The sequence below is a fragment of the Chionomys nivalis genome, chromosome 8 (genome assembly GCF_950005125.1).
Source record: "Chionomys nivalis chromosome 8, mChiNiv1.1, whole genome shotgun sequence".
Taxonomy (NCBI): domain Eukaryota; kingdom Metazoa; phylum Chordata; class Mammalia; order Rodentia; family Cricetidae; genus Chionomys; species Chionomys nivalis.
In genome coordinates this window covers 87346949-87491127 of record NC_080093.1, presented here as the reverse complement: position 1 = coordinate 87491127, position 144179 = coordinate 87346949, and the positions used below count along the sequence as shown (strand labels likewise).

General features: G+C 45.2%; 3 protein-coding genes across 8 annotated transcripts in view; 1 reads left to right on the top strand and 2 right to left on the bottom strand.

The window, feature by feature from the left end:
- Positions 1–19001, bottom strand: part of Scube2 (signal peptide, CUB domain and EGF like domain containing 2) — a 73051-nt gene extending 54050 nt beyond the window's left edge. For 2 of the 3 annotated variants that reach the window (XM_057779075.1, XM_057779076.1), the window contains exons 1-4: positions 18804–19001; positions 17518–17640; positions 10830–10955; positions 4251–4385 (exon numbers count right to left, since the gene is read on the bottom strand). In XM_057779075.1, the coding sequence (XP_057635058.1) occupies positions 4251–4385; positions 10830–10955; positions 17518–17640; positions 18804–18930 (511 nt within the window). In that variant the 5' untranslated portion in view covers positions 18931–19001. The remainder of the gene's footprint in view (positions 1–4250; positions 4386–10829; positions 10956–17517; positions 17641–18803) is intronic. The other variant, XM_057779077.1, reaches the window with a different exon arrangement.
- LOC130880156 (malignant T-cell-amplified sequence 1) lies at positions 9478–10248 on the top strand. Its single transcript, XM_057779078.1, has one exon. It carries the CDS (start codon positions 9589–9591, stop codon positions 10132–10134), a length of 546 nt encoding a protein of 181 aa, XP_057635061.1. The 5' UTR covers positions 9478–9588; the 3' UTR covers positions 10135–10248.
- A 32127-nt stretch (positions 19002–51128) lies between the features above and the next one.
- Positions 51129–127599, bottom strand: Dennd5a (DENN domain containing 5A). Of its 4 annotated transcripts, none has more exons than XM_057778017.1 (23): positions 127233–127599; positions 95010–95081; positions 94203–94312; positions 92995–93640; positions 87776–87963; positions 82790–83107; positions 81130–81345; positions 80552–80786; positions 78964–79114; positions 78294–78387; positions 73089–73220; positions 68603–68755; positions 66234–66318; positions 63502–63586; positions 62974–63102; positions 58558–58679; positions 57351–57496; positions 56666–56784; positions 56146–56327; positions 55555–55637; positions 54815–54938; positions 54112–54246; positions 51129–52140 (listed from the first exon to the last, which is right to left on the bottom strand). In XM_057778017.1, the coding sequence occupies exons 1-23, from the start codon at positions 127336–127338 to the stop codon at positions 52061–52063; spliced, it is 3711 nt and encodes a 1236-aa protein (XP_057634000.1). In that variant the 5' UTR covers positions 127339–127599; the 3' UTR covers positions 51129–52060. The 4 variants fall into 4 exon arrangements, with proteins under 4 accessions (XP_057634000.1, XP_057633997.1, XP_057633998.1 ...); XM_057778014.1 differs by having other exon boundaries at positions 54078–54246; positions 127233–127598; XM_057778015.1 differs by lacking the exon at positions 127233–127599 and adding an exon at positions 121873–121894 and having other exon boundaries at positions 54078–54246.
- Positions 127600–144179: the final 16580 nt, after the last annotated feature.

The following is a 144179-nucleotide window of genomic DNA, read 5'->3' as shown; positions in this document are numbered from 1 at the left end:
ACATGAAAGATTTCTTTTGTCACCTAAGAGATACAATGCCTCAAATTTTCCTAAAGAAGAGGAGCTGAGGCTAGAGAGACGACTCCAAACGCTGAGACCCTTTAACAGTTCCTCACGTTGTGGTGACCCCCAACTATAAAATTATTTTCATTGCTACTTCATAACTGTAATTTTACTATTGCTAAGAATCATAATGAAAATATTTTCAGAGACAGATGTTTGCCGAGGGGGTCGCGGATCACTGCTCGGAATGATGGTACAACGGCAGCAGAAGCGTCTGCGAGGGTTGATCGACAGCCTGTCTCATGAGGAGACCAGTTCATGGAGACGTGCTGCCTAGGTCCCAGACCCAAGCATAAGCCTATACTGTCCTCCCAGTCGGGACTGCATCAGTAAGAATGCGTGCACATGTTGTTTCTTGGCATTTGTGTAATACAACTCTGAAACAGCCCTGGAAGAGGGAGGGGCTTGGTTCTCAATGGTTAGAAAGCCCACAAGACTTTCTAACTAGAAGTAGGACTGTCTTAAACTTGAGTTCTGGAAGGTCTTCTTCGGCTTCACTAGGACTGAACACTATTTTGTATTCTACCCCTAAAACCACAGACTCTAATAAAGTGAGTGTCCTCTCTGCCTGCATGTCTCGGGGACAGTTACTTCCAATGACATTTCTGTCTCAAAAGACAAGGCCGCAGTGAAGGCATCCTCTACTCTCTTGGGTCTGCCCAAAGACCACCTTGTTTCCATTTGACAGCTCTGAGCTGTATGTCCCACACACAGTCCGCTTCACGCTGCTAGGATTCAAAGGCCGCTGCCAAGGGCTGCTGTCAAGTAGCAGAGAAAGAGGTTTGCACTCAGTTTCTGCATCGGTCTCTCCTCTGCTCTGGCTGGCCCTTTATGAAGATGTCATTCACGCCCCAGTAGCAAAACGGCACAGGAGGTGAGAGCTGCCCACGGAGGGAGTGTCCTTCCCTCCCCCAAAAGACCCAGCAAGCCTTGTATTTGTCTTTGGGTCAGTGGAGCCTTTGAAGTAACTGAGGCAGGGGGATACTTGCAGGTAATTGCTAACAGTGCTCGAAATCCAGGGGTAGGAGCCCACAGAAAGTCCGTCCCCAGACAACTTCCCTTCACCTTCTAGATCTCTCACTCGGTTTATGTGCCTAAAGCATTTGCAGAGTGGCCTTTGCTGTCCCAGAGTTCATTTATACAAGAAATATTTCATACGAAAGACAAGAAGTCAACACAAAGAGACTGCCCCTGGTGTCCCCTCATAGCAAATTGGACCTGAAGTCACCAGGAGGTGATGAGGATTGAGACAGCTCTAAAAGTGCAGGTGGCTTTTCAAGAGGTGACCCCCCCAAAGCCCTTCCCAGCACCCCAACTCAAAATATGGCCACGGCTAGAAGAGGTAGATGGATCTGGTTCAAACCAGGAAGGCCAGCCAGGGCCCTAACTCCCCGAGGACCTGGTCTGGTAGTCATGTCTAAAGCTAAGGATTTACCAAAGGGAAGATGCTCAGAAATGGTGGAGATTCCCCCAAACCTTTGCTCCCTGGCCAGGCTTCCTCTGTAGGATATTTCTGGAAACTTAAAACAGAATAAGGAGCCAATCTGGTCTGCAGAGTAAGCTCCAGGACAGCCAGGACTATACAGAGAAACCATGTCTTCAAAAGCCAAATAATAATGATTACTATTATTATAAAAATAAGACTATTCCTTGAGAATGTGACAGAAAATACATAAAGTGAGAACTATGCACTGCTGAACGCAGTCTTCCCCGTGGCCCCGATGTCTCCCAGCAGCTCGGCCAGGGCATCAGTCCACTGTCCAAATACCCTCAGAGCAGCCAAGACAAAGGAGAAATGCTCATTTTGAGAGCCTGAGCACCCCTGAATAGGAACAAAGGCGGGCTGAGGGCGATTCTTCTCCCCAGCCTACCCTCCATTACATGGGTGAAAACACACATTCTCTTGATCACAGCTCTGGGCTTTCTAAAGATTTGTAACAAAAATTCTGTAGCTTGAGTTTCCATCAAAATCAGCTAGCAGTTCCCCTTATTGAAAAATACTTAGTAAATAATTATTTAAAAAAAAAAAGCAGTAGCAATAGAAAATACTAGCCTGTGACATTAACTCCCTTTTACCCACTTTCCATTGTGGATTTTAAGGTCTATTTGAACACAGTCTCCAGAAGGATACTGTACACATGAAGGAGGGGGTCCTAAGGAACGATTGTTTAGAAGTCGTATTGTTGAAAGAATGAAATCCTAGGGCGAAAGGGGGTCCCCACTGCACACTGCTGTAACCTGCTGGCTTGCACTGGCAGGAATCTGCTCAGCAGTCAGGTTAAAACACAACAGACAATCAGAGCACTTCCAGACCACAAAGGCAATTCTCGGATTTGGGTTTCAGTTCCAGACATCTATGCTCATGTTAAGTACTCATCAGGGGATCCAAGAATGTCTGAACTGTGGAAGAGCTAGAATTCTAATACAGCTCGCAGAAAGAACCACACTAGTGTTTACCTCTGCTCTGAGAAGCCTGGAGCTCAAATCAGTCTAGGGGCTTGTAGGAGGAGAGGAGACTGTGCCAGGGGTCTGGAACATAATGTAAGTAGGAGACCGGAAGCCCTGCAAGCTGCTGTGGGTGGGTAGAGTCTATCCTGGGGGTGCTGAGGCAATGGCTTTACCAGCAGGTCACTGCCTCTCTCCTCAGCCACCAGAAGAGAAAGTCAGAGCAAAGGAGAGGCGCTCTGAGATTGTCATTCTCTGCCTGCCTCCTTAAATAATTCCCATCTCCAGTTCTGACTTCCTGTGAAACTTCATTCAATGCCACCAGGATCCAGAGACCCCAGCAGGAAGAAAGAAGCCATCACTACCCTTCAAGAGCCACAGCTGACGTGAGGAGAAATCAGAACCAGTGTGTCTGACTCCCCCGCCTACGTGAGCACTGAGACTGGGTGACAAGGCTGTCAAACCCCCTGCACCACCCAGGCTTCTCTGACAAGCGCTCTAGTCAAGCGCAACCCAAGGCACACTCTGGGAAAATGGGGCAAAATCATCTCCATGAGGAAACCTTGAAAAGTACACTAAAGCCATGATAAACAGTAAGTTTCTAAGTTTGTAATTAAAGAATGGAAGAACTTTTAAAGAGACTTCACTCTTAAGATGTGGGAATCCATAAACATCATAGGCTAAAATGAATTGTCTAATATTTGAGCTCCCAAATCTAAAAACAAGCAGATGTAATATCATAGAAATACAACCACTAATACCATAGAAATACAACCACTAAGAAGTGCCTGTGTGACTTAAGAAGAAGCAGAGAATTAAACAGATGACATTCAGTTAAAAATAACTGATTAGAAGCCAGGCGGTGATGGCGCATGCCTTTAATCCCAGCATTTGGAATATAGAAACAAGCAGATCTCTGTGAGTTCAAGGCTAGCCTGGTCTACAGAGTGAGTTCCAGGACAGACTCCAAAGCTACAGAGGAACCCTGTCTCAAAAAACTCAAAAAGGAGAAGGAGGAGGAGGAGGAGGAGGAGGAGGAGGAGGAGGAGGAGGAGAAAGGAAGAAAGAACTGACTGATTAGTTACTTGCTCTTGCCTCTCCCTCTCAAGACTCCGTCAAAGTCGTGGGAATTTAAAAATAATAATAATAAAAGACATAAACTCAAAGCAAAGAGTATGACAGGGAGACCATCAGAGAACAGTAATGGTTGATTGGGTGAGGAGAAAGGAAACACAGAGAACCTCTAGTCCAGAGAGGGGAATCTCACCCCACACACACACACACAAACACAGAGCCCTAGAAGCATAGAAGGCAAGAAATACAAAACTCAGAGCAGGGCCTGCTGTGGCTTGAGGCTGCAAGAGGCTAGACCCAGGAGGAAGGTCCAGCTCCCACTCCCCCCCCCCACTCCCAGCGCAGACCAAGGTGCAGGCTTCCAACGTCCTTTTGAAAAACTTGGCAAATAATAAACCTAATTTCTCCAGAGCCATGTTCTTTCTAGTGTCTGAAAAGTACTCTATTTCGAGATTAGGATCAGAGGGTGTGAAAGTTTGCAAGGACCTGAGATCCCACAGACTGTCACGTTGCTAGGTGATGAAGATGAAGGTAACAGAGCTACTAGCACATCCTGGACTTGTCTCCAACCTCCAAAACTAGCACTCTACTTCCCTGATGAAGTCATTGTGTATGGGGCGGGGGGCCTCTGATAACTCTGCCTCCCACCCTCAGCCAGGCCCAGGTACCTTCTGAGCGGTGAATGCAAGTGTGCTGATTGTCACTCAGAAAGAAACCTTCTTGGCAGCGACACTCATAGCTCCCCATGACGTTGAGGCAGGTGTGTTGGCAGCCACCATTGTTCTCCATGCACTCGTCCACATCTGGAAGGAAAGAGGGGTCAAGAGTCAAAGCCCCACCCAGCTAGGGTGCTCAGGGATTCCTGCTAAGGGACGCCCTCCTGAGCCAAAGGAGCTGGTGGTTGGCTCGTCCAGCACCCATGGGTCTGGGGCTGAGCTAGACAAGCCCCTGGGACAACACAAAATAATCGGTTCCTAAAAGCCACGGAACACCTTCACTTTCTAAAGCACAGGGCCAGATGGGCAAGATAAGGCTTAGCTTCCTGGGAATGCCTTCAGGACAGAAAAAATGCTGTACAATGGGTCCTAAGATAAGAGGAAGGGTGGGACAGGAGGAAGAAGGGAGGGGGCAAGTGATTGTGTGCTATCAACAAGGCCTTTGTGGGGAAAGCCGACAAGGGCTGGGCCCTTAGGAGTCCTTCAGCTACAAACCTGGAGAAGAGAGATTCCAGGATGGAGGGCCAGAGCCCGCCCCTTGCTTGGAGGCTGGGAAGCTTTGAGCTTTGAGTGTATTGGATAGCAGTGAGTCATGCCATTTGGCTGGAGCCTGGGAGACGTGGAGGGAAGTCACAGGAGGTACATTCAGGAAGATAGATTAAGGTCACACAGCCAAGCCCCCTCTCTGGGAAATCTAAGGCAGCAGTAAAGATAGGGGGAAACAATGCTGTGGGAAGAAATGGAACAGAGCAGCTGCCCTTGGGGCAAGCCTGAGAGGCCTGCGGAGAAAACTGCTGGGTTGACAAGATGCCCCAGGGATACTGTCACTTTTTTCAGTGCTCCTTGGAGGACAGGAAGGAGGCTTTCTAGAAAGACTAACACCAGTCTTAGAAACAGAACCAGAGACGGTTGTTCCCTTCCCCCAAGGCAGAGAGCGGTCACCTAACGTGCTGAAGTATGAGGGCCCAGCAGACATGAGGGAGCAGATGGATAGTATGGGCAGACAACACTGTGGAGTGGTGTGAACACTGTGGGATGGTGTGAACACTGTGGGGCTGTGTGAGTATTGTGGGGCGGTGTGAGCACTGTGGGGTTGGAAGAACACTGTGGGGTGATGTAAACACAGTGGGGGTGATGTGAACACTGGGTGGCATGAACACTGTGGGGTAGTGTGAGCACTGTGGGGTGGGGTGAGCACTGTGGGGTGGGGTGAGCACTGTGGGGTGGGGTGAGCACTGTGGGGTGGGGTGAGCACTGTGGGGTGGTGTGAACACTGTGAAGTGGTGTGAGCACTGTGGGGTGGAGTGAACACTATGAAGTGGGGTGAGCACTGTGGGGTGGTGTGAACACTGTGGGGTGGTGTGAGCACTGTGTGGCAGTATGAACACTGTGGGTGGTGTGAACACTATGGGGTGGTATGAACACCATGGGGTGGTGTGAGCACAGCTTTGAACATCATTCACTTGCGGATGATGAGAGGGCCAAAGCCAGAACTGTGGAAAAGCAGAATGGCACAAGCCAGGTAGAGAATTCTAGACAGTGCCAGGGGCAGGGAAGATTCAGCAGAGGAGTGAGCAGGAGTCCCCAGAACCCGGGAAGACACTGGCAGAAAGGAAGTACCGTTCCCTTCCTTTCACTGTGGCCTAAGACCCTGCCCCAGCTACGCTGAGTCTTCTCGCTACTCTTTGTGGGTCCCCGCTAAGTGTGCACGCCTGGCAGATACACACAGGTTTTTGTTATATAATACAATATAAAATCGTATTACTTAGTAGAGCACTGGACAGGTTAGTGTTCATAACATCAGTGCATGAGCAACAAACAACACAGAGCAGATGACCAGAGTCAAGAAAGAAACTTTCAGAACCTCAGATAGCACAAAGGCTCAAGGAAAAAGCTGATTAAAAAAACAAAACAAAACAAAACAAACAAACAACCACTGCTCCAGCTTAATAGTCCTGTGCCTGTCATCGAATCCTGGGTGTATCTGTAGTCAGAAAACTCACATTTAAATGCCTGTTATCTGATTTCAAGCTTCGGGTCTTACAGGCACGGGTCCTCCTACACTGGCGCAATGTTCTCCTAAACTGATGGGACTGTAGCCATCCCCTGAAGCCTAACAAACTTGCCCCGTCTATGCCAAAGGAAGCCCATGCTGGGACACCTGGCTAGGCATTCTGCAGCGAGGGCTTGGTGAGCAGGAGAGATCCATCTCCCTGGCATGCCTGAGGGCAAGCTCTCCTGGGTCACAAGGGCCCCATTCCCTGTGCCACTTACTAAGTCTCCTCTCCAAACAATCGGCAATGTGTTATTACGTTGGTGACACACTGAGATGGAATGAATACAGTGTGTGCCCACATGACAAGCATGGGTCAGCAGCTAGTGGGTGTCATCAGACTCCACTTTGTGGCAGTCCCCAGAAGCCAGGCAGTGGTGCTCTCAGAACTGAGGTCAGGTGGGCAGGCTGCAGGGAAGAGTCGTGTATGTCCCATGTATTTGCTTCCCAGACTACAGCACTGAGGGCCTTGGAGCTGAGAGGTGTCTGTACTCTGCATGCTACCGGGTATATTTGTAGCTAATGTGTTTAGGGGGCTGGCCACAGGGAAGAAATGACCCCAGAAAACACAGGAACCTGCCACTCCAGAGGAATCTGGGCTTTGAGTTCTTTATTGCCACAAGAATTTTGTCACAAAATGTACAGGCCCAAAGAAGTCCCTCTGTGTGTTCCTCCTACTCTTCCAAATGGACAGCTTTCCCTCATGTCTTTCTTCCTCCTCCTCCCTCTCTTCTTGCTTCTCCTCTTCTTCTTTAAGACTGGGTCTCATGTAGTCCAGGCTGGTCTCAAATTTGCTATGTAGCTAAGGATAACCTTGAACTCCTGATCCTCCTACCTCTACCTCCAGAATACTGAAATTACACATGTTCCCCATATCTGTTTTATGGGGTGCTGGAAATTGAGCCCAGGTATTTGTGCAGGCTAATATAATTTTCTACCAATGGGCTGGAGAGATGGCTCAGAGGTTAAGAGCACTGGCTGCTCTTCTATGTGGGTTCAATTCCAGCACCCACATGGCAGCTCACAACTGTCTATAACTCCAATTCTGACATCCTCACATAGACATGCATGCAGACAAAACACCAATGCACATAAAATTTTAGAAATTAAAAAAATATATTCTCCCAACTGAGCTATACTCCCAGACCTCTACTACCTTCCCTTAGGATTCTTTAGCCCTTACATACAAGCTCAGTGGACACCTAGGGTCTCCACAGAATTCATTTCCCTTGTGGGTGACAAGGACATTCAGCTGAGCCATCTGTTATTGCCTAAGGCAAGACTCCAAGCCTGGAAATCTGTTCAGAAAGCCCCACTCGCCCTTGGTTGGCATTGTTAGACCTTGGATTGTCTAGCCTGTTGCTCTTGGGGAGCTCACTCCCCACAGAGATGGCCAGGTCAGCCATCAGATATCAACCCTCAAAATGACACTTTTAGCAAATCACAGGGAAATCTTCCTCCGAAGACAGAAAACAAACCAACAATAACAACAAAACCCTAGTGTGTATGTTGTCCCACAAACTGAAGCCTTGTCTGAATTTTCATCTCATTGTGGTTTATTTCTGCTCACAGGGTTCTTTCTCAATGTATTCTTTTGAGGAGCTGCCTGCTTAGAAGTTTTTACTCCCCTAGCCACCCATGATGTCTGACTGACAGCTGCAGGCTTGGAAGCCCACAGGCCTGTGCACTCAAACCTGGCCTCTCTCATGGGCACAGACAAGAAAGGTTCATGCCAGGTAATACTGAAATGTCATATCAAGGCTGAATCCCAAATGGAACGTTCTTCTCCTCTGCCGCACTCCAGAGTCCAACCTTTCAAACACAAGTTCAGCCTGGACTTGGAGAGAGAGGAAGGGGTGTTCACGTGGGTGTCTGCACGTGTGTACGTGTGTGAGGTCAGAGCTCACAGTCAAGTGCCTTCCTCAGGTGCTCTCCAACTTATATTTTTGAGTCAAGGTCCCTCCCTGGACACGGAGCTCACTAACTGGGCTAGGTCATCTGGTCAGTGAACTCCAGGGATCTGACTGCCTCTGTCTCCCCAATACTGGGACTGCAAGTGCGTACTGCCATGCCCAACTTTTACATGGGTGCTGGGGATCTGAACTCAGGTCCTCAAACTCGCGCTGCAGGCACTTTACCACATGTGCCACCTCTCTGGCACTTCGAGGGCTCTTCAGGCCGATCACGTGACCATTCCTACCACACCATAAAGGAAGATCTGTCTATCTGTCTCCCAGATACAGAGCCTGGCTCAAGTTGCCCCTTAGTTGGCCAGTAGGTCAGCCCCAGAAAGGGTCATCAGCATACCGCCCTCCTGCAGGGCTGATAGAGTGAGCCAAGCAAAGCCGACCGCCTGGGGTGCTGGTCCTCCCACTCAATGCAACCTCAGCACCATCCTCCAGGACTTGTAGGTTCTGACCTAGAGCTTTCATCAGGAACCTGTGGAGACACTCTGCAGTCTTCCCTTCAAGGGGACATGCCAGGGAGTGTTTCTGCGCTGTGGAAATCCTGGAGGATGCTCACAGAAAGCTTTCGTCTTTCATTAAATATATATATATATGAATCTTCCTGACTGTGACCCAAAATATATCTGAGGCAAGAATAAAGACATAATACTTAAAGGATAGTTGGATTCTTTCAACAGAACACCTAAGATATAAATGGCAGTAAGTCAATGTCAGAAAAATTAATAAAGCCGGGCAGTGGTAGTGCATGCATGTCTTTAATCCCAGCACTTGAGGCAGAGGCAGGCGGACCTCTGTGAGTTTGAGACCAGCCTGGTCTACAAGAGCTAGTTCCAGGACAGGCTCCAAAACCACAGAGAAAGCCTGTCTCGAAAAACCAAAAAAAAAAAAAAACAAAACAAAAAAAAAAAAACCTGTCTCAAAAGACCAAAAGAAGTTGAACATCCAAACTGTCTAGGCTCCCACAAAGCCAGAGGATGGAGGGGGGAGGACCTTGGACTTTCCACAGGGCAGGGAACCCTGACTGCTCCTGGGACTGGAGAGGGAGGAGAAGAGGAGTGGGGAGAGGGGGAGAGGGGCGGGAGGAGGGGGAGGGAAATGGGAGGCAGAGAGGAGGCGGAAAATTTTTTTTTCAAAAAAAAAAAAAAAAAAAAAGGGATAACGACAGCAGCTCCTACTGTCAGTGCCGGCCTTCCTCGTGCCGGACCCTTCCTAATTCAATTTCCTTCCCATTCCGGGCCCTTCCCTATCGTCGCCCCCTTCACCTTGGATCATGTTCAAGAAATTTGATGAAAAAGAAAATGTGTCCAACTGCATCCAGTTGAAAACCTCAGTTATTAAGGGTATTAAAAATCAATTGATAGAGCAATTTCCAGGTATTGAACCATGGCTTAATCAAATCATGCCTAAGAAAGATCCTGTGAAAATTGTCCGATGCCATGAACACATAGAAATCCTTACAGTAAATGGAGAATTACTGTTTTTTAGACAAAGAGAAGGGCCTTTTTATCCAACCCTAAGATTACTTCATAAATATCCTTTTATCTTGCCACATCAGCAGGTCGATAAAGGAGCCATCAAATTTGTCCTCAGTGGAGCAAATATCATGTGTCCTGGCTTAACTTCTCCTGGAGCTAAGCTTTACCCTGCTGCCGTAGATACTATTGTTGCAATCATGGCAGAAGGAAAGCAACATGCTTTGTGTGTTGGTGTCATGAAGATGTCTGCAGAAGATATTGAGAAAGTCAACAAAGGAATTGGCATTGAAAATATCCATTATTTAAATGATGGGCTGTGGCATATGAAGACATATAAATGAGCCTCAAAAGGAATGTGCTTGGGCTAAACATGGCTATTATGCTGTATCTGTGTTTGTGTCTGTGTGTAGCAGCATGAAGACAATGCCTCTATGGTTATGCTGAATAAATTCTGTGGATGCTAAAAAAAAAAAAAAAAAAAAAAAGACCAAAAGAAAAAAGACAGAAAGAAAAAAAGGAAGGAAGGAAGGAAGGAAGGAAGGAAGAAAGAAAGAAAGAAAGAAAGAAAGAAAGAAAGAAAGAAAGAAAGAAAGAAAGGAAGAAAATTCAATAAACAGTAATGTCAATGGCCACCCATCCCTTGGACTAAAGCAATTTGCAATTTACCTACCCAGTTTTCTGTCACATAGACTAATGTCTAAGGGGCCAAACCCCACATTTCCCTGATCTTTTGATCTCTTTTTGTCTTTTTTTTATATGTAACCAGGGTCTCATGTAGCCCAGACTGGCCTCAAGTTTGTTACGTAGCTAAGGATGATCTTGAATTACTGATCATCCCGCCTCTATCTCCTAAGTGCTGAGATCACAGACATACACCACCATGCCTGCTTTTGCAGCACTGGAGATGGAAGGCCGGGCTTTGTGCATGCTGGGCAAGTACCCTGATGACGGAAGTGTACCAGGTAAGTTTTCAAAAAGAACGAGGATGCTAGAGGGTAGGGAGAGGAGAACGGCCACGGTCAAATGTTTTTCTTACCGAGACAGTTATGACCATCATGAGCCAACCTGAAGCCATCGAAACAGGTGCAGCGATAGTTGCCTGGAATGTTTAAGCAGTCATGGACACAGCCTCCATTTAGCTCACTGTCACATTCATCCACATCTGGAAAGTAAAAGAGAGGCGATCCAAGTAGTTACTGCTTCTCTAGGAGATGTATTATGTATTTACCTGGTAGCCAGCCACCCCACTTCTTAGAATCCACTCAAACAGAAAAATAAACAAGCGCTACTCATTCATTGTTGTATTATTTCAAATTACAAAATACTAGAAACAACCTAAAAGTTCATATTTAGGACAGCAATTTAATGGCTGGGGTGTGTGCTGACTGCCTTGTGTTGACACACAAGCTAGAGTTATCTAGAAGGAGGGAATCTTAATTGAGAAAAATGCCTCTATAAGATGCTGCAAGGCATTTTCTTAATTAGTTATTGACGGGTGAGGGCCCAGCCTATTGTGGGAAGTGCCAGTCCTGGGCAGTTGGTCCTGGGTTCTATACGAAAGCATGTTGGGCAAGCCATGAAGAGCAAGCCATAAGCAGCACCCCTCCATGGCCTTGGTATCCACTCCAGACTCCAGGTTCCTGCCCTGTTTGAATTCCTGTCCTGACTTCCTTCAGTGATGGACTGTGATATGGAAGTGTAAGCCAAATAAGCCCTTTCCTCCCCAAATAGCTTTGGTCATGATGTCCATCACAGCAACAGAAACCCTAAGTCATGGTACATTCACTCGATGTAGCTGTAGAGAGAATGAAGATGATCGCTATGAAATGATTTGAAATAATTAAGAGAATATACTGTTAAATGAAAAAATCAAAATGCAAGAGTGCCTAGAATATGTTAAATTCAACACATCAAAAAACACACATGCATACAGAATTTCAACATGCATAAAGTTTATGTAGGAATAAAGAGTCTCAGAAGAGCTAACACCATTCAGAAACATCCAGAGGAACTTACTATAAAGCTGTCCTTAGAACAGCAGCCTGAGGATAAGGAGATCACAGAATAGAACTAAGATTGCAAAAATGAGACCAGAGACCCACGGGCAGACATGGAGAAAATTTCAGACCTAAGAACACTCAGCCTCTAAGCAGGACATCTCCATCAAATCCCTCCCCTCAGGGGTTGGGGAACCCTGCAGCAGAGGAGGCAGAAAGAGATAGAGGGGACAGAGCCAGAGGGGATAGAAGACATCAAGCAGACAAGGCCCTCTAAATCAACAGGACCAACACATATATGATCTAACAGAGACTTAGGCAGGTCTGCACCACATGGGGTCCTGGCGCTAAAAGGCCATCCCTAATTTCCCATCCTTAATCCTGAATAATCTCCAATTGATAACCACTTGCAAATGAAATTTTTAGTTTGCTCAACTCCTCTTAAGGGTAGACTGAACGCCTAGCAGTAGATGTCAACAGGAAAGGAACTCGATGGCACCTTTGGGTTTCCTTGTCTCATATTCCACCCCCTTCCTCTCTCTCTCCCCTCTCACCCTAAAGGTCCTTTGAGTATATACTATAGCTTCCAGTTTTGCATTTTTATGGGATTCCTGAGTGTGTAAATGAGTGTATCTTTGCATCTGTATCTGTTTCTTGTGCCTTCTCCTGGGCTCTTTTCCTTCTGATTGTTCTGTCCTATCCCAATGCGTTCATTTTCATTTTATTTTACTATTACCCTTTAAGAAGCCTATTTGTTTTCTAATGAGAGATAGAAAGGGAGTGAATTCAGATGGGAGGAGAGGTGGGAAGGAACTGGGAGGAGCAGAGCGAGGGGAAACTGTAATCAGGATATATTATGTGAGAAAAAATCCATTTTTAATAAAAGAGAGAGAAAAAGAGAGGTCGCAAGCTTGAAGCCGGTACAGGCTGTATGATGAGTTTGGGGACAGCCTGGATCACATAGCAAGACTCTGTCTCAATAACAAAGCCCATGGCAGATCTGTATCACAGACTACTTATTCTCTGATTTTTAAAAAGAAATTAAATATGGATACAGACTACAGCAAGAACTGCTTCAAAAGCAGCACCAAGAGCACTAATCCAAACACAAGGAGCTCATCTATATGAGGCATCCAGGAAAGGAGCTAGAAATAGGTTGCTGGTTAGTGGCTGCTGAGACCAGGAAGGTATCAGAAGTAGATCACTGGTTAGCTGTTGCTGGGGGAGGGCTGGGAATGAAGTGTGCACAGTAAATCTTACTGAGAGAGTACAATGTTTGAAAACTCTGGATGTGTGGCTATACAACTCAGACAATTTATTACAAACCTTTGATTTGTATATAAAAAATCGGTGAAATTTATGGTATATACGTGGTGCATCTGAAAAGCTGTTAATAAAAAGAAAATAGACATCTGGACAGCAGTGGTGCACACCCTTAATTCTAGCTCTTGGGAAGCAGAGGCAGAAGGATCTCTGTGAGTTCGAGGCTAGCCTGGTCTACAGAGCAAGTTCCAGGACAGTCAAGGCTACACAGAAAATCCATCTCAAAAAAAAAGAAAAAAGGAAGGAAGGAAGGAAGGAAGGAAGGAAGGAAGGAAGGAAGGAAGGAAGGAAGGAAGGAAGGAGAGAAAGGAAGAAGGCATCTATTTGTTTATTCGTACAAAAGACAAAGGAAGAATAAACAGGATACCACAGATAAGAGGGAAAGGGGTAGAAAGAGGAATCATGGGGCAGGGTGAGGGGAACAAGAAGACACAGCACCTGTTTGAGGACTAATCTGGCACAACCTTGACGCTTAGAGATGCAATGACATTCCATTTATGTTCATAATACAAACAAGTAACCAGGAGGTGTAGGGGTCAGGTGGGCCATAATGGATAAGTGAGACACACAAAAAAACAAACTAAATATATTATGAATTAAAACACAAGGAAGACTCATCAGTAAAGTACTAACCCCTCTCCCCCATTCTCCATCCACGCCCTCCCCAGGCCTAGGCTGAGCAAGGTGTCTCTCCATAGAGAATGGGCTCCACAAAGTCAGTTCATGCCTGAGAGTTAGATCCTGATCCCACTGCCAGTGGCCCCCTCTACTGCCCAAGCCACACCATGGCCACCTGCAGGGAAGGGCTGGCTTCTCACTGTGAGAAGAAAAAGCTGCTAGTGAAGACTGAAGTGACAACAGAATTCAAAATGTCAGTGCTACCCATAGTTTTTAATATATATGCATAAGAACAAAAACAAAGAATAAATAAGTAGGGCGAGGTGATACACACTCAGGAGGCAGACAAGTGGATCTCTGTAAGTTTGAGGCCAGCCTGGTCTACACAGCAAGTTCCAGGACAGCTGGGACTATATACTAGAAAGACCCTGTCTCAGAAAAACAAACAACAGCAAAAACAAATAAACACATACATGCCTGGACATGCTAACTGTGTGCACAGAGGACCTCGGAACAATGGCAGCCCTGGGTTCTGTATACTCTGATCCTTTTCCACCAAAGGGACCAGAGCTCACTGTGGGAAGGGGCTGGTTCCAGGGCAAGCAGAAAACAAAGAAATGTGGAGGAGCTTACAAAAACTATTAGAAAATTCTCAAAAAAAAAAAAAACAAAAAAAACAGGATGTGAAAAATGACATAGGCAACAGCAAGAAGGAGCTTCCAACAGCTGGAGCTGGAACAATCCGAAAATAAATAATGTTATAAAACCAATGAAGAAATGGATGGGCGAGCAAGGGGCAGATCTTCCTTAAAGAACCCAGTTTAGAAATGCATAAGGGGGCTTAGTGAGAAGTCTCAAGGAGGTGCACACCAGTGATACCTGCTACAGACGGGATCCACAGTCAGAGGCTAAGGTCAGTGAACAAAGACTTGAGGGACAAGAAGGATCCTGGCTCCCCCAAATATGCGTCCACTATAAATGGGGGGGGGGATAGTAACTTTGCAGTCAGTAGACACCATTTTTTTTGTTTTGTTTTTGTTTGTCAAGACAGTGTTTCTCTGTGTAGACCTGGCTGTCCTGAAACTCATTCTGTAGACAAGGTTGGCCTTGAACTCATGAGAGCCACTCACTTTTGCCTTTTGAGGGCTGCAATTAAAGGCATGCACCACATGCCCAGCTTACCAGACACCATCTTAAACCAGGTGATGATTAGCATTATCCGAATGGCACATAGTGACATCATATATCGCTGCTGTGGTTTCCTGGAAAGGTCACTGTGACAGCCCTCCTGCAATGCTACCAAGTCATATCACGAGAAGACATGATACATTCTCTTCTGACTGGTTTTAAATTCAGTGTATAGCCAAGGCTGAACTGAAAATCATGGCAATCCTCCTGTCTCAGCCACCATGCCTAGCTCTATCAATTCTTTGCCTCTTCATACAAGGCAAATGAACAAAACAGTGTTCATCAAAAGGAGAGGCAGCTCAGCAGTTAGAAGCACTTGCAGCTCTTGCAAAGGACCCTGGTTCAGTTTTCAGCACCCACATCAGGCAGCTCCAAGGGATCAGACACTCCTTGTAAGCCTCCATGGGCACATGCATATGTGTAGCATACATACATATCAAATAAACCTTTTTAAATTATTGATGTCATGGCTGGAGATGCTGGCCTAGCATGAATGAGACTCTGATTTCAACCTTCAATATTACATAAGCCAGGGGTGGTATCCCAGTCCTTGGGAGATGGAGGCAGGATGATTGGGAATTTGAGGGCATCATCTCCTCAGCTACACAGAAAGTTTGAGGCCAGACTGAGCTACATAAGACCCTATCTCTAAAAAAGTTTCTATGTGAGACAAAGAGAGAGTGAGAGCTGGGGAAACACAAGAGGAACAGATGCTGACTCTGTGGGTTGGGACGTGGAACTGGATTCTGAAGCAGTAACAGAGCATCAGGGAGAATCTGATGACATCTGAATGATGTTTACAGTTTGGTTTTTAAATGACATCGTGCCATTGCTAGTTTCCTGGTTTGGGTGACTGTGCTGTGCTTTTGTAAGCCGACAGCATTGGGGTAAGATGGGCGAAAAATACCTATGAGCTTTGCATGGTTTTATGACCTTTCTGGTCTAAAAGTATTTCTAAATGAAAAGTCTCTTAAAAGAAAAAAAAACACAAGTTTTAGAAAAGTAAAAGAAAAACAGTCTAATCTCCAAGAACACCTGCCCTCACATGCACAAACCTACATACAGACACAAGCAAACACATAATTAAAAATATAAATAAATAGGGGGCTGGAGAGATGGCTCTCCCAGAGGTCCTGGGTTCAGTTCCAGCACCCACATGGTGACTTAGGCCTGTCTAAAACTGTAATCCTATAGGATCCAATATCCTCTTCTGGTATGCAGATATACGTGTAGAGAAAACACACAATACATAAAATAAGTAAATCTTATATAAATAAATAGAAAATACAGCTAGGTGTGATGGTACACACCTATAATCTCAGCACTTAGAAGGCAGAAGCAAGAGGATTAGTCTTAGTTGTATGTCCGAAGCCATGCTACGCTACATGAGACCATGTCTCAAAAAAACCAAAAAAAAATCAAAATCCAAACAAGAGCAGCAAACTCCAGAAATGACTGTATACCACACACACCAGTTACATTCTGGATGTTATATACTATCCCAACACCAAGAACTGGACTTCTCAGACAGGGTCATTTGAAACATCAAGACATGAATACTAATTCATCAAATGTCAGCCAAACAGACATGCATTAAGCTGTCTTTTCTCCTGCCTCAAGAAGTTAATGCGGTCTTCCAAGGGCTTAGACAGGACTTTCTCACTCACTATGTAGATTTTGTTCCTGCGGGGCATTCAGATCATCTCCCACCAGGAGTTAAGCCCAAATTGTAAAGATTTTAAACCTCTCAGTGAAAGAGGCCTCCAGTACTCTCATCAAGGTTGGGTCCAGAGGCAGGAGAAGCTTCAGAGCTGAGCCCAAACACCTCTCATCAGTTTAGTGGGGATGTCTTATCCAACCAGAGAGGCAGCTGCAAACTGGGACAGAAAGGAGACGAGGGTGTGACTTTTGCCCGCAGGCTGATCATGTGTTTATGTGCCCCAGTCCTCAGTGTTTCCATCCATAAAAGGAGCAATGGAGATGACCCAGAGTTCCCTGAAGAGCCCCGCCATGGCTGGCGCTTGGCTCCCTCTTGGGAGAGCAGTTTCCATTCAGTATGATCTGTGGTTCAGACACTGAACTAATCCCAGTGGGCAGAGTCCAGACTTCAAGGCCTCGGGTCTAGAGCACCAAAGAGCTAAATTCTCCTTCTGCACATATTTTTCCCGAGTGAATCTGTCACTCAAATAAGGCAGCACCTGGGTATAATTCTAAAGTATAGTAGGTCCCAATCAATCAGCCCAAAACCACAGACAGGATGGATCCTCCAAAGACAGCAGAAGGCAGGACTCCAATCCTTGGTCTCCAGGGAAGCGGGATCCTCGCAGTTCTGAGAGTCTGGCTCTCCCAGCGAGTAGAACCAAAAGATAGCAAAGCATCGCATATCCTTTTCCAGAAGCTACACCAAAGAACATTTTGGAGCCAGATAAAACTGTAATCAACTCTGGGGAGGAACTGATGCCCCAACCCTTTAAGGATCTGAAAATCGTTTCCAAGAGCAGGTGGCAGTCATTTGGTCATTTAACCAACGTGAGTTACGAGAACTAAGGAGGGGCAGCCTCTCTGCCGCCCACTTATCCAGGGCCCCAAGACACTTACCATCACACTGCCTGCCCTCCCCTTTGTAGCCAGGCTTGCAAGAGCACTTGTAGGACGTGGGTGTGTTCTGACACAGCGCATCAACATGGCAGTCATCTAGCCGTTGAGCGCACTCGTCCACATCTGCAAAGGAACACAGCAAACACCTGGTATGGTTTCCAAGCTGGGAGCGATCTGGCTCTAGTGTCACCTCCCATCAGCCCGCCCACTCTACTCCTCCAAAGTCCATACTGCCAGGGCACCCCAGGATAAACCACACCAAGTCCAGGCCCCTTTCCAAATGTCCTGTTCTGAGAGGAATCATCCAAGCATCCCTTACAGGCCTCCGAGATTCACTTCAGATCTGCCTCCTCTTGGAAGGAAGCCCTGATCCCCTAAAGTCGGGTAGACGTCCGCACCACGTGCTCCCATATAGTTAACGCATCCTAGCAGAGAGTATACAGAGTTGTCACTGTCCGCTCTCACCTGGCTCTCCACAGTGCCCTTACAACGGAGCCAGGTCCTCGATGCCAAGCCAGCACCGCGCATGCGCCTGGCACATGAGTATATCGTAGACTGCCTGCTAGAGCAGAGGAGCAAAGAGCAGGGCTGGCCAGAAAGTTCCAGAAGACTGCCAAGACAGCTGTCCCTCAGCCTTCTCCGAGTTTGGGATGTAGGTGGGGGTAAAAGTTGGCCCGGTCTCTGAGCAAACAGTATCTCTCAGGCTGTGCAATGTAGGAATGATGTTCCAGAGATCCAACCCCAACCCTGCCGGTCCTCTCAACCCACCGAAGTCAAAACATTTCCGGGGTCGACACCGCTCCGGGATATGAAGATAAAAACGAAAGTTTTGAAAGTACTTAAGTCCCATTAGAGCAGACTATCCAACTAGTTTGGAGCGTGGCTGCTCCAAACCTGGAGGCTTAGGACAGTCCCGGTCTTGGGACAGTAGCTATTCAGTGCTCACAGAACTCTCTGCAGCTCATTCTGGAGTTGGCAGAACTTAACAGCCCCAAAGGAGAAAAATGAGCCGACCTCAGTTTCCCTTATTCACACAAGGGGGAACTGGATGCCAGACTCCAGTCCCCGCTACTGCACTCCGCCCCTGACAATCTGGCAAGCAAGCACTCTCAGGAAACCCTGGAAACGACAGGTACAAGAGCAGAAGTCAACAGCCCAGATCAGGAGCCTCCTTGACGGTGAGGACGACGGCGGGTGAGGGCTCCCGGGAGCGGGGGACCACGCAAGGGGACCCGGAGAACCCTGCCCTACGACCTGCCAGGTGCGCCCCACGCCTGCTCACTCACCCTCCAGCGGCCGGTCGGCGCGGCCCCGGACGGCGGCGACCAGCAGCGGCGGCGGCGGCAGCAACAGCAGCAGCAGCAGCAGCAGCACTCGGGCCGCCCCAGGCCGACCGCGGCCCGCGACCCCCATGGCAGCCGCAGCGCGCGGAGCGGCTGCCGAGGCGCGGGGAGGCGTGTGCGGGCTCCCGGCCTCCGCGCCCACCGACACCCCCTGGCCCTGCCCGCCCCCGAGCCCCGGCCTCAGTTTCACACGGTCCTCGGTGCCGCCCCGCCCGCCTGGCCCCTCCCCGGCCCGGGGCGGAGGGGGCGCGGCCGCTGTGGCCCGAGCTGCTGTCAGACAGCAGCGCCCCGAGCTCCCTGAGCCTCGGTTCCTCTCTGGGGAGCGCCCTCCAACTTGACCGGGTCCTTCCAGCCTGAAATAGTCACAGGACGTCCAGAAAGTGTCCCCGCTGAGTCCCAACACAACAGGACAATGGACCCCAGGCGCAGCACCCCTCCAACAACATCTTCTTGGGGTTCCACAAACCCTGTCGGGAGAATTCAGGACAAGGCTATCTTAGTGGGGCAGTGAGTCCAGCTGTTTTGCCCAGTCCAACACACTCCGCTGCGCCTGGCTATAGCCAAGGCTCTCTGATACCCCAGCTGATGGCACCGTGAGAACCCAGTCTGTCTGTATGTATGTCTGTCTTGTCTTCTCTCTTTCTCTGTCTCTCTCTGTCTCTCTCTCTCTCTGAGTCTCTGTCTCTCTGTCTCTGTCTGTCTGTCTGTCTGTCTGTCTCTCTCTCTCTCTCTCTCTGAATGTTCTTCTCTGAATGTTAAGTGTATCTCAACAGCAAGGAGGTGAAAGAAAAAAGGGTACAGGGATCAAGGGTGGGCCACCACAGGCAGTAAGTAGAACACCCAACTTTGTCCAGGGCACAGGTGGCATCTATGACCACAGGAACCTTAAAACATCAGATTTGGGGAGCTGCAGACAGAAGCAATGCCTACCTACCACCTGTTCCTCCCAGCCAGGCCTTCCCATCTTTTTCCAGTCAGCAACATTCCAGGAACAAATACTTAATGAACCCCTAGATCAATGGTTCTCAACCGTCCCCTTGGGATTCAAATGACCCTTTCACAAGGATCGCCTAAAAACACCAGAAAATGCAGTTATTTACATTACGATTCATAACAGTAGCAAAATTACAGTTATGAAATAGTAACGAAAATAATTTTGTGGTTGGGGTCACCGCAACATAAGGAGCTGTATAAGGGGCTGCAGCATTAGGAAAGTTGAGAACCACTGCCCTAGATGAAACAGATGGCCGTATGCAGAGATGTGTTCTTCTCTGGGTTTCTCTGAATGGTACTTACTTCATTTTCTCCTGTGGATATTTGCATACATCTTCCTGTGTATGTGGACATATGTCTAAGTATACTTACTGCACATGTATGTGTGTATATTTACACACACTAATTCCTTGGTAGAAAAAGAAACCTCATCAGAAGCCCCCACCTAGCTCAACACAGGAGCACACAGGTCTTCTGGGGCTCTGGCCATCACCTACAGCCCCCCTCCCCCCTTAGCTCTAGGACTGCTTCCCTGCCCTGGTGTCAGCTCAGGGCCCAGGCTCAGCCTATCTCTTTGGGCGGGATTTTACATATTCTCCTGCTGCTGGATGGAGACGCTGAGAAAAGAATTGTGTTTTCCCTTTAACCTTTCCTCTCCAGTTCAGGCTGTCAGGTTCCATCCCTTCCTCTGTCTCTGGCTCCTCCCTCCCATTCCTTTTGTATTTGGTGCTGAGAGAGACACTGACTAGCCCTAGTTTGAAGGGTGGTGTTTTGTTTTGTTTTGTTTTAACACATTTGTAAATCTTCACTTAGTGAAACTTTCCCTTCAGCCTTTGTCTCCGTGTCTTTAATGGTAGCCATAAATTACTGCCTTCTTTTCTCCGGATGCCTCAGGCTTCATTGCTTTTGAAACGATCAAAGTTATTTCTTCTGAAAATCCCACTCAGAACTTCCCATTGTGCGGTGCAGCTCTCTGCAGCTCCGGTCAAAGCACACCAACACACAAGGCTACCCATTAAACTCAGAGGAACCTCTCCAGTCTCTGTGCTGCCGTTTGCGTCCTGTTCAGTTACTCCATGTTTGTGTGTCAACGGGAATGCAAATTCATAATGATCAGGTCTCCCTTGAGCTTTTTGCCTCAGTGTCCTTTGTGCTTGCTTGTTTGTTTGTTTGTTGTTTGTTATGGTTCCTGGAAAAGCACACTACTGGCTCAGATGTCAAAAATTCTTCTGGATCTGGTTCTGTTTGCTCTGGCTTCCACACAAACCTGTTTTTAGTTGGTCAGCTCCCAGATTCCTGGGCAACCTTTCTGCACTTGAGATTAAAGTCAATATGATTTATGACTGTGGATTTCCATAGTGTGGGGTTGGAGGGAGGACGGGACGTTTAAATGTAACCTTGGTCGCTGTCTCCAGTGACCTGATTGGTCCTGCACAGGCTACTTTCTGCCACCTGTTGTTTAGCTGAGGTCCCCACAGGCGGTCACTGCGTCTGAATTGAGACTTTCCCTGGTCACCTCCCCTCCTGAAGCTACAGGCCATGAATCAGACCTGAAGGGACAGGTGGCCCAGCCAGTGTGTAGGATTCTGGCCTTTCTGGAGAGAGATCAGCGTCCTACAGCTAGGTCAAATGTGGCGTCACGGGCAGCTTCAGCACCCATTTCTTCCCGTTACAGAGAGCTTCTGAGGGGATGATGCCAGGGTTTTCACAACCCAGACTCCTGTCTCCCTCTCACCTAGCTGAGAAATCCTCTCTAGTGTCTTCTTGGAATGCTCTTCCTACATCCTCTCTCTGGAACGTTCACTCATTCCCTCAATTCCATAACATAAATCTCCAGATTGAAGTATCCCTTAGCTGCTGGCCAAAATGGCGTCCTATCCCCGCCTCAGCTGCCTGTGATTCCCTCTGACTCAAAATCTTCGAAAGAGCTCATTGCTTTCTCAGTAGGTATTTCATCTCTTTGGAACTATCTGTCCACTCATTGATCAAGCTGTTTTATTTCTTGTTTCACTTTTTTTTAGTTCTTTGGCCATTTTAGAGGTTGAGCTTCTAATGTAGAGCTAAGCAAAGATTCTTCCCGTTCTATAAGCTGCGTCCTCACTCGGTTACCTGTTTTCTTTGCTTTTACGCTCAGGAGTCCCATGTGCTGTGTGTTAATAATGTGACACTTCTCATCCTTGGTTTCTAAGTGTGTAGATTTAGCTTCGCAGGGCTGTGGTAGCTGTAGACACCACCAGCTCTAAGCTTGGCCCCAGAGTTTACTTTGTTCTGTAATGAGTTATTAGCAACATCTAGTGCAGACATCGAGGGAAGGCTCCGTGCTGCCCCATCCAGGTTCCCTTTCTTCTGCAGCACTGCTGCTGTTTCCACAGCCTCTGGGTCAGACAGCGTGGGCCCCACAGTTCTGTGCATTCATCCCAAGGCATATGCAGTACCAGGCAAATGGCAGAGTCCACAAGTGACGATCTCGTCCGGGTGTCTCAGACATCCATACCTGCACACTCATATTCCACCAGACTTCACTTACAAAGCAGAAATCTGGCCAAGTGTTGTGGTATCCTCCTATAATCCCAGTACTCAGGGAGATGAGGCGACAGGATTGTGGTTTTGCAGCCAGCCTGGGTTTCATAATGATACCCTATCTAAAACAAAACAAAACCCTCAGTTGTTGAAGATGAAATTATTAGTGATTCTAAGATGGCCAGAACAAGGCGTAACACCAAACGTGGGGCCTTTCTGCCTGACTCCCCAGGATGGACTCTTAGACCAGCCCACATGAGTGCACACTCAGGTTCTATACTCTGACTTTAACACGTATATAGACACACACAGAGATACATGTATATGTGTGTATATAATATATTATATAATTATAAATATTAATCATAGGCTTTCATGAGACAACACAAAAAGAAAAGGCCAAGATTTCTAAATAGCAAAAGAGCGACATGCACAAAACGGGTCTCGGGAGAGAAGGGCTAACGGCCTGCCTGCATGGAAGAAGCAGACAGGCTCCAAGAGTTCCTGCACCCACTGAAAAAGCAGCCACCTGGAGCTGCAGCGGAGAAGCTAACGAACCTTTATACAGCACATCAGAGCAGGGGAGACACCTTCAAATTCTTCCTTTTTATACCAAAACTCAATGGTACTATGCACAAAAAAGTAAGCCATATCAATGGCACTGATGACCATTAATTAAAAATCCTTAATAAAAATTCACAACCAGGGGCAAGAGAGATTGTTCAGTGGTTAAGAGCACTTCCTGTTCTTGAAGAAGATTCAGTTACAAATACACACATTAGGTAGCTCACAACCGTCTGTGACTCCAGTTCCAGAGAATCTGGCCGCCTTCTTCTGGCTTCCTCTGGCACCTGCAAGCATACATACATATGCTCAGACACACATACACACACACACATGTGCACACACACACACAGGCATACACACAAAATAAAAATAATAAATCTTTTTTTTTAAAGCAACCATCCAGTCATAGTGGCACTTGCCTTTAATCCCAGGCAAGCAAGTCTCTGTGGGTTGAAGGCCAACCTGGTCTACACAGAAAGTTCTAGGCTAGACCCTGTAAAAAAGTAAGACCCTACAGGAAAAAAAAAAGCACCCAGAATTCAGCACCAAATCAGGTATATTGCTACACTCCTGTAATCACAGCCCTGGGGAAGAAGAGGTGGGAGGATCAGGAGAAGGACATCTCTGACTCTCTGGTCACTTAGTGAGCTTGAGACCAGGCTAGACTGCCTCAAAAACCAGAGGAAATCCAGCATCATGCTAAGTGGCATATTTCAGGGTACAAGGATGATTCAATATTATGAAATGTGCCTAGGTAAATAATCATGACACATAGAAAGGTTTCGGTGGGAACACTACAGAATCCTCTCCATAGATTAAAAAAAAAAAGAATAAAAGAATCAGAAATAATATTCAGTACCTGGAAATAAGCCAAACAGATAATATTCAAGGTCTGTGTGAAGAAACTTTCTAAACCATAACCCCAATAGAACATGTTCTTAGACACAAATGCTCGGTATCACAAAGACGACGGTCCTCCATAACTTACCATTTGTTGTTAGTTCACCCCAGAGATGGAGCCAGGGCTGTGTGTACGGGTCGGCCCTCAGTCCTAGGTAGCGGTCTCCTTTAACTTGGTACGTTACGCCGGCAAACCGTCATGTGCTGTCTCACTAAGCCAGCTCTGGAAGTGATGTTGTCCTCCCCCAGTTCAGACACACGTTTGTCTCAAAGTGTCCCCTAGGGTCCCTCATCCCAAGAGTAGAATCACTGTGCCCTTGGGAACAGCTAGAAGGTGAACCGTCTTCAACAGAGGTTACCATGGTTTATCCCACCATCTAAAGGCTCCTGCTATTGGGAAGCTCAGCTGAAAGCTCAGTCAGGAATGCCAGCTGACTGCCTCAACTTCCCCAAATGGCAAGTCGAGCACCCAATTTGCTGTATGTCTTGAGCATTCGATTTGATGATATCCTTGCTTTCCAACTGATTTTTGCTGAATGTTTTGATTTCCCAATTTGATGATATCTATCTATCTATCTATCTATCTATGCTTTGCTAATTTATTCTTTTACTTTAGCTTGCTGTATGCTTAATAAATTCACTCACTCAAAGATACCTATGACTATCCTAGGTCATTCTCTGGACTACATATAACAAAACATAAGTGATACAACACCCATAAAGCAGAGCATTATGGCCTAATGAGAAGGCTTAACTGCTGAGAGCACCTGCAACCAGGTCTGGTGCCCTGAGCTCCACCCCGAGATGCACAGCACAATGGAAAGAGAGGACCAGCTCCCACAGGTTGCTCTCTGACCTCCACATGTGCACCGTGGCATGCACACTGCAGCACATGTGCCCTCCCGATCAATAATTAAATATGAGAAACATGAAAAGCATAGAGCATTAGACAGCTGTGCAAACAGAAAGAGAAACTTTCTGCGCTCCAACATGGAGAGCTCTCGTGTCCACAAACGGAAAAAGATACAGGACGTTATGTGCGTTGTGTTACCTTTTGCACACAGAAGGAGGTGGGAGAAAAGCCCGTGTTTGTACTTGCTTGCCCATATCTGCGTGAAGACTCAAGGAAGACCGGGGAGATGTAAAGAAGACAATTAGCAGAGATGCAGGGGGCGGGGCTGGGGAAATGACCGGCCAGGATAGAAGGAACTGGGTGATTATCTTTCTACACTTCTCAGTGGTTGACTATATTAGCATAAAAGCAGAAGGAAATTTAACCAACGCAGCCCCCACAAGGCCACTATCTGTGAGGGTGCAGGACTTCATGGCAATGCAGCAGTTTTGGGGTCACCCATCTTTTTGTAAGCAATCTCTTATCCATGTTCCTGAAGTAACCCCGGTAAACTCATTGGTTCACACAAAGGTAAAATAGGAGGAGGAGGAGGAGGAGGAGGAGGAGGAGGAGGAGGAGGAGGAGGAGGAGGAGGAGGAGGAGGAGGGGCAGGGAGGCCAGACCTGGTGGTGTTTTTCAGTCCATAAGCCCCGAAGCAACTTGGGGTGGAGTGGGGCCCTGCTCCCAGCCCAAGAGTCACCGTGCTTTTCCCAGCAGACTTTTCCTTTTAGAAAGTATTTATTTTGGGTGAGGGTTGGTGCCAGCATATGGTGGTCAGAGGGCTACTCACAGGAGTCCACTCTCCTTCCAACATGTAAGTCCTGGGAACTGAACTCAGGTCAGCCGTCCTAGTGACAGCCATCTTACCAAATCAGCCATAATTCACTTACAGCCATAGAGTCCCATACTGACTTTCTCCTGTAGTCTTAGGATTATTGACGAAGCCGTGGTGAATTATCCTCCTGGACCAATTAAGGCTGAATGGAAAATATTGCCTGCAGCTTGTGGGAAAATATTAAGCATCAAAACTCTCTCTCTCTTTCTCCTGGTCAGTGTGATTTTTATGAGATAAAAATCATCACATAAGATTACTGGTAACAGAAATGGTGCAATCTTTTTTTAATTACCTCCCGGAGCCAATTAATAAGATAACAAGGAAAGGCATGAGCCGCCGTTCCTCGCAATTATCCATCAGTCTGTGTTGCAATTTCTTTGCGGGTCGCTGGCAGTGCCTTTCATTTATTAATAGGTGAATGCAAAGCCAGTTTGTCAATTGTTTATCTCAGTGTTCAAGGAAAAAGAAAATAGAGTTCACAGTCTTCTTTCAGAAACTGAGTGTGTGACGGAGCAGCGGGGTCTTCACAATTACATACAGGTAATGTATTATTTAGAAAAGTTGTTCCTGTATCTGGGGATGTGGCTCAGTTGTTAGGGTACTTGTCCAGCAGGCAAGAAGCTCTGGATTGCATCCCCAGGGTTGCACACCCCAAGTGTGGTCAAGCTTGCCTGTAATCCCACCACTCGGTAGGCAGAGGCAGGGAGTTCAAGGTCATCCTCAACACCGGTCAGTTTGAAACTGTTAAAGACAAGGTGGGGATGGGGTGGGGTTTTGCAGGGGTTGGAGGAATGGCTAGAGGATTAATTAAAAATGATTAGTGTTCTTTGCAGACCAGAGTTTGGTTCCCAGCACACATGTTAGATGGCTCACAATCACCTTTAACTCTAGCTCCAGGTGATCAGTCTCTTCTGGTGCACACACACACACACACACACACACACATAATTTAAAATAAACCCTTTTTAAGTTGCCAAAAGACTTCTAGAGAGCCCTTATAATGCAGATTACACAGGATTCAGAGACTTCCAGAAACCCCCTCACACTCTAGACTCTGCTAGACCCACCAGGACTAAGGAAGGCTGCTTCCTGAGGGAGACAGACGCAGCAGCACATCTGATTGGAAGCTTGAGACACACCTGGCACTAAGAGAAGGGCCGGGAACAGGAGCCTGGAAAGCCCTCCAGCCCTCTACTTAGACCTGACTGGAAAACCAGGAGCAGAAAACGGTCAGCCTGGGGGGACGTCGGACGGACATGAGTTGTCTCGAGCTAGTTCTGGCAGGAAGTAGAGCCGGAGATGCTCCCATGTGCTGAAGAGCTTGCAAAGTTGCTACCAGACTCTTAGCAAGGAACGAACAAGGCTCTGCAAGGATCCTGGGACAGCGACCCCAGGGCACAGACTTCACTCTTCCCTCTGATGGCAAAGCTGACCTCCCACCTCCCCCACGCACTCAGCTTCCAGCGTTCCAGACACCTCTGATGTACCAGCTCCTGGACCATGGCACCCCAATCCGTCTGGGGAGGGGGCTGCAGTTCTCCAATTGTGATCATGGAGGAGGCTCCTTTGGTACCTGGGTGGGAGGCCTTAGACATGAGCCCTCCTCCACCAGCAGCTCCTCACTCACAGCTTCCTCACCATCCCAGGAGATCCCAGCCTCCACAGTGGTGGTCAGTCTCTAGTGACGACCCGGATCCTCAAGAAAAGAGCCGAAACTGCTTTCTTCCCCCTAAAGACCCGCAGCCCAGTGCAGTTTTTCTTTTTTTTTTTCTTATTGAACTTTGATCATACGTTTATTTGACTCACTATAGACAGTACAGTTTTGTGGCTCCCGTTTCCACTTCATGTGAGAGTAAAATTAAAAATGAGAAGGGAAAAAGAAATGTTGCTTCTCTTCCATTTTGCAGTCTTGACAGCAAAGACAGGTTATCAGCACTTCCCTAATGAATACACATTGCCATAGAGGACGGTTTTTAAATGCAAATGAGTTTAGGCTAAGGATGCAGACAGACCTGGACGTTAACTCTAATCCTGTGTTCATTATCTGGGACATCTTGGGTAGGTTGCTTTAACCTCTCTGTGACTCAGTTTCTCCAGCTGTAGTCCTTGTTTGCAGTGAGTCCTTGTTTGCAGTGAGCTGAGGCTGAGGCTGAGGTGGACGCGGGCTTTGGCACTGAGAAGGCTACAGTCAAAGGAATTTCCACCTCTGTGGAGCCAGGACCTGCAGAAGCCAGCCCAGCCTGTACCACCGCCGTCCTCCATCACACCGTGCCAGAGAACAGACACTTGCCCTGACCTGTTGGGAAGAAATGATTATTAATCTCCCTATGGTACGGTGTAATTAGGAAACGTAGGGCCTGGGGAGCTAGCCAGCTCTGACCAGATCCCAGAAGGCATCTGCCCATGCGGTCTCTCGGCACAGGAAACCAAAAGGCTCTCAATGTTTAAAGCGGACAGGCGTGGTAGAGAGAACTGAATGCTGACGGGCAGAGCTGAAGGATGCAGCTGTAGGCAGGACCTCCTGGACAAGTTCCTAAAGATACTGACTTGAACCCCGCCGTGGAAGCCACCACTGCATCAGCAGCCGGTGGGCAGACTTCAAGGACTCAGCAGGAGCCACGCGGACTAACACTAAGCTTGACCTCGCCAGCCCTGTAACCTCAGTCATGTTAGGCCAGGCGTGGTGGTGCATGCCCTTCAATCCAAGCAGGGAGGGAGAAGCAGGAAGATCTCTAAGTCAGAGGCTAGCCTGGTCTATTCAAAAAGTTCCATGCCAGACAGGGCTACATAGACCCTTTCTTAAAATGAAATAAAAGTTGTGTGTGGGGGGGACGAACCTCTGAAGACCTAAGCCTTGTCCCAGCAACTGCTTCGCTACCGCCTCACAGTGGCTCATCAACATCCCCGCTAGGGAACAAACAAAACAGCTGGAAAGCAGCACACGCGGCCGTACCCTTCACAATGCACATAAGTGACGTACATTTCACAGTAGTGATGAAGTCACACCCAGAAACCGAGGTGCAAGGGAGCCTGGAAATGCTGAGGTTTTGCCTCTCAAGCTCTGCAGTGCAGAAAGAGATCCCTGTTCTTGAAGTCCAGGCTGAGTAGCAAGCTCTCATGGAAGCTTCGGACAATCCTGACCGATAGCTATTTGCGCTGGAAAGGCTCCAACCCCAGTGGAAACCCTCAGCCAGCTGTGCTCTGTGGAGAGGTAGTGTCTGGTTGCTTTGCAGGCACACACCACCCCTTCTCTCTTCCTGACAACACACAGGTTTCCATTTACCCTTGTCTTTCTCGCAGTCAATTCTCTGGCAATGCTCTGGCTTTGGAAAACCATTCCAAGCATGGTCACTGGACAAACCAACGTGTTCTGTCTTCCCAGCCACAGAAGTGGCCCAAGAACAGACATGATAACAAGATCAGAAGACTCACAATGAGCCCCGAGAATCTTGCTGGTCCTGCTGATGTTAAGCCCTCTCGCTCCTGCTGTGAAATCCCTGATTTCATCTTGCTATCATGAGTGAAGCTAACCTGAGGACAAAGTCTGCGGTGAGGACAGCTCCAGGATCTCAGAGAATAGAGCCAGCCCACATCGGACCATACCCAGACTCCTGCACAGCACTGAAAATACAATAGAAACCCACACATGGACAGCCGGGCCTAGGAGCTCAGGCCTGTGATGGAAGTGCTCAAAAGGCTGGGTGGGGCTGGATGATTTCTGTGAGTTCGACGCCAGCCTGGGTTAGAGAGTGAGGCTGTATTAGTCATTTCTGCTGCTGTGATAAACCCCACCATCAAGGCCACTTACGGAAGAGAGTTTATATGGGCTTACAGATCCAGAGGGATGAGTCCGTCATGGCAGGGAAGTGTGACGGTGAGGGAAGCCATGAAAGCCAAGATAGAAGCTGACCGTTCACATCCTCAACCACAAGCAGGAAGCAGAGACAGCAAACAGGAAGCACAAAACCACTCCCAGTGATGTGCTTCCCCCAGGAAGGCTAGACCTCCTAGTCAGTGCCAGCCGCTGGGGACCCTATGGAGAACAGGTCATTCCAACACCATAGAAGACTCTCAAAACAAAACAACAACAAGCTGGGAGTGGTGGTGCACACCTCAGCATTTGGGAGGCAGAGACAGGTCGATCTCTGTGAATTTGAGACCAGCCTGTACATAGAAAATTTCAGGCCAGCTAGAGCTACACAGTGAGACCTTATCTCAAAACACAAACCAAAGCAAACACAACAAAAGACATCCCAGACCAGGAGATAGTTCAGCAGGTAAACACACTTGCTGTGCAAACCTGATGACCTAAGCTCCATCTGACTCCCATAAATTATCCCCTGACAGCCAAGGGTACACACATACACACACACACTACAGACACACACACACACAAGCTAACAGAATTAGGAAGTAGGATAATTGGAAGATTCAAAGAACTGGAAGTAGACATATCATCTTGAGCACAGCTGAGCTAAAGTTAGGACCTGTCCTAAGATCTAGGTGACAGTGACAGGCCAGGAATATCTGGGGAAGGCACCTTCCTGGTGAGTCACTGCTCCGTGCACAGGCTGTGGTATCAAATTAAAGTTGCCAGGTCCTTTTGGCCTAGAAATAGTGGGGAAACTGTTCTCTCCCGGGAGGGCAAGCGCCACCCTGTAAGGCCTGCGAGGACCCACGTTTGTGCTCGCTCCCCATGCAGGGGGCAGTAAAGCTGATTTCTTTCATTTTGATTTTTAACAATAACGTTTTTGCTGCGCACCCCCTGAAAATACGGCCAGAGGTCAGTATTTATTGTAGTAGAAGGCGCTCATAATAGAACTGAAGTGGGAAAGGCAACTGTGAACATGCACATGACAGCTCACCTCAACACCCAGACACCCAGCGAGCTGGAAAGCTGAGTCAGCAGCTGAAAGCACTCCCTGAGGGCAGGGGTAGAGCTCCCAGCACATATATCAGGCAGCTCACAGCTGACCGTAACTCCAGCTCCGGGGATCTGACACCTTCTTCTTCTTCCTCCAAGGACACCCCTACACATGTGCACATAAACACAAACACATAAACTTTTTAAACATTTGCCAAGCCTGATAACCTGTGTTGATTCCCCAGAACTCATGGAAGGAGAGAACTGATTCCCAAAATACTGTGACACCCATCCATGCTCCAGTCCCCACACCACACACACACACACACACACAAATAAAATTTTAAATTAGACGTGGAAGTTTATGTATGCATAGGAAAAGTCTGGTGGGGCCAGGCATGTGACTTGCCGATTGTGCGCTGAGCCTGGGTTTGATCCCAGCACTACATGGCCATGGTGGTGAACACCTGTAATCCTAGCACTTGGGAGGTTGGAGGCAGGAGGTTCAGGAATACAAGTTATGGGGGCGGGGAGAAGAGGAAGGGAAAAAAAGAAAACGGTGGGAGAGAGAACCAGAGGGAGAAGCCCAGGGGCAAATATGTGTGCAGAAAATATGCGCTAAAATGCTTGGGGTTATCCGAGTTGCTGTCCTGTGGTAGATGTGGGGGTCTTTCTTCCCCAGTAGTCCATTCGTCTGCTGTCCTTGCGTCCTCAAGTTCCCCAGACTTTCAGATCATCCTCTATCTGGCAAGCATTCATTCCATATAGTGAACACATTCCAAGGCCCTCCCCCGGCCTTGCGGTAAATTTCCTGGTTCACGCTCAAGTTTGCTTCTCCTTCCTCTTCCTGCCTCTCCCTGGCACCCCACTCTCGCAGCTGTTCGCTTTGTCCTCAGTTAACCCAAATATGGAATGCTGCCCCCTCTCCTCGATCCCCTCCCCAGAGAACATCTTACCCGGGGTGCTACTGAGAGGCCACAGCTCGGCACGGTGCTGTAGCCAACTTAAAATCAGCAGGAGCGCCCCGTGCATGTCCTGGCAGCGGCTGTTCCAGGAAGTGTCTCACTGGACGCCAGAGACCAGTTCCCTCACTTCTGCCCCAAGGACCCACCCTGCATCCACCGGGTCCCTGCGTGTCACCCAACTATCACATTTTTAAACATTCTTTGTTTTCTTCTAAACAAGTTAGCGGCCCCTGCAGGTCTTACTGAGGAGCCGAGTCCTATCCCCAGCACAGGACGGAAGAACAACCAAACCTGAACAGGGCAAGACCGAGCCCCCGGGAAAGGGAAAGGAGCCAACCACTTTATCCCTTTGGGATGGGAAGGGTCCACCAAACAGATGCTGGCTCGGGTATTTTCTAGGGCCCTGGGGCGGGTCCTCCCCTTTTTCTTACTGACCCTATTCAGGTGCTTGCCCCGTGCCCCCTGACAATTCATCCCACAATATTTTCCATGATAAGAAGCTACACTCTGAGAATACAGACTTCCCACTGACTTCCCACTAATTCTCCTTCAACGCCTTGAGTCCCTGCAACCCTCTTCTCCCGCAGGCTAAGAGGGAGTCACTGGGACCTCTTCAGCTATACAGGCCCGGCATTCCAGGGCTGCTGAGTCCAACTTGGGTCTGTCAACAATGGGACTGCAACCGGACAGCTGACCAGTGAAACCCAGGGAGGACTATGTCCCAGCTAACCAGGACGCCTCCCTGTTGTTGGTCTTACCTGCCCAGGCCCAAAAGAAGGATAGTCCTTTCTTCTGTCTTGGCCAGATCTTCATTCAGTTTTTGTCTATGTTAAGAAACTCAAGAAATTGGTCATCAAAAGAACAAATAATCCAATAAAAAAAAATGGGGTACAGACCTAAACAGAGAACTCTCAACAGAGGAATCTAAAATGGCTGAAAGACACTTAAGAAAATGCTCAATATCCTTAGCCATCAGAGAAATGCAAATCAAAACAACTCTGATATTCCATCTTACACCTGTAAGAATGGCCAAGATCAAAAACACTGATGACATCTTATGCGGGAGAGGTTGTGGGGTAAAGAGAACACTCCTCCATTGCTGGTGGAAATGCAAACTGGTACAGCTGCTTTGGATATCAGAATGGCAATTTCTCAGAAAACTAGGAAACAACCTACCCCAAGACCCAGCAATACCACTTTTGGGTATATACCAAAAGAATGCTCAAACATATCACAAGGACATGTGCTCAGCTATGTTCATAGCAGCATTGTTTGTCATAACTAGAAGCTGGAAACAACTTAAATGCCCCTCAGCCAAAGAATAAATAAGGAAAATGCGGTACATTTACACAATGGATTACTACACAGCAGAAAAAAATAATGACATTTTGAAATTTGCCAGGCAAATGGATGGATCTAGAAAACACCATATTGAGTGAGGCAACCCAGACCCAGAAAGACAAATATAATATGAACTCATTCATAAGTGGCTTTTAGACATAAAGCAAAGGAAAACCAGCCTACAATTCACAATCCCAGAGAACCTAGACAACAAAGAGGTCTCTAAGAGAGACATACATGGATCTGATCTACATGGGAAGTAGAAAAAGACAAAATCTCCTGAGTAAATCGGGAACATGGGGATCATGAGAGAGGGCAGAAGGGGAGGGGAGAGGAAGGAAGAAGAGCAGAGAAAAATATATAGTTCAATATAAATAAATAAATAAATAAATAAATAAATAAATAAATAAATAAGAAAAGCAAAAGCAAAAGCTCGGTGATCCCCTGAATGACCGCATTACAGTGTCGTGGAAGTTGATATTCACAGTTCACTGGACGCCTCCCCAAAAGGCCCCTCCCTCACTAGCTCCGCACTCGCTAACTCCGCCCTCATTAGCTCCGCCCTTTGTCAGCAGCAAGGCGGCAAGTCCGTTCTCTTCCCACCCAGCCTGAGTTTTCCCATCTACAAAGCAGGGATAATAGTTGGAAGAAGCGAGTGAGTACTTGGCACTTACACGTTATGGCTCCAGCAAGGTCCTAGCTTGCTTCCTGTTGCTAGGATAAATACCTGAGCAAAAGCAGCCTGGGTCGGAAAGGGTTTATTTCCAGTTACAGCTATCGTCCATCAGAAAGGGAAGTCAGTGCAGGAACTCAAGGCAGGAACCTGGAAACAGGAACTAAAGCAGAAGCCATGGAAGAAGAACACTGCTTAGTGGATTTGTTTGCTTGCTTTTCTTTTCTTTTTCTTTCTTTTTTCCTTTGGTTTTTGAGACAGGGTTTCTCTGTTAGCCCTGGCTGTCCTGGAACTCATTCCAGGCTGGCCTCAAAATCCTCCTGCCTCTGCCTCCTGAGTGCTGGGATTAAAGATGTGGACCACCACTGCCTAGCTTCAATTTCCTTGCTTGTTTTCATTTCTGTTTGTTGTTTTTTGAGACAGGGTTTCTCTGTGAAACAGTCCTAACTGTCCTGGAACTAGATTTGTAAGCCAGGTCAGCCTTGAACTCCAAGGTCCCTCTGCCTTTGCTTCCTGAGTGCTGGGTTTTAAGGCCCGCACCACCATGCCCGGCATGATTTGGTTTCTTATCTAACCCAGGCCCACCTGTCCAGGGGCAGAACTGCTCACAGTGGGCTGGCCCGCTCACTTCAATCGTTAATTAAGAAAAAATGTTCCGTAGGTTTGCCTACAGGCCATTCTGAGGGAGGCATTTGCTCAGCGGAGATTCCCTCTTCCTAAATGACCTGAGTATGTGTCAGGCTGACAAAAAACCGCCAGCACAACCACATCAGTCATCGCTGTCAGCGCCGCTATGATGTCCACCCATCGTGCCTTCACGCTGTGCCGTTGGGTACAGGGCCCAGTGCTGTGTATTTCTGTTTCTATCCCGATCAGCAGAGCCAGCCAGGAGCTGTGCTCAACACCTACCTGACTGGATGAAGGCTTTGGTGTGAAGCAATGGGCCCTCTAAGAAACCACATGGCATTTCTCTCCTGACACCCTAGCCAGCTCCTCAATTCCCTTCTTAGACTCGTCGGTTTCCTTCCTCTACTAGTTCTTTCTTTTTTTTTTTTTTTTTTTTTTTATTTTTTTTCTACTAGTTCTTTCTAAGACTTTCTAAGAAATTACCAGCTGTGCTTCATAGAAACGTAAGAGGAAAAAGCAGCCGGAGGAGAGACGCCAGGGCTGACGGCTCTCCGTGAGGACAGGAACGGCTGTAAAAAGGGGAGAGGGTTTCTTGGGTTGCATCCCCAGCGTGGAAAAAAGCAAAACATTTTTTGTTTTGTTGAGACAGGGTTTCTCTATAGCTTTGGAGCCTGTCCTGGAACTCTCTCTCTAATCTAGGCTGGCCTTGAACTCACTGAGATCCGCTGGCTTCTGCCTCCAAGTGCTGAAACTAAAGGCATCTGCCACCACTGTCCAGAGTTCCTGGTGTCTTATCACAGCAATAGAAAAGTAACTAAGACACAGTATTAGATGAGGTCATGAAGCGAAGCCCTCATAAATGGGGTGCGCATCCTTAGGACCCAAGAGAGCTTGCTTCCTTTCTCAGTTATGTGAGGATTTGACCAAAAGATGACTCATCTTTGAAGAGAATTGCACCCTCGGCAAACACCAAACTGGGAACTTGATCCTGGACTAAAGTATAGGAAAGCACCTAGACCTCTATGTACCACCTGGGAAGATCACGCTCTGTGGCTGAAAGGCATTCCCATGTTTTCCCAGGAGAGCCTCCTTGGCAATCCCCTCCCTGCAGCACCCTGCGTCAGAGCTAGAGGCCTGGAGAATGGCAGTTCTCGGGCCACAGCTCCTGGGTCTCCTCGGACCACAGCTCCTGGGTCTCGACAAGAGACAAGGCACCTTAGACCAGGGGACAGCCAACTCTCCAGCGGCTCTGTGCGGCACGGTGTAATAGCGATGTCGACCCACTGTGAGTAATTCATCAGAAAAGTCAGGCCCCGCGGTCACTCAGCTGCCTTTTGCATGGCAGTGGTCCTGCAGCCCGCACATCGGAAGGGCTGGTACCTAGGAAACGGGGCTAAAGTACGCTACAGGGAGAAACAATGAGGGCTTTCAAGTGCCTCCAGAGGCCTGCCTGTTGCGCTGGACCATGATCACATGACCCTGCCTATCTTGGAGGATGCGGGGGGGGGGGGATATCTGTGAGGGGGTGCAAGGATCTACTCAGTGAGTGTAAGTCCTCCCTGCATGAGACATTAGTCGTACCGTCGTGTGACAGTGGAGCTGTGGAGACAATTGGAAGCACGGTGGAACATTCTCTCCGAGGTTTTGTTTCTGGTTTGTTTTGTGTTTTAATCATCAGCCTTGTCGTACTGCCTGGAGGGAAAGGAGAATGTTTCCACTGCTCCGTATCCCTCCAAGAACAGGCGTGGGAACACGACAGTCTGTCTCCGCACCATCCTCAGGCCAGGCAGATGCTGCGCCACATCCTAAAGGGATGTCCCCTAGAGGAAGGTGTCCAGCCTGGAGTTGGTGGGCTTCAGTACAGATTGTCGGTACCTTGAAGACCCGTCTCAGAATGATACCCTACTATAGTGGGTGAACTGGACTTTAGGCTGTAAAACTGGATTTGGGGATTGATGGCATTTGTTTTGCTTTATTGCAGTGCTGAGGATTAAAGCCAGGCTCCACATATGTTAGACACGTGCTCTGCCACTGAGCTGTGGCTCTAGCTCCTGACTTAAAATAAATAAATAAATAACAGCTTCACTGAGAACTCACACACGGCAGAACTCCCTACTGAGGCTGGAACTCAGCAGTCTGAGTGCATTTGCAGAGTCGTGCCAACTGTCAAGAGTGATCTTAGGAAGCATTCACTATCCCGCAAAGAACCCTGTGCCCGGTCGTTCTCAGCCTCACACAGCTCTTACTTTCTGACCCTGTAGATGTGTCTACTTTGGACATTTCAGACTAATGCAGTCACGATACACATATTCTCTCTCCAGCTGAGTGCTGTTCACTGTGCAATGTTTAGCACGCAGCGGTGTGTGCTAACGAGTGGATAAACAGCAGTTGAAGCATCCTCAGTTGACAACGTCTGGACTGTTTCCGCCTTTGGAACACACTGTTGTAAGCATTCATGTCCAGCTTCTCTGTTCACGTCTTCATTTCTCCTAGATGTACTCCTGGAGGTGGTACTGCTGGGCCATTTACTAATGCTTAATGTTTAACCTTCTGATGGCTGCACCGATATACACCGAGGGCTCCTGTTTCTCTGTACTCCAGCCAGGAACACTTTTAGCTTTCTTTGCTCCTTCATTTTTCTTTTTCTTTCCTTTCTTTTTTTGGGGGGTGGCTAGGATTCAAACCCAGGGCCATGAGAATGCTAAGTACATGCCCTCCCACTGAGCAGCAGTCCCTTTTAGCTGCCCTCAACTCTCAGGTTTAAGCGCTCCTGCCTCTGATTCCCCGTAGCTGTGACTACAGGGCCATCAGGTCCTCTGGAACTAGAGTTACAGATGGTTGGGAGATGCCATGAGGGTGCTGGGAACTGTACCCGGGTCTTCTGCACAAGCAGTGGCCACTTTCACCACCGAGCCGTCTCTCCAAGCCTTCTTTCCTTTTTAGTTTCTGTTTTTGTTTTTTTTGGGTTTTTTTTTTTTAACTATGAATGATACTTTATTCTTTACAACTGAACTCTGGGAGTTCAAAATGAACATCCTTGCCTGCAAGCTTCTTCATTTTTTAAATAATTCATTTTTATTTTATGTGCATTGTGTTTTGCCTGCGTGTGTGTCTGTGCAAGCATGTCAGATCTTGGAGTTACAAACAGTTGTGAGCTGCCATGTGCGTGCTGGGAACTAAACCTGAGTCTTCTCAAAGTGCAGTCAGTGCTCTTAACCACTGAGCCATCTCTTCAGCCCATACGTAAATGAGAGATGTATTTTTTAAAAAAAATAAATAGCCGGGCGGTGGTGGCGCACGCCTTTAATCCCAGCACTCAGGAGGCAGAGGCAGGCAGATCTCTGGGAGTTCGAGGCCAGCCTGGTTTACAAGAGCTAGTTCCGGGACGGGCACCAAAGCTACAGAGAAACCCTGTCTCGAAAAACAAAATAAATAAATAAATACCTGGTCTTACTATGTAGCCCAGGCTGGCCTGGAACTCTCTGTGTAGATCAAGGTGGCCTCAACTCACAGAGACGTAAGTGTCGAGATTAAAGACATGCAGCACCATACCTGGATCATGTTAAATCATTTTGGTATAATCTAAACAACAGATGAGGCTGAATTTTTTTTGTCTTTTTATGGGTTTTGGGTTTGCTGTATTGGAGCTTTGCTCATGCTAGACAAACAGTCTACCACCGAGCTGTGTCCTCAGCAGCCCGTGAGCTTCTCACACACACCAGAAAAAGTTCCATCCTTGCGTCCCACTTGCTCCGGTGAGCTTTGCCTAAATGAAGGTCCAGGAGCCGCTGCCATCCAGCTTCACACAGATCCTCTTCCTCACAACCTCACTTGGGAAGACCAAGCCCTCAAGGATGGCATCATGCCTTGCTGCCAGGGTGAGGCTTCTGGGCACTTTTGCTTATTTTTCCTATGGCTTTTCCAAGTTGGCTTAGGCAGAACCCCGCTCTGAGCTACAAGACTACGTGCTTCCCACCTTACTCTTCTCCGGTTCACAAACTAGCCAGACTTGGGTTCTCTAGAAAGAGTTCAGCTGAGAAACTGGTACAAAAATTACGATAGCTTTCCGACCACCAACTTCAGTGTCCTTGATCATAGTGATGCTAAGTTCCTGCACCTGCGCCTTCAGATCTGAAAGACGCCAGATTCGAACCATCTGGCTTCCTGCCATTGGGCTTCACAATCTTGGTGCTCAAGCTGAACATGGCCTCGTCCTTACAGAACGCCAGCTTAGAAAGAGCTTCTTTACCCATTTTCAAACTGGATTATCTTCTTATTAAGTTGTATAAGATCTTTACATATTATGGATATTGGTCCTATGTCAGATATATGATTTACAAATATTTTTATGTTGTTCCTTTTACTTAACAATCCATTGAAGGATGAAACTTTTGCTTGTGTTTTGGATATCATAACTAAAAGACTATTGCCAAATCTTAGGTCAGAAAATTTTGTAACTAAATTTTCCCCAGGAATTTTATAGCACTAGCTATTACATGCAGATCTTCAATCCATCTTGAGTTGTTTTTTATAGGTGTTGTGAGCTAGGATCCAACTTCGCTCTTTGCATGGAGATAACCAACCAGCTGTCTAGGCCCCCATTGTGATAAACTCTATCTTCCCCCATTGTACTGTCTCGGCACCTTTGCCAAAAATTGACAGACCATTAACATGACAGTTTATTTCTAGGCTAGTTTTATTTCACGGATCTATATCTGTCCTTGTGCCAACACTACACTAACCTGATTACTGTGCTAAGTTTTAGAATGAGGAAGTTCAAGTATTTCAACTTGAACTTTTGTAAGTTTGATTTGGCTAGCCTACATCCCTTGATTTCCACATAGAGTTTTAAGGTTGGCTTTTCCTTTTATTAAATTTAATTTTATTTCATTTGCATTGGTGTTTTGCTTGTATGTATATTTGTGTGAGGGTGTTGGAGCCACTGGAACTTGAGTTACAGACAGTTGTGAGCTGCCATGTGGGTGCTGGGAATTGAACCCAGGTCTCTAGAACAACCAATGCTCTTTTTTTCTTTTTCTTTTTTGGTTTTTCAAAACAGGGTTTCTCTGTGAAACAGTCCTGTCCTGGAACTCATTTTTGTAGACCAGGCTGGCCTCAAACTCACAGAGATCCACCTGCCTCTGCCTCCTGAGTACCGGGATTAAAGGCGTCTGTTACCACCTCCGGCGCAGCCAATCCTCTTAACTGCTGAGCCATCTCTCCAGTGCCTAAGATTGGTTTATGATGTATACAAGAAGTCAGACTGGGTTATATTTGGGAGCACTGGTGCCATGAAGTGCATGCTGAAGTCAGAGGACACCTCTCAGGAGTGGACGCTCACTTTCCGTCTGTTGCTCCTGGGCTATATTCCAGCCTCACTGGGCGAGTCTCCTGTATCCTCTTTCCCTCTCACCAAGGAGTGCTGGGGTTACAGATGCACAGCGCCACAGCCAGTCTTTAATGTGGGTTCTGGGGCTCAGAATTGGCTTAGTGGGCTTGCATACCCAATGCTTTCCCCTCCTGAGCCCTCTGCTGGTCCCTGGCTGGGATTGTAAAAGAGACTGCCTTGACTCTATAGCTCAGTTGGGTAATATTTTACCAATCCCAAGTCTTCTGATCCATGAACATGAGCTATTACCAAGGCCTTTTCCTATCTCTCCATGATCTTTTGTGGTTTTCAGAGTACACATTCTGCATTTGCTTTTGCTACATTCCCTAAGCACTTTCTTTTGGATGCTATTGTAAATGGAACCTAATTTGCAGTATGTTTATTGCTATTGTGTGAAAGCATATTTTTGTATACTAATCTTGGAACCTTACTTATCTCTCTTATTTGTCCTAATCATAGTCTTTAGTAGATCATCTGGAATTTTCTACATATAAGATCACATCATAAAGCTGGCTGTGGTGTTGCACACCAGTTTGGGGTTACTATGTGTGTGCCACCATGTGTTTATGTACACTGTGCATGTAGTACCCACAGAGGCCAGAGAGGGCGTCAGATTACTTGGAACTGGAGGTACAAGAGGTTGTGAGCTGCCCAATGTGGGTGCTGGGAACCAAACCAGGGACTCCTGAAAATGCAGTTAAATGCTCTTAACCTTTGAGCCATTTCTCCAGCTGTGATGGTGCACATCCGTAATTCCAGCTCATTTGAGGCCACACCAGGTTCCATGGTATCCTGTCTCAGAAAACCAAAACTAAACAACCACAAATCACAGGATCTGCGAATAGATATTTTTAATTCTTTTATTATCTGGGTGTCTGTAGCATGAATTCTAATTGGTATTAATAATAAAAACCCAGAGTCAGATATTAGGGGTGAAATCTGAGCGATCAGAGAAGCAGTGTAGCCAGCTACTAGAGACCTTTTACCTCTACCGAATCCTCAGACTACATCTGACTGTAACTAAGCTCTTGTCTCCTCCCGCATTATATTCCTCTCTCTGCCCTGCCATATTCCTTCCTGTCTCCACCTCCCTAGTGCTAGGATTAAAGGTGTGAGCCACCATCACCTGGCTCTAATTCTCTTTTAGACTCGATTGATTTTATGCAGCCCAGGGTGGCCTTGAACTCACAGAGATCCATCTGCTTCTGTCTCCCAAGTGCTGGGAATAAAGGTGTGGCCACCACTGCCCAGCTTCTATGGCTAACTAGTGGTTTAGCTCTGCACTCTGATCTTCAGGCAAGCTTTATTTGTTAGATTACAAACAAAATATGACAGGTATCTTTTTTTCTTTAGAATTTTTTTTAAGCATATGAGTGTTTTACCTACATGTTTTGTCTGTGAACCATGTGTATGTTTGGTGCCCACAGAGGCCAGCAAAGGAAGTCAGATCTCCTGGAGCTGGAGTTTCAGATGGTTGTGCATCACCACGTAGGTATTGAGAACTCACCTGAGTCTTCTGAAAGAGCAGCAGAGCTCATCATTGCTGAATCATCTCTCCAGCCTGTATTTAATTTTCTTACCTAATTCACTTTGCTTATTTTTGGAGACTGTGCTGGCTAGTTTTATGTCAACTTGACATAAGCTAAAGTCATCTAAGAAGAGGGAGCCTCAGTTGAGAAAATGCCTCCATAAGGCTGGGCTGTTGGCAAGTCTGTAGGGAGTTTTCTTAATACTGATTGATGTGGGAGGTGCCACCCCATTGTGAGTAGGTCTACCCTTTAGCTGGTTGTCCAGAGTTCTATAAGCAAACAGGCTGAGCAAGCCACGGGGAGCAAGCCAGTAAGCAGCACCACTCCATGGCCTCTGCATCAGCTCCTGACTCCAGGTTCCCGCCCTGTTTGAGTACCTGTCCTCATTATTTTTGATGATGAACTGCTCTATGGAACTGTAAGCTAAATAAATCCTTTCTTCCTCAAGTTGCTCTGTTTCTTCATAACAATTGGTACCCTAATGAAGACAGATACCATTTACTGGCTAGTTCCTTTTCTCTTTGGGCTGAAGAGCTTCTCCATACTTAAAAAGGCAATGGAGAATGGAGACCAGTCAGGCCAGGCTGTGTGGGTTCTGCGATAGGCTAGGACTAAAACTTGACTGACTCGGTGTCTCAGATTAATGCCCACCCTTGGGGTTCATCAACATTGGTAAATAAAAAGCACCCGCAAAGACCCACAGTTGCAAAGCCAGCATGGTTTTCTGTGAGCCAAACAGAGCAGCAGTGTTCACTGAGCCTTCTCGTGGCTTTTTGCTAACAAAGTTGTACAAACCCAGTCTCAGGGTGGCTTAAGCTTGAGCTTTGCAAGGTGCATGGCCAGTACCTCTACTGCAGCCCAGGCCACTCAATTTCCAGTCTCCCCAGAGGGACCCCCAAACTCCCAAATGCAAAAAAGAGGCACAGATACAAGGCCAGCAAAGAGTGGTTTTTTTACGATCTTACAAGTAGTCTTTTTAAGCAGTGTTTGGTTGGTTGGTTTTTTGAGACACTGTTTCTCTATGCAGCTTTGGAACCTGTCCTGAAACTCATTCTGTAGACCAGGCTGGCCTTGAACTCACAGAGATCTGCCTGCCTCTGCCACCTGAGTGCTGGAATCAAAGACGTGTGCCACCATACCTGGCTGTTTTGTTTTAATGTGTGTTCATGTGTAAGTGTATGTACAGGAGCCAGAGGACGAGCTCCAGCGTAGGTCCTGCCTTCTGTTTGCTCCGTGTCTTAGTTAGGGTTACTGTGCTGTGAAGGGACACCATGACCAAGGCAACTCATAAAAGACAGCATTTTATTGCGTCTTACTCACAGTTTTTGAGGGTTAGTCCATGATCTAACATCTGAAACTCCAAAGCCCACCCCCAGAGAAACACCTCCTCCAATAAGGCTCATTCCCAAATAGTTCCACTAAGGATCAAACACACGAGCCTATGGGGGAGGTCAGTCAAACCACCAGTTTGCAAGGGTCTCTTGATCACAGGCCATGCCAGGCTAGCTGGCCCACGAGCTCCCACGGCACATCTCACTTTAGGGGCACTACTCTGGAATTACAGACACACACCACCACCACATCCAGTCTAAGCGTGTCCTGGCGATCTGAGCTCAAGTCCTCACGCTTGGGCAGCAAGCACTTTACCCACGGGCTGTCTCCCCAGTCTCTAGCAGCTTACTGCATTCTTGGCTTAGATTCTCACTAAGAGTATGAAGAGCTGCGGGCCAAAGGGGACCAACAGGTGGGGAAGATAGAGCCACTTCCCGAGGACAGTGGATCAGGAAGGAAAGTTTGAAGCAAGATGGTAAGTTTGGTCAAGGGACAGGTTGGGCCAGCTGTAGGGCTGGGAGCAGCAGCCAGGATCTGGCTGAGAACCTGGTGCTGGGCTCAGGGGAATTAGTCCTGGAGTTCCGAGGCTGCTGCATCTGAGCAGCCTATGCGGCCTGAGTTAAAGGTCAGTCCCTATAATAAGCCTTCAGGAAGCTGAGATTGCTGGGACCACAGAGGGCCAGGGGGAGGCTTTCAGGGCCTGCTTGCTCCACCCGGAAGGAAACTTCAGAAACCGCCAGCTTCACTTGCAGGACCAGTGAAAGGGAAAGATCTGCCCTTAGTTCCTGGGGCTTCTCCAAAGTCAGCCAGTCAACCTTCCTTTTGAGAGTATGAGAACTGAAGTTTAACACATCTTGACGATACACCAGCAGGGTACTTATCTGCTCACCCCACATCCAATCCAACAAAGCCTCTGCCTCTAAGCAAATATGGAGTCCATTCTTCCCCCAACCCCCCACTCTCCCAGGTGACACTCACCTCTTTGAGCACTACCCGGAATGTTCAATCCTTCCTCAAAGTGCTAACGTGAACCTGTTGCTCTTCTCCAGGAACCCTGTGTGACTTTTCAGGCTCTAAGGGAAGATGTAGTTCTCTTGGGTGTCACCTCTCAACTATGAAGCTTTGCAGAATCAGCAGGTCCCTGCAACTTCACAGGGAACACATGTCTTGAAAACAGCTCTGAGAAATTGGGTACCACTTGCCTTTCCTGCCCGGTCACATGATGTAGTCAATATGATGTATGTCTGGTGTTCTACAGGCCATCCAAATGGCCACAACCTCTCAGGATAATGCCCAAAGCCAAGGGAGTTAACACAGCTCTAGTGCCGGATTAAAGACTGTTGTCTTTTCCACATGAATGCCAGATGTGTCCACACTTCTTCCACTGGAGTAGATAAGAACACATATGGAAATCCCACCAAAATTCTTCACAGATCTTGAGAGGACAATAATCAACTTTATATGGAAAAACAAAAAACTCAGGATAGCCAAAACTATCTTATATAATAAAGGATCGTCTGGAGGCATTACCATCCCTGACTTCAAACTCTATTACAGAGCTTCAGTATTGAAAACAGCTTGGTATTGGCATAAAAACAGAGAAGTCGATCAATGGAACCGAGTAGAAGACCCTGATTTTAACCCACAAACATATGAACACCTGATTTTTGATAAAGGAGCTAAAAGTATTCAATGGAAAAAAGAGAGCAGCTTTAACAAATGGTGCTGGCAGAACTGAGTGGCAACCTGTAGAAGAATGAAAATAGATCCATATCTATCGCTATGCACAAAACTCAAGTCCAAATGGATTAAAGACCTCAACATTAGTCTGAACACACTGAACCTGATAGAAGAAAAAGTGGGAAGTACTCTACAACATACGGGTACAGGAGATCACTTCCTACGTTTATCCCCAGCAGCACAGACATTAAGGACAACATTGAATAAATGGGACCTCCTGAAACTGAGTAGCTTCTGTAAAGCAAAGGACACTGTCTGATCTCCAAAATATATAAAGAACTCAAGAAACTAGACTTTAAAATGCTAATTAACCCAATAAAAAAATGGGGCACTGAACTGAACAGAGAATTCTCAACAGAAGAAATTCAAATGGCCAAAAGACACTTAAGGTCATGCTCAACCTCCTTAGCGATAAGGGAAATGCAAATTAAAGCAACTTTGAGATACCATCTTACACCTGTCAGAATGGCTAAAATCAAAAACACCAATGATAGCCTTTGCTGGAGAGGTTGTGGAGAAAGGGGCACACTCATCCATTGCTGGTGGGAATGCAAACTTGTGCAACCACTTTGGAAATCAGTGTGGTGGTTTCTCAGGAAATTTGGGATCAACCTACCCCAAGACCCAGTAATACCACTCTTGGGAATATACCCAAGAGATGCCCTATCATATGACAAAAGTATCTGTTCAACTATGTTCATAGCAGCATTGTTTGTAATAGCCAGAACCTGGAAACAACTTAGATGCCCTTCAATGGAGGAATGGATGAAGAAAGTGTGGACTATATACATATTAGAGTACTACTCAGCAGTAAAAAACAATGACTTCTCGAATTTTGTGTGCAAATGGATGGAAATAGAAAACACTATCCTGAGTGAGGTATCTCAGACCCAAAAAGAGGAACATGGGATGTACTCACTCATAGTCGGTTTCTAGCCATAAATAAAGGACATTGAGCATATAACTTGTGATCCTAGAGAAGCTAAATAAGAAAGTGAACCCAAAGAAAATCGTATAGTCATCCGCCTGGATAGGGGAAGTAGACAAGATTGCCGGGCAACAACTGGGAACTTGCGGGTGAGGTGGCATGGGGCAAAGGGGAAATGGGATGAGAAACGTGAGAAGGGGAGGACGGGAGGAGCTTGGGGGATTGGGATGGTTGGGATATAGGAAGGGTGGATACGGGAGCAGCGAAGTATATATCTTAACTAAGGGAGCCATTTTAGGGTTGGCAAGAGACTTGACTCTAGAGGGGCTCGCAGGTGTCCAGGGAGATGTCCCCAGCTGGTACCTTGGGCAACTGAGGAGAGGGAACCTGAAATGACCCTATCCTATACTGATGAATATCTTACATACCACTTTAGAACCTTCATCTGGCGATGGATCGAAATAGAGACAGAGACTCAATTTGGAGCAACGGTCTGAGCTCTTAAGGTCCAAATGAGGAGCAGAAGGAGCGAGAACATGAGCAAGGAAGTCAGGACCACGAGGGGTGCACCCACCCACTGTGACAGTGGAACTGATTTATTGGGAGCCCACCAAGGCCAGCTGGTCTGGGACTGAATAAGCATGGGTTGAAACTGGACTCTCTGAGCATGGCGGACAATGAAGGCTGATGAGAAGCCAAGGACAATGGCACTAGGTTTTGATCCTAATACATAAACTGGCTTTGTGGGAGCTTAGCCTGTTTGGATGCTCACCTTCCTGGACCTAGATAGAAGACCTTCGTCTTCCCGCAAGGCAGGGAATTTGGACTGCTCTTCAGTATCGAGAGGGAGGGGGAATGGTGTGGGGGGAGGAGAAGAGGAGTGGGGATAGGGGGAGGAGAGTGGGGGGAGGGGGCAATATTTGGGAGGAGGGGAGGGAAATGGGAAACGGGGAGCAGGTGGAAATTTTAATTAAAAAAGAATAAAAATAAAAAAATAAAAAAAGGAACACATATGGAAGTTCCAGACACCAGTGCTTACCCTCTGCCAGAACACCCCTTCAAAGTAAGAGTCATAGTGAAAGGTGAAACTGGTAGAGATGCCCTGATCATGCCCTAGAGTCTAGACCCTTGGTTCAAAAAATCAAGAGAAGCGTAAGATAAACTGAATTGCCTCCTTGTGCTCTGGAGGGCACATCCCACTAAGAATTCCGTGGGGTCATAGAAACCTGTCAGCTTGCAGTGAGGCCTCTCCTGGAGGCACAGGTGGCTGGGTAAATGACTTGGCACTGGGCTCTTTAAGATGTAACAAGCCCTATGTGCTAGAAGTAGGAAATATGACACAACATGGGTCTCTCTCTGTACACCCCAGCAAAAGCCACTAGCAAAGTCCCTGGATCTAGAGAAGCTGGGCCGTCTGCAGCAGGAGATTTTTAAGAAACAGCTCCTGTCACATGACTAGGCCCTCCTTTTAACATCTTAACTATAAAGTGTCAGGACATCCAGAACTGCCTGTTATGAACTGCCAAGGTAGAAATGGTGCCCGGCTTGTTTGCTGATGGCTAAGTAGAGGGCCCAGAATGGACAGCAGCCACATGACAGACAGCGGCCACATGTCAGACAGACAGCAGCCACATGACAGACAGCGGCCACACGACAGACAGACAGCAGCCACATGACAGACAGCGGCCACATGACAGACAGCGGCTACATGTCAGACAGCGGCTACATAACAGACAGACAGCGGCCACATGACAGACAGACAGCGGCCACATGTCAGACAGACAGCGGCCACATGACAGACAGACAGCGGCCACATGACAGACAGACAGCAGCCACATGACAGACACCGGCCACATGACAGAAAGACAGCGGCCACATGACAGACAGACAGCGGCCACATGACAGACAGACAGCGGCCACATGACAGACAGACAGCGGCCACATGACAGAAAGACAGCGGCCACATGACAGACAGACAGCAGCCACATGACAGACACCGGCCACATGACAGAAAGACAGCGGCCACATGACAGACAGACAGCAGCCACATGACAGACACCGGCCACATGACAGAAAGACAGCGGCCACACGACAGTGGCTACATGACTGACACCCTGAAGGGTCATCTTGAAAGACAAGAGAAGACACAGAGCTGCTGCTGTGCACACAGGAGACTTTTCGCAATCCTGACTTTGAACATGGGTTATGGCTTTCAGATCCCAGAACAGTCAGGCGTCGGGAGGGAAAAGGTCTGGAAGGTTTCACATGAGAACATGAGATCTGGTAGAGGCACTGGGGGGGGGGGTGAACACTAACACTTAGGAGGGCACAGAACATGGAGATTTCTGTTTCATACATCAACACCCACTGGAAATCAGGGCCACAAAGGAAAATTAAAAGCTGAGCAGACCAGCCATCCTGGAGCAGGTGCACTGAGCACTGGGGACAGGACAGTAGGAGGGACCAAAGCCCATCCACTCACAGCTGCCGCCATCTGACCTCCACATGCACAAGCGGCATACATGCCTCACACACACACAAAATTCATTTTTTAAGAATTTTTTTGCGTAGTGCACATTTTGCTTGCCTGCATTACACACATGCACAAAGGGCAAGCCTGCTGCTTGTGGAGGTCAGAAGAGGGCATAGAACCCCATGGAACTGGATGGTGGTAAGTCACCATGTGGGTGCTGGAAACTGAACCTGGGTCCTCTGCCAGGTCAACAAGTGCTCTTAACTTCTAAGCCATCTCTCCAGCCCCTAATAATTAATTTAAAAATGCTAAAATTAAGGGCTGGAGAGATGGCTCAGTGGTTAAGAGCATTGCCTGCTCTTCCAAAGGTCATGAGTTCAATTCCCGGCAACCACATGGTGGCTCACAACCATCTGTAACGAGGTCTGCTGCCCTCTTCTGATCTGCAAACACACAGACAGAATATTGTATACATAATATTTTTAAAAATGCTAAAATTTAAAAAATGTCTAGCAGTTGTAAAGAGGGAGAGCAGTAGGAGCAGGAGGAGAGGCGGGCATGTATTGGGGCTGTGTGTAATTACAAGGTGCCTGTCTTTTAGTACTTCACTGAGCTCATCTGCTTGTTTTCTTACCCAGAAATCCTAGCATGTGGGAAGCATGGGATGAGAGCAGGTGCAGATGCGGAGGCAGGCAGGGCTGTGTGCTAGGAAACGGGATCCATGCTTACCCAGGGCTGCTTCAGGGCCTGACAGCCCCGCCCAGGGTACAAATAACTCAAGCGTCCTTGAAATCCTGAGCTACCGGGTGTGGCTGCTCAGTTACCTCACGGCTCAGTCCAGGGATGGGGAAAGCACAGCAAGACACTCACAGCAGAACCAGCTCTTAGAAGAAGCGGAAAAGTCCTAACTCAGGAAACCTTCACACCCACCTGCTCAGCAACTCTCTCTGCTTGGGGCTGACCCAGTCCACCGACTCCCTCACTGAAACTCACGGCTGAGTTCTGGTTGCTGTCTGTCCGTCCAGCCATCCGTCCACCCACCCACCCAATCCTCTCTGCTCTTTACTGTGGATAACCAGTTGCTCCAAGCTCCTGTTGCTGTACCTCCCCGACCATAACTATAACCTGAACTAGATAAACCTTTCTCCCTAAGTTGCTTCTTTCCTGATAGGCAGTGTTCAACCAGGGCCTTCAGTTACAAGTGCGTCTGTGATCTGCAGACACATGCTCACCTTCACACGCTACCATTTCTAACTTCCGTGTGAAACAAGGAGGGCCAAAAGCAGGACCATTCACGGTGGAAACACGTGCTGAGAACGCCGGTACTTGCAATGTGTCTGGTCTGCAGCACGTGGAAATTCCACATCAGTCCCCAGATCTCGAGCATCCATACCTGTAGGCCCCTTCCCCGACCTTGTGGACTGCACCTTGTGGAGCCCGTGAACCTGCACCCCTCCCCTGCTCAGGCTGACCTCTGAACTGCTCCAAGCTTCCAACCCACTGGTGCTCCCTTACCTCTTGGCTCCTACTGCTCACACAGCATGTAAGGACCACTCCCCGGATACCTGCTGCCCAGAGCAGATGCCGCAGTGAGTTCCGATCCTCCCCAGAGTGACATCCCCACCACCACTCGCCTCTGAGTTTCAGTCATCTCTACACCAGGAAAAGACAGGATGTAACACAGGGAAACAGCAAGAGCAGACACTGCACACACGTGACATTTCTTTTTATTACATTTACTTGTGTGTGTGCATGCACATACAGATGCATGCCACAGGGCATGTATGTGATTAGCGGAAGTCAGTTCTCTCCTTCAGGACTGAACTCAGGTCACCACCAGCAAGCACCTTTACTGCTGAGCCGTGTCCCTGGCCCATGCCTGACATATTCAACCTTTATAACATCCGTAGGATGCAGACGCTATTACTGGCCTATGTCTGCTTCTGAGGTTTGGGGAAGTAATGAAGCCTACCCTTGGTCTGAATCGTATGACCAATGAAGTCACTTATTCCAAACTCTTAATTTGGTGAGCAAAGCAAATCAAGTCTCACCTTCATAAAGCTGACACTCAGAAGCAAATAACTAGTGCAATGCTTGTAAGCAGAGGAAGGCAAAACAAAATGGAGCACTTGTTCAGACAAGAGAGTAGTGGGGGGGGGGGGGATGACCACAAGCTAGGGTTAAAACTGCTCTAACAACCTCAAACTACTTCTGGACTAAATGGCCTTGGGCAAGAAATTCAGCTTTTCCAGGCCTTGGTTTCCTCCCAAACCTAGAATAATTTACACTTGCTTTGCAGAGTGTGCCTGGTCACAGCATGCACACACACAGCTGAGCCTCATGCTACCCTTTTTAGGGGGCCAAAAGTTCTCCTTCTGTACTCCAAAGACATAGCCTCTCCTCTTTTCCTTCCCTAAGCCGCAAAAGAACTGAAGTCTCAGTATGTAGCCCGCTCACGCCCCCTGCTGGCAAGACACCACAGCGTGGCTCTCCTAAGTCTCCCCTTTCCTATCTCAGCTGCCAGGGGGAAGGTGGAGAGGTGCCGGAGAAGTCTCTGCCCTGCAGGCGCTCAGTCCAGGAGTAGCCCTAGGGGGGCCACAGTCTGAAGATGACATCATAGCAGGTGCCTCCTAAAGTAAACACTGCACAACGTACAGGTGGTGGCAAAATGTGGGAGCCCACAGAAGTGGGTCCGTTCCACCTGGACCAAAGGTCAGAGTTTAAGCCTGCTCTTACGCCTTCAAGGTTACTGGCATACAGAGAAATCCTGTCTCGAAAAACCAAAAAAAAAAAAAAAGGTTACTGGCAGGAGATCCGACTTACGGTGTGGCTACTAACAGGATATCTTGACCTAGGGTGTGGGTCTTGGTGTTTTGGGGTATTAAGATGGTAACCATTTTGTCTGTTCATTGTATCATAGTAAGTCCTTAGCTTTGTTCCCCTCCTGTGGATTGGGGTATTTAAAGACTGTAAGAATTAACATGGTACATTCACTATTCGCTGGACTGCCCTCCCAGCACTGTCCTACGTCTCTGTATCTCTTTTGTATCTCTGTTCTGCCTGACATTTATAACCCACATGCCCCTACCCTGGAATGCAGGAACCGACAGATGTCGCCCCAACGTGTGGCTACGACAGCCAAGGGAACGCAGAGCGTATGTGCAGAACCATGAGAACAGTGAAGAGAACAGTGGCTGATGTGAGGGCTGTATGTGCTCAGGCCATGCTTCTGGAACATTCTGACAAAGAAGCCATACTTAAAAAGAAAAATTTGGCTGGTTAGTAGGGTCCTAAGGCTCTCCCACTGTCACACTTGACACAGCAAACCCTTCACTAGAGAAAGAGCTTTTGCGCGCGCGCGCACACACACACACACACACCCCGGAGGGCACACAAAGCCACCCGTGTTCTCTGTTCCCACTCAGTCTCTCATCATCAATCACATGACAATTTTGTAAGGTTGGCCAAGTCTCCTCCTCTGTGTAGTGGGAAAACAATCCTCCCACATCCCCCTTCATCAGCTCACTGAATTAGCTATGAGAGCCTAAGGCACCTCAGAGCGAAGGAAGGTCTAAGGACACAGGTCCTCAGGGGACCCCTAGGCAGTCCACAGACCCCAGCCAGCTGGGGAGAGATGCAGAATTTGGTTCTCAGGCAGGCCACACATTCCCACAAAAGTCAGTGACCAGTGAGGTTCGTCTCAGGTGTTTTATTAAGTGGGCCATACTGTAGCTGGTTTCTAAGTTGCAAAACAACATAAATTTAACAGTAATAACATAGTCAGTTAGACTGTGACAAGCTTTTCCTTTTCTTAAAGAGGAAAAAAAAAGAAAAACAAATACTTAAAACACATAATGGCAGGTTAAATAAATAAGATAGATGAAGAAAAGACAAACTTGTTAAAACATGCTCATGTTTACTTGTGTGCAACTTTGTGCCCACAGGAAACATGATTTTCTGCATGACAGCGGCACAATGGCATGTCCTGGCATGTCTCCTTCCCAAATAATACTGACCGAAAAAAGGGGGAAGGCAGAGGAACAGATATGGGGCTGACTCCCTTTGACTGGAGCACAGATTTTTCCCGCTCACACACCTGTGCATGGCCCATGAAAGCCAGATATTCAGAATAATGTGAATATAGAAAACATTAGTTTAAAAACCATGTGGAATGGCCTCATCGACGTGACGGGGCGGCATGTGGAATAGCCCCACACGTGTGTGCAGGCTCAGTCCAGGAGGCCACAGGCTCCCAGTGCGTGGCCGTGCAAGGGAGGGCACCTGCTTCAAAATAAGCAGCGCCAACCTGGCTCCCTCTTCCTGTCACTCTTTCTCATGAAAGTGTGTAAAAAGCAGATCAGCAAATAAACTCTAAAATAGATTATTTTTTCCAAAAATCCTCTAGTTTTCTTTTTACAGTAAGTATACATCTCTTCTTGTCCCTTACAAATGCTTAGGTTCCTTTGGGATGAAGAGGCAGAGCTGCAGGGAGTCTTTCTGGGTCCTGCTGCTGGCTGGTGCTGGGAGGTCAGATGTCAATGCCCTTAACGAGGGACGTCTCCAGTGTGATGTTGAATTCTTGCAGGGTCTGCAGCACTCGGATCAAGGAATTGACAAGTGTGTGGTCTTTGATCAGGGCCACATCTTCATACATGTGTGCAGTGATGGGGCAGTCGGCCAGCAACGCAATCCAGTGGTGCAGGAGGTGATCTCTGGAAAGGTGGGGTGGTCCAGACAGGTCAAAGCAAGAGAAAAGAGAAACAGGACAAGGCTAAGGGGGATCCTTGAGCTAAGTCTAAAGATGAAGAAGCTAGCACTTCCCCATAGTCCCACTTCCCTCCCTAAAGAAGCTTGCCTTCCGCTGGGAGCTGCTCAGCCTGAAAACAACCCAACTCAGCTATCCCTGTCATCTGACTCTCCCTAGACAACCTTAGCACATACCAGTTACTAGGCTGAAGTGAGTGTTCCTTCCCTCCGTCCAAACACAAGTTCCAGAGCACCTCTGTCCCTCCAGCTAACACCACCAGAAAGAAATGCTAAGACACATTTTTCATGTGCCAGGATAGTTGCAAGAGGTTTAGGGCTTTTTTGTGCTTGTTTGTTTGGTGGGTGTTTAGTTGGTTGGTTTGTAAGTAATTTTGAGATAGGATTTTTTCTGTGTAGACCAGGCTGGCCTTGAACCATCTGCCTCTGACTCTTGATTGCTGGGATTAAGGATGTTTGTCACCACCACCTGATGAGGTTTAGTTTTTTTGTTTTTTTTTGTTTGTTTGTTTTTTCGAGATAGGGTTTTTTTCTGTAGTTGTAGAGCCTGTCCTGGAACTAGCACTTGTAGACCAGGCTGGCCTTGAGCTGACAGAGATCCTCCGGCCTCTGCCTCCCGAGTGCTGGGATTAAAGGCGTGTGCCACCACCGCCAGGCTAGTCAAGGATATTATCATCTCCACCTCGTTCAATGGATAGCTTGTTCAATGTCAGAGAAAAGTAAGATGTGCCCGAAGACACGAACCTGGTAACTCTGGTTCTAGAATCTACTTTTTATTTTTACTTTCTTCTATGTGTGTATGGGTATTTTGCCTGCATGTACATCTGTGTGCCACTTGCATACAATGCCAGGAAGGAAAGAAAAGGGTCTTGGATCCTCTAGAACTTTTGTTAAGTGCCCATGTGGGTACTGGAAACCCAACTTGGGTCCTCTCCAAGAGCAAAAGGTGCTCTTAACCACTGAGCCATCTCTCCAGCATCTTATTTTACTTTTGTGTTGTAGAGATAGTGGTCTCAATTTGTTGTTCATGATGACCTTGTATTTCTAGGCTCAAGCAATCCTCCTGTCTTAGCTTCCCAGTAGCTGGGGTTACAGCCGTGCAGCACATTGCTCAGCTGAGAGTCTGTATTTAACCACGGCACCCACAGCCTCCAGTCTCCCTGGCCATCGTGCTCTCTCAGTGATGTCCACTCCGATGCACACCACCTCAGAGCCACACGATTTCAGCCTTCTCATTACGCACTGCGGTCCTGATACAGGAGGGATGTTCTCCATCTCAGGCCTTGAAGGCCCCTAATTTTCTTTGAAATGTGCTTCCTAATCTGCCCTTCCCTCATCCTACTTGTCATTTCCGTCCACGAGAGCCTCGTCAACACCACCTCCTCCTGCACTCCCTGGACTCCCCTCTCTAGTAGGGTTTCACTCATGGATTCCTGCTGCCCCCCCCCCCCCCCCCCCCCGCTTTTTGAGACATGGTTTCTCTGTAGACCAGGCTGGCCTGGAACTCACAAAGATCCTTCTGCCTCTGCCAAAATTAAAGGCATGTGCCACCCATCTTTAGCTTTTTAACATGACAAGTAAATTTCCCAGTTCCACTTTCTTCCTACCACTTCCTACAGCCTGGGACACTCAAATGTTTATTGAAAAAAATAACTACCTGTATTTACTTCTAATTTCCCCAAGGGAGGGGGGGTTTTAAGTCTTCCATCAAAATAAGCCCTCCACTGTCCCTAATTATCTACACTCTCCTTCAGAGAGCCCCACAAACACACAGGATACAGACAGAAGTAACAGCCTAGCGGAGCCCTCCCAGGTGCCTCAGCACCCACCCCACACGGCAGACCAGCTGCTGTGATCTCGGGACTGCCTCTAGTCCCTGCAGTACCTGGCTCCCAGGCACACCAGCATCTGAAACTTGCCATCCTTGCCGATGTTTCGGGGAGTGTTGTTGATCGCAGTGACAAAGCGGCAGAAGTTGCGGGCCCTTGTGTGCCAGTTTTCCTCGGGAACTACGTCATTCTGCTCCAACGTCTCATAATAGGTTTGTGCTTTCTCTGTGAAGAACAGAAAAGTTGTAACAATGGCTCCTCAAAACCCGTTCTACAGGTCACATGCTGTGGGACTCTCCAAGCCAATACAGGGAGCTTCAAGAGAATAAAACAAGTATTCTGATGTCAATGTGCATATTTAAAAATAATGTTCTAGTTTTTAAAATTTATTTATGTAGCCCTTGGCATAAACATGGTATTTTTCCCTGGTCTGAAGAGACAAGAAAGTTCTAAGGACTGTGTCCTGGATAAAAAATTCTCCAGTGGGGACCACACAGAACTTGGGATTCAATACTCTCTACTGTTCTTTTGGACCTACAGGGACAGAGGGTGAAGACTTGGGGAGAAGCCAGTTTTAGATGAAGGATGCTTAGAATCTCTTCTGTCTAGAGCTCATAAAGGATGAGCATGGAGTTGGAGTGCTCCCAGCAATCCCTCCAAGAAAACCAGGGCTAACAAAGAGCAGACCTAACTGAGGGCTGCCTAATTTGGCTTCTACAGCTAGACTACATGCTACAGATAAGATCTCCATATCTACACATTTTTCCCATTCTTGGATACTAGACCAGCTCACCCAGGAAATCCCAAATGAAGACATTTTTGAAGAGCCGGGGTGATTTAAATCCATGCTGGAAAGCTTGTTCCAGGGCTGAAACAAGACCACACTCTCCACAAAGCAACAGCGTCAGACTGCCACGCTAAGAGAGAAAACAGGGTGACAGGCAGATTTTAACTGGGCTGCCCTCCCTCCACTGCATCCTAAACCACAGCCAGGTCAGGATGAAGCAGAAGACAAGACTCTTGTCTGTGGCCAGCACTAACCATAGTGGCTGGCATACTCTTGGTGAGGATCCCCTGAAGGGCATGTGATGGAGTGGGGTCACACACAGGACATGGCCCAACAGTGCACAAAGCTAGTGTGGTCGTCTTTTGGATAGACACAAACAAATCCAGAAAAGACAGAAAGTGGCTGTGCTTACTTGGGGAGCCCTACAGACTCCTTTCAGTCATCAACATGAAGGGAAAAACAGAACAACTGAGGCGAAGGCCCCTGAGGAAGGACGGTGTCTGCCCCATCCCTAAGAAGGTAAGGCAAATGTTGTATTGGACTCTGGCTGGGCATGGTAATACCGCCTATAATCCCAGCACTCAGGAAGTGGAGGGAGGAGGATGGGCTCCATAATGAACTCCAGGATCCAGAAGCCCTTGTTGACGACTCTGGACTAGCCACAGCACATGGCCCGTGGAGAACTAACAAGGTGATGATGACTCTGTTACTCAGAAGGCTCTGGGCTGGAGGACAGGAAGGCTCACCTCCTTCTCGGGTTTATGGAAGTGCTTCACAATGCCATTGACTGCCTCCCCAATGGACTCCTGGATCTGCCCAGTGTTCAGCTCTGAGAAAATCAAGCAGACATCCTTAAGTAGTCTCAGAGGTTACCAAGGAGGAGACTGAGGACACAGGGGATAGGCCCATGGGATAGATAAGCAGGACAGTGGGGACTTAGAAAGGAGAGACTCTTTCCCACCTACTTCTGCAGAGAGAGCTCTTCCCAAAATCTTAGGGGCAAAGTCATAACTAAGAGAACTCTATCTCTATGCGATGTTGGCCAGGTTTACTTTCCATTTTACTCTGGGATTCTTGGCTTCCTTAAGAGAGCCATGACTTGGCTGTGAACAATCACCAGGAAAGGGGAGGCCATAAAAGACACCCGCTCCCCAACAGGCACATGGAAAAAAGGAGCACATCAGATTCTTCTTCCAGGTCTCCAAGGCAAGAGCCACATACACATGATGATCGAGAGAGGAGGTGGTGTTATCAGCAGTGGTGGCTCCTGGGGCTGCTGCACAGCTGGGACTGGGACTGGCGGACATCTGCCCATTCCCAGACTCTCCTCTACTTACTGGGCTTGTTGTTAGGCGAGATGGTTACAAGTCTCCGGATGACGCTGGGGGACTGCTGCAGGGGCGGAGTCCGACAAGGCCTCTCATCCACCTCAGGGAGGGAGGTGAGGAGCTCCCCAACCAGCACTCGCTCCAGGCTTCCATCATCCATACCCTTCCCCAGCCATCGGCCACAGGGGAACCTGGAAGTAAAACAATGGCCCATGAGAGTTGCTCATTTCTCCAGGATCCTCCCTAGATGCTCAGCAGTGCCGTCAACAAAGCCAATCCACAGAGGCATGTTACAAAATCAGATTAAGGGCTCCCCAGACTCTCTGTCCCACAATGTGTCATCACTGGAACTACCTGAGTCACTTGGGTGACTTGGGACACGTGTCCAGAGATGTTACACTTGTTTATTCAGTTGGAAACCATCTTGTACCTTTCAAGTACACAAGGCAGAATTAACCTTCAAGAGGCTCCTTGAGAAGTTCCTCCTCGCTCATACAAGGCAGCCCTGGGTGCATTCAGAGTCACTCACTTGTAGGTGTGTCCTGTGATCTCATTCCTGACCATCACATACTCCACAAGCCATTTGGCATATAACCCAGAATTATCGTGGCCAATCTGGACAGTGGTGAGCTTCCCTAGGTTCTGGCACTGAGAGAATAAAGAAAAGAAGCCGGGTCAGAAAAGTAGGAGTGGAGAGTGGCAATCCTTGGTGGCACAAATCTGACTGGCTGCTTGCTGCCCAGCAGGGGCAGACTCAGCAACTGCAGGAGCAGAGCTCACAGCTCCATCTACTGCCAGGTTTGTCTCCTAGGCAGCTCATGGCTGAGAAAGAAGATGCTAACCTTAGAGGAAGACTAGGGTTTCGGGTCAAGCCACTCAAGAGGGTGGTCCTGAGGCTTAACAAATACCTGTGTGTAACAGCTGAAAGAACACTGGGGAATTTCACAACACCCCACTCCACCCCAGTATGTGCCCCAGGACAAGGAAGTATATGAGTTCCCACAAACTCCTTCTAGCCAGTGACTACTACAAGATTCAGACTCTTCCCTCAGGTCAGCCCTTGTCCTGGCCTCAGACTGACTCAGAACAGGTCCTGTGCTGTCACACAGGCTGTGAAACAAGGCCTCCACAAAGTCCTGCAGAAATCTCCCACCTCAGGTGTTACAAACGTGGGTCCCCACAGTCTTGGGTTGGGACCCCCAGATAACACATACCTCAAAAGTCATCTCTAGCACATTCCTGGGGATCTGCAGAATCTGTGTCTCCCCAAGTTCTCCTGATATACAGATCCATGGGTTGGCGGTGAACATGGAGCCCCCCAGCTTCTTGCTTGGTACGATCAAAATGTGGTACGGAATCACTGTTTAGAGAAGTCAAAGAGGTACTGGTGGGGATTGGGAACCTCCCACGTGATGGGAGGGACCCTGGCCCACTCCAGGGGTACTGGCATTAGTGCAGTACCTTCTGTGCACTGCACAGCCCCTAGCTGCTTCAAATGTCAGCCTTGCTCTCACTATTCCCAGGGTTATTGTCCAATAGAAAGTCTATTTCAGTTTTAAATGTGACCAACTTCTAACTGAATTCCATCTCAGAGTACTTTGCAGTGTCCTGCCTCATGAACCCTAACAACACACCAATAATGATCTTAGCGTTTACACAGCTTCCACTTCTCTTTCGCAGGCCACAGAGAGGGAAGCGGTCTTCTGACTCCAGTTCAGTGCTAATCCTATCAAGCCCACAGCCCCAGTGTCTGCGAGGGAAGATTGGCAAAGGCAGAAACAAGAACATGAGTTACGGCAGCCGAGCTGGGAAGCAAACCTAAAGGCTACCAAGTACAGAAAGAATTTTGGCATCAGACAAGGATGAGGGTCAAAGATCTTAGAATATTCTGAACTCTCCTCCTCTGGAGGAATGGAGAGAGAGGCCCCAGCAGGGACATATAATGCTCACAGGAATACAGTGAGTTAGAGGCAGGGCTAGCAAAGTCACCTATTGCCACTGGAGTTCTTCCTGCTACTTAAGGAAGAGATCTTTCTTTTTGAGGTTACCACAAATCTGTGATGCTGAGACACCACTCTAGTGTGTAGGGCAGGAGGTAAATGTAGCTCCAAGAGCAGAATCTGGAACAACACTGACGTGAGAAGACAAAGTTCAGAGAAAACAGTCACCCAGAAGGAGCTACACCCCTTACTTCTCCCACAGACACACAAGGCAAACAGAAATACAAGAAAAGTCAGGTGCGAAGGTGCATATACATATTCGGGAGGCAGAGGCAGGAGGATTGTTATGAATTTGGTTTTGATGCCAGTCTTGGCTACACAGTGAGACTCTTTTTCAAAAAAAAAAAAAAATAATAATAAAATAAAAGAACAGCAAACCTGGCTAGCGCAGGCCAGTGGGGAGTGGAGCAGAGCTACTCACAGACGGTGGTGAAGACGTTGGTGAAGCAGAAGTAGTCCACCGCGTTGAAGGAGAGCAGGTGATAGAGGAACTGCTCCTTCTCATCATCGCAGCGCAGGAAGGCATAACGCTTGTACAGCTTCCTGTTAGAGCAAGACATCCACACATCAATCCCAGCCAGGAGAGGAGAGAAGCTAAGCATGCTCACTTCCACAAGCAGACGGGTGAGGAAGCAGGAGATGTCAGGTCTCAAGCTCCTCAGGATCACTGTGTAAAGGCTGAAACCAGCCGGTTCACACGGCTCGGGCAGAAGAAAAGACCTTAAACTGCAGCAGGTGCAGATGTCACTCTACTGTCACATGGAGCAGGTCATGGAGTCTCCTTTTCTAAATGAAGGACTGCTGCAGTCCATCAGAGGTCTGTGCTGCCCATTCACTACCAGGCTACATCTCAAGTCTTCCACAGACCTGAAAGTCTGAGTCAGGATACTGCCTTCCAGAGGCGGTGCAGGGTACGGTCCTGCTCCTAGCTCAGACCCAGCTTACAGGTAACAGACAGCACACCAAAGGCCAATTCCTTTGCCTAATTCTAGGCCCTTTGGGATTTGACAACAATGGTACCTTCCATAAAAAGGGAGATGCTGAGAGCATAGTGTTCAGGCCCTTGTCAAAGAGAAATACAGAGAAAAGGGAGACAACTATTCTAATTGCCCACACTACAATCACCACCAACTGCAGAAGGCTATGAAATACCTCACTCACAGGTCCTAAGAAGGGAAGTGCTTGCCCTCTATTGGGAAATGCCAATACATATAATAAGTTACTAGATGAAAGGATCTTTCTAGGAATTTAAAAAACAGTGAGCTTGGTCCCGCAATGTTTTCGGATCAAGAGGTGTTGTAATAGGAGCGGCGGGGCTGCGTCCCCGGCACCCGGCCGCCCGCATGGCTTATGCCCCAAAATAATTACACGGAAACTGTATTCTTTTAATCACTGCCTGGCCCATTAGTTCCAGCCTCTTATTGGCTAGCTCTTACATATTGATCTAACCCATTTCTAATATTCTATGTAGCACCATGAGCTGGCTTACCAGGGAAGATCTTAACCTGCGTCTGTCTGGAGTGGGAGAATCATGACTCCTGACTCGGCTTCTTTCTCCCAGCATTCTGTCTGTTGGCTCCACCCACCTAAGGGCTGGCCTATAAATGGGCCAAGGCAGTTTCTTTATTAAATGAAAGTAACTCCTCCATCAAAGAGGGGGCTAGAGAACAGCGCCAGACAGACGTTCTAAATCACGGAAAGGAAGTGTAGAAATCAGAGTGGTTAGAGTTGAGAGCCCAGAACCAATCAAGTAGCAATAAAGCTGGAAAGTTAGGCCAGAACAAAACAAAGGAAGGCCCTACACCCTCAGGCTAATGACTTGCAATTTGCTTTGTTAAGTAATGGGTTTCTACATTGTGCCTTAGAAGTAAAGGGGAAGCCGGGGCGGTGGTGGCGCACGCCTTTAATCCCAGCACTTGGGAGGCAGAGGCAGGCGGATCTCTGTGAGTTCGAGACCAGCCTGGTCTACAAGAGCTAGTTCCAGGACAGGCTCCAAAACCACAGAGAAACCCTGTCTCGGAAAACCAAAAAAAAAAAAAAAAAAAAAAAAAAAAAGAAGTAAAGGGGAAGTATGGCCAATTTTAGGAACTTTAGTTGGTGTGGTGGGAGGTTGAAAAGAGGATGATGACTAAAATAAAACAGAGCAGCAAAAAAAGCAAGGAGCCAGGGAAGGTGGGAGCTAAGGACTCGGCCTCTTTAGAGGGCGCAGAACAGTGGCATCAAAACTGACTTTACTCTTGACTGTGGATGTCAGGAGAGAGTGGGGAAGATGTCAAGATGTTCATAGAGAACAGTAATGACATTGCAAACCTGGAAGGAACTTAACCATGGGATGTGAAGCCTGCTTTATTCTCTCCAAGTTATTCCTATGGTCTAATGGAAATAAATACAGGACTGGAGCTCAGAAGAATGGGCAAGGCTACAAGCGGCAGAGATGGAAGTCACCTGCTCAGAGGTGACTAAAGGCATGAGTGGGTGAGATCAAGTGAGAGAAAGCAAGTAAGACAGAGACAAAGAAATGGCACATACGCAAAGAATGGAAGACTGTTGAAGCCAACGTTCTTCAAAGAGCAGGGGGAGAAAGAAAACAGGAGGCAGGGTGGTGAGATGGCTCAGTGAGTAAAAGGGCCTGTTGCCAAGTCTGAAATCTGAGTTCCACCCTGACACCTACATGGTAAAAGGACAGAACTAACACCAAGAAGTTGTCCTCTGACCTACACACACACACATGCACACCCACACATGCACACACACATACACACACACTGGCACAATAAATGAATGCTGTAGTTTTTTAAGGAGGAAAAATAAAAGAGCAGAAGGACAATTGCAACCATACATCACACAGCAGTTTCAAGGTAAAGGAAGCACGACACAGCAGCAGGAAGTCACCACAGAGAGGTCAAAGAGATCTGGACTCAGAACAGGGATGTTACTTTGTTCCTCTAGAGTTTATGGCTCAATGAATTTCATGAATATAAGGCCCCCTCCACCTTCTTCGGTCTCCAAGCTACCAACGGTCTTAGTAGCTAACTGAAAATGCCAGAGGTTAAAGACTGACTCTTCCAAGACGGTTCTGTTCCTGCCTGGGCGGGCAGTCAGGCACACACTTCACAGACACTGCTTGATTTCTTCTAGATACTCAGCAACATGCCAGAACAGCACTGGGAAAGGCACACAGTTCACCTTCTCAATGTAGGCAGACTTTAATAATCAGCAAACAAATAGATAACGTAGCATATAAGTGGTAAAGGGGGACCAACAAATGCTATCGCAAATGCCTCATGAGGACAAACAGCCCACGCATCCAAGAAAGATCTGGTAAAGAAAACTTGTGACCAGGTCCTAAAGCAATTGGTAGACGGAGAGAGGATGAAACTAGAATCACACCGGTGAACAAGAACAATGGAAGACACCTGCAAAGAGGAACGCATGGCATGTTGTTGAAGCCCTGAGTACTGGAGAGAAAGATACAGGATGGGTGCTGCGGGATGGGCATGGTTTGACTGAACTCCCTAAAAGGCCTATGTGCTGAAGGCCCGAGTGTGGTGATATTGAAGTAAAATACTAAAATGTAGGACCTCAAAGCAAGCACCTGGGCCAGAGGAGCAGCACTCTCAGCAGGGTTGTGGAGTGAGTGCTCACGAGAGCAGAAGGTTAACATAAACCGAGACCACTCCATGCACTGTGTCCCTTCTGCATGTGGGGATTACCTTTTCTGTGCTGCAATGTAGCCAGGGAAGCCCTGGCCATAGGTCGAATAGATGTGGCTGCCTGATCATGAACTTCCAGCATCCCATTTATTGTAAAATAAGTAAATCTTTTTTTCTTTATAAAATATCCAACATTGGGTATTCTGTTATAGCAATGCCATGTGGGCTAACACCAGGAGACTCGGCTGATGTAGTACTCTTTTCTCTCTCTTATACGCTGAAATGCAATCTGTGAAAGCAAATCTCGTTTTCTAGTCACTGGAATAGTTTAAGGATCAGAACATCAGTAAGAAAGTACTGTATACTGAGTGAATTTTAAGCTAATGTCCTCTTTAATAGGGCTAAAGCTTAAAAAAAAATAAGATTGGGGCTGAAGACTTACTAGCTAAGTAGTACAACATTTGCCTTGCTTGTGTAAGGTCCTTAATCTCCACCACCATCACCACTAACAACAACAACAAGCTACAAAAAGCCAGATGTATCTGTAAGGACACGGGTGAGTCATCTGAGAGGCAGAGAAAGAAGGACCTCTTATTCCTGGGTTTGGAACAGTCTGGGGGGGGGGGTCACAGATGCATAAACTGTGGGGTTTGGTGGCTCTGGGAAGTGTGAGCACCTTGGACTCCCTCCCTCTCCTAGTGGGAGGTGCGGAGGGAGAGGTTCTAGGGGCGATCTGAAAGTTCTGGGAAGGTTCAGTCAAGGAAGAAACAAATGTAACTGCTGTTCTGGGTTGACTGCAGACTCAGAAAAGAGATAAGGGGGTGAAAATTGGAAGTCTCCTTTTAATTCTTCAACCCTTTGCTTCTTGAGACAGGAAAGAAACAGAAGAAAAAAATGCCTCATGACCAAAAGGTACCAGGAAGAAGAGGAGGACCCACTGGTTTTAGGCATGCAGACCGAGAGGAGTGGGATCAGAAAGCAGTACACCTCTGCTGATGTAGGGACTTTGTCCACAGCCTGGGTCTGACTGCTCGCTGCTGTAGTGACATGCTGCACGCTGCTGCAGTGACAGGCTGCTCGCTGCTGCAGTGACATGCTGCACGCTGCTGCAGTGACATGCACTCCCCCTTTTCATCCCCTGCCAACCCTGGAACCCTGTTCTCCTCCAAGTGGAGTGGTCTTACTTGGTGAGCTCGTGGTCTGAAAGAAGCTGCTTCAGGTGTCTGGAGAGTAACTTCTTCTCCATGGACAGTCGAACCCATGCTCTGGCCTTTCCCACATCAGTTTTGATTTCCCCAATATTCTGGATGTGCCTAAGGGAAAAAGTGTAGGGTGGGGTAGAAAATGAACTCACTGTCATAGCCTCGCCTGTGAGCCAAAGAAGGTAGACAAGACAGCCCAACAACCCTGAGAGAGAGCCACTCTCATTCTCCCTTGTGGCTTTGCCAGACAGATTTCTCACAATTTAGGAGAAAGATCAGAGAATATAGGTTTCAACAAACCAGGCTAATTCCAAACCCTTGGGTGGTGAAATGTTCTCCTGTACTCTTTCTCTCCTGGTACAGTTCACCAGAATACCAGGGAAACCACCTTTTCATAAATTACACGAAGACCAATAATGAAGACTTCCTAATTAGCTTTACAGCCCCAAGATCTTGTGGGTTGAGTGTCACACCCAAGCAACAGCTGAGACGAGATGAGCACAGACAGACCTCATATCCTGAATTAGGGAGATCCTCAGGGGAGACATGACGGCACTGGCATCAGACTTTCTCCGTTCTGAATCAAGAAGTATTCCTGAAACAACAAAGAGACCTGAGCATCCAAAGAGCCAACTCTCTCACGTTTCAAATCACAAATTCTACAGCAAACAGTGGGGTATATCATAATACCTTAATCAGTCATTCACAAACATTCTTAAATTTCTAATAGAGATTAGATTTTTTTTTTTTTTTTTTTGGTTTTTCGAGACAGGGTTTCTCTGTGGCTTTGGAGCCCGTCCTGGAACTAGCTCTTGTAGACCAGGCTGGTCTCAAACTCACAGAGATTCACCTGCCTCTGCCTCCCAAGTGCTGGGATTAAAGGCGTGCGCCACCACCGCCGGCTAGAGATTAGATTTTTGCATATTATTTAATTCCTGAATAATTTTCAGGAGAGCCAAAAAAGGGTGCAGTCTTCCCACTTAACACAGTGAGTCACAGCAAAGTTGATTTTGTGGCAGAAGGGACTTGAGCACAGACCTGGCTCTCAATTCATCGTGTGCAATCACAACATGACCCAGGAAAGCAGGACTTCCACCTGGAGCTACCACTCACTTCCAATCCTGCCTCTAAAAGTGCCAAGAGAATGTTCCAGAATGAACCTGTTCCAGAACACTTAGGACCTCCAGAAGGGAAGCCACACCTCTGACCTGGTGCCAGGCCCTATGTTTAAAGCTTAGCATTTCCATCACCAAGCTGTTGAGAATATTTTGCTGCAACTTATTGCTTAGCAGTAACTGTCACAGACTTCCTGAGAAGACTCTGAGACTCACGCCCCCACAAAGTACACCAAACTACCTCAGAGGCTACTTCAACAATGTCTGCCCTTGGTCTTTGGCCAATTATCTACCTACATCCAGAGCTACCTGAAAGTCAAGGGCATGAAGTTCATGTCCATTTTTTAAAATTCCATTTAACTTACCTTTACCATTAAGAATAGCTGATTGGACATGGTGTGAACACACCTTTAGTCCCCGCACTGGGGAGGCAAAAGCAGATGGATCTCAGTGAGTTTGAGGCCATCTGGTCTACATAGCAAATTCCAGGTCAGCCGGGGAAACACAATGAAATCTTGTTGTTTAAAAATAAATAAAAGCCAGGCAGTGGTGGTGCATACCTTTAATCTCAGAGGCAGGCAGATCTCTGAGTTCAAGGCCAGTCTGGTCTACTCTACAGAGCAAATTCCAGGACAGCCAGGGCTACACAGAGCCCTGTCTCAAAGAGCCAAAATTAGAAGAAAAAAAAAGAAAAAAAAAAAAAAAAGAAAGAAAGCCCTAAATTCCCTCTGGCAAGGAGGAGGAAAAGAGGACATAAAAAGAGTTGTAAAGGAACCAGTATACATGTGGGAAGAAATGCTTCAGGATGGCATGAAGGACCCTAGATGAGTAGACAGAAATCTGCTCCCAAGCTAGACTTTTGTATTAACTTAGTTGATGATCTTATAAACATCCTGTTCCTTTTGGGACTTCAGGTTTTTTCTCATAAAGTAAACAGCTGGACTAGATGATCCCTGTAGTCCCTTACAAACTACAGGTTGTGTTTGCTTTTGTTTTGTTTTGCAGGGTGGAGATGGATCTAGAGAGAAAGCTAAGCAGTTAAGAAAGAGCACTGGCTGATCTTCTAGAGAATCTGTTGTTTTAACAAAATCGCAATCGTTTGAATTTACCAATAAAGACTCAGGAGCCAGATGTTGAGGTAAAAACCTGCTAGCTCAGAGAAGCAAAGAGGGCACCCTGCTGACCATCTCTGCAGAAGCCTCCTCCTTCTCCCACACCATCTCCAACACCTCTCCTCAAGGTAGTCCTCCTCTCTTCTCTGTGTCTCCACTCCTCCTAACACTGCCTGGCTATATATAGAAATAAATCTTAAGGAAAAAAAAAAGCAGGACAATGGTGGCGCACACCTTTAATCCCAGCACTTGGGAGGCAGAAGTAGGTGGATCTCTGAGTTTGAGGCCAGTCTGGTGTACAGAGTGAGTTCCAGGACAGGCTCCAAAGTTACAGAGAAACCCCATCTCAGAAAAAAACAGAAAATAAAATAATGGGGTCTACTAATAGATAATGAAAGCAAACCTGTTTTGCAGTGGTACAGTCGTTTGGTTAGCCTGGGAACTCCATTTTTTAAAAATGATTTATTTTATTTTTATTTGTGTGTATGAGTGTATGGGGGTGGGGGGTTACACTGTGTTTGAGTATCCATGGAGACCAGAAGAGGATGTTTGAGCCCCTGGAAATCTAGTTACAGGTTGTGATCTACCCAACATGGGTGCTGGGAATTGAACTCTAGTTCTCTGCAATAACAAGGAGCACTTTTTTTATAAAAAAGATTTTATTTTTCTTTTATGTGTACAATTGCCTTGACTGCCTGTCTGTACATATGCACACTGCATTCATGCCCGAAAAAAAGGGTGTAGGTCCCCCAGAACCGGAGCCGCATATGCTGTGAGCAACCATGTGGGTGCTGGGAACCCAACCCAGGTCCTCTGGAAGAGTGGCAAGTGCTCCTGACCACTGAGCCGCCTCTCTCCAACACCACAGCAAACACTCTTTAACTATTGAGCTGAGATCTCTCCAGCCAGGTGACTTTATCTTTAAAACAGAAAACATTCAAAGCCAAAGCGTCACTGGCCTGGACAGGGAAATCGAGATCATTCCAGCGAGGGGCAGGTGAACAGAAGGCCTTACCTGAGGTACTGAGGCTTCCCGATGTGAGTTTTCTCTGCCGGTTTTCCTGATAATGTAACAGGTGAGACCACAAAGCTGATTTCCCCTGGAACCAATGGGAGGGATGAACAGCTGTTATGACGTTCAGCATGCAAACAGCAGCTTTTGCTACAAGTATTAGTGCTGCGTCTGGTTTCAATTCCCTCAAACACACACAATGTACACAAATCATCTTCTACTAAAATCCAGGAGAGACAGAACAAAAGAGAACAACAAGCTGAAATGGTTGGTTACCAACTGAAATACAAAAGGCATGGAAAGGACCCATGATTAAGAAAGTAAAAGACAATCTTTAAATGCTCTGGTGGAGGTAAGTCAGCTCTTGCCCACAGAACATATGCCTAGCCTATGAGAGTCTATAAACAGCTTCTAAACTTCCTATTATATTTAAAGGCATTCTTGCCCTTTGTTGCAGGTTGGGATGAATAAGTCAGGCTGGCCTCAAACTCACAGGGATTCTCTTGCCTCTGCCTCCTGAGTGTGGGAATTATATGCCACCATGCCCAATTTCATCTTGGGAGATGTTTTGTTTTGTTTTGGTTTTGGTTTTTCGAGACAAGGTTTCTCTGTGAAACAGTCTTGGCTATCCTGGAACTCACTCTGTAGACCAGGCTGGCCTCAAACTCACAGATATCTGCTTGCCTCTGCCTCCTGAGTGAATGCGCCACCACTGCCCAGCCCCACCTTGTTTTTTTAAGACAGGTTCTCTCACTGACCTGGAGTTCATCAAGTACTGGCTGTCCAGTGAGCCTGCCTCTCCTCCTCATGGGCACTCACCACCATTAGCTTTTTTTACAGGAGTTCTGGAGACTGGACTCAGGTCATCAGGCTTGTACAGCAAGCATTTTACCAACTGAGCCATCTCCCCAGCCTTCATAACTATCACAGATGACAAATATTTCAGATTCATGGTCATGTTCCTATGTGGTTGATAAAAAATATAGTATGTATTATGTTAGTAACAGAATTTATAATACTCTTACAAAGTTTTTGTTTTGTATTTAATGAAGGTAATGATAGATGCTATCATATCTCAGCACTTACTACTAGGACAGCACTATCTCAGTGCTGTGGATGTGGCTCAGCTGGTAGAGTGCTTGCCCAGCAGACACCAAGGCAGTACCACATAAATCCCCATTGTAGCAATCCATGCCTATAATTTCTACACTCCAGAGGTGGAGGCGTAAGGATCAGATATCCAAGGACAGCAAGGGCTACACAGAGAGACACTGTCTCAAGAAGAAAATAAAAAATGCCGGGCAGTGGCGGCACACATCTTTAATCCCAGCACTTGGGAGGCAGAGGTAGGCAGATCTCTGAGTCTGAGGCCAGCCTGGTATACAGAGTGTGTTCTAGGATAGCTAGGGCTACACAGAGAAACACTTTCTCAAGAAACAACACCACCCCCTCATAAAAAAATTAAGAACATAAAGGGCTGGGGATACAGGTCAAATGGTGGAGAGCTTGCTTAGCACACATTGAAACCCTGGATATGATTCCTAGCACTGCTCCAGCCAGGGGTGGTACCCGTCTGTAATACCACTTGGGAGGATCAGGAGTTCAAGGTTACTCTTGGATGCGTACAGAGTTCAAAGCCAGCCTGGACTACATGAGACCCTGCTTCAAAACAAATACATTTAAAAAAGATGCTACTTTGACTCCCACTTAAAAGTGCATCACTGAAATAAGGAAATTCTCTGAGAATTATGTGGCAAAAAAACAAAAAAACAAAAACAACCTACTCAGCTCCTCCTGAGGGAGATGTTTACCCTTCAGTGAGAGCCTCGTTTCTACTAGGGCTCTAAGACCAGTGCGAGCCTGGTGCTTCCTGAGCTCAGGCTCACCCTCTCTACCTCAGACACAGCCAACAGCTACAGAAGCCACCAAGCTGACCTGCAGCTTAATCCCAAGAAAGACGACATTTTTAAAGTTTTAAAAAACACAGAAGTATAAAGTTTATTCTTAAGGAAAAAAGCTGAATTCACATTTGTTTAGCTGTCTTATAGCTCATTCTGGAAGCACTTTGTTCCACCTTTAAAGCCACCCAAGCTAGACAGATAGTAAGGGGCAACAGTTCTCAACCTGTGGGTCGAGACCCCTCGAGGGGGGAATCAAACGACCTTTCCACAGGGGACAAATAGAGATTCTGCATTTCAGATATTTATCTTATGACTCATAAAAGTAGCAAAATCACAGTAATGAAGTAGCAAAAAAAATTTATGGCAGAGGGTCACCACATAAGGTGTACTAAAGGGCTACAGAGTGTTAATAAGCTCAAGAAGCACTGGGAAGGGGAAACTAGTAAGTGAAACCAGAAGCTAGACCATTACCTGTTTCACCTGCAGCCCATGGCTCCAGATCCTTTCCAGAAGGTCACAGAGGCTGGCAATCAAGGTGTTCTCTTCCACACCAGTGATGTTCACCTCTCCGTGCCCCAGCTCCACAGCCTCTCGGCCCATCTTCTCTACCAGCATCCTCTTGGTCTAGGAATGGGAAAGCAGGACAGAGCCCTACAGTGAGTAGAACCACACACGGTCGCAGAGGGTTATGGCACCCTGCAAGGCACATGTGCTGGGCTAGGAAGGACAAGATGAAGAAGCCCCAGGGACAGTGTATTTACTGACATATAGGTCAGGTATGGGGAGTGCAAGCTTTCAAAGTCCAGGAAAGAGGAGGTAAAAAACACAGCTACCAGCACGTAACTCTAGTAAGGGAGTTCATCACTCTGGAGTCAAGCCTTTGCCTTTATGAGATGAAAAGAGTTGAATAAAATCCTTTATTCATGCCCACATCTGATATTCTCCCATTCTCACTGAATAAATGTGCTGAACAAACCTTCAAGCACACGTATAACCTAGAAATAATCTGAAATAATCCTCAAGGAGACAAGAAGTTATTGAGTATAATTCCAGGTAAAACTCTGTAAATGCTTATTGTAAATATGTAACAACATCATCAATGTCAAAGATGATTGAGAAACATGAACCCTTTCAAGAACTGTATCAACAATGTTCTCGAGGGCAGGAAAGGAAACATATGGGAGAATCACAAGTAACTCAGAACCAACTGTCAGTTTAAAACAATTTTTTTTTAACTTAGGGGCTGGAAAAAAAAATAGCTCAGGGTTAAGAGCCTATACTGCTCCTGTAAGAGGGCTAAGGTATGGGCTCGGGCTCAGTCCCAGAACCTATACTGGACAGATCACAACAGCCTGTAGCTCAAGCTGCAGGGGAACTGTTACCGGATTCTGGCATCTGAGGGAAGCTGCATTCAAGCACACACAATCAAGGAGACACACACACATAATTAAAAAAATAAAATCCTGGGCTAAAGAGCTGGCTTAGTGTTGAAGAGTACTGGTTCTTGCAAAGGACCCAGGTTCAATTCCTAGCACCCACACGGAGGCTCACCACTTCTTTAGGCACCAGGCATGCATGTGGTGCACAGATAAATGCAGGCAAAGTACTCGTACAAAATACAATAAACCTAAAAAAAATTAATAAATAAATAAAATCTTGAAATTAAAAAAGTTTGAATTTAAAATGTCAATTCTGATAAATCAGCTTTTTGTATTTGTTTTTGAAACAGGATCTATGTAAACTAGACTGGCCTCAAACTCAGAGATCTGCCTGCCTCTACCTCTTCAGGGCTAAGATGCTAAGACTAAAATAAAGGTTGCACACCACCATGCCCTGCTTAATCTAGGTTTGTTTGTTTGTTTTTAAGTTTTTAGTGGTGTGTGTGTGTGTGTGTGTGTGTGTGTGTGTGTGTGTGTGTAAGAGAGGAGAGAGAGAGACAGCGCATGCATAAGTGCTACGGTACATGTGTGAAATCAGATGGCTTGGCAGTCTGAGTCTTCACCTGATGAACCAGCCTGACTCCATCTTAAGATTAAAAGAAATTTTGTTACAAGGTCAAAATAAGTTCATTCTTGCTTTCTATGAAACTTAGAGTAGACCATATTTTGACCCATTTTCTGAAATTTGACATATTCCCCACCCTATGCCCTAATCTCCACCCTGATATGATGTTCTACCAAATAATTTTGAAATGTTCTGCCAAATTACTATGTAACCAAAACCCTTGAAAACCCCATAGTCCTGCAGTTTGGGGGCTAATATAAACATCACCTTCTCCTATGTTCAATGCTATTTTCTTTTTTTTTTCTTTTTTTTTTTTGGTTTTTCGAGACAGGGTTTCTCTGTGGTTTTGGAGCCTGTCCTGGAACTAGCTCTTGTAGACCAGGCTGGTCTCGAACTCACAGAGATCCGCCTGCCTCTGCCTCCCGAGTGCTGGGATTAAAGGCGTGCGCCACCACCGCCCGGCAATGCTATTTTCTTGAACCCTGCTTTAGGGAGATAGCCCTGTGTGACAGAAAAATAAAGCTTGCTTAATTTGGTCCAAAAATCTGGGTAATGATTACTCTTGTTCAGTGGATTTAAAAACCACTGAGCTATCTCTCCAGCCCAACTTTCTTAAAGTAAGAATTTCTTCTAATTTCACTAATAACTATCAGGATGCAGCAGAGAATAAACATCTGAGTTGTCCTAAAAATTATGATAGTATAAAAAAAGGATTTTTTATTATAAATTACATTTATAGACCAGGCAGTGGTAGCACATGCCTTTAATTCTAGCACTCAGGAGGCAGACACAGCAAATCTCTGAGTTTGAGGCCATCCTGATCTACAGAGTAAGTTCCAGGACAGTCAGGGATACACAGAAAAACCCTATCTTAAAATTTTTTTAAATACAAAAAAAAAGAGAAAGAAATTACATTGTATCAATATAATTTTGTTATATGTATACTTCTGCTCTTAATTAAGGTATTGTGTTTATACAACTCATTTAAAAATGTAAAATTAAGAAATATAGGTTAATAATTAGTCATCTATAATAGTCAAGCTTGTCATGTTAGTTAGGTTTTCTAGATATATAGAGATATATTTCAGTTAGATAATCTTCAAATCTTTAAAAGACTACAAAATATGGCATTTAAAATGTTTTAAGAACTTAGGAAGCTGGGCAGTAGTGGCACATGCCTTTAATCCCAGCACTCAGGAGGCAGAGGCAGGCGGATCTCTGTGAGTTCGAGGCCAACCTGGCCTACAAAAGCTAGTTCCAGGACAGGCCCCAAAGCTACAGAGAAACCCTGTCTCCAAAAGCAAAAAACAAACAGAAAAAAAAAAGAACTTAGGACTTTTCATGACAATGAGATACATCTGCTCCTGGCAGCACCGATCTACTTCAAGAGGATGATGGGTATCGAAGAGGCTCCTCATAGAGTTTATTAGCCATTTGGGCAAGAAACTGCTCTTGCCTGAACTGTTTGACTAGACTTGCAGGACCCACAGAAAAACGACTGCTGAAGCTGCCTAAAGAAGGTGAGACAGTCCTTTGGGGTTTCTGCTTCATGAAAGAGTCTGACGGACATCCTGAACAAAGTGACTGACAAACTGCCAATAGAGGTGGAATTGTCTTCAAAATTTCCTGCTTCATGGAAAAGTCTGCCAGATACCATGAGTCTGTAGGCTGAAGATGGGTGCCCCAATGGTACAGAAGAACTTTGGGTGACTATTCAGGCAGTAATATGTCTCTGTCAATTCTAGAGTTTTAGAAGTTGCTTGCAATGCACTTCCTGTTTACTTAGGTAATACTATACCTTTCTGGAGTCTTTGATGGAGTTGAAGAATAGATATAGCTTTCCTTAGTTATGATAAAAAAAAGTAGATATAAATATTATAACTATAATTCTTGCTTGATACCTGTTTTGTTATCTGTAATCTTGCTATGTTAAAGTTAAAACCTTCCTTTTTATTTAGACAGAAAAAGGGAGGTGATGTGGGGCATGATGTATGCTGTGAATATATTTTGTTGCCATTGGTTAATAAAGAAGCTGCTTTCGGCCAATGGCTTCACAGAATAAAGCCAGGCTGAAAGAGCTATATAGAGAGTAGGCGGAGTCAGTCAGAGAAGCCATGCAGCCACTGGAGACAGATGCCTCTGCTGGAGCCCACTGAAACTTTGCCAGTAGGTCACAACCTCATGGTGATGCACAGATTAATGGAGATGGGTTAGTTTAGGATGTAAGAGCTAGCTAGCAATACACTTAAGCTATTGGCCAAACAGTATTGCAAATAATAAAGTTTCTGAGTGATTATTTCGGGTCTAAGTGGCTGGGAATGAACAAGCATCTTCCCAACTATATTACATTTATAACTTAAATATTAAAAATTAATCTTTCTTTTGGTATTGAGAAAAACATCCAAACCACAAAGCTTAAACTGAATAACAACAAACGCTGAGTTAACATGGAATAAGAATCCCACAAACTATTTTCAGACATGAAAAGTGATTGCTATCAGATCACAACAGAGACACAAAAACATTTCCACATATGCAAAGCAATCTGTAATAATTAATAAGGCCACAAGATTTTAAGGTTAGTATTATCCCATTATATAAGGAGTGGAGCCAGTCAGATGGCCTGCCAAGCAAACCTGACCATAGGAGTTCGAACATCAGAAACCACATGAAGAGGGAAGGAGAGAAGTGACTTACAAAGCTGTCCTGACTTTAGTTGGGCGGTAGTGGTGCACACCTTTAATCCTAGCACTCACGAGGCAGAGGCAGGCAGTTTTCTGTGAGTTTGAGGCCAGCCTGGACTACAGAGAGAGTTTCAGGGATACAAAGAGAAACCCTGTCTCAAAACACACACACACACATTTTTTAACTAAAAAAAGGAGTGCTTGGAGCCAAGCAATAATCTCCGTTTTGCTGCCAAGGGAGCAGCAGCACGCAGGTGTCCACAGCTCACCTTGTTGCGGCATTCCTTCAGCAGGCCTTCTACAAACTTCCAGTTGGTCTGGGCGATGACTGACGGAGAGAGGTTGGACAGTTTGGGCTGACGGATGGTGCTGCCCATATTCCTGGCTTCCTGGATGTACTTCTACATCAAACAGAAAAAGCAAAGACCTTTTATGTCCATGTACAGAAACCATTCTTGCACTAAAGGGAAAAACCAAAATAATACAATTTCTGGTTTTGCTGACCAGGTATAATAAATTACCTTTGATTTAAAGTCACAAGAGGGACTTATACAAGTGTTCTTGTGCACAGTGCATGTATACATACTAGCAGGCATGTTCAACTTTTTGACATTATGACATGATATTGTCCTCAACAAAGTTTGTACCTAAGAATCCTGCAGTGGAGTTACAGATCACAATAAGTAAACAAACTGATTCCACAATGTTTTACGTTAGGCTGCATCCCAGGGAGCAAGTAGTCAGGAGTTCACAGGTTGGACACGCCTGCTACTGCATACACAGCTCACTGAACAAATCCAATCAAACCGCAATGTGACTGTGATAATTGTTTCATCCACCATGATGAAAGGATTTATTTGTCTTAATCTTGCTAAATCAGGAGCTAAGGAAACAACCATACTTTCTACTCTTCTACAGCATGTTGCTGTTTCTTTGTATGCTGTTTTAATACAGAGTCCACATCAATTTCATATATTATATGGGCATTCTTGACATCTCAGGTTTATGACCAGCATTTTATCCTAATATTGCCTCCCCTCCATATTATCTCTAGCACCACAACCCTGTCCATTTTATGTTCTGACCCATTAATCTACCCCTACTGCCAACTGCTATCTGCCTCCTAACTGGCTATCTATCCCTCTCTCTCTCTGTTTCTCTCCTCCAAAAGCCTTCCACAGCCTGCTTTATGTAACACACAGCTTTAGGTCCTGTCCTCTACTTGCAAGTGTTCTTTCTCTGTAACAAAACTACTAAGCCCTAAGGCCTCAACAGACACTGGCTCCTCCTCCAAATAGTTGTTTGTTGATTATCCCACTAAAAATAATCTTCACATCCTCTCACCAGTGATTGTGAGAGGATCTGCCCTTCACATGGCTCCTTCAAAAGATTTTTCTACTTGATTTACTTGTGTACCTGTCTCTACTCTGAGGAAACGGCCGCCTCCTCGTCATCTTAGTATGTCAGATGCTCACCCCAGTCAGTGATTCTAACCAACAGAACAACAAACGCAGCTAAAAACAGAACTGAAGTGTGGCAGAAGATGGGGTGAGAGATTTAGAACATCAGTATCAATTAACCTATCCCAACAGCACAAAAGTCTAAGCATAATTTATAGACCAGCAGTAACAATTTCATAACTATACCTTAAATTTTTCAAAAAATTGCTTTGTGGTGCTGGGGTGAAACTCTAGTGGCCTACCCTATAAGACAAGTGTTCTTAGCGCTGAAATACAATCAGCCTACCCCATAAGACAAGTGTTCTTAGCACTGAGGTACAATCAGCCTACCCCATAAGACAAGTGTTCTTAGCGCTGAGGTACAATCAGCCTACCCCATAAGACAAGTGTTCTTAGCGCTGAGGTACAATCAGCCTACCCCATAAGACAAGTGTTCTTAGCGCTGAGGTACAATCAGCCTACCCCATAAGACAAGTGTTCTTAGCACTGAGATACAATCAGCCTACCCCATAAGACAAGTGTTCTTAGCGCTGAGGTACAATCAGCCTACCCCATAAGACAAGTGTTCTTAGCACTGAGATACAATCAGCCTTCTAAGTTTTCATTTACTTCTTTAAAAAACAGCCAAGAGTGAGTCAGCCCCAGAGCTTTGAGCATGGGAGAGTCGTGCCCATTACTCATCTGTCACACAGCAGCACAGTCACCAACATCTGAGGCAAGTGGGAGAACTGTCCCTGCTCCCCACCAAGAGAGCAGGCCCCACACCTTGTCTGGGCAGCACAATAGAGCCAGTCCTGTTGATGGAGGTGTGGATGAGCCAGCCCAGAAGTTGTGAGCATGGGAGAGCTGTCCCAATTACTCATCTGTCAGGTGGCAACATGGGTAGGAGAGAGATTCTCCTCCCCCCAGTTCATCAATGGCTGAGGCATGTAGGAGAGCTGCCACTGAGGTCATAAGAGCAGGAGAGTTGTCCCTCCCCTCATCAGCTGCAGCACTTGGAAAAGCGGCCCCTATGCCATGCCTAGTAGAGCTGGCCCTGAGGGTGTAGATGTGGAAGAACTGACCCTGGGGACATGGAAGCAGGGGAACTAGTGCTGCCCCTTGCTCATCACTGCAAGGAGTGAACTAGCCAGGGCAATGCAGGAGAACGCCACCCTGAAGGGCTGACAAACCCTGCAACTAACTACTCAGGCTCAGAACCAGTGTGCTACAAGTTGGCCCACCTCAACACCCACTCATCTGTGATCTGAAGAAGCATGTGAAAGGACCAGTCTTGCAGACCCAAAGCTGCAGGCTCCAAGATCTCCACAAACAGGGAAGAACAGGATATCCAAAAAGAGTCTCAGAGAGGGCCCACCATTGATAGTGTAGCAGAAACCAGAGGCCTCGAACCAGACCAATGACTCTGCAATGAACACTTGCAAAGAGTAAAAATAAGTTTTAAAAAAAAAAAGGAAAAATGTATGGATAAAAGGGTTTAATGCATGACTCACTATGTCATACAATCGCTTCCATGATAAGACTGGTTTTTCTTTTTTTTTCCCCTCTCTTAAATTTTAGTTTATTTTGGGGGAAAGGTTGCAAAGGCAGAGGGCAGATATGAAGGGACAGGAAAATTAATGAAATGGAGATGTATGATGTAAAAGACACAAAGAATAAATAAAAAGAAAGTTTAAAAAAGTCAAAAAAACAAGCTATTTTCCAACTTACTGAGGTGCTAGATACACATGAAAATAGTCTTCCTGACTGAATTTTATTGGTTTAAAATGAAAAATCACAAAGTTCCTGAAAGGCTTCGCAACAAATCTAAAGCATGGTCTTCAGCTAGTTTAAAACTAGAGACTATGCTAAGAAGCAGTAACTCAGCTTGCAGCAGAAAGGATTCAGGAAATAAATCCAATAATCTGCAATACCACTGTGATGGTTTAAATGAAGATGATCCCATAGGTTCCTATGTTTGAATGCTTGGTTCCTAATCAGTGGAACTTTTTGAGAGGGGTCAGGACAGGGTTTCTCAACCTTCCTAATGCTGTGGCCCTTTAATATAGCTCCTCATGTTGTAGTGACCCCCAACCATAAGATTATTTTTGTTGCTACTTCATAATTGTAATTTTGCTACTGTTAGGAATCATAATGTAAATATCTGATATGCAAGATATCTGATGTACAACCCCCAACCCAAAGAGGTCACGACCACAGCTTAAGAACCATGGGTTAGGTAGTAGGGCCCTGTTGGAGGAAGAATGTCACTGGCGGTGGACTTGAGGTTTCAAAAGCCCAATCTGGGCTCTCTCCCCACCCCCTTCTTCTTTCTCTGAAGATCAGGATGTAAACTCTGAGCTATCGCTCCAGCACCATACCTGCCCACCTACCACCATGGCCCTCACCACACTGGATCAACCCTCTGAAACTGTACACAAGTTCACAATTAAAAGCCTTCTTTTATAAGAGCTGCCTTAGTCATGACATCTCTTCAAATCAGAATAATAACTAAGTAAGACACTATCCCTCCCTCTCCTTGAAGCATGATTAATAAAAGCTCAGAGAGAGAAACTGGGGTTCAACCTAAAGATCTGAAAAGCAAAGCAACCAGCCACCTTAGTCTGAAAGTGGCAATCCTGCCTCCAGGAATCTCAGAATGAGACTGTGTGTTGAGAGCTGTTTCCTCCTATTTTATAATCCTCTCTAGTAGGCCGGGCGGTGGTGGCGCACGCCTTTAATCTCAGCACTTGGGAGGCAGAGACAGGTGGATCTCTGTGAGTTCGAGACCAGCCTGGTCTACAAGAGCTAGTTCCAGGACAGGCTCCAAAACCACAGAGAAACCCTGTCTCGAAAAACCAAAAAAAAAAAAAAATAATAATAATAATAATAATAATCCTCTCTAGTGTGGGGATTAAAGGCAATCACTGCCCGGTTTCTACGGCAACTAGTGTAGCTACTGGAATTAAAGGTGCATGTCATTGTGGCTACTGGGACTAAAGGTGTGTGTTACCATTACCTGGTCTGTAAGGCTGACCAGTGTGACTGTTTTACTCTCAGATCTTCAGGTAGTCTTTAATTATTAAAATACAATTGAAGCCGGGCGGTGGTGGCGCACGCCTTTAATCCCAGCACTCGGGAGGCAGAGGTAGGCGGATCTCTGTGAGTTCGAGACCAGCCTGGTCTACAGAGGGAGTTCCAGGATAGGCTCCAAAGCTACAGAGAAACCCTGTCTCGAAAAACCAAAAAAAAAAAAAAAATAAAATAAAATACAATTGAAATGCCACTACATCTCCTTATCCACATAGGGGGCAAAAATAAAGCCAGGTCCACAATCTCCATTCTTCTCTATTGCTGCAATAAAATATCCTGACAAGAGCAACTTAGGTACAAAGTATTGATTTGGGCTCACAGATGTACACCACAGTTTATCATACAGGAGGTCCCAGCAGCAGGACCTGAGGGAGCTGATCTCATCATATCCACAATCAGCAGAGAGCAAGGATGCATGCAGGCTGGTCCTAGGTTTGCTCTCTCCTCTCATACGATTCAGGATCCCCCACCCAGGGAATGCTGTCACCCACAGCAAAAGGATCTTCCCACATCAATTAAGGTAATCAAGATAATCCCCCACAGACATGCTTACAGGACAACCTAATCAAGGCACTGACTTCCCCGCCTCCATTCTGGACTGTGTCAAATCAGCAAGAGAACTAAGACATAGGGAAAACGTCCTCCACCTTCAGACTCAGAGTCACAGAACTCACCCCAGTTCACTTTCCTCCATTATATTTTAATAAAATTAGCTCCTTTCCTAACATACAAGAAGTCCTAATTTTAAAGGCATTTCTCTGAAGTTTCAGCCTACCATCTTCTGAGGTTTGTATTACACTCAGCAGGGAGTTAGCAGAGAGAACATACAAGGTCCACACTTAAGGTCTTCTCTGTGGAGAAAGACCACTGCTGGTAGAGCACACAAAAGGCGAGTGGGGCGTGAGAGCAGGAGGAGTCCTAGTCGTTCACAAGGTGTCATACCTCTCTCTGGTCATTGTCCAAGCGCAGGTGTTCTGTGTGCTGCTTTTGCCGGTCTTTCCGCCTCCACTGGGCAGGGGCGTTCCTTTTTGTCCACCTGACAATATCAAAGAGGCCATTAAGAATATCTACTACACTATGAGTTCTAAGCCAACCTGGTCTACACAGTGAGAGACCCTGTCTCAAAATAGAAAAAAAAAAGCGACTAAAAAGTAAAGCCAACTTTCAAAAGAGAAAGAGAATGTCTGAGCAGTTGGTGGAGGCAATATGAAGTCCTTAGGGACAAGCAGCTACAAAGAGGGAGCACGCTCCAAAAACTAAGAGAGAATTTGTCTTGAAATATCTACCAAACTTCATGTGCAGATACAAAGCTGTCTGGGCTACAGATACTCATCTCCAAAAGTAAAGAACCATCCGGCCACGTTATCCACTTTATCTCCAATTTATATGGGGTTCAGATATGAGGCTGTTTTAACCCACCTGCAGCCTGGCTGCCTCCGAGTCCTGGGAATACAGTTATCTTAAATTTGTACAGTGGAGACAAACATTGACAGACACTCTTGGCGCCTGCATAGTTTGGGTCTTGTTCAAGTAACCACTCTAGCTTAGACTCTGGATGCCACCAGTTACTCCACTTGGTAGTTAGGTTGGAGCATCTCTAGGGTTTACTCACTTGTTGCTGGCTGGCCCAGTGCAAAGGACATCAGACTGCAACTTAGGGAAAAAGCCAGGCTCATATTTTCCTTGTCCAATTTTCATATCAAGAAGATGTGGGTGAATTGCAGTGTGGTCTATTTTTGCCAGACGTAGTTCAATTGCTTTTTCTGAATGAGATTAAAAAAAAAAAAAATTAAGTCAAACTTTTTTTTAAAAGTAACTACTTTTCAATTCTAGCCAAGATAAGAATGAAAAAACTGATTTTTACCTTCTTTCCTGAAATATATATATAAGCAGGAAAACAGACATAAAATATGATTTCAAAACACTTGCCATCAGGCAATGAGGGACAGGAGTCCCTAAAATTTAGAAATAAATGGGGTAATTCTTACTAATGCCTCAGCTAACTGCCCTGAGAATTTTCTTCTGGGATACACAGAGGGGAACCTTAGAGTCTGGTTCAGTCCCAAAGGCTGGCAATATGGACAGTGGCAAAGAGTTTGTTCTAGAACATCTGTAGGGATCTCTGGGCTCTGCAAACTGCCTCAAGTGACACTATGACATCTCTTTTTCTGAAAAAACCTTAAAAATGAGGGCTAGTTAGCTCTTTATCCCACAGCTTAAACACTGTATTCTAATAGACTCGTGAGACTACATATCAGACAAGAGTGACTCAGAACACTGCAGATGCAGCACCCGGACTACAGATGGGCTGAGAACTGACTAGCAAACAAGCAGAGCCTCAAGGGAGCAAAGCTTTCACAGCCCTTGGCTGTTTGAATACGGCCATTTTCAAGTATAATACAAAATGAAAAGGACTGGGCATCCTGATTTGTTTTGCTTTTGTTTTTGGCTTTTGGTTTGTTGAGACAGGGTTTCTCTGTGTATCTCTGGCTGACCTGGAACTCACTCTGTAGACCAGGCTGACCTCGAACTCACAGAGATCCCCCTGCCTCTGCCTCTTGCATGCTGAAATTAAAGGCATGTGTCACCACCGGACAGGAATCCTGACTTTAAAAATGATTTTGAAGCCAGGCTGTGGTGGCATATGCCTTTAATCCCAACAGGGAGGCAGAGGCAGGAAGACCTCTGAGTTTAAGGCCATCCTGGTCTACAGAGTGAGTTCCAGGGGCGGTCCTAGGTACTCAGAGAAACCGTCTCAAAACAAAACAAAACAACGACAAAAACCCCAGAAACAAAAATGATTTTGAGAGGCAGGTGGATCTCTAGGAATTCAAAGCCAGCCAAGTTTACAGAGCAGTACCAGGCCAGTCAAGGCTCAGTCCCCAAAACAAACAAACAAACAAAAAAGATTTCCAGGCCAAAAGAAAACAAACAAAACAAAAGAAAGAAAGCAAAGAGTGATGGTGCACACTGTTTAGTCTCTGTGCTGAGAGGCAGAGACAGGCGGAGCTCTGTGAGTTGAGGCCAGCCTGGTCTATATAGTGAATTCTAGGACAGCCAGGACTACAAGTCTTGTCTCAAAAGAACAAAAATAAAATAAAATAAAATGATAAGGAAGAGCATCACAGGTCATGTGCTCAATGGCAAAAACAGAGAAAGCAGCAGACTCGTTTAGGAACCCTAGAGGAAAGAGGAATCACCTGCTTCATCCACAGTGGTACACTTCTGGTACATGGATGTCCGGAGAGTAGGTGTCCGAACATTCAACAGTCTGATCTTGTCAACCCTCGAGTCAAAGACCCGGAGAACGGGGTCTTTATCGTCATCATCATGACACATGATCTTGTTGTCAATAAAAGATGCAAACATCTGGGTCTCAAGGAATCTTGAGAGGAAGGGCAAGTAGGGCTCAGGCTGATCTGACAGGAAGGATGCCTAGTGCAATCAAAAGGAAGCAATCAGCAGGGACAAGAACATGACAGTCCTGACCAAAAACAGCAATACGCCCAAGGGCTGAAGTGGGACAATTCTATGAAGCCTACTAGGTCGTTATGAAAACTACAACTACAACCCTTTTCCCCTTTGTTAACTCTCATAAAAACCTTTGCCTAGAGAAAGAGTCCTTCCCAGCACTGCAAAGCAGAACAGAAACAAAGGAGGGCGCTGTCTAGAAGTAAATCATTGTAGTGATCTACACGCCTGCTTCTCCACTTGACTTCTCTTCTTCACGCTGTAATTAGCTCTGAATCGCGGGCCCCCCTCCCCCCATCTCACTCACTTTATCAAAGTTCTGCATCTGCTCCCTGTTGGTAAACCAGGACTCCTTATCCTGGCTAGGCTGGATGACAAACACTTCATAATCAGCAAACATTTGAGTAAAGCGATTAGCAAAAACTTCCCGGATTTGAATGTTTAGCTGGTAAATCCTGAGTTCTTCTTCATCACACTGAACTTTGAAATCTTTATTGCTACTGGGGTCTTCACGAACTTCCAGCTAGAGAGAGAGAGAGAGAGAGAGAATGAAAATATGAAATATGAAATTATGAATGATTATACTTTCATGCCAAAGAAATGCAACTCATCTGACTGTTTTCATTTTGGACTCAGCAGCAAATGGTGAGAAGGTTTGAACAAAAGAAAGAAAAATGAGAAGAAATATAAAAGAAAGGAATCTAGAAGTTAGAGATTTACCTTAGTGGTAGAATCTTGCCTAGCAAGCAGGTAGAGAGTAAAGATAGGGGAGGGGAGGAGATTCTGTGGAGAAAAGACAGAGCTCAGTCTAAAGGTATCCAGCAACTCACTAAGATGAGGTGCAGTCGCTGTGAGCTGCGTGCAGTTCAGCCAAGGAAGGAAAGGGCAGAATCACTCCTGGGCAAAGGGCACGAGAGGGAGCCGAAGTCAGAGCAGTGGATCAAACTCTGCCTCTGATCTCCTCCTGGTATCACCTTTCTTTTTTGGGAGGGAGGGGGTGTAGTGGTGGGATTGGGTTGTCACTTTCCTTACCTTTCAAAGACCATCCTTTTTTTAAAAGGAGATATATGCCGGGCAGTGGTGGCGCACGCCTTTAATCCCAGCACTCGGGAGGCAGAGGCAGGCGGATCTCTGTGAGTTCGAGACCAGCCTGGTCTACAAGAGCTAGTTCCAGGACAGGCTCCAAAAAACACAGAGAAACCCTGTCTCGAAAAACCAATAAATAAATAAATAAATAAATAAATAAATAAATAAATAAATTTTATCTTCCTAAGAATTTCTCTGATCAACTGGTATAGCTTTTTTTAATCTGCTGTACTTTACAAAATAAAATAGAGAAAAGAAATTGCTCACTACTAAAAATGAGAAGTCCAACAAAATCATTACACTGTCCTAACACTTATATGTAACTAATCAAAGTTGTTTAGCAATGGAAATGGGAAAGGTAGAAAGATAGGCAAATAAGCACAGAAAGCTTAATTTCATCAAAACCCAAAACTGGAAAGCTAAGTGCATCCCTGGAGAAGTCAGCATTACAGAATCTGTTCTAAGCTGCAGCTGAACTCCAGGCAAGGCTCTGAATCTAGGGCAGAAACGCTAAAGGTCTCTAAGCCTCGGCGTCAAGATGTATCTCTATCAGGCTGCTGTGGACATCACAGGGCAATGGATATGAAAGGTCTAAACTTGGGGCTTACCATCACCATCCTTCCCGACCACTCTGCGGAGTGTCACACAGAATGGCAACAGGCTTTCCCAGAGCTGCACAAGAAGCCATCCAGGTTCAACCAAGTAACGTGTGCTAGACTAGCTGCTAGCACTAGCTCAATTTCCCATATGGAACATTTCCTTCAAGGCTCACAAGTATGCACTGTCCTGACCTGGGTACCTTCTCATCTTAAATCCATCTTCCCAAGGACAGCACTATAACAAAGATCCAATCTATCACAAACTTATTTCCAGCTTCTTACTTTTTCTAAACTCACTCCTGTCCTCTTGACCAAAGCTTGCAACCGGGCCATAGTTTCATTCTCCTTGAGGAGCTCATAGGAATGCAAAGGGGAGCCTGCAATATTTCCATTCCTCTTGTCAGACACAAGCTCAGAGACTCGGATCTTCTTCAGCTTTGAGGCGCTTTCGCTGCAATGGAGATTTCCTTCAGGGGGAATCCCAAAAGCCATGAGGATCTCAGAGACCTCCTGGACAAACTCCAGTTTGTTGGGAAATTGAGGCAAGTCCTCTGGCAACTCAATGAAGTGGTTGTCAACATCCACAAAGCAGAGGTTAGCCTGGAAATCAAAACAGGAAGGAGCATGAGAGAAGTTTAGAAAGGACAATGGATACATCTAAATGATATACATTAGACATGGCGCAAAGAAGATGGAGCATACTCACTAAATTAATTAATTAATCAAAAAACATGACACAGGTTTTTTACGACTTTAAGACTAAGTAACATACCTAAAATCACCACTTGATAGAGCTGGGATTTGAACTCAGTCATATACTTACACTGCTCACTATCACCACTATTGATCCTCAGAGGTCTTATACAATTCTTCTTCAACTTAGTACTTTAAAAGCTCTTGTTCCTGCTCATTTTCTTACACTATTAATTAAAAGAGCTGTTCATGTGCTTATTAACCTGTCCTCACAAGACAAGTAACACTGCCTTTACGCTAACAGATTACTAAGGGGCTCAGGGTATGTGTGTCTCATTTATACAAAAGAAATACATGTTACAAAGTTGTTTTGAGAATTATAATGTCAAAGTTTTTTATAGTACATTCACATGTGTGTGAGTGTGTATGCACAAGCAAAGTTAGAAAACAATATTCAGGAGTAGGTTCTTTCCTTCTATCATGTGGGTTCTGGGGATTTAACTTGGTTTGTCAGACTGAGTCACTTCAATACTCCCTCCATTTAACTTTTTAATCTACCTGAAATAGGTTACCTTATGCCAAAAGGGAGAGGTCCTTCTTTAGCAAGGCACTGATACTATATGCCCAAATGCTGACCCAGTGATCTACAAATTTATCCTTAGCTCAATAACCTTTATGTTCTGGAAGAAGCAGCCAGGGGATAACATGATCAGCTGGCTAACACAGCCATCTCATAAACTTAAATCTATTACAACTACGTTTTTGAACACTCCCTGAATCATTTATGCTGAGTTCATAAGTTGCCCTATCAACTTGTATCTATAAAAAGGAAGCTACCAGCCGGGCGGTGGTGGCACACGCCTTTAATCCCAGCACTCGGGAGGCAGAGGCAGGCGGATCTCTGTGAGTTCGAGACCAGCCTGGTCTACAAGAGCTAGTTCCAGGACAGGCTCCAAAGCCACAGAGAAACCCTGTCTCGAAAAACCAAAAAAAAAAAACACCAAAAAAAAAAAAAAAAAAAAAAAAAAAGGAAGCTACCCAGGCTGGAGAGGTGGCTCAGCGGTTAGGAGCACTGCCTGCTCTTCCAGAGGTCCTGAGTTCAATTCCCAGCACCCACATGGTGGCTCACAACCATCTGTAATGAGATCAGGTGCTCTCTTCTGGCCTATAGGCATACATGCAGAACACTGTATACATATTAAAGAAATCTTTTAGAGAGAGAGAGAGGGGAGGAGGAGGAGGAGGAGGAGGAGGAGGAGGAGGAGGAGGAGGAGGAGGAGGAGGAGAAGAAGAAGAAGAAGAAGAAGAAGAAGAAGAAGAAGAAGAAGAAGAAGAAGAAGAAGAAGAAGAAGAAGAAGAAGAGAAAGGAAGGAAGCTTCCCCATCTCAAACCCTCAAAGACAGAAGGGTCACTTTAAACTACACCTCTCAGTTTCTCTCCTAGATAACAATGTTGGCACCTGCCTGCTTAAAAGGCCAATAACTGTTTATAACCTAAAAATAGACTACTTTCTACTTGTCCTTTTAAGATTTTAACATTACAAATGCTACTATACAGCTGGGTGGTAGTGACGCACACCTTTAAACATAGCACGGGGGAGGCAGAGCCAGGCGGATCTCCGAGTTTACAGCCAGCCTGGTCTACAGAGTGAATTCTAGGACATCCAGGGCTACACAGAGAAACCCTGTCTTGAAAAACTAAAAATAGAAAAAAATAAATAAATGCTATTAGGCTAAGTCATCAAAAAAGAAAATAAAAAGAAAACCAATTATCTAGTCAAGAGCCCTTGCACATAGCTGACAGAATGAGAGGCACACATTTTCACCTCTTACTCCTTTAAAAGAAAGAGGGGGGCCGGGCGGTGGTGGCGCACGCCTTTAATCCCAGCACTTGGGAAGCAGAGGCAGGCGGATCTCTGTGAGTTCGAGACCAGCCTGGTCTACAAGAGCTAGTTCCAGGACAGGCTCCAAAACCACAGAGAAACCCTGTCTCGAAAAACCAAAAAAATAAAAGAAAAGAAAAGAAAAGAAAGAGGGGGGAAAGCAGTATCTTCACAGGCAACAAAAATAACTAGATTTACCCAATAAGGTTGGTGGCTTCTCTCCTCAGGAACTTTTGAAACAGGCTCTCATCAATCAAAAGGAGTCATTTCCCTTACCTCTGACAGAAGGGACATGTAGCTCTCGACTGACACATACCTGTGGCTACTAGCATATCAAAGTTCATGCTAGCCTCCAGGCTCCTTCAGTTCCCATTCACATGTACCCATTACACATTTCAAAGTCTCCACACTAGCCCCCTGGACCTCCTCACCCCCATCCTAGACTCTCAGGCCTGCTCCAGCTGGCAAGGCTGCTCCCACTGCTCCTCATCCTCCTCATAAAGCACTATTCTCCCAACCCCGCTTCCCCAGCCCTGGCCATGTCCAGTCTGCTGCTTTTTCTCTCTGCTCTGGACTCTTCAGGATGAGAAGACAAAATGAAAAAGGCCATTTCATTTCTGGGCTCATAAAACAGTCTTATGCTGTCTCCTCTCAGCACACAGTGGGGCTGCCAACCGAAACAATTCATAAACCTATGACCAAACTACTCTAGCATCCCTGTCTTGAGCTGAGGAAAGGACTGCCACCAGTGTGACAGCTTTGTGAAGATAAAAGGTCTGTCAGAAACATTGAAGGCTCAGCCGGGCGGTGGTGGTGTACGCCTTTAATCCCAGCACTCTGGAGGCAAAGGCAGGCCTGGTCTACAAGAGCGAGTTCCATGACACTCACCAAAGCCACAGAGAAACCCTGTCTCAAAAAACCAAAAAAAGAAAGGAAGGAAGGAAGGAAGGAAGGAAGGAAGGAAGGAAGGAAGGAAGGAAGGAAGGAAGGAAGGAAGGAAGGAAGGGCGGACGGACAGACTGAAGGCTCTACGACCCATTCTCCTCCACTTACCCCTGCCTTGCTTAAAGGGGTCATGGGAAGACTTAGCTACTGTCTAAGGACACTCTCCAAACTCTTCCTTCGGAGGGTCACAAAGCCCTTTGCTAACCTGAGTTCCCAGGCCCAATCCCCGTCAGCTGCCCCTCAGTGCATCTTTGAGTTCATCACTGAAGCACACAGGATCCTGGGGGGAAGGGGAAAGACAGAAGGAGAGAGAGGAAAGAAAAGGGGACAAGCAAAGAGTAACAGCCCCTTCTTCGCTCCAATGCTCTCAAGTTTACTTTTCTGGCATGGCTGTGACTTCAGACAATGAAACCCCAAAGAGAAGCCAGAACAAAAGACGCCTCACAAGAGCAGCTTGGGCTCTCGTTTGCTCAAGGCCAGCTGAGATCATGTGTTGGTGCAAAAAAGAACAAAGGGCTTTTTAAAGACTTCTGACAGCCAAAGATACGGCTGCAACTGATGAATTCTAATTTGAGGGTCTAAGAAATGAACACTCTCTGTCCTTCTATAGAAAGTCCCTTTTATAAACCAAGCTTACCCCACCTCAATGTCCTGATGCCACCTCGCACAGACCCACATCAATGTCCCTCATCTGCCTCAATGCTTCCTTCTAACAGCAGAGTTAGTATAAAGACGCCAACTAAAAACCTAAATTACATTATCTCTGGGTAATAAAACGTGAGCTAATTCTTCTTAGTTTTCGTAAAAACAAAACAAAACTATGGACACATATCATGGGAAAACAAGAACAACTGTGTGTCAAGGACACCATTACTCTTACCTCATCATGTGTAATGGGCTACTCTTCTCAAAAGAGCGGCTCACAGCTCTTCACCTCCACAGAGGTTATCTGCTATAAATTGGGGTTGAAAACACCCAACTAGGTAACTGCCCTCAAAAATAAATGCCCTTCAGCCGGGCGGTGGTGGTGCACGCCTTTAATCCCAGCACTTGGGAGGCAGAGGCAGGCGGATCTCTGTGAGTTTGAGACCAGCCTGGTCTACAAGAGCTAGTTCCAGGACAGGCTCCAAAACCAGAGAAACCCTGTCTCGAAAAACCAAATAAAATAAAATAAAATAAAAATAAAAAAAATAAATGCCCTTCAGAGGGCAAGCCTGGGTGAATGAGACTCTGAGAGCACAGACTGCTTAGGAAGGACACTTTGGTACTCTTCAATCCACTGTCTAAGCAGACCACAGGGAGAGGCTGGACACAGGAGCAAAGGCTGTTCTAGCGATGGAGAAGCCAGAACACAGAATGCTGGAGTCTCTCACACAAACTGCAATTCCTCAAACAGTCCCAGTAAAAAAACTGCTGGCTTCCCAGGAACTTCACACACTCACATACTGGAAGCCAACAGAGAATGGCGATAAAGAGTCCTAAACGGAACAGAACTTGTCCCATGTACACAAGAAGCCAAAGACGGCAATAAAACTGGGAACACAATGTTTGAAAAAATGTTATTAAATAAGGCAATTAATAAAATTAATAAGATATACAAACACAATGAACATGTCAGATATGAAGAACCTCTAAATATGATACAAAAGGTTCACTATACTTTTTCCTGAAAAGTTATTCATGTTCCCTGTCTTCACCCCCAAAATTCCTGTCCCTCCAGTGACCTAAAAGTCAACGTCTCTTCTCACCTCCTGAGGCAGCTCCAGCTTTGACCGATCATCGAGGCCATTGGAATGCAAGCCCATCAGGTACGGAACAGGAGCATCTAAGAAATGCAGGAGAGAAGCTGGGAGGATGGGGACGTAGACATGCTGCCACTGGAAAGGAAACATGAGAGCTGTAATCGTCTCCGCCACCGTCATCAGTCTCTGGTAATCTAGGTCAGGAAAAAAGAAGCACACTCAGCAAAGCAGTCAAATGAACACTTGCTTCTTACAGAGAAAGCTCAAACTTCCAATAAAATCCATCTGACCCAGGGGCCATGTGACTCTGACCTTGGAAGACCACAGGTGAAACAACCCCCTCACACACACAGGTTCAGCTAATAATAAAATTTAATAATAGAAACAATAAATGCATCTTTCTCTAGCTACTACTCCAGAATATGTTAAGTATACTCTCTGAAGTTGGGGTGGGGAAGGCTAAAACAAAAGGAACAATGGTCAGGATATTCTGTTCTCCAAAGAGCAAAACAAGATCATTTACCGCTCAGACACTTCTGCACACTAATACAACTTTGCAGGTGTAGCTAGGCATGGTGGGCTCATGGGGGCACTGAGGCTGAAGCAAAAAACTGCCATGAGCTTTAAGCTAGCCTGTGGAACTCACTAATAGCAGATTAATTATAGGTCCCACTTATCTTCAGTTTGATACATTTGTCTCATCCCCAGTTCCTGGCACACAGGTCCTAAGGATCCTGGATGTTTTTGGACTGAGATGACAGATGACTGAGGGTGGGCCTGCCTGGACAGCGTTCACAGTGAGCGCTCATCACTAGAAAGGCATGAGGAGAGGCCAGGTTCCCAGGGAGGGGAAAGGGGAGAGATGGTAGAAACTTAGTTAATCACCAACGCACAAGGCTTGTGTAGCAATTTAAAAAAATTAAAATCAAAAAGTAGATCCAAAGACCTTCTGGGCTAGTACACACACACAGACACCGGAGTTAGGCACACCAAAGAAGGGCCCTGGGTGCACTGTGCAGTTCTAGTACACCGGTCTCAACTGTATCTTTTCTAATAAATAATAAGCATAGTACTCTCCTCTATTCTGTAATCCACTCTAGAATTTTATCAATATGAAGAAGGAGTTGTGAGAATCTTGAAGTCACACAAAACACAGAGAGTCCAGGCTGGCCATCAGTATCTAAAATACAGAGAGTCCAGGCTGGCCATCAGTGTCTAAAATACAGAGAGTCCAGACCATCAGTGTCTAAAATACAGAGAGTCCAGGCTGGCCGTCAGTATCTAAAATACAGAGTCCAGACTGGCCGTCAGTATCTAAAGAGTGAGCTAACTCCAGATTGTTCATCCCTTACTCTGGTACACTTTTTTTAATGGTCTTATTATGTAACTCTGTCTGAACTGAAACTTGCTATGTAGACCAGGTTGTCCTCAAACTCACAAAGATCCACTTGCTTTTGTCTCCTGAGTGCTGAAATCTAAGACAAGTACCATGAAGTCCAGTCCTCCACTACCAGTAAGTATTACTAATAAAAGTCTAATAATTCTCCAGATGATGGTCATTCTTATATTTTCAATATTTTAATATTTATTACTTGCTTTTTAAAACATCTACAAGCCAGGCGGTGGTGGCGCACACCTTTAATCCCAGCACTCGGGAGGCAGAGGCAGGCGGATCTCTGTGAATTCGAGACCAGCCCGGTCTACAAGAGCTAGTTCCAGGACAGGCTCCAAAACCACAGAGAAACCCTGTCTCGAAAAACAAAAAAAAAAAAAACCATCTACAAATAAAAGCTATAGTCTTAACGATTCTCAGACATCTGAAAAAATGTATTCTAAAATCCAAATGATAAAGGGCTGGGAGGTGACTCAGTAGATAAAAGCACTGGTTGCTCTTGCAGAGGACCCAGGTTTGGTTACCAGCACCCACATGGTAGCTCACAGTCATCCCTAACTCCTGTCCCAGGGTAACAAACACCTCTTCTGTATTCTGAAGGGACCAGAAATGCACAAGGGAACATACATAACATGGAGGCAAAACACGCATACACACAATTTTTTTAAAGTTTTTAAAAAATCCAAAAGATGAATCAAAAGATATTAAAACATAGGAGAAAACCTTTAGATGATTATTTAAATTCAGTCCTACTATTGCCAATACTGGCATTGAAACATATATTCTGAATAAATATTCTACACACCATTTCAAGATTGGGTATATGGTATATGGAATGGGGCAAAGGAGGGAGAAAAGGGAAGAAAGGAGAGAAGGGAGCAAGCAGGGGCCCTTCCTCTTTTTTTTTTTTTTCCCCCCGAGACAGGGTTTATCAGTAGCTATGGAGCCAGTCCTGGAACTAGCTCTGTTGAGCAGGCTGGCCTCAAACTCATAGAGATCTGCTTGCCTCTGCCTCCCGAGTGCTAGGATTAATGGTGTGCACCATCACCACCCAGCGGGCCTTTCCTTTTTTCAAAACCACAAGAAAATCAAAGAGCTTTGGTTGGAAATATTCAATCACACTGTGAACCTCAAGTTAGTATTTGTGTTAAATAAAATGAACCATGGGTCAAGAAGCTGAGTTAGCAACTAGTTGACAGAAAGTAATCCGAGCATCAGAGAGCATCTGAAGAGCTAGAGGGATTCTGAGTGGCGGAGGGAAGAACATGCTTTCAGGAGACTAACGAAGAGAGAAGGTTAGCTAGTCGCTAGTCAATCACTCTGAGCTGGCAGCAACAGAGTCAGGCCAGTGACAGAGCTGTCCCTGTGGGAACAGAATTCCCGCCACACTGCAGTATGATTGGCCCTGGCTGCTACTGGAGAAGCAACCGAGTAACTACAGAGTTGTAGTTTCTGACTGAAATAGCAGTAGATTAAGGTGAGCCACTGTGTTGAAGACAAAACAACAAACTTCCTGTCCCCTGCCCTCGCCAGAGTGTGAAGCATACATGTGCTACTCCGGGAGTCATGAACACAAACCTCTTCTGTACACTAGCCCCAACAATAAGATCAGCACCTCCTTTGCCATAGCATCACCATATGCCTCAACTATTAACGCTTGAGCTCCAGGCAACTGTAACGAGCAGTTACTTCTAATAAAGGAGATAACTCAAAGCTCACTGGAACTAGAGACACTAAGAGAAAATGAACACCTTTGTAACTTGTTCTAAGAAATGCAACCCAAGGACATGCCATACAGTATATATGCACCAAGCAGGAAAGCTGTGACGGTGACAGTTCTGTGGGACCACCACTGGACCACATGAGCAGTCTGCCACAGACCAGAAAGCTCTTTTTTGATTTTCAAGATAGGGTTTCTCTGTGTAGTCCTGGCTATCTGAACCTGCTCTGTAGACCATGCTGGCCTCGAACTCAAAGATTCACCTGCCTCTTCCTCCCAAGTGCTGGAACTAAAGGTGTGTGCCACCACTGCACAGGAGGACTGTACTTTTCATCAGAAACTACAGAAGGAAGCCTCAGGAACCATTCATCAACAGATGCTTTTGTTTTGGCCTATACTGTTTCTTAACAGCATTGTTGCCATCATTCAAAATTTAGAGATTTCACCTAAGAAAGCCTGGTTCATATAAAAACTGGAAGATTTACTAACAACAGGCCAGCAGCACCTCAAGAAATTAACTGAAACTAGTGGCTGTTTATTTTAGATGGGTATGTGGTCTTCAAATCAAAATAGGTCTACAACCTGTGATGGATCGTGCCTGTAATCCCAGCACTAGGGAAGCAGAGACAGGAAGACTAAGTTGCACATAAGTTCTGGGTCAGTCTGGCTACACACTAGTTCTAGAACAGACAGCGAAACAGAGTGAGATCTTGATCAAACAAACAAACAGCTCAGTGTAAGACAGTATACTGCTTGTCCAGGGAACCCAAGCGTGATTTCCAGCACCCACATCAGACTCACACTGCCTGTTACCACAGCTCCAGAAAACTTGAAGTCTCTGGCCTCCATGGGCATCTATACATATATACATACATACATACATACATACATACATACATACATATATATATATATGTACACACCCACATAAACATACAAATAAATAAAAACAAAATAAATCTTTGTGGGTGAAAAAAAGACTCTATTTGTAATCCAAAATGAAAATAAAATTTGTTGTAAAAAATCATTCTATTGCCAGGCAGTGGTGGTGGCGCACGCCTTTAATCCCAGCACTCGGGATGCAGAAGCAGGTGGATCTCTGTGCATTCAAGGTCAGCCTAGTCTACAGAGCGAGTTCCAAGACAGAGCTGTTACAAAGAGAAACCATGTGGGGAGAGAGGGGGCGACTGGAACTTGGGCTGGAATGACGACTTAGTGGTTAAAAATACTTGCTGCTCTTCCAGAGGCCCAAATTCTGCTCCCAAACACATCAGGTGCCTCACAGTTGTCTATAGCTCCAGCTCTAGGGGAATCTGATGTCTCTAGCCACTGCAAGCACCTGCCCTCACATGCACATACCCACACGCAAACACACACATCTACACAAACTTAAAATAATAAAATAAAAATTTTAAAGCAACCAGAACTTTGCTTCCCCAAATATCGTCCTTCTAGCTTATCTTTTTTCGAAGTCTTGAACTCCCTTTCATTCTGCATTGTTTATTAACTCTTCTTGTCTCATTAAATTATAAATTCTACTACAGAAAGAATATTTTTCTATTTTTTTCTATCACTTTTATCTAGTACCCTTGAAACAATGCCTAGAACACTGTACACTCTCAATAAGTATGTACTGAAATTTATGATACCAGCCTGACTCACACAGTAAGCAACTGTTCTTTCTCATCTACCTTAGTATTCTTTCTAAATCTGCTGTTCACATTTAACTCTCATTTAGAGAAACAATTCAGATAACAAACAACAGAAAGAAGCAACAATTCATCTTCTCAATATAAGAGAAACATCCTTTAGGAAATCTTTGATCTTACTGTCAGCCTGAGGAGGAGACAGAATGACAGAACATATCACTACCATTACCTCCTAACCCTTTCTAGCACCAATCGGCAGGCTGTGTGAAGACAGTGTTCCCCTCCCAAATTAGATCTATTCTTACCAAAAGACCATGATGATAGCCAATCAGGAGATAGCTTCTAGGGGGCCCAACCATTCCCCTCCCACCTGTAAAGCCTGCATCTGACCCTGACCTTCAGGGTCAGGCCCACTGTATGTGAAGAGAAAGCGGGACCCCGCGTGGGTGGAGCACTAACTTACGCTGTGAGTAAAGCAGGATCTGAAACTCCAGAAGGGCACAAGTAAAAAGCTGAAACACATTCTCCACCCCAAGCAGTTCAAAAACCTCTTTGACAGGGAAGTCAAACAGAGGAAGTTCATTGGTACTTGGTCTCTGGCAGATTATTGGCCCATAGACCCCAGAAAACTTCAGCGAGCGGCCAGGAGGTGGAAGTGGCACCTCATAGAGTACGTTGTATATGTAGCTCTCAAGGGGCAGAGGAGGGGGCTGAGGTGATGTGACCGCCTGGTGGAGCTGCTGCAGCACACTCCGACATGCCTTCATGAAGGACATAGGTGTGATGAGGCAGATGCATTTAGAGACATAGAGTGTGTCCCGGCTAATGTCGTAGGAGTTGAAGCGCTGCAGCTTGGTTCCACCATCTTCCATACCGCTCTGGTCTCCACCATCAGGAAGTGGAGCATGAAGGACATCATACTCAGCGTTGTGCATGTGGTAGAGGGTCTGCATTGCACTGCAGATCTGCTTGCTGGTCACTTCTTCATAAAAGGTGAGGGCAAACCCAAATGTCCGAGAGCCATCCTCCCTTGTGATAATAAAGGCATGGAACTGTGGCTCCCTGGGATCAGCCTGGGTCTTGAATGACAGCCCTTTGGGCATGCACAGCTGCAAAAGACAACAGGAAAACAAGTAGTGAGAGCGTTCCTTGTCCTCGTCAGACACATATCAGTTAGCAAAAATCTACTGTGCTGGACACCATCTACCAAAAGCTCTCCCACACTAAGACAATACACACTCACTATTATATATTTGTCTGACACAATAGAAACACAAATTTTTACCAATTTAATACATTGATCAAATACAGAATCATGAGAAATGTGTTCTATAATCCTTTCTTCAAGAACTACTAGTGTTGGTTGGTCCAAGAGTAGTGGTGTTTACAACTAATTGATCACAACCAGTTACAGATTTCTTTGTTCCTTCTCCACTCCCACTGCTTCACTTGACCAGCCTTTAAAAAAAAAAAAAAAAAAAAAAAAAAAGAACTACTAGTGTTGGGGTATACCTCAATGATGTGCTTGTCCAACATAAATAAGGCCTTGAGTCTACTAAGCCACAACCACCCCCAAAATATAAAATAAAACAAGTACTCGATGAAGAAGCACTGCTACGACACCCAGGATTCATGACCCTACCATAAACTACATGGCTAATAAATACTGACCATTCCCACTGCATCCTGGTCAAAGGGGTTCCAGTCTACATTCTCAGGGTATCGGGCAAGAACCTTAGACTTGAATGTTCGTCTCAATGGCGTCTGCTCAAAGTTTTCTCCTGTAAGAAGAATGAAGCAAATAATCTCCACAAAGTCCCTTAAATCACAGGTTTAGGAACACAAACTGTGGCAGTCCAGCAAGGAACAGAAATGAAGGCAAGGGGTTAGTATGCCAGCCACCTAAGTAAGAAAGGCATCGAAAGTTACTATGTCAATAAGGAGATGAAAAAGTATAGCGTAGTTAATAGTGGACACCACTACCCTCAAAGTGAAATCACTGCTATAAGCCCAGTGGTTAATTTTCTTGTAAAAGAGGGAGAAAGCACAAGGAATCAAACTGGATTGCCCATTCCCCACTCCCCCAAAGTCACATTTAATTTGCCTAAAATCAACTGAAAACATTGCAGAAGCATACCATTTTAAGAATAAGTTATATACTTCTGTGATAATAAAAATACAAAGACATTAAGACTTCAGGAATGCTATTAATGGGTTATTTTATCAGTTCAGAATCATCCAAAATTGCTAGAATTCTTAGTCTCTGCCTCCTCGTAAAAACAGTAGCATCTGCTGAAGTAATAATATTAAAGTGAGGAGTGAAAGAACCAAAAAACCTGCCACCTAGAGAGACACAAATCTGAGAAATCTACTGCTCAAAAAGACACAAGATAGTTAAAAGGCCAAAGAGTCTAATTGCCACTAGAAAGACTGAGAACCGGAAAGTTCTGGGTGTGCTCAATTTTGTTTTGTTTTTACCTTCAGTCGTACTTGAAATGAAAGGGCTGGCACCATCCCTGGCTTTAGAAGCCTGAATGTACTGGCATAATGCTATATAATAAATGAAATAACAAAGTATTACAATAAAGCAGTATTATTCAAACTTTTTGACCATGCCTCCAGAACAAGACACATTTTATGTCACAAAGCAATAAACGCATACACATGTGTATAAATGTGTGTGTATATATATACTCACACACACACACACACACACATATTTGCTTAAAACAAAAAATCCACAAAATAATACTTACCTTTACTTTATATGATATTCTATTCTAAAACAGACTGGCTGAGTGTTATAGGTCACACCTGTAATCTCAGAGCTCGGGAGACTAAAGTGGCATGGGAGCCTGTGTGTGCATACTAGTTAGTCTGCATGTGTCACACGTACACACTGTCTGACAGCCCTGGCTGTCCTTGAACTCACTATGTAGACCAGGCTGGCCTCAAACTCACAGAAATCTTTTGCCTCCCAAGTGCTGGGATTATAGGTGTGCCCACCATACCCATGGGGGCTAGAAATTATTGGGAGATGCACTGCTCATCATTACTGGATGACACAGACCTGAGGATAGAAAGCTCCTCACCAAAAATCATCCCACAGGCATCTCACAGGTTTCTTTCTTAGAGCTGGAGATGTAGCTCAGTTAGTAGTGTTTGCTTAGCATGTACAAAGCACGACATGAAACCAGCTATGACAGTACACATCTTTTATCCCAGTACACTGGAGGTGAAGGCAAGAAGATCAAAGTTCAAGGTCAGGACTCAACAGTGTGCTCACAAGCACCTCTAACTCCAGTTCTGGGGGATCTGATGTCCTTTTCTGGCAATGCATGCATATGGTACACATACAAATAAGCACACATACATACATACATACAAATAATTTTAAAACTTTAAGTATAAGGTCATCTTGCCGACAGAGTTTGAGGCCAGTCCAAGCTACAAGAAACCCTTGGGGGGCGGGGGGATTCTAAGGCACCTATTTAGAAAACTAAAAACTCTACTTAGACATATTGTTTTCTAATTAAAATCTTTTTCATCCACTCTGAGTTTTGTCCAAGTCCGTAATTTTCAACTTCTGTCAAGACACAACTTTCCTTCTATTAGTAAAGCAAGTACCAACCACACTTTCGATTTTTCTCATCTTCAATTCCTTCTTCCCAATAGACCCCTCTGAAACTTTCTTTTTTAGTGCACTTCATCTCTCAAAATATACTTCGTCTTCACTCAGGAAGACTGGCACCATAGCCTGGCGACAGCTACAAAAGGACTGCAGCTTATGCAGAGCTAGTCCCTGCTCTCAGCAGCACCTGCTGAGATCCACCCATGGCAGCCTGAACTCGGGGCATTAAGTAATCAAGCAGCAAGCAGCTGACATAATGATCCTGACTACAGTCAAAATTCTCAGAAGGTATTTTTAAACCACCTCAGTTCTGAGAGGAGATAACTATTTCTTCTTTCTAAGCTTCCAAAATTTGCTATGTTAGCTCATTTCTTCCTAGCTTACCTAAAAAATCCAGAGTGAAATCTACAAAATACCTGAACATACATAGAAGTCAGGGCGGCTACCACTGTTCTAACTAAAAACTTCTGGAGAAAGTTATTCTAAGACAGCTATGAAGCTTCCCTAAGACAAGATGAGCACTCAGATGACAGAATTTTAAAGGACAGAATACGGAAAAATAGCAGCCTAGGTGGTAAAGAGTGGAACCAGGGACTGGAGAGAGGGCTGAGAGTCTAAAAGCACTGACTGATCTCGCAATGGGCATAGGTTTGATTCTTGCTTACATAGCAGCTCATAACCATCTATAAATCCAGTTCCAGTTCTAGGGGCCTCCTCAGGCACCAGGTACCCACAAGGTACACATACATACATGCAGACAAAACACTTAAACACATAATTTTTTAGTATTTCACATACAGTTTTATAATTTATATAAACAAACCTCTTTATATATTTTATGTAAATAAATCTCTCTTTTTTTAATGTAAAATAAAGAGAAAAAAGGAGTTCACAAACCTGAGGTCTTTTTGTTGATATGATTCAATCCTCTATTGTTTATAGAGGGCTGCATTTTTAAAAGCAGCAGTAAGAAAATAGTACCTGAAAGCCTACAGAGATCACTGTCTGAAGCCAGTGTGCATGGGCACCTTAGTCACTCTACTGTATAGATCTCTAGAAATTCAAACAATACTAGGAATGTGACATCACACCATAAATTCCTGCTAGAAATGGCAGATAGTTCTTTGCCCAATATATATAGCAAACATAAACAGGGGGCTGGAGAGATGATGGCTCAGCAGTTAAGAGCACTGGCTGTTCTTCCACAGACCCAGATTTAAGACCTAGCACCTACATGGAGGCTAACCAGGGGATCGGGCTCCCTCTTCTAGCATTTGCTGGTACTGCATGCATATGGTACACATAAACACAAGCAGGCAAAACATTCAAACATATAAAGTACAAAAAAATTTAAAAACCTTAATTTTTAATTAAGGTATAGTGGAGCACACCTTTAATCCCAGCACTCGAGAGGTAGAGGCAGGCAGATCTCTGTGATTTTGATAACCAGACTGGTCTACACATTGACTTGGAAGACAGCCAGAGCCACATCTGAGACCCTGTTTCAAAGGGTTTCAACAAAACCAAAACGCAAACAAACAAAAAGCCCGTAATAGCAACAGATTTAAGAACTAAATTCCATTTCTAACAACAATTTAAATGTTAGGTGTGGTGCTTCTTTATCTCTGTGAAGCTGCCTCTACAGAGATACATTTCAGGAAACCCTAATTTTTAAAAAATCTTACATACCTTAGGACATCTACTGAGCTGTACACTTTTTCTGCTTTGGCCAAGCCAAATAACAAAATAATATTTGTATTGCTATTGATCTGTTTGTATTAACTTGATCAAATCACCCTAAATTACTTCTCCCAAGCTTAGCAGACAGGACTGCGATTACAACTGCCTACTGTTATTTATTTATGCGTCTCTATGGAAAAATATTTCTGCCATGTGCTGCATGTGCCGTGACTGTACTGTACTCAGGTGACTCCTCTTGGCCCTCAGAGTATAAACTGGCCGATCCTCTAAATACAGCTGGCCTGAGACTCTGGTCTGCCTCCTTTGTCAGCACCCTGCCTCCAGGCCCCAGCCCCTCTAGAGAGGTTTTGCTTAAAACATGACAGAGTAGCTCATATCACCACATCAATTTTCCTGTAAATAACCATGAACTTGACAAAATTTAATTAAAAAAAAAAAAAAAGGAACCATTTAAAAACACTGAAGAATGAAAAGCAGGCAGGGCTGACAGGGAAAGAACTAACATTTCAAAAAAAAGAGAATTAGTCTGGTAAATTTCTCTTTGTCTATGGCTTCCAGCCAGCATGTCCCATTGTGCCCAAAGAGGCATCCATATTTCTAACAAAACCCATACCAGTCTTACAATCTTCCCCAGAGGGCGAACCTGAAGGCTGTGATAGCAGTTAGAAAGCCAAGACAGGAAATTCTAAGGAGAACTAGAGAGGGGATCTAAAACCTATGCATAAATTCTGCCCATATTCCTGGCCAACCCCTGAACTGTATATACATGGAATATACACCACACAGTCAAACTAAAAGAAGTGAAGATTCAGAGAAAGTTAACAAACACTAAAGCAATGCCCTTTGAAGGAAAGTAACAATACAGTCTGCCAATACATTAAACTCAAAAGTCCACATATTTGTGCAATCTCAGCATTCTGAGAGGCAGAGACAAGAAAACCCCTGCAAGTTCAAGAACAGCCTGGTCTACACAGCAAATTCTAGGCCAGGTAGGCTATACAGCGAGACCCTATCTCAAAAAAAAAAAAAAAAAAAAAAAAAAGCTCGGGATATAAAGAAAGAGGAAAATATAACCCGTTCTCAAAAGAAGAATCAACCAACAGATAACCTTGAGTTGACCTAAGTATTGGAAATAGGAAAGATTTTAAAACAGTTATAGTCACAATGAATGAAACACAGGTCTCAACTGAGCAACCGACAAAATCATCCTGTGACCATGCTTGACAGCAGAATGACAAAGTAGCAAATTTGGAAACAATAAAGCAATTATCCAACCTGGAGAACAGAGAGAAGACTGGATTCAAGGATAACGTGGGAATTAATGAAGCATTCCATATTTAGGGGGTCAGCAAAATGGCCCAGGAGATAAAATCACTTGTTGCTAAGGATGATGATCTGAGTCGGAGGCCCAGAATCCACATGGTTGCAATAAAAAAAAAAAAAAAGTTTCTCCAAATTGTCCTCTAACCTTCACATGTATGCACACACACATACACATACGTACACACATACAAACTAAATAAATGTAATAACAAAGTAGAAGTTCGTTGAGATGTACAGAGTTTGGGTCTGGTTAATTTGACACATTAAAGAATCAGCTTGTTTTGTTTTCAACACGTCTGTTCCCTGTATTTCAATTGTACCTGTCTTCCAAATACTTTGGGAACCCCAAGACAAACCAAATAGCATATCCTATCATCTGTGTGTAATAGGACACAGTGTAGACTAGAAAGAAATGGAAATTACTAGTTAAATGAAAATTAACCTAGAGATTACTATTAGGTATCTTTTAAAGTAATGACACCTTAAAAACATATATCCAAGTCAAGCATGGTGGTGCCCAAGTGTATATCCATCACTTTAGGGCAGAAGCAGGTTGGTCACCAGTGTGAAGATAGCCTGTGCTTTATAAAGCATGACTGGGTCCCAAGAAAACAAAAACCAACAAAAGCCACACACAATAAGGGTTATGAGTTTTGGAAACTTTCCCTCTCCCTTATCTCCTCTTTACATGAACCTGAAGCATATCTGTACTAACATAAAGTGAAGCTAACTGCTTCTTGTAGAGAGAACCTGCCTGTTCCTCAGTCTACATCACCAGCTGTGTGCGCAGGGTCATTCAAGAATACCCAGAAATGCCGGGCGGTGGTGGCGCACGCCTTTAATCCCAGCACTCGGGAGGCAGAGGCAGGCGGATCTCTGTGAGTTCGAGGCCAGCCTGGTCTACAAGAACTAGTTCCAGGGGCTGGAGAAATGGCTCAGCGGTTAAGACCACTGACTGCTCTTCCAGAGGACTCGGGTTCAATTCCCAGCACCCACATGGCAGCTCACAACTGTCTGAAAATCCAGTTCCAGGGGATCTGACACCTTCACACCAATGCACATAAAATAAAAGATAAATCATAAAAAAATTAAAAAAAAAAAAAAAAAAGAACTAGTTCCAGGACAGGCTCCAAAGCTACAGAGAAACCCTGTCTCGAAAAACCAAAAAAAAAAAAAAAAAAAAAAAGAATACCCAGAAGCAGGCAGTAAACCCCCTACCCCAGAAAGTCCACAGAGGCCCCTTCCCAGGCACTAACCCAAGAAGGTCACTCTCACCAAGCCTTTCCAAGGAAAATCAAGAGGCCTGTATTTTAAATGTGTTTTCCTCTTGAAGTTCCCTTCTGTGTTTTCCCCTGAAGGTAGCTTTGTTCACTTCCTCTCTCGGTATGTTTTCTTTGTCACGTAACTTCTTACTTGTGTTGAGGCTTTGCCTGCTGTTTAACATCTTATAGGCACCAGATTTAAGCCAATTCATAGACCTCTAATCTAATAGGTTTTAACAAAGTGACTGGGATTTGAGAATTTACCCCAGACAGGACGGCTCCAGATTACTAGATTACAAACTCTGTTTTCTTGTGTGGGATTTGTTTTTATTTTTGTTTTGAAACGTGATCTCAAATAGCCCAGGCAGGCCTCAAATTTCCTGTGCAGCTGAAGATAACCACAGATCTTCTAACTCACCTCTTCTGCCAGTGGTTCTCAGCCTTTCCTAATGCTGCAAACAAACCTTTAACACAGCTCCTCATGTTGTCGTGACCCCCAACCATAAAATTATTTTCATTGCTACTTCGTAACTGTAATTTTGCTACTGTTATGAATCATAATGTAAATGTTTGTGTTTCCAATGGTGACCCCTGTGAAAGAGTTGTTCAACACCTCCCAGGGGTCGAGAGTCACGGGGTGAGAGCCACTGTCCTAAATGCTGAGATTATAGGTGTGCCCCTCTATGCACAGTTAGGACAAAGTTTGAATAGCAAGACTATGCTGTTTCCTTTTATCAAAACTTAATATCCTAGAGTGAACACACATCCACCGAGGAAGCATCTTGGGTTCAGAGAATTTGCTATGTCAAAGTTATGGTCTCTAAAGCAGGATATTCCAAGATTTTGGTGCAGCAAGCCTGGCAAGCCATAACAACCAACCCAAGACTGATTGGGGCTAGCACAAAGATTCGAGGCTTGCCAGGCATGGTGGTGAATGGCTTTAATCCCAGCACAGGGGATGCAGAGGTAAACAGATCTCTGTGAGTTCAAGTACAGCCTGATCTACAGAGTTCCAGGACAGCTAAGGCTACACAGACCAAAAAAGAAAATGTTTAACTTATTTTTATTGTATGTGTGTATCTGTGCACATGTGAGTGTAGGTACCCACAGAGTCCAGAAGGCAATATAAGGTCCCCTGGAGCTGGAATTACTGGCAGTTGTAAGCCACCTGACAAAGGCACTAGACACTGCACTCAGAAAAGCAGCATACACTCTTGACAGCTGAGCCACCTCTGTAGCCTACAAGCATAACCCATGCATTTAAACAAATTCCCTGTGACGTGGAGCCTTAGGAAACACAGGAGAAAATGTCTGCTTTTATGCTTAGGCCACACAGAAATGAACTGGGTGAAAAGGTGTCATCAGATGAGAGGCCCATCTGTTAGGACTGTGCTAAGACTTCTCATGCAGTGCTCCTTTCTTCCAGGCCAGGGAGAAAGGAGAAGGGCAAGAGTTGCCCTTTAAGGTTTTCAAGAGTCATGGGGGGGGGGGGGGGGGTTGTGATTCGCCTTGAGGAACTCTGGAGTCTACAACTCACTTCAGAAGAGAAGGAGAGGGGACAAAGAAGAGGACAAAAGATGAGAAGATTTCGATGCTGCCAGCCACCAACTTTCAAAGAGTCACAATTCAGTGAATGTCTTTTGGGCCCCTATGCTTTCTTAAAAGTGCTGAGTGTCATTTTCCTGCAACACGTCATATTTTTACATAATCTGACACGGGCTGGAGAGGTGTGCCTACTGTTCTTAACCAATTGGCCCCAACCAAACTTTTCTGGCCTTGTACACATCAGCAAGTACTCTGCCACTGTGCTATGTCCATAGTCCTGAGGCAACAACTGTTAAACACTGATACTTGACGAGATTGGAAATTGTTACAAGTCTCTGGGCATACCTGTGAAGCATCATTTAGGGAAACTGAGGCAAAAGGACTTACCAAAAATGAGGTGAGGTGGTTTGGACAGGAATGCCCCCCATAGGCTCATATATTTGTATGTTTGATCAGTAAGGAGTGGAACTACTTGACAGGGATTAGGAGGTGTGGCCTTGCTGGAGAAAGTGTGTCAATGGGGTGTGCTTTAGGGTTTCAAATGCTCAAGTCAGGGGCCCAGCGTAGCTCTCTTCCTGCTGCCTGTAATCAGAAGTAGACCTCTCAGCCACCATGTCTGCCTGTGTGCCACTATGCTCCCATCCATGATGATAATGGACTAAGCCTCTGAACTGTAAGCCATCCCCAGTTAAATGTTTTCTTTATAAGAGTTGCTGTGGTCATGGTGTCTCTTCACAGCAATAGAACCCTACCTAAAGCAGGGTGACACCATTCAAAGTGCTTGGACTGAATCTAAGAAAGTAAACAAGTCTAACACTAGCCTCCACAGCTCTGCTTGGGCTCCTCCTGCCATGACCTCCCTCTCTGTCCTGATGAACAGCACCATAAAACTGTGAGCCAGATGCACTCTCCCTCAGCTGTTCCCATCACAGCTCACTCTGTCACAGCTGGAACAGAAATAATAAAATACAGTCTATTACCTTTGAAAGGCAAGGGTATTTTTCTTTACACTTTTCTCTACTTACTACTAACACTAAATTCACAAGTTTTGTGCATAATCTATGTGGCAAAGAAAATAATAAGAATTTATTTATTTTTTTTCCTATGAGACAGGGTCTTGCTTATGTAGTACAGGCTAGCCTCAAATTGGTGGTCCTCTTGCCCCAGTCTCATGAGCAATAAATGCAGACATGTGTTACCATGCCTAGCTCAATTTGACTAACTTAATTACTTTGAACCTAGTGTAATGATGTTTCATCTAAGATTTAGAATATTAAACTAATTCCTCATTTCTATACTATAAAAACTTAGTTAATTTAGTACTATAAAAGCATGTGGGAGCCAGGTGGGGGTGGCGCATGCTTTTAATCCAAGGACTTGGGAGAAAAAGGCAGGTAGAGATCTGTAAGTTCAAGACCTGCCAGGGCTACATAATAAATAAATAAGATAAAGTCTACCAGAACTTATGTTTCCAACTGAGCCAGTACTGGTCTTCCTTCCAAGACCACCATGAGGAAATGAGGAAAACAGGGTCCTTTAATAAGTAAAATTTGCCAGGCGGTGGTGGCGTACGCCTTTAATCCCAGCACTCGGGAGGCAGAGGCAGGTGAATCTCTGTGAGTTCGAGGCCAGCCTGGTCTACAAGAGCTAGTTCCAGGACAGGCTCCAAAGCTACAGAGAAAGCCTGTCTTGAAAAAACAAAAAAAAAAAAAAGTAAAATTTAAGTTTTGTTTTTTTTTTTTTAATTAGTGTATGGGGGCTGGAGAAACAGTTCAATGGCTAAGAGCTACTGTGAGACTGGGATCTCAGCACCCACCAGGCAGATCACAGTTCTAATGTCAAAGGACCTGAGGCCTCTGCTGGTCTCCACACACATTGCATACATATATTCATACAGACTCAGACACAGACACACAAATATAATAATAATAAATATTTAAAATGTGTGTATGGATGTATGTACTTATGCTGGCATGTACATACCATGACATACATGTAGAAATCAGAGAAGAGCTTTGTGGATTCTGTTTTCTATTTCCACTTTTACATGAGATCAAACTCAGGTCAGTTTTCACCCACTGCACCCTGCCCATTAACAAAAGTTAACATAACAATTCCTTCCTTCCCAGATTTTCTCACCCACTGTGCATTTTCTGTGTTTTGCTAAGATTCTCAAACATCATGCTTAGAGCTCTTCCTCTGTGTCTACTCTGCATGTCAGATATGTAAAGCACTCTTCCTCCTGTCAGCACGGCACTGTCTCACCACATTTTCCCTAATTACCACATACATCTCTACACAAACCCTCCTCTTTGAGAAAACTGACTATAAGCCAGACATGGTGGCTCATGCCTGCAACCCCTGCACTTGGGAGGCTGTTTGAAGACAGCCTGGGCACACTTCCTGCAGCTCCCTCCACAGATGCACCTGGGAACAACAGGACATGCTCGCACTGCCACCCTCTGAACAGCGCAATGGTTCTTCTGACCACTCTGCATTGCAGGAGCAATTTTTCAGGCCCCAAGTAAGACAGGAAGAGAGAGATGGGTTCCATTCTAAATGTTAAGTAGAAATACTTCAAGCTTACTTTGTTCTTGTTCTTAAAAATAAGTCTTTTTTTTTCCTGGTTATTCTGGTTCATTAGAGGTTTCTAACAGTGAGTAAATTATCTTATCCCCAAATACTTTGGAATTCTAAGGAGCAATGTCTGGGTCAGAGTCTGCAATTCGTTCATAGCAAAATTTAATGTTTCTGGTGTTTAGGGATCTCAGTATTAGTCTTTTCTTAGCAATTCATTCTTTCCAAAATATATATAACTTATCCTGACAATGGGCAAAAAAAAAAAAAAAAAAAAATTGCAGTTTCAGATTTGATTTCTTTTTTTTTCAAATATGTTTTATGGTGTTGTTTTTGAGGCAGGGACTAATGTATCCTGCCCAGACTGACCTCACATCTGCTACATAGTCAAAGATGACCTTAAATTTCTGATCTTCCGCAGGGCGGTGGTGGCACACACATTTAATCCCAGCACTCGGGAGGCTGAGGCAGGCAGATCTCTGTGAGTTTGAGACCAGCCTGGTCTACAAGAGCTAGTTCCAGGACAGGCTCCAAAACCACAGAGAAACCCTCTCTCGAAAAAACAAAAAAAAAAAAAACAAACAACAAAAAAAAAAAACTCTGATCTTCCTGCTTTTACCTCTCAAAGACTGCAACTGCAGGCATTTGCCCCCACCCTGATTTCAAACGTGATTGAGATTTCACATTTAGTGCCATCTAGCATAAATATACTTCTTAAAGAAATACTGAACAGAATAATAAGGTTTCTTTTTCTTTTCCTTTTAGGTTCATGAAAACAATCTAAAAAACTGCACAGATTCTAACAATACAAATTTTCTTGAGGCAGCAGAAGCCACATTGGCCAGGTTATCCTAAAATGAGCCACAGCCCCAGAGCTGTGACCCAACATGACCACAACAAAACAAGGCTCTGAAGATAGACAATGAGGGCTAGAGACAGCCTCCACGCCCTCCCTGTGCCCGGCCCTTTGCAGCTCTCCTTGGCTGTTTCTCAATCACATCTCTAGAATAAATAAGTAAGAGTAAGCAAAGCACCCAGAGACATGTCCCTGCTGCATCTGCAGGCCTGAAAACAAAGAGCAGGGATACTCTTGGAGTTCCCAAATACTTCCCAAGAAAGAAACCTCCACGGTATGAGCATGGCAACACACATCCACTTCACAGAACATACAGCAAAGCAGAACCCAAAGTAGCCAACATCTTTATATGTGTTGGTGCACACCTCTGATCCCGGCACTTGAGAGGCAGAGGCAGGTAGATCTCTGAGTTCCAGACCAGTCAGGGCTACACAGAAGAAATCTTGTCTCAAAACAACAAAGCCAGAAGAACATGAGGGCCTGGTGTTAATGTGCCCTTCTTTACCCTTACCATCTTTTATAATAATTCATAATAATTTTTTAAAGCAGAGGTTTCTAACCACTAAATTTTATGAATTGGTATGATCAAACAAAAACCAGTTTTGTTTTACAAAATGTTCCTTTAAAGCACTGCACTGGTCAGATCGAAGCTTTGTGTAGAACAACAAACAACAGCCAACATCATCAAAAAAAGGGGGGGTGGGGTCGGGCAGTGGTGGCACACTCCTTTAATCCCAGCACTCAGGAGGCAGAGACAGGGGAATTCTGGGAGTTCAAAGCCAGCCTGGTCTACAAGAGCTGTTTCCAAGACAGGCTGCAGAGCTACAAAGAAACTCTGTCTTGAAAAAACAAAAAAATTAAAAATAAATAAATAAATAAAATCACAAGGACTGGAGTGTAGAGCAAGCACTTGCCTGGAATGCTGGAAGCCCTAGGTTCAATCCCTGGTACTGCCAGAAAAAGGAAAAAGGTCCATGACAATTTAGAAATAAAGCAAGGACCAAAAAGAAAAAAGAATACACGACACAGAACTGGGTGTGGTGATACACACCCTCTAACCCCAGCACCCAGGGGGCTAGGCAAGATAATATCAAGGTTGAAGTCCGTTGTGCCACAAACACAAAACAAGTTCAAGGCCAAATGGAGCTATAGAAAGAGACCTTGTTTCAGAAACTTCAAACACAAAAGAGTGAACAGTTTAAGATTCTAAGATTAGCAGCTTGGCTATACTCAGAATGGCTAAATACTACCAGAATGTACATTTAATGTGTATCCATTTCGATGACTTTTTAATTTAAATAAGAGTCAACTCTGGTTTCTCTACTGTCTGCATCTGAAACCCCATTCTTCCCCATGACAGCTGTGCAAACTTAGGCAAGTTACTTAACAATGTCATCTTAATCTATAGAGAACTGATTCCTGCGAGCATCTTCTGACTGCCATACAAACACCATGACATGTGTGCACACATGTACATATGTACATAATGCAATTATTTTTAAAAAATGGCTTAAAGGATGGAAAATAAAAATGTTATCAGCTGTGATCATTTAACAGATACTATGTGCCAGGTACTGTTTCAAACCATTTAATGTATTGAATCCTTTTAATCCTCAAAACTCTATGAGAAACATAGAGAAACAAATTAAGCAACGGGAAACACACACATGCACACACACACACACACACACACACACACACAAGCAAACTGCCCAAGTACCCAAATAGTAACAGGAGGAGCTGAGTTTCCAGGTGACAGATCTAAGTTCCAGGCTATAATGTCTCCTTCAGATCACAGGAGGGACTTCAGCTTTTTTTTTTAAATATTTATTTATTATTTATTATGTATACAATGGTCTATCTGTGTGTATGCTGAAGGCCAGAAGAGGGCACCAGACCTTATTACAGATGGTTGTGAGCCACCATGTGGTTGCTGGGAATTGAACTCAGGACCTTTGGAAGAGCAGGCAATGCTCTTAACCACTGAGCCATCTCTCCAGCCCCCGGGACTTCGCTTTGAAGGAATAAAGATATGTTTACTGCAAGCCTCTAACAGTTTAAACAGATTTACACATTATATCATGGCAGGGAGGTCATTTAAGAGTTATGGGATAGCAGGGCGGTGGTGGCACACGCCTGTAATCCCAGCACTCTGGGAGTTCGAGGCCAGCCTGGTCTACAAGAGCTAGTTCCGGGACAGGCACCAAAGCTACAGAGAAACCCTGTCTCAAAAAACCAAAAAAAAAAAAAAAAAGAGTTATGGGACCCCACTAGAGAGGTAGAGGTAAGGGACCCCAGGGGAACAGGAGAGATTGCTCAGAGGGTACAATAAGGCAGAGGAAGGATTGGAGGGTGTGGTCAAAGGTAAAGGAACCTAGAAGCAGTAGGAATCTTTCTCTCCAAGAGCCTCTGAGGACCGCAGCCCACTGACACCTTCATCATGAACCTGCAGCCTCCAGTGGGGGAGGGAGGAACAAACCTAATGACTGTATAGTTTTAAACCAGGCCATTTGTGGTCATTTGATGCAGCAGCCTATGGGAAACTAGTATGACTTCCAAACCATATTCCTTTACCCTCCCCACTTCCATAACAAATTCACGAGCCTTCCTAACTAAGGGAGATCTTTAATTACCCTTCAATTGCACACCAGCTCAGTCTTCCTTCATGAGCAATAGGAGGAATTATAATAAGCATATATAGACAATTCACAATAAAAATGCAAAGTATCTCGCTGTTACCCAAACGTGACTCAAATTCACAAGCTTCCTGCCTCAGTCTCCCAAACTGCTAAGACCACAAGAAAGTATCACCAGGCTCAGTTGTGTGTGTGTGTGTGTGTGTGTGTGTGTGTGTGTGTGCTGGAGTGGGGGTGGGCAGTGCAGAGTGGACTTGAAGAAGTTGGTTTTCTCTTCCCATTACATAGATCCTGAGGCTCAAACTCAGGTGAAAACAAGTGCCTAAAGTGCCTTTACCCTAAGGTCATTGAAGAGCCCAAGAGTAAGAACACAAAAATGGAGATTCCAGAAATAAAGAAATACAAAGTTGTAAGCGTCAGAGAATGGTAGCAGGCTGCCAGCAGCTTTCTCAGCGGTTTAAGGATTAACTGTTAACAGTGGGTTGGTTAACAGTGGGTTACTCTGCTTTACCACCACCACTGACAGCTCTGTCTGCAAACTGAGGGTCAGCTTTTAGATACCGGCCACTCATGACCTGATGCGCACTGAGCTAACTTTTAAATGATGGGATGTACGTGACGCTTTGGTTTTACATTGTCCCATACCCTTCCCTGCTATGCAAAAGTGACAGAATCAGGGGACTGTAGAACTTCATTCAGTAAACACCATCAGAAAGTGCCAGAACAATGACTTAAATACAAATACTAGTGTAGCTAAAAAACCCCAGTTAATGGAAATTGGAAAAAAAAAAAAAAGAAAGAAAGAAAGAAATTTGTATCTGTATCTGAATTTTACCTTGAGGTTGCTGTAAAAACTCTTTTGTTCATGCCTGATGTTTGCTTATTGCTATAAAAAGGGGGTTTCGGAGCCGGGCGGTGGTGGCGTGTGCCTTTAATCCCAGCACTCAGGAGGCAGAGGCAGGTGGATCTCTGTGAGTTTAAGGCCAGCCTGGTCTACAAGAGCTAGTTCCAGGACAGGCACCAAAGCCACAGAGAAACCCTGTCTCGAAAAACTAAAAAAAAAAAAAAGCGGGGGGGGGGGGGGAGATTGCAAAACAGCCATTGCCATGACCTTACAATCCATCTCTGGCTTGTGGTCTCAGAGAGATGATAAGCTTTTTGTGCCCCATGGAGATTTATTTTTTTAATTTTTTATTTTTTTCCTGGAATAAAATTTGCTTCCGGTTTAATAGACTTGGGTGGTCTGTCCCCATCTTTACATGACTTCTGTGGACCCAACAGCCATCATTCTTTTTTTTTTTTTTTTTGATTTTCGAGACAGGGTTTCTCTGTAGCTTTTGGTTCCTGTCCTGGAACTAGCTCTTGTAGACCAGGCTGGTCTCGAACTCACAGAGATCCGCCTGCCTCTGCCTCCCGAGTGCTGGGATTAAAGACGTGCGCCACCACCGCCCGGCTCAGCCATCATTCTTAACATGTAGAAATATATTTGAAACATAGGAAAAATATTCCTAGCAAAGAGTTTACATAAATCAATCAGAAAAAGATCAAAACCACAATAGAAAGAAATACGAACAAAATACCTGGACAGGTAATTAACAAAGAAATGTAAAAATGGTAATGGAATTCAAACAAAAATGTTCAACTTCGGCCGGGCGGTGGTGGCGCATGCCTGTAATCCCAGCACTCGGGAGGCAGAGGCAGGTGGATCTCTGTGAGTTCGAGGCTAGCCTGGTCTACAAGAGCTAGTTCCAGGACAGGCTCCAAAACCACAGAGAAACCCTGTCTCGAAAAACCAAAAAAAAAAAAAAAAAAAATGTTCAACTTCACTAATGACCAAATTCAGACAATTTTCTTCCCCAAGCTTGGAAATGATCTTCAAAAGCATAACATATTAAAGGTGTTGTCCTGGTTAGGGTTACTATTCCTGTGATGAAACACATGATCCAAAGCAACTCGGGGAGGAAAGTGTTTACCGGGTTTACACTTCACTTCACTGTTCATCACTGAAGTTGGTAGTAACCTGGAGGCCAGAACTGATGTTAAGGTCAGGGAGGGCTGCTGTTGTCGGCTTGCTCCCCCAGGGCTTGCTCAACCTGTTTTCTTCCAGAACCCAGGACCACCATAATAATAATAGGCTGGGCCCTCCCAGATCAATCACTAATTAAGAAAATGCCCTAAAGGCTTACCTACAGCCAGGTGTTATGGAAGCATTTTCTCAATTGAGACCCCCTCCTCTCCACTGACTCTAAATTGTGTAAAGCTGACAAAAAACTAGCCAGAACAAGCATAGAGAAAACAGCAATTGTGAGTTCGAGGCCAGCCTGGTCTACAAGAGCTAGTTCCAGGACAGGCTCCTAAGGCTACAGAGAAACCCTGTCTGGGAAAAACAAAACAAAACCAAAAACCCTGAAAATATATAAATATTTATTTCTTGAACTCAAGAAATACCAATTTTAGCAATTTATGCTAAAGAAAGACTCCTACAACTGTGCAAAAATAAATGTATAGAAATATTTTAAGGGGGGCTGGAGAGATGGCTCAGGGGTTAAGAACACTGACTGTTCTTCCAGAGGTCCTGAGTTCAATTCCCAGCAACCACATGGTGGCTCACAACCATCTGTAATGAGGTCTGGTGCCCTCTTCTGGGGTGCAGGTATGCACACAAGCAGAACACTGTATACATAATAAATAAATAAATCTTTAAAAAAAAAAAAAAAGAAATATTTTAAGGGATGAAGAGAGGCCAGAGGTCAAGAGTTCAATTCTCAGAAACCACACTGTGGCTCACAACCATCTGTAATATGTTCCAACGTCTTCTGGTCTGCAGTGCAGGCACACATTCAGGCAGAACACTGTATATGTAATAAATAAATATTTTTTTAAAAAAATCACTGGTCAAACCTTTAAAAGAATATTTTAAAAAGTAAATACTCCAAAAGTTCAGAAAGATATTTTTATTGATAATGGGATAGCCTATTAAGATGTTATACATAAAATAGGCCTAACAGTAAATGACTGAAATATCTCAGCATGAAACTGCTACAAATTGAAGGCCAGCCTGGGCTACACAGTAAGATTCTGCTTTAAAAAAAAAAAATCCATCAAAAAGGTGTTACCCTCCAGACAGGGGTAGAAGGTAGACAGATCTCTGAGTTCAGCCTGGTCTACAGAGCGAATTTCAGGACATCCAGGGCTACACAGAGAAACCATGTCTCAAAAAACCAAAAACAAAGCATCCGCAACGAGAGAGAGAAAGAGACAGAGACAGAGAGAGAGAGAGAGAGAGAGAGAGAGAGAGAGAGAGAGAGAGGAGAGTTATTTCATGCAATGACGACTCCCCTTCCCCGCAACCCCCCAAAGACAGGGTCTCATATGTAGCTCTCTGGCTGTCCTGGAATTCACTACGCACAGCAGGCTGGCCTTTAACTCAGAGATCCTCCTGTCTGGCTCTTTTTTGCTCTGTTTCACATTGCACCTTCCATTTTCTTTCCTGCTCTCAACACAGAACCTGATGAGCTAAGATTCACAGAAGAGGCTGATGGAGGAAGGCAGGAAGTAGGATGGGTGCTGAATGATTCATTAATTTCAAACAATAAAAGAAAAAAATTAAGGCTGGGATAGAGCTCACTCAGCACAGCCTCCCTTGTCCCAACTCTGTGTGTATGTGTGTGTGTCTGCTTATATTTTCTCCCTCATGCAATCCTCCGAGGCCCCATAACTGCAAGTTGAAGCCAGAGAGACCACTCAAAAGTCCAGCTCTGCAGTTACTCGGTGCTGCCTTCGCCCAGTCCAGGGCTTGCTGAAGAACGTGCTGCTTAGTGAATGTGGAGCTTCAATCCCTCTGTTGTCCAGAGTGCTTACTTATTAGCAAGCACAATGTACTGGGTTCGACTCCTAACACTGAGAGGGGGGAAGCACTCTCAAAATTTAGTATAGTATGCAACAGGGATAGGCTGGTTTGATAAAATACAAGTTTCTAGGCCCAACCCCCAGAATTTCTGATCCTAAAAGCAAAAATTATGACCTGGCCAGGTAAGTGGCATACCTCTGTAATCCCGGAACTCAGGAGGGTAACACAGTGATGGTCTCCACTTCAAAGACAGTAGCCAGAGAAACATGTGGCTTCATCTCTCTCCCACACCCCCCAAAAAAGTTGGGGAAGGGTAGTAGATAGATACATAATCTGACAAGTCACGGACTAATATTTTTTTAGTAAGTTCTAGGAGATATTGTAACCACTGATCCAAAGCACCCACATTGAAGAATATTGGTCTACAGCACTCAGCAAACCCCATCACATTATTAATCTCATTTACTAGCTCTAACCTCATTAACCTTATGAACAGTTCTGTTCAAGAATGTAACATTAATCCTGTCTTGGGGGAGAGGAGTGTTAAGTTAACATCTGCCTGCACTCTGGGGGATGCGATATGAAATGGTCAAGAGTCTGTACTAGCCTGGATTGCAAAACCCCCTTTTCAAAATAAAACAAGTGTGGTCAGGCAGTAGTGGTGATCCAGGACTCAGGAGGCAGAGGCAGATGGATCTCTGAGTTCAAAACCAGCCTGGTCGGCACAGTAAGTTCCAGGACAACCAAGGCTACAGAGAAAAACCCAGTCTTGAAAAACCAAAACAAAGTGTAGAATACCCAAACCACCTTGCCTAAGGTCCCTGGTCCTGTTATCCCCTCCCCCACTTACACACACTCTAATTAATTAGAACTTTGTTTTTCAAAACAAACTCTTAGTCTGAGGCCAGACTAGAACTTACTATGAAACCTGGGCAGGCCTAAAATTTATGTTATTTTTCATTTTATTTATTATTTATTTGGTTTTTTGACACAGGGTTTCTCTTTATAGTCGTGGTTGTCCTGGAACTCTTATGTAGGCCAGGCTACCTGGATCTTCCTGCCTTGGCTGGATGAAAAGCATATACCCCACTATGTTTAATTTTTAATGTCTGTCTGTCTCCAATTAAAAGAGCTCCACAGGGGGCTGGAGAGATGGCTCCGAGGTTAAAAGCATTGACTGCTCTTCCAGAGGTCATGAGTTCAACTCCCAGCAACCACATGGTGCCTCACAACCATCTGTAATGAGATCTGGTGCCCTCTTCTGGCGTTCAGGCAAACATGTAGACAGAACATTTTATATATATAATTTTTTTAAAAAAGAGCTCCACAGAGAGAATTTCACTCGCTGTCGAGCCATGTATGACTACAAATAGAGACTACAACAACTGTCAGCTAAACGAGGGAATGAAAATCAAATTAGGACTAACTCTGAGGTTCTCTGTTATTCCCAGACATGTGCTGGAGATTAACCTAGGGCTTTATGCATGCTAAGCAAATACTCTACTAGTGAGCAACATATCCATAGCCCAACTTTGAGGTCTTCTAGACAATCACTGCCTACAAGATACTCTAAATCAGAAATACATCTGCGGTTGTTTGAATGAGATGCCCCCAGTAAGTCCCAGGCATTTGACCACCGGGTCCCCAGGCAGTAACTGGCTGGAAAGGGGTAGGCATTACAGAATTGTTGGACGAAGTGTGTCACTTGGGATGGTCTTTGAGGTTTCAAAAGACTCACATTATGTCTAGCTAGCTCTCCGCTTGTCTGTAGTTCAAGATGTGAGCTCTCGGCTGCTACCTCAGATCTGCAGTCATGGACTCTAACCTTCCAGAACTGTAAACACCAAATAAACTCCTTTTCCTGTGAGTTGCCTTGGTCATGGATGTTTTAGCACAGCAACAGAAAAGTAACTAAGACAACATCTTCATTACTATCACTGCATGCAATTATTGGTTAATATGTCTAACTCCTCAGAATACTATAAACTCCACCCCCCCCAAAAAAAAAACATGGCTGTGTCACACACAGCTTTGCAAACAAGTGCTCCATCACTAAGCTGGCATTTCAGTAACACAAATGTGTGTGACACAAGATTTTAGAGACCAGTACATGTTTCTAATTCTGTGTGAACTCAGCTTGCTTGAATTTGCTGCACTGTCCTTTCCTGGCCTCAACATGGGGGTGGATGGCATCTGATCAATAAGAATCACTGTCAATTACTTATGATAACAAGGTGGTTAGCCTCACTTTCTCACTACCAGAGGATCTACAGTCCACTCATGAGCAGAATGGTCAACTGAGACTTGAACAAAAATTGTCGTTACGGAAACTAATGCAACGGCATTGCCCTTATTAAATGCACCACACACTCATAACTAAGGAACACAGCCAAGAGCTACATCAGTCAACCAACAATCCTCCACAAAACACAAACATGCTTCCACATAGAGTCACAAGTGCACTGCTTTTCAAAAGACAGAATCGCAAGGGAAAGAGCATGCTTCACAAACACCAGGAGAAATGGGGGAGAAGTGGACAGTTACCAGACTGAGTATTAGGAAAGAAAGGCATTAAATACTATTTAGACGTAGAACTTTAGGGCTTAGCAAATTACTGTCAGTTCACAGATGGTATCTCTAGAAATGGTATCATGTTTGCTATGGTTTGTTGTGAGATATTTGATTATACTGTGTAAAGATATGTCACTGTGATTGGTTTAATAAAAAGCTAAATGGCCAACAGCTAGGCAGGTGGTATGGAAAGAAAGGCATTAAATACTATTTAGACGTAGAACTTTAGGGCTTAGCAAATTACTGTCAGTTCACAGATGGTATCTCTAGAAATGGTATCATGTTTGCTATGGTTTGTTGTGAGATATTTGATTATACTGTGTAAAGATATGTCACTGTGATTGGTTTAATAAAAAGCTAAATGGCCAACAGCTAGGCAGGTGGTATAGCAGGGACTTCTGGACAGAGAGAGCTCAGGGAAGAAGAAAGATATTGAAGAAGCAGGATGGGCTGGGCAATACAAAGAAATGGTAACTGAGCCATGTAAAAGAACACAGATTAAAAGACATGGGTTAATTTAAGTTATAAGAGCTAATGAGACAAGCCTAAGCTAAGGCCAAGTTTTCATAATTAATAACAAGTTTTTGTGTCATTTTTTGTGAGCTGGTGGCCCAAAAAGTCTGCCTACAAACACTTTTAGTTCTAGCTTGGTGGGGGGAGGGGTGTCAAATCTCTGAATGTGAGGCCAGCCTGGTCTACAGAACAAGTTCCAAGACAACTAGGGCTGTTACTCAGAGAAATCCTGTCTCAAAAAACAAACAACAAAAGAACTAGGACCATTAACAGGTGATTCTTCCACTCTTGGAAGAAACAGGAAGATTGGAAGTTTAAGGTCATCACAATGCACCTGACCTACATGAGACTGTCTCTTAATTTTTTTTTTTTTTTTAATTTAAAAACAGTCAGGCAGGGGCTGGAGACATGGCTCAATGGTTAAGAGCATTGCCTGCTCTTCCAAAGGTCCTGAGTTCAATTCCCAGCAACCACATGGTGGCTCACAACCATCTGTAATGAGGTCTGATGCCCTCTTCTGGCCTGCAAACATACACACAGACAGAATATTGTATACATAATAAATAAATAAATAAATAAATAAATAAATAAATAAATAAATAAATGGAAAAAAAACAGTCGGGCAGCAGTGGTACATGCCTGTAATCCCAACACTCAGGAGGCAGAGGCAGGAATGTCTCTGTGAGTTCAAAGCCAGCCTGGTCCACAAAGTGAATTCCAGGACAGCCAGGGCTGTTACACAAAGAAATCCTGTCTCAACAAACAAAAAATTAAAAAAAAAAAGGAAAAAAAATTATGACCAGCCGGGCGGTGGTGGCGCACGCCTTTAATCCCAGCACTCGGGAGGCAGAGGCAGGCGGATCTCTGTGAGTTCGAGACCAGCCCGGTCTACAAGAGCTAGTTCCAGGACAGGCTCCAAAACCACAGAGAAACCCTGTCTCGAAAAAAACCAAAAAAAAAAAAAAAAAAAAAAAAATTATGACCAGTCAGTGGTGATACACACCTTTAATCCCACCAGTCGTGAGGCAGAGGCAGGCGAATCTCTTGAATTCAAGGCCAGCCTGGTATATAAAGCGAATTCCAGGACAGTCAGGGCTACACAGAGAAACCCTATTTCGAAAAGGAAAATTAGATAGATAGATAGATAGATAGATAGATAGATAGATAGATAGATAGATAGATAGATAGATAAAGATAGGCAGGCAGGCAGGCAGACAGACACGTGGATAGTAATTGGGCAGGATTAATGATTAATGCAAAATAAATAAATAAATAAACCAAAAAGAGAGAGGCTTTAGTTAGCATCAGCTATTTGTCCTTCTTCCACAAGAGAATGCAACAGGAAAGCCATGCCCGAAGTACCTTGAGCTGGGTCTGGTAAACGCATCTGTGCACTTCTTACGCTTCCCTCTGTAGTATTTATTCTCTTAAAGCAGTACCAATGAGTAAGACAGATGCCAAGGGCTATAGAGTACTCAGCAAGAAACAGAATGGGGCTAGGGATGTGGTACAGAGACAGGGGAGTGGAGAGACATGATTGAGTCAACTGAACTGGCAAAATAGAATCATAAACAATAAAGCCAGGCCTTATGGAACATGCCTGTAATCCCAGCACTCTGGTGTCCAAGGTAGGAAAATAGAAGAGTTAAGAGTAAACCCTGAGCCGGGTGGTGGTGGCGCACGCCTTTAATCCCAGCACTTGGGAGGCAGAGGCAGGTTCTCTGTGAGTTCGAGACCAGCCTGGTCTACAAGAGCTAGTTCCAGGACAGGCTCCAAAACCACAGAGAAACCCTGTCTCGGAAAAAAAAAAAAAAAAAAAAAAAAAAGTAAACCCTGAGGGACTGGAGAGATAGCTCAGTAGTTAAGAGCACTGACTGCTCTTCCAGAGGACCTGGGTTCAATTCCCAGCACCCACATGGCAGCTTACAACTGTCTGAAGATCCAGTTCCAGGGGATCTGACACCTCACACCAATGCACATAAAATAAAAGTTAAATAAACCATAAAAATATTTTAAAAAAAAGAGTAAACCCTGAGCTATGTAGCAAGATAATACATATTCATCTCCTTAATATATAAATTATGAAATAATCAGACTCCAAAACAAAATGTCCCTCCCATCAACATCTCAGTTTCAAGTTTGATCCTGGCCTTCAGACTTCTAGACATTCAGGAACTTCAACTAGAGTCTTGCTGCTCTCTCAGACCTTTCTTACATTAACTTCAGCACTTAGGAAAGTTTAAAGTTCGGCTGATTAAGTTCCAACATGGTAAGTATTATACCTTACATCAGAAAATCGGTTAAGATCAGAAAAGAACCTGATGTCTTTTTATAATAACACAACAAACTGTCATTAAGCACTTACTATATAAACCACCACCTCCAGCAAAGCAAAGATCTCTGCCTACCTGACTCTGGGTCAAGAGAAATTTCTAACATAGTTCTCTAATGTTTGAAGTTATATAATGATCAGGATTTTACAATCAAGAGAAAATTAAACTTCTTTTAATAGTTTATTGCACTTATTTATTATGGGGGGGGGTCACAGAACAAACAACTTTTAGGAATTGATTCTTTTCCTCCACAGTGTGGGTCTCTTGGCATCAGCTTTGGCAGCAAGCACTTTTACTTTCTGAGTCATCTCACTGGTCCAGCAAAAACTGAAAACTTTCTAATGGTCATGTTAAATAAAAAGTAGAAAAAGTATGGGGAAAAGATACTTTCCTAAAAATTAAATCTCGTCTTTTTTAAAAAATATAACAGTATATAACAAAATTAATCACTATCGACATAACTAAGCTAAAGCAACATTATAGTTATAATTTGCAAATCATAAAAACAGTCTTGCCCAGCAGTGGTGGTGCTCGACTTTAATCCCAGCACTTTGGGAGGCAGAGGCAAGCGGGTCTCTGAGTTAGAAGCAGCCAGCAGCCTGAGCTGTTGTTACACAGAGAAAACCTATCTCAAAAAAAAAAAAAAAAAAAAAAAAAACAGAAATGATACTATGACCTCAAGAAAAGAATAAACTCAAGGCTTTACAGAAGGCTCAGTGGTTAAGGGCACTTGCAAAGGATCTGGGTTCCCAGCAGGCAGCTCAAAAGCACCTGTCACTACAGCTCTGGGGAATCTAACGCCCTCTTCTGGCCTCAGGGACTATGGCATACACTTGGTGCACATAACAAGCAGGTACACAAACATAAAAGCAGACATACACAGCAATAAAACTAAACCTCTTTTTTCTTTTTTTTTGGTAATTTCACTGATTTATTTGTTCAGTATATTTGTCATTCATATAAGAAAGCTAGGCCAGGCGGAAGTGGCGCACACCTTTAATCCCAGCACTCGGGAGGCAGAGGCAGGCGGATCTCTGTGAGTTCGAGGTCAGCCTGGTCTACAAGAGCTAGTTCCAGGACAGGAACCAAAAAGCTACGGAGAAACCCTGTCTCAAAAAGAAAAAAAAAAAAAAAAAGAAAAAAAAAAAAGAAAGCTATTGGTTCCTTTAATTTTGTGTGATGTATGTTGTATAGTGTGCTCAAAGGTCAAAAGGCATCACAAGCCCTGGAACTGGAGTTACAACTGGTTGTGAACTGTCATGTGAGTGCTGGGGATAGAACACGGGTCCTCTGAAAGACCAGCCAGTGCTCTTAACCACTGAGCCATTTGTTCCACCCCAACAGAACTAATTCTCTAGACTTTCCTGTATTATAATTAAAATGAGTGGGATTTGTCATGGGAACTTAGCAAATTCATCTACCTTATGAACCTTGGCCTGTGATTATTATTTCTAAGTCATTTTCTTCTGTTTCTGTGACTTAAAATATCCTCAAAGTTTCTTGGTTATTTTCTATATCATTTCATTATAAGTCCACAGAAATCACAAGAAATCCCTGACTAACAACACAGAAGATGAAAACTGCACACTACACTAAGGGACTTCTGAGGTTAAAAGATGCAAATCTTGTCCTTTCTTCTTCAAAGAAAACAGACCACATGCAAAAAGCCTGAAACATCCTGAAAACACAGAGAGACTCTGGGGAGGAAGGAGCATTAGTCTTCTTAGAAGCAAAGTTCTACTCACTTTCCGATCTAAGATTTCCAACACTGATAAGAGAGGGTGAGAAGACAAACCTACAGGCCGTCTTACCAACTGCCTGAAGGAAGCAGGTCATCTGCCTGACCCGACACTGCAGCTCTACTCAGATAGAAGCCAGAGACTGAACCACCAAATGCACATGTCACCTCTCCAGCCCCTCTTTTTTTTTGTTTGTTTGGTTTTTTTTTTTTTTTTTTTTTTTTGGTTTTTTCGAGACAGGGTTTCTCTGTAGCTTTGGAGCCTGTCCTGGAACTAGCTCTTGTAGACCAGGCTGGCCTCAAACTCACAGAGATCCGCCTGCCTCTGCCTCCCGAGTGCTGGGATTAAAGGCGTGCGCCACCACCTCCTGGCTTGTTTTGCTTTTTGAAATAGGGTTTCTCTGTATAACAGCCCAGGCTGTCCTGGAATTCACTTTGTAGACTAGGCTAGTCCAGAACTCACAGATATCCACCTGCCTCTGCTTCCCAAGTGCTGAGATTAAAGGCGTGAGCCACCACTGCCGAGCTAAGCACTTTTTTCCTTTTCCAGTTTTTGAGGCAAGGTTTTTTTTTTTTTTTTTTTTTGTGTGTGTGTGTGTGTGTGTGTGTGTGTGTGTTGGCGTTTCAGGTCAGGGTCTCTGTGTAGCCCTGGCTGTTCTGGAATTTGCTCTGTAGACCAACTCACAGAGGTAGCCTGCCTCTGCCTCCCAGTGCTGGGACTAAAGATGTCCACCGCCACACCTGGCTGCTAGCAATCTTTTCTGCTTGTTTCTTTGTTTTTAGGCCGTGGTCTCATAATGTGGCCCTGACTGGTCTGGCATTCACTATGTAGACCAGGCTATCTTGAAATCATAGATCTGTCTTCCTCTGTTTCAGGCAGGTATCACCACGCCTGTCCTGGCCTAGTAATGTTCTGACCTGACTACAGTATTTATCTTCATTAACTGGATTTAGAATCACCTAGGACACAAAGATGAGTATGTCTTCGAGAATGTTTCCAGTGAGGTTTAGCTGAGGTGGGGAGACCCTACCCTAAATGCAGGTGGAACCATCCCTCAGCTCAGGTCCCAGACGGATTAACACAGAGGGAGAAAGTGAGCTGAGCACCAGCACCATAGCTCTCTGCTTCCTGGCTACAGATAAGGTGGCCAGCTGTCTCGTGCTTCCACCATAACAACCTCCCTGCCATGATGGACGGCATCGCCCCAGACTGAGCCAAGACAAACTCTTCCCTTCAGCTGCTTTTCAAGCAAGTATCTTAAGCATACTTAGCTTCCCCAAAGGAAGTACTGAAAACAGTTTGAAGGCCGGGTGGTGGTGGAGCACGCCTTTAATCCCGAGGCCGGGGCAGGTGGATCACTGTGAGTTCAAGGCCAGCCTGGTCTACAAGAGCTAGTTCCAGGACAGACTCCAAAGCTACAGAGAAACCCTGTCTCGAAAAACCAAAAGAAAAAAAAAAAAAACAGTTTGAGATCTGGCATATACTCTTACTGTCCACCATGCCTGGGTCCTGGGGCTCCCAGACTCAAATACTCCAAACTAAAATCAACAACTAGCCGGGCACAGTGGTGCTTGCCCGAGGGAGGTGGATCTCTGTAAATTAGAGACTAGCCTGTTCTACATATTGAGCTCTAGCCCAGCCAAGGGTACATAGTAAGACCCATCTCACAATAAATAAATGAATAAGTTAAATTGAAAAGTGGATCAGCAAGATGGATTAGCATGTGAAGATGCTTGCTGGCAATTCTGATGATCTGAATTTGATCCCTAGAAATTTACATGGTAGAAGAATCAACTCCCAAAAGTTGTCATCTGATTTCCACATATATGCTGTGATACATGTATACCCATTACATACAAAAATAAACGCAATAAACACTTTTAAATCAATAATCATAAAATACCTGGAATATGGACATTCTTCTAATATCTACCTCACTTACTAACTTTGAAGACGTAAACCTGAAAGTTCAGGAATGACAAACGAAATTTTATCACTGAATTCCATAAGAAGTAAGCAGCTTCTGAAAGACAAGCCTTTCACAGGACTGTTCCACACCCTCAGGGACTAAAGGCACAACAGGGTTCCTTCTAAGTCCTCAGAGGGCTCCACACTCATCTGATGATAATTACAGGAGAAGCATCAGTCAAGGAGACATCAGTCAAGGAGACAAGCAAAGCCCAACTACACCTTCAACGAGACTTCACCAAAAAGTGAAATGGAAATTTCTAAAAGGAAGTGGGCCTGGAAAAGGATGTTACCAAAGGAGGCCTTAGGCAAAGAAACTATTTTTAACCTAGTAATAAGAGAGGGCTGAACAGAAGAAAGGAGAATTTAATTTACACACCAAACACTGACTCAGGACGTCCTCACAAGAGGAGCAGAGCCCCAATGTCATTAAAGTGAAATTCACTCATTTTCCATATGATCCTCACCACCTGAGGAAGTCAAGTAAGGGCTCTCTTGTGTTGTACCAATTCAGTCTCCAAACAAATCTGGTATGTGTTTGAAACTGCTTTGGGCTGCTTCTTCATTATTTCCTGAGTGCCAGCCTTCTCCAGACTTCTTCCTTGTTCTACCTTACTTGGGAGAACTCCCCCTATTACAGCAGCCTTGACTTTGGGCAATCAGAGGCCTGAGATGAACCATCAAGATTAGAGTTTCCTGTAGCTAATCAGCTAGGCTTCAGGGCAGAGACACTAAGAATTAATATAAGAGAATTGACCTGGAACCCACAGACTAGTAGAGGAAGATCAAAATACTTTTCATTCACAGTGACTCCCAATTTGAAGAAACTCACTTACCAAACATTTTCGGTTGTGGTGGTGGACTTTCTGGAGATTGAACCCAGGATTCCATGTATGCTAAACAAGCATTCAACCACTGCTTCACTGCCCCAGTCAGCTCATCAATTTGGGGGAGAGAGGTGGGGTGGCAGGGATGAGATGGAGAGTGGAACAGAGGCAGAGCTAGTGTCTCTATGGCTCAGGCTAGGCTGGAACTTGGGATGCATTGCCCCTGCCTCCAGTGCTGAGATTACAAGCAAGCACCCCACACTCAGGTCTCAAGCTTCATCTCTATAAAATGAGAAACAATTTCTTTTAAATAAGATGGCCTTCTTTAGCAGTCAGGAATAGGAAATCAAAACCCACACTGCACACCCAGGATGGGTGACTTACAACCAAAAAAATATTTAGCCAGGCCTGGTGGTCACACCTATAATCCTGACACTCAGAAGGCAGAGGCAGGAAGATAACCATAAGGTCAAAGCCAGCCTGAGCTATATATCGTATGTCCCAAGACTGTCTGTGCTACATAGTAAAACTCTTGTCTCAGAACAAAGTAAAACAAGACAGAAAAACTGTACCTTTGGGAAGACATGGATGCTGGTGGAAATATTAGCTTTGGGGCAGTTTTGGAAAACAAGCCAGCAAACAGTTGCTCAAAAGGTTAAACAAAGTTTCCATATGGAAGCCAAAGGAAACTGATCCACATGCCCACCAAAAACCATGTATGAAATGTTCATACCAACATTATTCACAATAATTTTAAAAAACTCAAATATTAATCCACTAACTATGTTTTATGTCACAGAATATTAATCAGCCACAAAAGAAAAAAACAAAACAAAACAGCAGAGCCAGGTGTGGTGGTACACATTTAATTCAAGCAGATGGAGGCGAGGGGTAGAGGCAGAAGGATCAAAATTCAAGGCCAGCCTTGGCTACCTGAGCTAATAGGAATCTGAGCTTGTCTGCTCCTATCCCATCATACAAACACCTTACTTCTCTCACCCCCATTAGACTACAGCAGAGCACAGACAACCACTCTGAGCAGCAGAGGAGACAAATGGAATGTGGCTTGGAAAACAAATACTCTCTTCCGTTCTCTGGACCTTGGTTTCTCATCTGTAAAAATCAGGTTATATTGAAAAAAACAATTGCCGGGCGGTGGTGTAGACCTTTGATCCCAGCACTTGGGAGGCAGAGGCAGAAGGATCTCTGTGAGTTTGAGGCCAAATTGGTCTATAACAGCTAGTTTCAGGACAGGCTCCAAAGTTACAGAGAAACACTGTCTCGAAAAAAATAATCAGGTTATATAGTCTCTGAGTAGGCTTCCCTGTATGGCATTCTGTGACCTTAAAGTTCCAATTTTATCCAGGTGCAGTGGCACACACATAAATCCTAATTCAAGAATGGCCTGAGCTTCCTACATAGGAAGTCAGTGGCAAAGACTTCTTTTTCTTTTTTTTTTCTTTTTTTTTTTTTTTTTGGTTTTTCGAGACAGGGTTTCTCTGTGGCTTTGAAGCCTGTCCTGGAACTAGCTCTGTAGACCAGGCTGGTCTCGAACTCACAGAGATCCGCCTGCCTCTGCCTCCCGAATGCTGGGATTAAAGGAGGCGTGCGCCACCATCGCCCGGCCAAAGACCTCATTTTCAAAAACAAAATTCTAATCTCACTTCTTGGTACATATAAGAATTATCTATCACCTGGCAAGTCCTCTGCTCTAGATTTTCTAGGCAGACTTTTCCCTGTCTTCAAAAGGTGGCACTGGCCGGGCGGTGGTGGCGCACGCCTTTAATCCCAGCACTCGGGAGGCAGAGGCAGGCGGATCTCTGTGAGTTCGAGACCAGCCCGGTCTACAAGAGCTAGTTCCAGGACAGGCTCCAAAACCACAGAGAAACCCTGTCTCGAAAAACCAAAAAAAAAAAAAAAAAAAAAAGGTGGCACTGAGGGTGCTGGATAGATGGCTCAATGGTTAAGAGCACAGCTACTCTTCCAGAGGTCCTGAGTTCAATTCCCAGCACCCACATGGCAGCTCACAACTGTCTGTTAACTCCAGTTCCAGGGGATCCAGCATCCTCATACATACATACATAGGCAAAACACCAATGTACATAAAATAAATTACATTTTAAAAAGGTGACATTCAGAGATTATTTCAGTGTGTTCTTTCAATGTGGTGCCTTTTTTGTATGTTTTTTGAGTTGTTCCCGCCCTCCCCCCAGACTGGGTTTCTCTGTGTAACAACCCTGGCTGTCTTGGAACTTGCTCTCTAGACCAGGCTGGCCTCGAACTCACAGAGATCCGTCTGCCTCCTCTGCCTCCCGAGTGCTGGGATTCAAAGTGTGTGCACCACCGCCTTTTTTTAGCACGACTAACTACTAACTTCTCTCAGCCCACACTGACCCTTCCTGTCAGAGCAACTCCTCACTGCATATCCAGACGTCTATGATACTTGACTATCAGCGTAGAAAGGAGTGTGAAATGACTTTTTGTCCCTAATTTTCATTTTTACTTTCTGCTTTTAAAACAGGTTTTCACTATGCAGCCAGGCTGGTCTAGAATTCACACCCACCTGTCTCTACCTTCCAGATGACAGAATTACTTGGAAGCATTTTTAATTTTAGTTTCCTTTTTTTTTTTTTTTTTTTGAGACAGAAGTCCCAAGTAGACCAGGATTAACTCAAACTGGCTAAGTAGAGAAGGATGACCTTAAATTTCTAGCTCTCCTGCATCTCCTGCATCTTAAACCTCCCCCATGCTAGGATTACAAATGTGGACCACCACACCTGGCCTGTCTAACTAAGCATCTTTGATTTGCTTTTTCTGGAAACAGCTTCTTTTGTTTGAGTATTTGAGAACTACCAGAGAAATAATAAAACTTAATTGAATTGAAAAAAAAGAACACAGGTTCCTCTCAGTGCCTAACCAGAGAATCTGAGCGCAATTCCTAATTTCATATAGTTTCACGGACTATGACATCACCAATTTGGGAGCAATCAAGCAAGCTAAGGAGAGAAAATGCACCCTAGGGAGTCTCAGCATGGACTGCAGAGTTATTTGTATTCTGTTTGCTGTGCTCCAAGAGTCCCTGTGGGTCATCCAGATTCCCCAATCAACCCACCAGAAATGAAAAGGGTGAAAAAAAAAAAAATCGCTCAAGCAGTGTATGTTCTAACAAAGGCAAGCTACCGGATAAATGGTCTTGGCATTACACCACTGTAACCAGTTTAAAAATACACAAAATTCCCTTCTTAGACATTTTCTCAGCTCAGGCCTCTCTCCCAATAAGCCTGCACAGGGATATAATTTTAGCTTGCTGAGAAGCCAGATAATTAACAGGTATTCATAAAGAGAGAATATTTCTTCTTTAGTGAAAGACAATGGTTTTTTTGAACTTCAGTTTAAGTTTTCAGTAAAAACTTTTTAGTTACAGTGCTAGTTATTTAATTTGCTCCAAGCACAAATATTTTCCTTTTCTAGTTTCTTTTCTTTCTTTCTTTTTTTGGACCTGAGAATGACCTGGAACTCCAGATCCTGTTTTCACCTCCCCAGCGCAGGAATCTCACAGGTTTACACCACCCCTTAAGGCTGTGTTTATTTTCTAAAACCAAGTATCTCCACAATTAACAGACACCCAATAGCACAACATAGAAATAACAATAGTTATTCTGCCTTTGAGCTTCATCCGGAAAACTGTTATTCTTCCCAGACATCCAGAAAAACTGTTCTTTTTACTCTTCTCAACATGTTAGTTTGCTTTTCTTTTTGGCCAGGGTCTCACTACTCAGCCCTGCTGGCCCTAAACTTGTAGCACTCCTCCTGCTTCTATCTCCCAAGTGCTGGGATTACAGAAGCACACCACCAATAGTAACCACATTACTGTTTTCTAAAGACCTCCAGAGAGGCTACTGTATACACATAATGTTACCAAAAAAGCACTGGACCAAGCATCAAGAAATATAAGCCCTGCTCTCCGTCTGGGCCTCATTTTCCTCTCAGATCCTCCAGCACTAAGACCTAGTATGGAATTTCAACAACTACATCATCCCAAGGTCTAAAGTTAATACATAGGAAACAGATGACAATATCCATCTGTAGTAAGAATTAGACGACAGAGAAAGGTGAGCTTGGAATACTAAAGTTGCCCCAACAGGAGGCTCAGCTAGCATCAATCCATTACTACTTCATAATTTTTAACAGAGCATCAGTTTCTCGTATTTTAAAAAGACAAGCCATACTTGTCATCTGAAGTGTGCACTTAGTCTTTTGTGGGTTTTTTTTTTTTTCAGAAGCAACCCGGGATTTTTATGGTGACAAAAAAAAAATTGCAAAACTGTCCTAGCATCTCTTAAGCAGAGTGAAATTAGTCAACAGGATGGTCACTTTCAAAAGTGAAACTGTATGGTGACAAAAAAAAATTGCAAAACTGTCCTAGCATCTCTTAAGCAGAGTGAAATTAGTCAACAGGATGGTCACTTTGAAAAGTGAAACTGTATGGTGCTGTGACCACATCGTGACAGCTGGGGAAAGGAGTTTCCCTCATCAAATCGGCATGACATAACTTTAAAGTCTAACACAACAAGCCTCCACCCACTGAAACCTCCTTGCTGGCCACTCCAGACAAAAACTTTTCAAAACTGTTGCACCTTCAAGGTTTCGGTGCGGGCGCGGAGGAATTTACCGGGGGTTTTCTAATTCTTGCACCTTCAAGCAATGGGTGCCAAATCTCGCCACGGCCTCACAGTCACTTCCCCCCACTTCCCCTTTGAAAGATAACACGAGAGGCATCACAACACAGCACAACCTGTCCAACTGAGACGTCGCCCTTTATTCACGAATGACCCTCGCCTGGTAAAGGACATAACTTTCATAAAAAGGCATGACCCCCAGATACAAATTCTTTTCTAGCGCCAAGGGAGAAATCATTCTCGGTGTAACTCAAGTTCAATGTGTCCCTTTTTCATGTCTCATCCAGAGGGGCAGAGCTGTGGAGGGAAAGCCTGGCCTGCTCAGGAGTTATAACGGTTTTGAGGAACCGGTATCACGGGCTTCTTGGGAAGAGGCCAGAGAAGCTCACCAAGTTTTTGTTTTGCTCTTCTGAAAAGTCTGGGTGGGACTAACTCTCCCTAGGACGTGAGCTAACTTCTACCCTCGCGAAAGGGGGCTGGAAGGCGCGCTCCCCTTCACTCTGCACTAAACCGCTCGACCTCCTGGGCGCACACAGGGTTCGCGTCTCCGCGGGTCGCCGACGCCGTGCCCACCGCGCGTGGGGCAGCAGGCCCGCGGGCCCCGCGTCCCGTCCCCTAGCCCGACCCTCGCAGGGCTCCCGGGACAAAGCGGGGCCCGTGGGCACCGGCCCGGGCTCGGCGCGCACTCACCCGACAGTTCGTCCGGCTCCAGCCCGGTCTCGGTGTCCAGCCCGCAGATGACAAAGTAGTCGGCGAAGCGACTGGGCGCCGAGCCCCCTCCGCCACCGCCGCTCATGGCGCCGGGCCGAGCCGGGCGAGCCGCGCGGAGCCGAGCCCCCGCCCCCGGCCGCCCGCCCGCCCTCGGCCGCCGCTCCAGCCGCCGCCGCCGCTACCGAGGCTCGGGCCGCCGTCCCCGGGCCTGGCCGGGTCCCAGCGGCCGCCGCTGCCGTGCCGGAGCAGGGGGGCGCTGAGCCACCCCGCGCCGCATCCTGGACGCTGCCCTCCGCGTCGCGGCCCGAGCAAGCCTGAGGAAGGGCGGAGAGCGGCTCCCCGCCCCACCGCGGCCCCCCACCCTCCGCCGCCCCGTGCGCAGGCGCGGTCGGGGAGGGGCGGGCGCCGAGCGCAAAGGATGACGTGATGCTCTTTGGGCCCCAGGGGCCCGGGCTTCCAGAGCGGTGTCCGCAGTGTAGGCAGCGGCCGGCTGCGGGGATCCCACGACTGCTGCCGCCCTCACGAGATTGCGACGCCCGTTGGAAGACTGGGAATGTGCGGAAAGAGTGGGTCATGGGGGTAGAGTGAGATCCTGGCCCGTGCTGGCGGTGTCACCGGGATAGAGCTTCACGACTGAGCTGTGAAGCCCACCGGATCCTGCTCCTAGAATGTCACCATACAGCAGCTTCTCCTTGTCCCCGCTCCTCAGTGTCAGTGACGGGGCTTTCCCCAGTAGATGTGAGGAAACCCTGTTCTTTGGAGAGGGTGGATCAGTTTATCTTATAAATTTTCCCTTAATTTGCAGATAGGGAAACTGGGGTTCAAAGAAAAGCAAGAGACAAAACCTACTTTAGGGGAAAAACAAAAAACCTACTTTAGAATCCCGCGTTCGCAGACAGCTCACCGCCCCGCACCCCACAAGCCTGGCTTTGTCCGTGCACCAAACTGTTTCTACACCTTCAAAGAGGCCCCTGCCACTTAGAAGTACTTTCTTTTCATAGAGTCAGAATTCTCCTTCCTTTCTTCTTTCCTTCTTTCTTTTCTCCTTCCTTCCTTTCTTCCTTCCAGCGGGCCTTCCAGTGTCGGAGGAAAACAGTGGATGAGAGTGAAACCTCCTGGTCCTTGTCTCTCACCTCAACAACAGACCCTTTGGTTTTATTTTCCCAGAAGCTAGACAGATGTGTCATTTCTTTTGTTTTTTGAACGGGGTCTCACTGTGTAACTCCGACTAACTCAGAACTCGCTATGTGCTTGTACAGACGTGTAGTGATTCTCTTACTTCTGCCTCCTCGGTGCTGACTTACGGACCTGCACCGACACACCAGGCTCTGGAGGGTCTTTACTGGAACATCAGAGGCCAAGAAAGCGATACACTCTAGTGGTTGCTAGCATGGGCTCTAGAAACAAGTCTCCGGTTTGAAACCCTGCTTTTATAATTTACAGTGTGATGTTGGCAAGCTATTTATGTAATCTGTAGGTGCCAGCAGGCATGTTTTTGTGAAACCTACAACATACGCATGTATAGGTAAAGTGGTGAGGATTATATCCAGAACACAGAAGACACTCCAGAAATATCGCACATCATCCTTGTTGTTGCAGAACGGTGTGCAAGGTTGGCTCTGGCAGGCAGCCAAGTAAGGACTATAGAAGGCAGTTGGCATTCCCAGGGGCTGAACCTGGGCTCTCTCCTGGGTTTTTTTTTGTTTTGTTTTGTTTTTTTGTTTTTTTTTTTTTTTGGTTTTTCGAGACGGGGTTTCTCTGTGGTTTTGGAGCCTGTCCTGGAACTAGCTCTTGTAGACCAGGCTGGTCTCGAACTCACAGAGATCCGCCTGCCTCTGCCTCCCAAGTGCTGGGATTAAAGGCGTGCGCCACCACCGCTCTCTCCTGGGTTCTGTCTCTGGTATTTCTCTCAAGGACTGGATCCCTTCGGGAGCATGGCCGGGAGGTCACAACCGACATCACTGGAAACCATAGCATCTGCTCCCTGGATCTAGCCTACCTGAACAGCTGGAAGAAAGCTTGAGAGGAGACGGCAACTTTACAAAGTCCATCTGAGGTGATGCCACTTGATCCTGCATGCTGGCCTGGGACCCAACTGCAGGGAGCTCAGAGAGCTGAACAGAGCAAAGAAAAGGAAGTCTGTTGATGTTGGGTCACGGACAGACGGGGAAGGCTTCCGGATTTCCAGATCAACAGGAAATTCTCAGTACATAACATGTGCCACAACAAAGAGTAGGGAAACCGTACATTGAGGCAGCATCAAGGAACGCACTAATAGGGAAGGTGGGAAAGCCAGGTATGATGGAGCAAGTCTGTAACCCAGCATTCTGGAGGTCAGGCAAAAAGACAGACTTCAAGTGCCAGGTATAAAACTGGCCCTAGAAGGAGTACAGAGCAGGTAAAATTAAGGATCGCTTAGAGGTAATATAGGGGAGCCGGGGGGGGGGGGTGATGCCCATTAAATAAAGAAGAGATTGGGAAAAAATAAATGACCTCAGTTTACAAGTCCAGAAATATTGTATTCAGACTAGCCAGCTCCTAGAAGACCTCTATAGCACTAATTCAACCCATAAGACTCAAGTCAAATCCATGACTGTATTCATTTACCTTGAGAAATGGTAGCTGCTCAGAGGCCCAGAACACTCAACTGTAAAGTAATCGCCTTCCCGGTAGGAAATATGCTTGGCAGAATAATTGTTTCTTAGTGAGTCAGAAGTCACTGGTTGGTGATTAAATCTCTGCCCCCACTCCTCTTAATAGCTGGGTAAAGGAGGCCCAGTTAACCCCTCCTGGGCAAAACTGTCATTCTTTTTTTTAAAGTTACTTTTTAAAAAAATTTTATGTCCATTAGTGTTTTGCCTGAATGTATGTCTGTGGAGGGTATAGAACCCCTGGAGCTGGAGTTCCAGGCAGGTGTGTGCTGCCTTGCGAGTGCTCTTACTTGCTCAGCCACCTCTCTGGCCCCAAGAACAGTCATCCAGTCATTCTTACCACTTGACAGATACATTTTAAAATTAAAAACAAACAAAAAACAGAGGGACTGAAGAGATGACTCAGCAGTTAAGTATACTTGCTGCTCTTGTAGAAGAACAGAGTTCAGTTCCCAACAGCCACATGGAAGCTCATAACTGTTTGTAACTCCGGTTCCAGGAGATCAGCACATATGTGGTACAGCTGAAAACCAAAAAGCATGGACCAGGCAGGACAAAAACCTCAGGCAACAATGGTGCCCACGTGGACAACTGCATCCACATAAACCCTGAGAGAGCTTGGGAAGTAATTCTAGACAGAAAACAATAGAGTTAAGCATGGCTTATTGATAGCAGCATTTTCTCAGGTGGGCTCTGCTTGCTAGAGGCAAGCATTCTCATTTAAGAGAGGCTTCCTGACTCAGTTTTAGCTGTAAAACCTTGCAGCTCTCTTTTTTTAATATTTATTTATTTATTATGTATACAATATTCTTTCTGGGTGTATGTCTGAAGGCCAGAAGAGGGCACCAGACCTCATTACAGATGGCTGTGAGCCACCATGTGGTTGCTGGGAATTGAACTCAGGACCTTTGGAAGAACAGGCAATGCTCTTAACCTCTGAGCCATCTCTCCAGCCCCCCTTGCAGCTCTTTTAAGAGGTCCTTCCATGAAACACTTAAATGATGTTGATGAAAAGCTGACTTCATGCTTTTTGGTTTTCAGTCATAGCAGGAAAAAAGCCACACCATTTTAAAATGCCCGCTTTCTGGGCCATCCTGCCAGTGCAAACTCTGACTCTTTCATGCAGGTGGTCCTACTATGGAGCATTTGAGTGTGGTTTGTGAGCAGACTGCTACAGCTTGCTTGCCAGCAGGGACCTTGAAACACCACAGAGTTGTGGCAATAAACATGGCTACAGCCAGTACCTCTGCCATGAGGCCAAAATCTCAGAAAGCTAAAGAATGGGCTGGATCCAGCCATCAAAGCCAAGGCTTTAATCCTAGCCATATCATTTAGCAAATTAAAGACTCATGTGGTCAGAAAAAGAGAGATACAGTAAAGATAGTTTCAGAAGAAAAAGCCTCTAAACAGGTTACAGTGTGTTTAAAAAATACATGTAGGGCCGGACAGTGCTGGCGCACGCCTTTAATCCCAGCACTTGGGAGGCAGGGGCAGGCGGATCTCTGTGAGTTCGAGGCCAGCCTGGTCTACAAGAGCTAGTTCCAGGACAGGAACCAAAAGCTACGGAGAAACCCTGTCTCGAAAAATTAAAAAAAAAAAAAAAAAAATGTAGGCTTGGGAGAGAAAAGAAAAAAGGTTGAAGTTCTTAAAATAAAAAAGAGAGAGTAGTTGGTTGTGGTGGCACACACCTTAATCCCAACACTTGGGAGGCAGAGTCAGGCAGATCTCTGTGAGTTCAAGATGTGGTAGCACATGCCTTTAATCCCAACACTTGGGAGGCAGAGTCCGGCAGATCTCTATGGGTTCAAGGACAACCTAGTCTACAGAGTGAATTCCAGGATAGCCAAAGGTACACAGACAAACCCTGTCTCAAAAAGTCATAAGATAAAAGTAAAAATAAAAGAAATAGAATTTAAAGTAAAGTCATGTAAAGATGTAAAGAAAAGGGGGCTGGAGAGATGGCTCAGCGGTTAAGAGCATTGCCTGCTCTTCCAAAGGTCCTGAGTTCAATTCCCAGCAACCACATGGTGGCTCACAACCATCTGTAATGAGGTCTGGTGCCCTCTTCTGGCCTGCAGTCATACACACAGTCAGAATATAGTATATATAATAAATAAATAAATAAATATTTTAAAAAATTGAAGTCAAAAGATAAGTTACTTTGGAGAAGAGGTTTTGTTTTTCTTTCCACAGAAAATAAGAGGCTATGGATTCATTCTGGGCTAAGAAAAATCAAGTTTGATCAAGGAAGACCTCCCCCTGAGAAATTTCTGATAGGAACAGATGCCCAGATATCTGAGTTCTACATCCAGAACAGATTCAAGACTGCTGCCTGAAATGATCAAGCCTCAAAAGACACTCCATTTAGGACTTGATCATAATTTTAAATTTTCTTTAGGTTCCCATAAGATTATCAGTGCTCCAACCAGCAGGAAGTAGCCTGGAAAACTATGTCCATATTCCCCCCAAAAAATAGACCATGGATATTTTTCTTTGTTTAGAATGTTGGTTACAAGTTGTTATGAAAAATGGTCAGGAGAAAAGCTAAACAAAGGATATTAGATTCAGAGTTCTTGTTTGTTTTTTAAAGAGGGGGAAGTGCTGTGGGACAGTGGTTTATATTCTGTCGATTATATTTTAAATAAATGGTTTTTTTTTGTTTTTTTTTTTTTGTTGTTGTTGTTGTTGTTTTATTGCTTTTTCAAGACAGGGTTTCTCTGTGGTTTTGGAGCCTGTCCTGGAACTAGCTCTTGTAGACCAGGCTGGCCTCGAACTCACAGAGATCCGCCTGCCTCTGCCTCCTGAGTGCTGGGATTAAAGGCATGTGCCACCACCGCCTGGCTTTAAATAAATGTTGATTGGCCAATAGCCAGGTAGGAAATATAGGCAGGACAACCAGACAAGAAGTAGAGGTGGGTCAATAAGAACAGGAGAATTCTGGGAAGAGGAAAGCTTGGTCCGCAGTCCTGACCTAGCCACAGAAGAAGCAAGATGTGACTGCTTTGCCGAATAAGGTACCGAGCCATGTGGCTAACATAGACAAGAATAATGGGTTAATATAAGTTATAAGAGTTAATAAGAAGCCTGAGCTAATGGGCCAATCAGTTTATAACTAACGTAGAACTCTATGTGATTTCTTTGGGACTTAATGACTGCGGAAACAGGGCAGGACAGAAACCCCTACAACAGTAGACCAGGCTGGCCTCGAACTCACAGAGATCCACCTGCCTCTGCCTCCCGAGTCCTGGGATTAAAGGCATGCACCAGCCCGGCTCAAAAACAAATACTTTAAAACAAAACAAATTCACTTAGGGAAAAAAGATAAGGGACTAAATGATATAGGATGCCCCTTATGGATGCTATGAATATGTGTTGCTTTTATTGGTTGATAAACAAATCTGGTTTGACCTATGGCAGGGCAGAATATAGCTAGGTGGGAAAACCAAACTGAATACAGAGAGAAAGAAGGTGGATTAGGGGAGATACCAGCAGCTCCCAGGGAAGCAAAATGTGAGGTAACAAGTCACAAGCCTCATGGTAAAATATAGACTAATAAAAATAGATTGGGCTGGAGAGATGGCTCAGGGGTTAAGAGAACTGACTTTTCTTCCAGAGGACCCAGATTCAATTCCCAGCACCCCATGGTAGCTCAAAACTGTCTGTAATTCCAGTTCCAGAGGACCCAATACCCATGGCAAAAAAAACACCACTGTGCAATAAAATAGATCGACAGGCAGACAAACAAATAAATAAATAAAATAAATAAATGGGTTAATTTAACTGTAAGAGCTAGTTAATAATAAGCCTGAGCTAATATGTCAAACAGTTTGTAATTAATATTAAGCCTCAGAGGGCTGGAGAGATGACTCAGAGGTTAAGAGCACTGCCTGCTCTTCCAAAGGTCCTGAGTTCAATTCCCAGCAACCACATGGTGGCTCACAACCATCTGTAAAGGGGTCTGGTGCCCTCTTCTGGCCTGCAGGCATACACACAAACCGAATAGTGTATACATAATAAATAAATAAATATTTTTTAAAAATAAGCCTCAGAGTAGTTATTTTAAAAGTGGCTGCGGGACCAGGCAGAACAAAAAGCCTCCAGTTACGGTAAGGATATAGTTTAGACAGAAGAGAGCTCCAAATTCAATCCCAGCATCATAGAAACTAAGTGTTGTGGCTTAGATCTGTAATTCTAGCATTCAGGAGGTAGAGCTAGGAAGCTCAGATTAGAAGTTCAATGACATCCTTAGCTATATAGGGAGTTTCAGGGCAGCCTGAATTATACACGTTCCCTCCAACACATGAACACAAAAGCAAGGTACATTGAGTATGGTGGTACACACCTATAATCAGAGAGGGGAGCAGAATTCCAGTTCAAAGTCAGCTTGAGCTATGTAGGGCTCAGGTCTACCCTTGTTCCTGGGGTGCATCTTGAGGACAGTTTCTGGTCAGCCAGCTAACTAAAGCATTCTGTTTGTTCCTGTGCTCCCTCTGCCCCGCCTGGTGATTAGCTGTAGGGCATTGTTGACTCCATCTTTGGCATGGTAGTTTCCCACCTGCCTGGGCAGAAATCCTTGTGCAGCAGCTAGGTATATAAGGATTTCCCCAAGGTTGAATAAACGGCATTCGGCTGATCTCCTTTCGAATGACCCAGGTCTCTTTGTGTGTTCTTTCAATCTCCAGGCTCTTGCCCGACTTGCGTCGTACAGTACAGTGGCGCGCGAACTGTACCAAGGGGGTAACACATAATCGGGTGTTACAGAGCTATATAGCAAGACTCTGCCTCAAAGCACACAAAGGGCTGAGGTAGAGTTCAGTGGTAGACATTTGACTAGCACAGGCAAAGCCCTGAGTTCAATCTTCAGCACTAAAAGAAGTGTAAAGGGGCTGGAGGGATGGTTCAGAGGTTAAGAGCATCGCCTGCTCTACCAAAGGTCTTGAGTTCAATTCCCAGCAACCACATGGTGGCTCACAACCATCTGTAATGGGGTCTGGTGCCCTCTTCTGGCCTGCAGACATAGACACAGACAGATTATTGTATACATAATAAATAAATAAATATTTTTAAAAAATAAGTAAAAGAAGTGTAAAAAAAAAAGTTACGGAATTATACACAGTAGCTGAAACATAGAAGCAATCCATGTGTCCACTGGCAGATTAATGGACAGTGGGCAAACAAAATGTAATATATCCTACAATAGAATATCATTAAACCCTTAAAAAAGAAGGAAGTCAGACTGTAGCTCAGTTGGTAAAATGCTTGCTCAGCATGAACAAAACCCAGCACTCTACCCTCAGCATGGCAAGAATGAGACAGCTGTGCAGAACATGGTTGTTTCTTTTCTGTAGTGGGAGCTGCGGGCCTCTTCCCATAGCCCGGCTCCCGCATGGTTAGCTTTATACCCGAAATAACAACACACAAGCTGTATTCTTTTAAACACTGCTTGGCCCATTTCTATTCATGTGTGTAGCACCCCACGGTGTGCTTACTGGGAAGATTCTAGCCTACATCCATCCTGGGTCGGAGCTTCATCGTGTCTGCTCTGGAGAGGAGAGCATGGCGTCTGTCTCTCAGAGGAGCTGCCCTGCATCTGAGCTCACTTCTTCTTCCTCCCAGCATTCTGTTCTGTTTACTCCACCCACCTATGTTCTAACTATGAGGACCAAGCAGTTTCTTTTTTTTTTTTTTTTTTGGTTTTTCGAGACAGGGTTTCTCTGTGGCTTTGGAGCCTGTCCTGGAACTAGCTCTTGTAGACCAGGCTGGTCTCGAACTCACAGAGATCCGCCTGCCTCTGCCTCCCGAGTGCTGGGATTAAAGGCGTGCGCCACCACCGCCCGGCCAGTTTCTTTATTTTTAACCAATGACCTTCCTCCATCACTTTTCTATTTCTTTCTTTCTTTCTTTCTTTCTTTCTTTCTTTTCTTTCTTTCTTTATTTATTGAGACAGGCTTTCTCTGTAGCTTTGGGGCCTGTCCTGGAACTAGCTCTTGTAGACCAGGCTGGCCTTGAACTCACAGAGATCCACCTGCTTCTGCCTCCTGAGTGCTGGGAATAAAGGTGTGAGCCACCACTGCCCAGCTAAATTTTGTTGGGTTTTTATTTTATTTTATTTGTTTTTTTTTTGTCGTTTTGTTTTGTTTGGGTTTTTTGAGACAGGGTTTGTCTGTAGCTTTGGAGCCTGTCTTGGAACTCGCTCTGAAGACCAGGCTGGCCTCAAACTCAGAGATCCACCTGTCTCTGCCTCCCGAGTACTGGAATTAAAGGCATGTGCCACCAATGCTCGGCAGACATGATTGTGATTCCAGCATTTGGGATGTAGATGCAGGAGGATCAAAAATTCAAAATTATTTTTAGCTACATAGGGAGTTCATGGTCAGGCTAGGCTATGTGAGACTCTATTGAAAAAAAAAAAAAAAAAAGATAGTATTTAAGGACCAGTAGTTAAGAGCACTTGGTCTTTCAGAGGGCCAGGGTTCAGTTCCCAGCATCCACACAGTGACTCACAATCAGCTGTAACTCCAGTTCGAGAAGATCTAATCCCTTCTTCTGGCCTCCATGGGCAGAATGTACACAGACGTATATGCAGACAAAACACCCTGTCTTAGTTAGGGTCTCTAACGCCTTCATAAAAAACTCTGATGAAAAGCAACTTCAGGAGAAAACGGTTTATTTGGTTTATGCTTCCACATCACTGCTCATCACTCAAGGAAGTGAGGACAGGAACTCAAACAGGGCAGGAATCTGGGGGCAGGAGCTGATACAGAGGCCATGGAGGAGTGCTGCTTACTGGCTTGCTTCACATGGCCCACTCAGCTTGCTTTCTTATAGAACCAGGTCCATCAGTCCCGTGATAGCACCAACCACAATGGGTTGGGCCTACAGGCTTGCCTACAGCCTGATCTTTTTTTTTTTTTTTTTTTTTTGGTTTTTCGAGACAGGGTTTCTCTGTGGTTTTGGAGCCTGTCCTGGAACTAGCTCTTATAGACCAAGCTGGTCTCGAACTCACAGAGATCCGCCAGCCTCTGCCTCCCAAGTGCTGGGATTAAAGGCGTGCGCCACCACTGCCCGGCCTACAGCCTGATTTTGAGGAGGCTTTTTCATAATTGAGGTTCCCTCCTCTAAGATGACTTTAGCTTGTGTCAAGTTGACATAAAACCAGACAGTACACACCCATACACATAAAATAAAAAAATGTATTTTTTTTTGGTTTTTCAAGACAAGGTTCTTTGTGTAGCCCTAGCTGTCCTGAAATTCACTCTGTAGACCAGGTTGTCCTTAAACTCAGAGGTCAGCCTGCCTCTGCCTCCCCAGTGCTGGGATTAAATGTGTGCACCACCACTGCCCTGCCAGTGTAGTAGAAATGTTCATAGTCCCTACGAGTCTACTAGTAAGTTTGAAAACTCAAACTCCAGTGGAGCGGCAGGGTCCATCTTTCCTTCACTTACTGAATGGCACTAGCAGAAAGCTCCTTGTATCAGGTAACAGCGTTCGAGCAAGCACTTTGCCTGACTTTCTTTCAAGCCTCATTTTAAAGTACTTTTCTACTAAATTAGTGCTTTCAGTGAAATGGGTGGCGAACTAGGTTGTTACTGTTATGTATCTTGCAAAACAGGAGGACAAGCAAACACTAACTTGTTTAAAACATACATTTCTATTGAGCTGACATTTTGAGATGTGAGCTCAGTGTTCAGATTTTATTTACTTATATTTATATGTCTATTTTTGATTTTTTTCAAGATAGGGTTTCTCAGTGTAGTCCTTGATGTCCTAACTCTGTAGATCAGGCTGGCTTTGAACTTAGAGATCCGCCTGCCTCTACCTCCCGAGTACTGTGATTAAAGGCATGTGCTACTACCTCCCAGTTTAAAACCAAAATTTTTTAAAATTTAAAAAAATAAAAAATAAATATTTGTTGGCCAGGTGTGGTGGTGCACACACCTTTAATCCCAGCACTTGGGAGGCAGAGGCAGGCAGATCTCAGTTAGTTTGAGGCCAGCCTGGTTTACAAAGTGAGTTCCAGGAAAGCCAGGGCTGTTACATAAAGAACTTCTGTCTTTTCTAAAAAAAAATATATATACATATATATATATATATATATATATATATATATATATATATTTTTTTTTTTTTTTTTTTTGGTTTTTCGAGACAGGGTTTCTTTGTAGCTTTGGAGCCTGTCCTGGAACTCCCTTTGTAGACCAGGCTGGCCTCGAACTCACAGAGATCCGCCTGCCTCTGCCTCCCGAGTGCTGGGATTAAAGGCGTGCGCCACCACCGCCCGGCTCTAAAAATATTTTTTAATGACTTATTTAACTTTATTTTATGTGCATTGGTGTGAAGGTGTCAGATCTCGTGGAACTCCATTTTCAGACAGTTGTGAGCTGCCTTGTGGGTGCTGGGAATTGAACCCAGGTCCTCTGGAAGAGTAGTCAGTGCTCTTAACCGCTGAGCCATCTCTCCAGACACAAGGAACCTCTGTCTTACAAAAAAAAAAAAAAGTATTTGCCTTGCTCAATGAAAAGTCCTACTGTGTAAACAAAGGACTCCACTGACCCTTCACCAATTCAGTGTGGTGTTCTGTTTCTTTCGCTTGTTGAGACAGAGTCTCACTATGTAACCCAGGCTGGCAGGCTACAGTCTCTAAAACGATAGGGTTATAAGCGTGTGTCATCACGCTCAATACTCCTAGCCATCTCCGACTGATTCCCACCTAAGAAGCCGTACCTGTTTGACTTTCTCACACCGTTATGTCCTACCTTGCTTATAAATAGCCCTCCTGTCTCTCAACAACACACTTTCTGAAAGAGTTGAAATCAGGCCACACTCCCAAAACTCTCAGAACAAAGTTAAGCAGCTATGTTATGTTATGGTTTTATGAATCTCTAATTGATGGCTTTAGCCAGGGCCTGGATCCTCCATGTTCTTTTGTCAGATATATAATCCCAGACTAACTCTCATGATGGAAAACTTCCTGTGGGCCCCAGATGTACACAGCCAGATATTTTTATTTGTCCACTGATTTCTAGGAAGCCTTTTGGGGGAGCCTTTCTCTGCCATCCTTATTATGACAGCTCTGTGTCACTCTTATTCTTATTCTGAACTAAGCCTCTTAGTGAATCTCCTCTCGAGTTTTTCTAAAAGACTTATTTGATGAGTGCTTTGTCTGCATATAGGTGTGCTATACGTGTTCCTGACACCTGTAGAGGTTAGAAGAGGGTGTTGGAGTCTTTGGAACTGGAATTACAGTTGTAGCTCTGACTTGCCTGGAACTAGCTGTGTAGACCAGACTGGTGTTACACTCTGAGATCCACCTGTTTCTGCCTCCTGAGCGCTGGGATTAAAGGGGTGCACCACCATGCTTGGTCACCTCTCCCACTTTTAAAGGACAGTTTCAAGAGAAACTTTGAAGTCTCTGTTAAGCTATTTCTTGTAGTAATATTTCATTTGTACTTTTTTTTTTTTTTTTTTTTTGGTTTTTCGAGACAGGGTTTCTCTGTGGTTTTGGAGCCTGTCCTGGAACTAGCTCTTGTAGACCAGGCTGGTCTCGAACTCACAGAGATCCGCCTGCCTCTGCCTCCCAAGTGCTGGGATTAAAGGCGTGCGCCACCACCGCCCGGCTTCATTTGTATTTTAATAAATAAATCTTGCCCAAATATCAGAACACAAAACAGCCACACTAGTCAACCGTACAGATCAGGCACTGGTAGCACACACCTTTAATCCCAGAAGCCACATTAGTTAGCCATAGAGGCTGGGCAGCAGTGGTACATGCCTTAAATCCCAGCAGTAAAGAGGAATATAAGACAGAATGAGACAGGAACTCGGTCTCCTTCAATATGAAGATTTCAGAGGAAAGAGCTCTCTAGTGGCTGGCTGCTTTGCTTTTCTGCTCTTCAGGTTGAACCCCAATATCTGTCTCTGGGTTTTTATCATTCATGCTACAATTCTGATATGGTGTTTGTGTGTGTGTGTGTGTGTGTGTGTGTGTGTAGAAGTCCGGAGCTGGAGTTCCTGAGCCACCTTAGAGCTCCTGACTAGAAGCCCAACTCCTGGAAGAGCACTCCTTAATGATGAGTCGTCTCTTTAGCTCTATTGTTGTTGTTTTTTTTTTTTTTTTTTCTAATGGTTCCCACCCCACAGCCTGGTCACAGTCTAAGTGGAGATGCTTTCCCCTAACAAAGCTGATTCCTGGAGGGCAATTATGTGTCAGCTGCTTTTCGGAAGCAGCAACCACCTCTGCTCCAGTTATATTTAACAGACATCACCTTTTAGTCACGTAACCGACAGCAACAAAGAAGTCTCCAAAACCAGACAGCCTCAACCCATATCTGATGCTGCAAATGAGGAAGGATGAAATTGAGGAACAGAAGTAAATACTGATAATATCCCCAAGTGTTGCAACCTTCCCTAATGTAGTGTGTGAACATGTGAATGTGTTTATATAAGTGTACGTCTGAGTTTTTTTTCAGTGTGAGTGAATATTCAGGTGCAGGACTGATCTTGTATGTAAATGCATGTGTGTGTGTGTGCGTGCGTATAGACTAATGTAAGATGGGGTGATCAGACCCAAAAGGCAGACGAGTATCTTTGGCTCTCCAAGCCCAGGAGACATTGAATGGTTGCTTCTCTCAGCCCCTCTCCCCTCCTCCGTGTCCCACTGGACTAGAAAGCTTTGCAGAATCAGACCAGATGGCCTCTTGTGTGCTGCACCAGCCTTTTCCCTTAGACTGTGAACACAGTGGCACTGTTATTCTCATCAGCCTGGGGCCGAGAGCTTCCTGGGAAAGGCCGGATGGTCTAGTGAGGGAGAAATGAGAGGCCCTTGGACCGGATCCCAAACGGGAGATATATTTAGCTGTAGCTGAGCTCTGAAAAATTTTTGTTTTGAGACAGGGTCTCACTATTTATCTTTGGTTGGCCTAGCCTCAAACTCTCTACATAACCCAGGCTGGTTTCAAACTCATAGCTATCTACTTGTCTCTGGCTCCAGAGTGCTGGGATTTAAAGACATGGCACCACATCTCACTTCGGAAAGGGTGCTGGAATTGTCATCTTGATTATAGAGGTGGTTACATTATGGTTCATGATAGACAAAATTGCGACCTACCCACTAAAAATAGCTTCACTAATATGGAAGTGCATACTGTTTAAGGCTTCACCCCAGCTCCTGACATCCATATACCCAAAGAGTCTGGAATGTTTGGGTGGAAGCGTCACCTCAGCCCCTGGCATCCCATATATCCAAAGAGTGTGGAATGTTTGGAAGTTCCATCCCAAGCCCCCTCCCCTGGGAGTTGCCTCAGTCCAGACTCCACCTTTGAGAAAGCCCACCAAACAATGATCCCTCCCCAGAGATGCTTAAGACCACTGCCACAGGGTATTTAAACTGCTCTCCAGAGAACAAACTCATGGTTTTTCCAGTCTTCCTTCCTTCCTATCTCCTCTCTGGGGAGTGCAATGCTATCTGGGAGTGCTATTATTCATTAAACCTGAGCTTTGTCTAATTCAGTTTGATATGATCTGATTTGGACTATTGCATAGGCAGAGAGATTTATCAGGGCACAAAAACTTTTCTTTTTTGTTTTCTTTTTTTCTTTTCGAGACAGTTTTTCTTTGTAGCTTTGGAGCCTATCCTGAAACTAGCTCTTGTAGACCAGGCTGGCCTCGAGTTCACAGAGATCTGCCTGCCTCTGCCTCCCAAGTGCTAGGATTAAAGGCATGCGCCACCACTGCCTGGCCAAAAAAAAAAAAAAAAAAAAAAAACCTTTTCATATACAACTTATTACAATTGACTATTTTAGGATTTGTTTTTTTTTTTTTTTATTTTTCGAGACAGGGTTTCTTTATGTAGCCCTTGGCTGTACTGGAATGTCAGGAGCCGTGTCCCCCCAAAATTTACAGGAAGCACCACCGTGAGGAGTTTTTGCAGAGGGCTTCACTTTCCAATTGTATTGAGAATAGTCTTATTGACCAAGCCTATCTCACACCCAAATTAACTGTTAATGGAGAGCTATCTGTTAGCAGAACCTGCCTCACATTCCAGACTATCTAGAGAACTAGGTGGGTCAACTTGTGACTTCCTGACCAAGGAATCGTGACCTGACCGATTGTAACCTCTTGGACTACGTGACGGACGTGGACCATGTGGCAAGATCCCGTGCCCCAGTCCCCCAAGCTCCTCATCCAGGGGCTATATAAACTGTAACCATGACTCTAATAAGTGGAGGCTTCGACAAATCTGCCTAGCCTCCTTCCCCTTATCAGCCTATGTCTTTCAGGTGGTGCCTCTCCGTGACCCTGGAATAACTGACCAGCCAGGCGGGTTACAAACCCTAGACAGAGTAACCCGTCGAGGCGGTCGACACTGGAACTGGCTTTGTAGACCAGGCTGGCCTCAAACTCACAGAGATCCTCCTGCCTTTGCCTCCCAGAGTGCTGGGATTAAAGGCGTGTGTTACAACTGCCCAGTTTGTTTTGTCTTTTGAGACAGGGTTTTATATTGCCTAGGCTGGCTTCAAACTCAACTCATGTAAATTATTATTTGTGACTCTGGCTCCTAACATGCTGAAGGTAAGAGGCTGCCTACTAACTTTTGTACAGATTGTTCCATCAGATAGATCTCATTGTGGGCACCATTAATTTGCATAGTTATTTACAGTCTTCCAATTGGTGGCAATAAAGCATCTGAAGAGACATCCTTTCCACATACACAATCTGTGCGACCAGCAGGGCTGCTGGATATTTGCTAGTACGTGACTGGTAACAGAATACAGGTTTGGGAGCTAAAAAGTCAACATCCATTGTGCTCTTCCACCACGGCTTTCTTTGTGCTTCTGCTCCCTTCTCCTCTCACCTTTGACCCTCATCATCTGGTTGCAGGCACAGTGCTGTTTATGGTCAGTAGGAAGGCAGTGCTTATCTCTTTCCTCTATGCCCAAGATCACCTGCAACACCACTCCACTCATCACTGCCCTCAGAAGAGGCCACATGTCGTGGAATTATTTTTTTACACTGTAAAAATGGGTCTTTGCTAAGGCGTCTTCTGATGGGTTTAATAAAGAGCTGAAAGGTCAACAGCTAGGCAGGAAGAGATTAGGCGGGACATCTGGGGACAGAGAGGATTCTGGAAAGAAGAAAGGGGGAGTTGCCTGCCAGACTCAGAGGAGGCAGGATGAGCAGTACAGAGTAAAGGTAACTGAGCTTCAAAAAAGAACGTAGATAAAAGATTAATTTCAGTTCTAAGAACTAGTTAGGAAAAAGCCTAAACTAAGGCCAAGTTTCCATAAATCAGTCTGTGTCATCATTTGTGAGCTGGTGGCCAAAAGAAAAGTCCATCTACAGCCACACATTTGGTATTTTACTGCTATCTTAAAATGCTAATATCTCATTGATATGAGAAAGACTTGTACATAGAAACTGAAGCTCTGTGAGCCCCAACTGTCTCCTCTTCCTGCTTTCATTCCTTTACAACATTCTTAAAACTATCTGAAAATTCCAGCACCAGTATATGTGGGAGTTTAGAGGACACAAGGTCAGTAGAAGATGAGCATCCACATCCTCAACCGCACCCCCACACACACAAAGAGTACTAAACATCTGACAAGAAATATCTGCCAGCCTGTTAAGGGCTGGGTCATAGCTCATTGGCACAATATACATAGGTTGAGCTCAAATTTACAATGTAACTGAGGATGACCTACAACTTCTGAATTCTCCTGCCTGCACCTTCTAAATGCTAGGATAACAGGCAGGTACCATCACGATGGATTTTTGTAGTGCTGAGAACTAAACCCACAGTTCTATGTATGCCAAGCAAGCACTCTACCAACTGAGCCACAACCTAACACTTCAGTTATTATGTGACTCTTTAGTTCTTATTTCCTTTAATACTTCCTTATTGCCGGGCGGTGGTGGCGCACGCCTTTAATCCCAGCACTCGGGAGGCAGAGACAGGCGGATCTCTGTGAGTTCGAGACCAGCCTGGTCTACAAGAGCTAGTTCCAGGACAGACTCCAAAACCACAGAGAAACCCTGTCTCAAAAAACCAAAAAAAAAAAAAAAAAAAAAAAAATACTTCCTTATTCAGCATTACTTAAAAGAGATTGTTGGTATATTAGGTACAGATAAGAGGATCACAAGTTCAGCAAAAGTAAGATCAATGCTAGTCTGGGTTATAGAAGACTGTGTGTGTGTTTTGGGAAAAGGTTTTGTAGCCATGGGTGCTATGGACTTGGTAGCCTTAGTTCACATGCCTGTGGTCCTCAGAGATGGAATT

Bases quoted from the DNA above. Each gene is read 5' to 3' on its own strand.
- LOC130880156 (XM_057779078.1), top strand. From the start codon at position 9,589: ATGTTCAAGAAATTTGATGAAAAAGAAAATGTGTCCAACTGCATCCAG.
- Dennd5a (XM_057778014.1), bottom strand. From the start codon at position 127,338: ATGAGCGGCGGTGGCGGAGGGGGCTCGGCGCCCAGTCGCTTCGCCGAC. The intron at 58,680-62,973 runs GTAAGACCACTC...TTGCTCTAACAG, and splicing joins TCAGACCACGAGCTCACCAA to GAAGCTGTACAAGCGTTATG. The intron at 55,638-56,145 runs GTAAGTAGAGGA...TGATTTTCTCAG, and splicing joins CTCGCCTAACAACAAGCCCA to AGCTGAACACTGGGCAGATC.